Here is a 144179-nt window from a genome sequence, read left to right as displayed (position 1 = left end):
TTGAGTATAATGTTAGCTGTTGGCTTGCCATATATGGCCTTTATTATGTTGAGGTACTTTCCTTCTATAATTTTATTGAGAGTTATTATCATAAATGTGTGCTGAATGTTGTCAAATGCTTTCTCTGCATCTATTGAGATGATCATGTGATTTTTATTCCTCATTTTGTTAATGTAGTTTATAACATTGATAAAGAATACTGTTGTAATCCTTTGTATTTCTGTTATATTGCTTGTGATTTCTTCTCTTTCTGATTTTATTTCAGGCTTCTCTCTTTTTTTCTTATTCTACCTAAAGGTTTGTCAATTTTGTTTATATTTTCAAAGAAGTAGCTCTTAGTTTCGCTGATCTTTTCTATTGTCTTTTAGTCTCCATTTCATTTATTTCAGCTCTGATTTCTAGTAGTTCCTTTGTTCTCCTGACTTTGGGCACTTCATCTTCTTCTTTTCTGATCCTTTTGGATGTATTGTTAGATTGCTTATTTGAGATTTTTCCTGTTTCTCAAAGTAGGCCTGTGTTGCTATGAACTTCCCTCTTAGTACTGCTTTTGCTGTATCCAATAGATTTTGGTACACTGTATTTTCCTTTTCATTTGTCTCCGGATATTTTTCCATTTCTCCTTTAATTTTGTTGTTGTTCCAGTAGTCAATGAATAGCACTTTGTTTAGGCTCCACATATTTGTGACTTTTCCAGCTTTCTCCTTGTGGTTGATTTCTAGTTTCATACCATTGTGGTTGGAAAAGACGCTTGATATCTTTTCAGTGTTCTTAAGTTTATTGGGAGTTGTTTTGTTTCCCAACAAACAGTGTATCTTTGAGAATGTTTCATGTGTACTTGAGAGAAAACGTATATCCTGCTGCTTTTGGATTGAATATTATATATGTATCTATTGAATTCATCTGGTCTAGTGTTTCATTTAAGGTCAACGTTTCTTTGTTGATTTTTCTCTCTAGAAGACCTATCCATTGATGTAAGTGGGGTATTAAAGTTCCCTACTCTTACGGTGTTGCTGTCAGTTTCTCCCTTTAGATCTGTTAATAGTTCTTTTATAGACTTTGGTGCTTCCACGTTAGGTGCATATATATTAATAAATGTTATGTCTTCTTGATGGATTATCCCCTTTATCATTATATAATGCCCATCTTTGTCTCTTGTCTTTTTTGGCTTGAAGTCTATTTTGTCTGATAGAATTATGGCTACACTCGCTTTCTTTTGGTTGTCATTTGGTTGGAGTATCATCTTCCACCCCTTCACTCTGAGCCTATGTTTTTCTTTAGAGCTGAGATGGGTCTCCTGGAGGCAGCACACTTTTGGGTCGTTTTCTTAACCTGTCCAGCCTCTCTGTCTTTTCATTGGTGCATTGAATCCCTTTACATTTAGGATGATTATTGATGTATAGGGACTTACTATTGCCATTTTATCTTTTGTTTTATGGTTGCTGTATATTTCCTTTCTTTCTGTGTCCTTGTGTTTCTCACTACAATTTCAGCTTGATGGTTTTTGGTGATGTGTTTTTCAGTTTCCTCTTTTTTTAAGTTTCGTGACTCTGCCCTGAATTTTTGTTTTGTGGTTACCATGAGGTTTGTATAAAAGGTCTCACAGATGAGATAGTTCTTTTTCTGCTGATAGCATTTTTGCTTCATTTGACTAGGCAAGTTCTGTCCTTTTCTTCTTCCCTTGCTGTTTTTGTTGTCAAAATTATTTCTTTCTGTATTGTGAATTTGTTACCAAATTGGAATGGTTATTGTTATTTTTAATGCATTCTTTCCCTTTAACCTTTACATCATAATTGTTTACTAACATGTTCTGATACCGAGTTGCAGTTTTCTGATTTTATCTGTTTATCAGCTTGTTTAAAGCTTTGTATCCTTTGCCTTTTCATTTCAGACAGGAGAGCTCTTTTTGACATTTCTTATAAGGCAGGTCTAGTGGCGATGGACTCCCTCAGTTTTTGTTTCTTCCTCACACTTTATTTCTCAGCTGCAGCAGTGGACCCCCAGCTGTCGCAGCACCCAAGGGCACGGAGCTGATTATTACAGTGTTGATTAATACAGTCCCTAAGTAGCTCTCGAATACTTGTACTTTTCTGCATCCTTTCTGAAAGCACCCTAGTCGAAGTAAGCAACCAAGAAACTGGATGACTTTAATGACCTCATGTCTCTGATCCTCAATTTCTTGGTTTGTGAAATGAGGCAGTTAGAAGGAACACCAAGTTTCTTCCTTCTCTATATTCTGTGATTATCAGAATCTACAACTATGGAGAGACTCAGGGAAAAATCAATTCGAGTGCTTTGGGAAACCATCTCACTTTCTTCATTTAAATTAACTCTTGGGGTGACTGAGATTGTGCCTCCTATCCTCTCATAGCACTGCTCTTAAGGACAGTCTCAGAATCTTCAAGGCAACTTAAAAGAAGGCCCTTTCTCTTAAATAGGAATCTGCCTTATGCCATGTTTTGAGCTGTAGAAAATATTTTAGCATGAGATTCTAGCGTTGGTAACAAATTTACCCACATTGTTAATTCATCTGAAAGCTCCTGTTCTTGAAAATGTCCCATGTGGGGGTAAAGAAGTTCCATGTAAAGGTTTAGTCCGTTTTTGTTGACAATCTCTTGAGTGTATGTTAAAAACCTGGATAACAGGATAATGTTAATGGAGATTGGAGGGAGGGACAGTGATGAATGAGTTTGGTTGATTTTCAGCAGTAGTAAGGTCAAAATGAAAGCATGATAAAAGAAGAGTAGAGATTTAGGTCAGGGCTTTCTATGACAAAAAAGTGAAAACCATAAGCAGGTGGAAAAAGTTTAAGTGACACAGTATGACGGATTCCACTGATGAGTTCAATAGGCAGCCATTTTAGTCGCAGAGAGAGTAGACTGAAAAGTGAGGAGAAGTTTGGAAAACTCAAGGGACAAGAACCAGAAAAGCAAGGGGTCCCATCCTGTCCTGAGGATTCTTTTGGTTCTGAAGTGTGTTAGCCCAGCTGAGTGAAGACATGGGGAGGATGCTGTAGATCCTCTAAAAGGGGCATCCATCAGCTGCAGGAAAATGTGCCATCTCTCCCCAAAGCTCATTAGCAGATCAAAAGTGGGATGCTGCATTATTCTGATTAGCATTAATTTTATAATTCTAGGCGTAGAACTTTCCTCCACATGAGTCAGCCTTCACACAAAAACACAGACTCCCATGGTGTGGATAAAACACAAGTAACCTTACTGCTGCTTCCCATCTTCCAAGGACCCAGTGGGAAGGAAAACGTGGTTCCCTAGCAAAGAGGGGAGTTAAGGGCTGGAGTTTTCCAGCTCTCCAAGCTGGGTGCAGGTCCCACCAATCGGGGAGAAGTGCAATGCCTTCTTTCTGGCAGACCAAGACCTTGGGAAAACTGGGTCCTTCTGATCTGGTTAGGGAACACACAGTACTTCCAACAGCCACTGCAGCAGGGCAACAGCCACATTACAAGTGAGATGAGGAACGTTACCTCAGAGCGTCCCAGGGAGAGAGCATTTAGGCTCCTACCGTTTATTGGGATAACTGGTTCCTGGCCCTTTGGAAAATACCCAGGCATCCCAGGGCTAGACTTCTCAGGAAAAGTAACTTGCCAATCCCTTTAAAATTTGCAACTAAAACCTATCTACACTTTGATTTGGTACATATGTTGTTGGGGCTTCATTTCAAACTGCTATATTACAAAACTGTTTCAGATAACTTTAAATCCATGGCAGTGACTTTCAAATTCTTTTGATGGCAACTCACAAAGAAAATCTATAAATTATTTTTTATCGTAAATCAGTATATACGCACACACAGCAAAAGAATATAAAAATGTTATGAAACTGTTCTTATCTTTTTACGTGTAATACACTCTAATATTATCTACTCCATTTTGTTTCATTGTTTTTTAAGTGCTTGTCACACCCTCTAGAATTATTTCATAATCCACTAGTGGGTCAGGACCTGCAGTTTGAAAAGCACTATTTTAAAATTATTGGTTCCAGGTACCCTAGCCGGTAGTCTGGTATCCAGATTTGTAAAAGGCTTATTAAAATGCATCATTGAAAAGCAGTATTTGCTGAAGGACCCTCAGTCTCTATAAAGAGCACTGTCTTGGGGATTCCAACCATAAGTTACCAGCTTTCCTTTGCAGAACTGAGATGTGAGCTCAACACCAAGTAAAAATGACGTAAAATCAGAACAAAGTTGGAAAAGGAGGACCACCTCCAAATGCAATGTGTGGTCCTTCTGGGAAACATGCAGCAGCCTAGAGTGAGGTGAGGGGGACAAAACAGAAAAAGAAAAAAAGATTAATGGAGAAAAAATCAAGCTTGTAACTTCTGTCTCCGGGCTTCACAAGGTGCACTTGTACTTCCAAGCCTAAGAGACAGAGTGATGTTCAGCATGACTCCATAATCCTTTGGCCTTGAGAACCTCAGCAGACATCAGTTAAGTCATTTAAGGATAACTGCAAATTAAATTAGTTCATCCTAATTACGCAAAAATGATAAATTCAAATAAGCAAGGTAATTCAATTCTGAATTAAAAATTTTTTCAATCACTTGACATCTCAAATCAAAGCAAATGGGTAATGTTACCAATTATATCAATTCGACTCTACATTTCAATACATAAACATATGATGAGCAATTAAAATTCTTATGTGATATGCATTTAACTTGTTAACATTTATGCTACAGTAGGGAACCACACTCGAGAAACAGGGTCATGTCCTTGAAAACCAAAGAAGGTTATCACAAAAGAGTCTTTGTGAGAATCCAGCAACAGAATGAGTCCCCAAAATCTATTAAGTAAACTGTCCCACAGGAAAAGTGAGGCAGATCACACTAGTAAAGGCAACACTCTGGAAGCTTATGAAATAGTTATCAAGGGAAATATTTGATACATAATAAAAATATTTAGTTTTAGGAAGCAGTATGATAGGCTCTGATATGGTTGCACTTATGAGTACAGGACTTACATAGGAAGGAAAGAAATGGAAATTCACTGAATGTCTGTGTTTTGTCATGCATCACTAAATACCTTCGATTACATTATAGCATTGGAAAGTAGGAAGCAGAAATGTTAAGTAACTTGTTGTAGGCCACACAGTAATAAATGACAGAACTAGGACTTAAACTCCATCTTCTAATTACACATCCATTATTCCTGTCACATCAATACCACTTTATCCTGAACTAGTACTCAAAATATGATAGTGCTTAAAATATTTGCTTAAGCATTTCTTAGGATTTCTGATCAAGGTCAATTCAAATTCCAATTTCAAGGTTAGTGAATAAGAAAGTGACCTTTAAAAGGAAAGAAATACGTAAAAAATATACATGCATTCCAGGTGGCATTGTGAATCTTCAAACTTTCGATATTCTTTCTGTCTCGTGTAAGGATGAAAAAAGTCATCTATTGCTGTATAACAAACCACAACAAAGTGGAGTAGCTTGAAACAGTAACTTGTTCTTGTCTCGTATTGTTCTGTGGATTGGCTGGGGTTCGCTGGGCAGTTCTTGCTTGGGGTCTCCTTGGAAGTACAGTCAGATGTCAGCTTGGGCTGAAATCCTCTTTGCCTCTATTGTGCTGGATGTCAAGGTGGTTCATTTCTGTGTTTGCTGAGGATGCTGGCTGTTATCTTATTCGGGGCTGCCAACTGGAGGGCCTGCATGTGGCCTCTTCCTGTGACTTGGGCATCTCTCAAAGTGGTGGCTGGGTTCCAAAAGAAAGCATCCCAAGAGGAAATATTCCAAAAGACCAGGCTTCTTACAGCCTAGCCTCAGAAGTCCCAGAAGGTCACCTCCACAGCATCCTATTGGTTGAGCCAGTCACTGAGGCCTAGGGGGAGGGATGTAGACTCCATCTTTTGATATGAGAAGCAGCAGGCAATAAGGGAGGGAGGGAGACTGCCCATCTCACCTTAGTCTTTAGCCTCCCATCTGGCATCTCTACTTTACCCAACTGAGTTAGAAGGGGAAATAGAGGATACAACTACAATAACACAAATTATTGTGTGGTGTTTTCTGTATCTCTTTGGCACTCTCTCTTTCTCTGGAAACACAGCACTCCTTGAATGAATGGATAAAAGAGTCTCTCCCTTTTCCTCTCTACTCCTTTCTTTGCCTCCTCACCTTTCTTTTCTTGTTTTTAACTGCAGATGAAAGGTTAAAAAAATGTTTTAAGCAGCAACATACTCTAATTAGTAAATCTTATAGTTAATTTCTACTCAGATCTCCCATTTGATGTCTACTTGCCTGATTCAGTCATCGTCCTATAAGGGAAGGTGATAAGAATGCAAGCAAAGGAGAGAAGAGAGGGAAAAATGGGAAAGCAAAAGTAGATTATCAAGGGAAGAAGGAAAATATAAATGGGAAGGGAAATAAATCAGGAGCACTGAACATCATTAAGCCCAAATGGCTGAAAAGACAAAGGGAAAGAAGCAAATTTTTCCCTTATGATGCTGCATCCATCCTTCCTTCCTTTCCAATCCATGGCCGCCATCGCCAGCCTAGTCTAACCTTATTTCTTAATGCCTGAATTTTTGCTATATCATCTTACCTAATCTCCCTGCCTAGTTTTTACCCCTTAGAAATCATCAAAAATGGGGCCAGCCCGGTGGTGTAGTGGTTAAGTTTGTGTGCTCCCCTTGGGCGGCCTGGGGTTCGCAGGTTCCCATTCTGGCACAGACCTATACACTGCTGATCAGGCCATGCTGTGGCAGGCGAGCCACGGATGAAATGGAGGAAGATGGGCACGGATGTTAGCTCAGGGCCAATCTTCCTCCAAGAAAAGAGAAGGAAATAAAATAAAATAAATCATCAAAAACACTCCTTTCCTCATGGTGCTCTCAATTGCAAAAAAAAGCAAAGAGAACACTAAATGACTTCTGAAGGATTAAGTCCAATATAAACATTTTAAGAATTTTCATAATCTGACCTAACTTTCCTTGCCACTCTGGTTTCTCATGTCTCCCGTATGTGAAACTATTCACTCAGCCAGAGCACTCTACTCAATGTATCCAAATACACAGAAAAATGAGACTAGATCTTACTATTACATCATGAAAAATACAAAACCTGAATCGAGGAAAATAACAGACAACAAAAATATTACATTACAGAAAGCAGTGTGGTGACATTATAAGCTTATAATTATAGCGGTTATGGTCCAGATCACTTCTCACGAATCCAGCCTTCTCCTTTTGTCTTCTGTCCTTTGCTCTAAGGATCCTATCACCAGGAGCATTCCCCGCTGCTCTCTGCCTTCCTAAATCCTGTCTCATCAGGACCCACAACATTAACTGACTAATTTGGAAGAAGTGTGATTAACAGAATTATTCTGGACCTGAAGTCCCTTGTTAACACTACAGCATCAGATTTGATTCTCGATGGACACCAAGTCACTCAAATTCCATCTCAGTTTTTACTCTGTAGATTTGTTCAGTATACGGTTGATTAAAGGACCATTCACCCCAGTTTGGTAGATAATTCAACCAGCCTCCAATCCAAAGTTTGTACAACTTTGATTTGTGGTAATTACAAACAGTAATTACAGAAACAGTTAAAACATCCATTGCTAATACTGTAACTCTTTGGGAACCTGATATAAATGCAGTTTTAAAAAAAACAGGATATTTGAAGATAGTAACGTACACCATGATTGACAAGATTTTGTGGTGAGTGTAGTTTATTGTCAGGTATAATTAAAGCTGCAGATACTATTTTGAAAGTACAGACTTTAGGGGGCAAGGGAGTACAAATTAGGAATAATTACAATGATGGTTATGGAATGTCAACATCCATTTCATCATGATGAGCTCAGTCTCCTTCAAAATTCACTCGAGTCCGGGAAAGCATTAGTGTAAGACAAAAGGCAGCTTTGGGAAAAATACCTTTGAAGTATTAAGGAGTAGAGTGATTGGCAGTCAGCAAACATAAAAGTGGACGAAAGAGTAAATGTCTTGATCACCTACGGAAAGTGTACACGTCAAGTATCTTATTAAAAAACCAGTTTTCTTTTTCATGTCCAATGTTGAATGCACCTGCAATTGTTGTTTTTTAATCTATTTTGATCCCCAAACTGGATATAATTAAATGTTTTCTGGGAGTTTATAAAGGTGATGAAATTATAAAGAAAAGTAAGTGAAAGATTATCAGACAGGAGAGTGGAGGCTTCTGGGGTGATATCAACATTGTATGATTTGACATGAATGGTGGGTCTGTGGGTGCTCACTTCATTCTCCTTGTTTATGGTTTATGCGTGTTGCTGTTTACAAAGCAGTTGTGTAGAAAATCCGCCGACACTAATACCTTCGACAGTTCATTAGCCCAAGGGTGTCTGTTATGCTTTAACCAGCGCTTTGCTCACGTTCCCTTTTGCCCACATGAAGCCAGTTGTGCATTAAGAGATGACACAAACATCTCTTGAAACAAGAGATTTCTTCTTGTTTTCTAGAAGAAATAGCGAAGCTGGTCTAGCGCTTGGTGATATTTCCAAAGAGTCCTTTTGTGAATGGCCGTGAGAAGATGTCCTCCTTCAGCCAAGGATGAAGTCTTATACTTGGTATTCTTTAAAGTACCTGATGCCATGCTACACAACTAGTGTGTGTGCATCCATTCATCTGACAGATATTTATTGACTCACCTACCAGCTGACTCCCTGGGAAGCCAGAGCAGTTTGCCAACTAATATGGTTAATTGGGATTTGATAAGTGCTATAAAGACACCAGAGATTCAGCAGTTTCTCCCAGCTGTCGAACTTATTTTGGCTAACGGATATCACTCCCACTCCCACTTCAATCTTACAAAGGGATGCTGGAAGAGGATTGACCAGTCAGAAGGTGGAAACTTAATAAAAATTGGAAGTCAGAGACGGGAGGGAATGAAAGCAGCAGAGGAAGAAGGAGGCAGAGACTGGACGGCCAGCAAGGCCTCAGTGCCCTGCACAGTTTAAGCTGAGCCAGATGTTCTTCCTGTTTCCTTGCTTGATCCTCCCTCTTGCCGACGCCCTCACCTGGAGGAGTCAAGCCCAGCACAGATGCCACTGAGACAGGTCAAAGCCAGGGAAAGTTCCTGGGATCAAAACTTGGCTAAGTATGATCCAAACTTCCAAGCAGTCAGAAGTAGAAAGAGCCAGAAGATAAATCTAACCCATTTTTGAAGGCGTGCCAAAGGTGAAAAGCAGGAAAACCAAAATTACTCATCAAGTCTAAAGGGGGAGCACAGAGCCAGAAGCTGAGAGGAGAAGAGGAGTCAAGCAAGTCAGTGCCAGGTAAAAACAGAAATGGAGAGTTGAAAAAAAAAAAAAAAACCAAAGCAGAGCGAAATGAAGGGTCCAAGACAATAATTGGGAGTATTCCTTGGGGTTTGATAATGGATTTTGTGGGTTAGCTTAAGTTAAAAGCAAAAGATGTGAGCAGGTACCTTCCTTCCTTATGGCATTATCTCCCACCTTATCAACAGTCCATTGTTACCAAGGCATTAACAACACTTACCAAACAAAGTCTAGAAGCCCTTTGGGCAGTCTTGCTAAGAACCATCTTAGTCTAGACTGATTTGGCCTTGAGGATGACCACATCTCCTCAGGACAGTTCTCCCTCGATTCCTCCATTGGCTATTTTGGGAAATGACGCACTTGGACAAATGGTCTACCTAAATGAATGATTCAGGTCTGAGCAGCATGAGACACTGGCAGATAGGAATGCCTCCCTTAGCAGCAGGAAATTCAGCACTTAGCATGTCCCATGCGGCATGCTCTCCCAGAATACTTTTAATATGATATCCCAGTGTATTTAACATTTTAAAATTCCTCCATTTGGTTAAAATCAATTAGATTTTTTTGAGGATCTTGGTCTTTCTCCAGCCCAGTTTAAACCATAAATTCCTGAAGGCTAGGATTATCTCGCCATGTTCTTTTTCACGTCCCCGTCGTTTCTAGTCAAGCCTCAAAACGTGAAGTCTGCACTGTGGGTTCATAGCACCTCAGAGATCATCTCGATTCTCCCCATCCCACAGTGGGAAAGTGACCTCAGTCAACGTGGAGTAGAGTGTTTAGTATCAGCCTTAAAATAAGTGTTTTCTTTTTTATTGTCTTTTCTTCCTGTCTGCTTTTCAGAGAAGAAGCAACAGTAATTTAAACTTTTCTGCTATGTGACCTACACTCCACAGGTACCTTACAATAGCTGAGCCAGGGCTTAACAAAGGAATTGGGTGTGTGTGGTATTTGTGTGAGCATGTGCTTGTGTGTGTGTTTGTGTGTGTGTGTGTCACAATCTCATGGCCGATGTGGGATGGGAGATGGGAAAGAATGTTTAGGCACTTGTGTATTTATATCAAAGAGATGGTAGGACCCATAAAAAAGAATTCATTTTTTGTGATGTTAATGTTATATTTTGGGGGGAGAATTTGGGAGAGGAAGATTTGCTTCTAAGGGGTGGACTCATATCTCTGTGTGGGGAGGCTCAGTTATAATGAATCTGAAGTCTCTCCTGGCGTTGGGATATTTCATTCTCGTAGGGAGAAATGCAATGCTCATCCCTCCTCCCTCACACCCCCCCCACCACTTCCTTGGTGCCCTTCCAAGGTGGGGCCCTTGGTGCTGGCTGCTCAGTCCTCCCCCAGGGGTGGCTTTCCAAGGCCAAGAGGGCCAGAGAGGGCTGCTGCCAGAGATGCTTCTCTTCTGGCTCCTTCTCACTCCCCTTCCTGTCTGCTGGGGCTTTTGCTGGCAGCACCTAGTCCTGACGGGGTTAGAGTACCACCCTGGAGCGGATGGTGTGTGCACCAGCAAGCATCCAGTCAATTCATGAGTCATCCTCTGCGTGAGCTGGCCTGTGATGTGCCGTTATCTTCCTGCTGCCATTTTACACTTCACACACCAGCTTTCTCTCCAGACAGTTGTTTGATCACTAACTACTTCGAATATCATGACCATAGGCTCATTTATTCTTTTCTGTTTTGAAGGATGGTGCTGGTGTGCACAGGGAGCAGCCACGTCAGTTTACACATTTGCCAAGGTATCCGATTGTGAGCTGCCTATCAAGGTGCTGAGTTTAATAAAAGCTTATTACCGTGAGCATTATTTAGCATTTATGTGGCTCCTCACAATTGTTTACCCATTATTTCTCAGCGCTCCCCTGTCCAGGTGATCAGTGTTAGCAACCCGCATTGTAGAGGCAATAAATCCGGGGTCCTGGAGAGGTTTTAGAAATATCCCCAAAAGGGCGCAAAGTGAATAACCACAGAACAGTGACTTTCCTGGAACCCCTTGAAACTGGCCTGGACCCCTCTCCCTCTAGCGTACTTGGCAAGTTCACTCATTCCATCATCTGGTTTGCAGACCTGCACAGGGTGGGCTCTTCTTGCAGATTGCAGCTCAGATACCCTGAGGCCTTCCCTGGCAACCTTATCTACAACAGCATCCCCTCCCCAAGGCTCTATCACATTCCTGTGTTTATGGACTCCACAGAGCTTAGTGCCACCTGAAGTTATCTCGTTTATGTGAAGTTGTGTGTCTTTGTGTTTGTTGTCTGTCTGCACCATTCAGGAAGGTCATCACTATGAAAATAGCAGTCTTGCCTGGGTTGTGCATTGCTGTGTCCATCCTCTTTGTTGAAAGCACCTGTCATTACAGTAGGCACTCAATAATGCTTGTTGAGAGAATGACAATGACAGACCCTGTAAATACTGCTACTCACATGTCATTTTCTTTGCCTTTTCATCTCTTTCTGGATTTTCTGGCCATAGTCACACATACAGTCAGTTATTCTCAGTTACGCAGGAGCTAATGATCCAGGCTGTGGATGGCCCAGGTCCTTGGCTTCCTTCCCTCCCTGGCTTCCTCTCCTCTGGAGATTCCTCCAGATCTTTCTGTCTTTTCTGGCCTTAGTTGAGAGGGGTCGAGAGGAGAGTAGGGCAATGAAAGTCCTCTTAGACAATTTTGCAAGTTCTAATAGCTTTTGACAGGTACAAAGTTGAAATTATTGATCTTAAGATTTATTTTTTACCTTATTTGTGGATTTAAAAAAATGCATCTGTTTTATATATGCAGTACAGTGAAAAGTGCTTTGAAGAAGTTAAAAGCACTGTCTAAATGTAAGAGAGAATTATGTGTGCATGTGGTCCCATTAACCTTGGTGATTGAGACTTGGTTGTAGACTTAAAATATAATTAGTTATGATAGAACAGTAGCTCACACTTTTCTACTGGGTAGAGCCAGACAAGGCTTAGAAAACGTGCCTTTGGTAGATTTTATTTTTGAGCCATCAAATCAAGACAAAGCTTACAATCCCTTCAGAGGCTAAAAGGGTGGCAGTAGTGCTGATTGCTCATCAACAAGTCAGAATAGGCAAATGGTCTTAAATGATTGAATTTTCTTGCTTCAAATTTCTGGACAATGCGAATACAGTTTCCTCCGAAAAAATCTTAGGCTGATCTTGGAAGAAAGAGCCCCTGGATCATCTAAAAATAAAGTTTTCTATTTAAAGGTTGGTTTTAATGTTCATTATAGCCCTATGTGCTACCAGAAAATGGTTTGCCTTTTTGTTTTAAACATAAGGAATGAATGCAATGCCTTATACCTGATAACCTGTGCTGTTGTATTTGGTCCTCCCTACGACTCTGTCCATAGATATTATTGTTGCCACTTGATAGATGAAAAAACGGAAGCAAAACCATTAACTGCCTTCCCCAAGGTCTTAAAAGAAGTCACCAAGAAGGTGGTGTGGCTCAAGTCTCCTGACTCCAGTTTACTATTCCCCACAATAATGCTGGAAAACCACATTGGAACGGGAAGACTCATTCCAAGTACTGCTGTCACACCAGCAAGCTTCAAAGGTCAGGCAGATATTTTACTTTACGGTTAAGTTGGCCACGTTTGCTCAGTGTGTACTATATCCCAGGCCCTGTGCTTTGCCCTGGGCGGATTCAGAGAAAGTAAAAGACGGATTAGACTTTCCTGGCTCTGACAAGCTGGTGGGAATGGGAGACACATACATACAAACGTGGAAGGGCAAGGGGGACAGTGCACTAAGAGAGATACACAGCTCTGTGGGAGCAGGGGAGGAGCAGTCTCTGAACACGTTCCAGGAAAGGGGTCGCCTTCCATGCCAAGATGAACTTTGCATGAATAAAGATTTAAGTGAGGACAGACTGAGAAGAGTGAAGAGGGGAATGGGGTGTCGACCAAATTTCATCCACCTGCAATTTTACCTACTCAAATTTTATCTACCATGGCAAGAAGTTAGTGACTAATATTTTAAAATTACTTTTAAATACAAGTATTTGCGTATTAGTTATATAAATAGAGGTAAACACCAGAACAACAATGATAGAAACGGCTCAACTGGTTTCCATGGGGAATGGAACTGGGGGGATAGGAAGGATTGGGCTTGTGAGGTGGGGGAGGGCCTGCCGTGGTTCTTTAGAAAGCCTTCAGTACTATTTGGTTTTAAAGGCACAGGTATGGATTCCTTAGATAAATATTAATTTTTAAGTGAGCCTTAAAGAATGAGTAAGGTTTCTACAAGGAGAGGGAGGAGGTGGGTATTTCTAGCAGAGGACCCAACATTAACAGAGAGAGGCGGCAGGAGAGCAGAGGGAAGAGCAGGTAACCCATGAGGATGACTGTGGAACACACCTCCCTGCGTGGGGACACATGAGCTGGTGCTTGACTGCAGAAGGCCTTGGATAGAAGGGCACGCACAGACACACACACACACACACACACACACACACACACACACACTCATGTGGCTGTCGGCAGGAAAGCAATAAAGGGTATTGGGCAAAAGGGTGATATGCTCAGAACTGAGCTTTACGTACAGCAGTGGTTCTCACCTTGGAGATTACCTTGCTTGTTAAAATTGCTGGGCTCCACATCAAGGTTTCTTCTTGAGTAGGTCCAGAGTGAGGCCCAAGAATCTGCATTTCTAATAAGTTCCCTGGCAATGCTAATGCTGCTGGTCTGGGAACCACAATTTGAGAAGCAATAATAGAGTAATCTAGCAACAAGGAGAAGTTGAGACTAGAGTAGTGGGAGAATGAAGGTCAAGGGACTGTTCCACTAGGACAGAGCAGAAGGAATGGGGCCCTGATGGGGAGTGATGGTGAGACAGTCCAGAACAGCAATGAAGAGAACAGACTGACTGCTTCAAAGGATAGAGGACCATTGGGCCATGTTCTGGGTCACACCAAATCACAAATCACTGTTAAATCTCCAGTGCTTGGGCCAAGTATGCCAAGAAGCCCCTGAAATTCATTTTTAAAGCGGCAATCCTGTCTGGAAATTAAGCTGTGAGTTTTACCTTGCTTTCCCTTTCTTCCCCATCTCTAACCTCATTCTAGAGCAATTTAGGTTACAACAGCATCTTCCAGGGAGAGCATTCATATCTGCACGTGGTCAGAAAGTATATCTGCCTGTATATATAAAATAGTACTATAGCTGGTTTCCTTATTAGTTCATTTTAGAACATCCCTGTAGCTAAATGGTGTTCAGAGTAAACATGGAGAACAGAAAGCATCCATCTGTACCTAGTGGGGCAAAAGATGACTGAATTCCCATACCATATAAATACCCCATGAAAACACAGAGGAATCCTTGATCCACCCAACATTCACTGAGTATCTGCCTCGTGGCAGGCACCGCGGCTGTGTTTGGATACAAAGATAAATAAAACGTGGGCTCCACTCCCAGCAGTTCAACATCTAGCTGTCTTTGTCCCATGCTCTTAAATCTTGCTAAGGATTGGGTTTTGTTTGTCATAGAAATTCTAAAGCAGGGACAGAAGAAGTGATCTTTTCTAAATTGCCCACCTCTGTTGTCTAATTATTCCACTGAGGAGAACACTTGGTCCTGGGTTACTTCGCTGAGCTCAGATATGTTTTGCTGACACACAGAGTCTGGGCAGCATCCAGCCCCCCGTTTACTCCTTGGTCTTTAAGTCTAGCAAGTATTTTATCATTTACACCTTTCGATGTCCAAAGAGAGTGCCGCTCGGGGTTTAAAACATGTCATTTCCTTTACTACCTCCCCAAATAACGGGGTCATTTCAGGACCAGGACAGTTTGGCACTGGGACGTGTTTCCCAGAAGTACTGATAGTTCGAGAGAGGAGCAAGTGTCTTCACATCTGCAGGTCTGGGTGCCGAACTTTCTACTGTCGGTGAGAATCATGTCCCAGTGAAAAGGTAGAAGTGAACCAACCCTCAAAGGAATAAGGTGACAGGGAGCGGTGTTTACTTGAGTCAGAGAGTAACTGAAAATGACTTCTGCAGCTGGAATACAACAAAGGGTTGAAGGTCAACTTCCTCTTTGATTTTGGCTAGTCAGCAGTTCAAGCAGCCTTTTCAAATGTTTCATGTCTGCTGACTTGTCCAACTCTATAAAAGACCCCACATCTTGCACCAACCTGTACCTCTTGGGCACTGGAGCGAAACAAAAGGAAAAATGTTCCGTCTTATTAGAATTAATGAAGTCATGCCACTCACATCCGTCCACGTTACTCCACTTTGGCCACCACCATTGTGGTCCATGCTGACATCATTTCTCTCGTAGATTACTGCAGTGGCCTTCTCACTGGTCTCTCACATCCTGTTTACCCCATCCAAAGCATTCTTCACATTAAATCACTGTAATTCATTAATTCACAGTATTAATTCGCAGTAATCTTTTGGAAACTCAAATAATACAACGAAAATCTGAATACCCTACACATATAAATAAATCCTAACTTAAAAATTTCCCCTGGCTCCCCATTGCTCCAAAGACTTAACTAGTTGATTTGGCCCAGAGAACTCTGCTTAGTCTGTGCCTCCCACGCTTTTCCCTCTTCTTGTTGCATCACATTCCTCGCTCCTCACTCTCTCTGCTCTCATCACCCAGATTCCTCTGCCTGGAACACTTCTCCCTCCCTGCTTTGCCAAGTTGTCTCCTACTCGCCTTTTACCTCTTAAGCCTTATCAGCTCCTGAGGGATGGGTGAGGAAGACCCTCTTCTCCTTGGTTAGGCCCAATCCCCATGTTTTAAACTCCCTTGGCACCGACAACCAGCTCATGAACCCTTCATAGAATGTAACATGGGACATTTACACAATCTTGTCTGATTTAATTTCTGCCTGATCTCCCCTCTAGACTGTAAGATCCATGAAGGCAGAGACTCTACCTTTTTGCTTACCATTGTATCCCAGAGCCTGGCATAGTATCTGGCACATGTTAGGTACTAAATAAATTCATTCTGAAGGAAGGGAGAATGCATGAGTGGTAAATCGATACTTCTAAAATAATAAAGAGGAGGCCTAGCACTTTAAATGAGTGGTAATAATGGGTAGCACATATTAAACTTCTAGTGTTAGGTAAACACTGTTCAAAACTCTTTACTCATTCATTCCAGTTCCGAGGACCAACCCTATCGGTACACGTCAGTATCTGCACATAATAGATGAGATCTGAGTCTCAGGCTACTTGTGCAAGGCCAGGCAGCCAGTGTAAGGTGAAGCCTTAACAGTTGTCAATATTGTTACTCTATTTATTACTATTCTCACCTTGGTGGAGTTCCTCAGAGTGCCCTCGTCAAAGGGGGTGGTGTTGGGCAGGCACAGCCCTGCCCCCAGGCCTCTGAGCGCCTTCTAAGGCTGGGCCTGGAGTGAGAGTTTGGGGGCCCAGGGACTGTGAGGGCCTGCCCACCGTAATGGAAATGGCAGATGGAGGAAAGGATCCTTCCGGCTGGGCAGTGGGGAAGGTCACTCAGGCATCCAGAAACCTTCCTCAGAACCTGTCTTTGAGTTAAATCTCAACTCATATCTTCCAGAAGCCTGAGGTGAGATGTCTGGCCAGGTTGCTGGTGCCGTCGCCCTCAAGAAGCCAAACAGGCTCTCAGAGTCTCTCAGGCCCTGCCCCCGGATGTGGCCCCGCCCCAGAGCATGCTGGGCAGGACCTCCCCGTAGATCCCTCCCAGTGCCAATGTATTCCTCCAGAGGACTCTGAGCTCTGCTTGGTGTTTCCAGCTGTGATGAGGTAAATGTAGTCTTGGTCCTCTGGGAAAGTAGATAATTAAGGCAGATAGCCCACACATGTGAAAGTGTTGTGACTTGGAAAGGGCGGGCAGATCCCAGGTTGGGAGGATTAAGGAAAGCATTGAGGGAAACCTTTCAGTATGGTGGGAAGGAAGGAGGAAAGAAGAGATGGAGGATCTCATTTTGGTTTTGGTTTTGTTCTGTTTTGAAGTTTTTATGCAGAAAAGTTCCCATCTGATGACTTCTCTGTTTCCCTCTGGTGGTCCAGCACATATGATCAGTGAGCGAGGAGTGTGGACAAGGTGTAGGAAAGTGGAATTGTTTTGAGAACTTAGGCAAGAGAGTTGACTGAGAAAACAATCACAGAAGCTCCCCCGAGACAGGGCCTCTGTTTGTTGCCTCCACTGGGTGTCCCAAGTACTTGGAAGAGCGTCTGGCACATGGTAACACAGGAGGAATGACTGGATTCTGAGGCAGTGGTGGAGCTGAGCAACAGATGTAGAACAGAAGTTTATGGGGCACAAAGACACTTGTGTGATTTTATCCAAGAGGAAGCAGGCCCTTATTGGAAGGCAGTGCTAAAACAGGCAGAGTCGGATTTTGCTAGACAGGACGAATGAAAGAAGGGGGTAGGCTGTTTAGAGCAGAGCAGTATATTTAGGTTTAGGATTAAGTGATGCCCCATGAAGTTTTCCTTGGAGAGGGAGGAAATGAAGACAAAGGTGGTCAGGTGAGCAGGGGAAAGTATAGAGCGGCTTGTAGTTCCTGAATAGGTTGAGGAATCAGCATGCTGAGGGCATAAGCTGAGAGGATAAAGGGTGGAATGTCAGACTGTATTTTTTCAGAACACACAAGTGTTGCTGGTGATAAGTTCTAGGATATGGCCATAACTGAACTGGAATGAAGGTAAAGGGCTCTAAGATGAGAAGGAGCAGACAGTGAGAGGTCAGATCATTGGATGGTCTATCCACATGGATGTTGGGGCCTCTGATTGATTCCTTCCACTTTGAGTTCCTTTCCTGTCCTCCACAGAATTGGCATTTCCTCTAACTCTAACCTTCAGTGCATGGCATGACTCTGGACAAGAAGGCAGAAATGGGGTGGTGAGAGAGAGGGCTGAAGTAGACGTCCGTTTTGCTTTTGTTTTTATTTTGACACTCAGCATTCACTCACCTTCTAAAAATACTCCTTCTTTTGCCCTCTGGGGAGCTAACCCCGTTGTCAGTTTCAGTCCATGTCAAGTGGAGTTGTGTATCACTAACGCTCTTACTTTAAAGGAGGGCATTGAACTCAGGCTTGGCCAAAAAGATTGGTCCATGCTTTTGGCAACAGTGATTGGTCAGGGGTGGGCATGTGACCCAACTGGAGACAATAAGGCACAGTGGGACTTTTGAAGGGACTAGTGGGAGAAACCACCCATTTTTAGCTGCGCTTTTAGTTTGGAAGATGTAGCTACGAACTTGCCAGACAGACTTACAAGGTAGCCAGTCCAGAACCTAGAGCAGAGAAATGGATAGAAACTGAAACTTGATGACATCAGCTGAGCCCCAGTATGAATCCTCCTGCCTGAGGGCAGCCTTACTCCCAGACCTTTTTCAGGTGCCTGAGGCAACAGATCCTGTTTTTAAAGTCAGTTGAATTGTACTTGCCATCATTTACATCCAAAGAATGCCTCACAGCATAAGGGGGCTCTCCATCCCTGGCTCCCTCTTCTGTGCTAGCACTCTGAATATATATTACCTTCTCTGTCCTTCAGGTCGTGCCCTTCTATAAAAGAGGGTAAAGAAACCTACTTCAAAGCATGGTAAAGTTTAAGTGGGATAATATACATCAAAAGCATAGATTTGTTTCACAACATTGAAGTACAATAAGCAGTACTTAATTTTTCTAAATTAAATTAAATCTGGCTCAAAGACCCCATTTTAAAGGGTAGGAAGATATACAATCTTAGTCATTAATGGGAGCTTTTTGCCTATTTAGTTAAGTATTCACCATCAAATACGTAGGTAAGAGCCTGTGATCTTGAGTCCGTCTTGGTTGCCCCTGGGATTTTCATTGCCCAAGCCCTTCAGGCCCATTGAAAGGCCAGTGGCTGCACAGCCTCTGTGCTAAGTGTGAGCAATGCCGTGTCTTGCGACAGCTCTCAGGATGATGGGGCTTGATGATTAGTCAACTCAGCATCATCACTTCATCCCTTAAAGCATTGTGCTGTCTCCTAGAGGACTTCCACACAGAAGCCGTCCACCTAAGGGACTCGTCTCTACATCCTGATTCTCAGGGTCTTGGAGCCACTGCTACCTTTAGGCAACTCTCCTTCTCTCACCCCAGCACTTGTGTCAACCCCTATCTCCTCTCTCCTTGGAGCAGCCAGCTAAAGTCTCCTCCCACATGAGGGTCTGCACAGGACTGTACAAGAGGTACCTCACAACTTCTGTTTGGGTTCAGGAAACATGAAAGCCATGAATAACTCCTGAACCCAGAAGCCCAGAACTTCCCGTAAGACAAATGAGGAAAGGTAACTTTTATTCCTTCTGGAGTCCCCTCCGGTGGAGGGTAGAAACAGCATTATCCTGCTTCAAATGAAGGTTGCCTCAAGCTGGGCAAGAATCCCTGCAAAGGAAAATTACCTACTCTTGTCAGCCCAACCCCCTCCCACAGTGAAGCATTGCTAAACTTGCATAATACTCAGTTCCTTCTCTACCTCCTGGCCCCCATAGAAGGCAGGAACAGACCCCGAGTCTCCTGGGAGAGATAGGGAGGCAGCCTCCACAAATCTCTGAGCTTCCACTTGGCCTCCCTGAGGAAGACCAAACGTGTCCTTGTGACCCCAGGAAAATAGCCTAATTTAGGCTCTGATCCAGCGCCAATGGAAGTTCCAGAGGAAAGGCCTCAAGAGGAGCCCCGGGGCCAGCCCCGGGGCCAAGTGGTTAAGTTCGCACGCTCCGCATTGGCGGCCCAGGGTTTCACTGGTTCGGATCCTGGGTGTGGACATGGCAACGCTCATCAGGCCACGTTGAGGCGGCGTCCCACATGCCACAACTACAGGGACCCACAACTGAAATATACGACTATGTACTGAGGGGATTTGGGGAGAAAAAAAGAAGAAGAAGATTGGCAACAGTTGTTAGCTCAGGTGCCAATCTTTTAAAAAAAAAAAAAAAAGAAAGAGAGAGAGAGAGAAGAGCCCCTTCTCATAGCCTGGGCCCCTTCATTGTGGCTGCAGATTAGGGCACAGTTCTGAGTGTTAATCCATGTGAAGGCTGCCTCAAGAAAGCTGATTCCCTTAGGCAGCACCTGGTACCAGAGAAATTCACAGTGCCTGAAGCTGGGATCTGGGGTTCCCATACCCAAGCCACATCAAGGTACCAGTCAATTCATGCATTCTATTCGCCCTGACATTAGGTTTGGAGTGTGGGCTTGAGGGTATAAAAATTCAGGTAACCCATTCCCAACACATTCTATGTCACTGAAAATTCTTCAGGCGCCACAGAATATCATGTAAATGAGACCCCCCACACACACCCCCCACACCCCCCAAGCTGCACAGCACTGATCTCTGGGTAAGCAGCAAGCCCATGAAATCTGGTTCTAGAGAAATTCATCCTCATCTCTCCAGTCACTGTTCAGCTAGTACATTTTCCTTCTTTTGGCAAGAGTCCTGCTTTCCCATAGGAACTGGAATCTGGGAAAAAGGAAAACAGTACTAGAAGCAGAACAAGAGTGTGGGATCACTCCTGGGTGGTACTGTCACCTCATTTGGACAGTTCACTGCCTAGATGTGCTGAGTGTGCAAATTCTGTCTCGTTGCCTCCTCCAGTGTTTCTCTGAATAGAAGCAAATATCTGGGCACCAGGTATGACTGGTTTTGTGACCCCAGCCAGTAAGTCAGCCCTTTTGAGCCACCACCTCTCCCTTGGTTAGAAGCTCTTTGGCAAGGGGTTCATGGAAAACATCCCAGAATGGGAGCTACATGCTGAATTCCCTAGTACTGGCTTTGCCATCGATTGTGTGATTCATTCTCTCTGGTGTTCAAGCTGTGAGAAGCAAATTTGAAATGATGGATGTGCTATATTAAATATATCAATAAGAGCAGAAGTTAAACCTTGCAAGCTGTAGGGTTTGCTTCCTCTATAAGCCTGGCTATCTCTATGGGAACTGAAGGTTGCTTCTTTAGGCCTATAGTCGGGGAGCTAGAGCAGAGTGGAGATACGCTGGCGGAGCGAGGATGAGCCATCTTGCACCTAATTTTTCCTCCCCTCTAAGTCTGAATACTGGCAGTGGTGAGGCAGGTGGTTCTAAGGGCTCCTTTCACTTTACCATTCATGATGACCCCACACCGCCTTTACCTCCATGCCACCTTTCCCTCCTTCTTTGGGTGCTTCAATCTCTTTGATGTTTTTCTTACCAGACGTTACTCCGCGTAGCCATTAAACAGCTTTAACTTTGATGACGTGGATATGGATGAGCACAAGGATCCACTTGGTCCCTTTGGTCACTTTTGCTTCGGTGAACTCAGTGGGCTGTCCAAGAAGAAAACCCTTGTGTTAGGAAGAGTTGTAAGAAGGTTCCAAAGATCCCTTCTTTTCCTAGTCACACCCTTGCATAAACTGCTCCCCTTGAGTGTAAGCTGGACCGCGTGATATGCTTCTGACTAATAGAATAAGGGAAAGGTGATGGGATATCATTTCCCTCATTAGTTTACCAGATTGTGCCTTCTGTCTTGCTAGCAGACTCTCTCCTGGCTTTGATGAAGCAAGCTGCCATGTTGGAGAGGCCTACATGACAAGGAACTGAAGGTTGCCTCCAGCCAGCTCCAGCCAACAGCCATCCAGGAATTGAGGCTCTCAGTCCAACAGGCCTTGAGGAACTGCATCCAGCCAGCAACTATAGAAGTGAGCAAAGAAGTGTGTATTTCCCCAGTCAAGCCTTCAGATGAGACCCCAGCCCCAGCTGACACCTTAATTGCAGCCTTGTGAGAGACCTTGGAGCAGAGAACCCAGGTAGGCCTTGCCTAGATTCCTCACCAACAGAAACTATGAATTAATAAATACTCGGTTTTTTAAGCCACTAACTTTTGGGGTATTTGTTATATAGTAACTAACACACCCCTAAATTACTGTAACCTTGGTGTAAGATGCAGCATGGCTGGGAAGGCAGGCACCAAATGAGAGGACAACCTCCTTGACAACATTCCTGGAGATACTGTCTTCAATCTCGAAGACTATCCCAAGTTGTCTTAGCTGCAGCGGTATCATTGTGCTCCCCCCAGCCCTGATTAGTCTCCAGGAGGTGAGGCCTAGGTAAGGTAGTGCTGGGTGGAGTGGATGGCCAGGATGTGGGGTGTTAATCTGTCTGGAAGGGACACTTTGAGCTCGAAGTGACCCTCAGGGATCATGAGGAGTGATGATAAGGTCATTCTTCCCCTGCTCATTTTTTCCTTCCTTTTCCACTCACTCCACCATTCCTTTTTCCCTACTTGTTGTCTCCTTTTGCCCCAAATTCTGGGTGGCTGCGCGATGACCATTCCTACAAGTGATAGCCAGGTGATCTCTTGGTCTTGCAATAATTCTACCAAGCTGGGCATCCTGAGGAAGTTTCCCTCGGGAGCGGCTCTTCCCATTCCTTGAGGTGTCCTCACATGCAGGGAGACCTCATTGTTGAGCTCAGAATGTGCCTTCCAGACAGATTAACACCCCACCTATAACAGATTCTTCGGCGGGACCCACCCAGTTCCTGGACCCTGCCCTGGCCACTCCAGTGTCCACAATCGCAAAACCCATCCATACACACACCTGCACTGACTGCTCACCTGTGAGATACTCAGGAATCAGTAACTTTTTCTAAATGAAGGTAAGTCACCGTTTTCAGGAAAATATTCCTATCTCTGGTCCTTTTCAGAGCTGCGAGTTCTCTCCTCCCTTCTGCTCCAGGAAGGGTAGAGGAAGGGGAAGGGTGGACTGCTCCCCATTTTCGTTAGGGTCAGCTGAGGCGTGGGGACATGGCCCACCACCCAGACTTCCTGAGGGAGAGAAAGGCTCTTAGGAGCAGGTGACATTCATTCCTCACCAAGAGATCCAAGAGCAACATTTCCCCATGCCACTCACCTCAGGGCCTAAACGCCCCCACACTTCCAATTCCAAAACTTTCTGAGGCAACGAGAGGAAATTCTGGCTGTATCCTTCCAGAGGAACGCGTCCCACCCTGCAGCTGTATATAGTTCAGGATAGTGAGGGAGCAGATGGAAAGACAAGTTGAGCCAAGATCTGGACTTGAAGGTTTCTCTCATTTTGAAAAGGCCCGGAAGTTTTTAGAGTAAACTTTTTGTACTTTTTATGAAAAAGTAAAGTGTTTTAAGTACAGGACGTCTGAGTAAGGTCAAATACAGGACCCAAGATAAAACTGAGAAAGCCACTGTCAGGCCCCCTACAAGGGACTGGTCATCTTGCAGAAACCAAAAGAGGAAATCAGTCAGAGCTGACTTCCCTCCTTCCTTTCCCTGAGCATAAGCGCTGGCAACCCCAAACCCCCTCCCCCAAAGCACCACACAGAGAACACTACTCTGTCTTAGCAGAAGCATTTATTGAGGACGATCAGTATCCTTGGTTGTGCTAACCATGGTTCTCATCAGAGGATGTGTTCTCGTGAAAACTGCAATGCTTTCTCAACAAGGACTGAATGATTTCTTTGCGGACACTTTTTCCTCCCTGGAAGTGTTGGAGAAGCATTTCCTGTTTGAATAGAAGAGTCAGATCTCTGAACACAGTGCTTTCATTAGAGGTGAGGGTGGCCGGAGGGACGTGGCATACATCATGCATGCAGGTGGGTCTTGGATGGGGCACAGACTCGCTGTAGGGTGGGGAAGGGGGTTGACTCTGGCATAAATGCTGGTCCTTGAAGGCCACAACTTTCCAGGGCTGTCTGATCCTGTGTCTTTTGTGTCTAACCCTTGTACGAAAACTCTTGTCAGGAGGGACAGCATCTTGGCTGCAGGACGTGGTCCTTGCCCATTCCCCTGGCTGTGGGTCAGAGAGAGCCCCGTAGTTGGAGGGATGTCCCTCGTCAGGCTCTACCTGGGCCTGCAGTTCCCCCTGCTGCTGACTTAACTCTGCAGCCTCAGGCTCGTACCTACATGCCAGTTTCTCCTCTAGGATCTTCCCGATGGCTGCCATGAGCTCATGAGCTTCAGGAGGCCCACAGCTCACGAGAGCTGCACTTAGAGCTGGGTCTCGGAGCGGTGCAAAGGTTGACGTGAACTTGGCCTTTTGCTGGGGACTTTCCTGCCCTGTGATTTTTTTCTTGGAATTAATCCACTGAAAAAACTGCCTCATTTTTTTTCTGAAGTAACTTTCAGGAGGAAACTGTTCATTCTGTGACAGATACGGGGAAGTGCCCTCTAATTCTCTGTCCTCAGTAGAGTGGCTCTTCTTTCTGGCTTTAGACGTCCCAACTCCTGAATCCTCGCTTTCACATTCTCCTGCTCTGGAGTCCAGAGGTCTCACTGTCTTTGCAGCTGGTGGGAAATTCCTATCCTGGCATTTCCATGAGACAAGCTTAGAGGCCCAGGGTTCCCGCCAATCCCCATTGTCCTCCAAGTGGACTTGCAGCACCTGGGAAGCTCCCATGTCCCCACTGGAGACGCTCTGGGGCTGAGTCAGTGAGGAGTCGGAAGGCAAGCTATCTGAAGTAAGGGATATGTCAGCGGGAGAGCCTTTAGGCTGGCTATGTTCCTTGCCCTTCAATTGAAACTTCCGCTCGGTAAGGAGCTGTTTTTTAATGTCTGATGGTTTGGAATCTTGGGGAACTGGTATTTTTGGTGAGGGACAGTCACTGGTCAGGGTAGTTTCTACTTTGCTCACATTGATATTTACCATTTGGGAGCTTCCCAACTTGTTGGTTGTCAAGATGTCACAAGATTGTGATGTAAGAACGCACAGCTCCTCAGCCTTGAATATCTCCCTGAAGTTCATGGTGGACGTGGAAAAATGTTTTCAATTCTTCTCCACCATCTTTTGGCCCTGAATCACGTCCTCTCTATCACTGGAGCTCACATTCTCATCCCTTGGCACCTGTCCAGCCCCAGCTTGCCTTGTGGGCACCTCTCGGCTGCATCTGTTATTGTCTGGTGCAGTCTTCCTCTGACTCACTTTGTCTGTAAAGCTGTGTGTGAGGATCTCTGAAGTCTGTCTGCCATGCTCGATTGCCTGGATGTCCTTGGCAAGCTCCTGGTCGATATCAGAGTGGGATGGTTTTAGGGCCCCCTGTCCTTCGTTGCCCACAGATGAGGTAGCAGGGAGTGGAAGATCCAGGATGGGGAGTGAATTCGTTGTTTTCACCTTATTTCCCTGAAAACTTTTAGAGCTTCCCTCAAGGAGCTTGGAAACCTCAGCTTTGGAATCCACCCCAGAAATATAGCTGGCTGAGGAGAGAAAGTCAAGTTGGGGAAGAGGCCGTATTTTGGCTTCTCTCAACTTATAGGATTTTATGGATTCAAGAACTTTGAGGCGTAGGCCCCACCTCTGACTCACGCGAAACCTTATAATATGGGCTTCTAGCACCTGTTGGGTGTTGGGATCCAGAAAAGAAAGCTCTGGAGTGGTCATCTGGGGGTGGACCCCACCTACTGTTATGTTTTTCAAATGTCTGTTTTCCATATTGTTCTGGGAACTCCCAGAAGGAGGAGATGGGTTGTGCCCAGCCAGCCATGAATGCCACACCCCGAGGGGGACCCTCCCCGCAGTGATCTGCCAAAACTTCTGGCTTAGATGTAATCTAAGAATGGTTTTCACTTCATTCCGGTCTGTGTCCTTCCTTGAGCCATTTAAGAGTTCATTCCCTGAGTAATTCCTGGAGTGACAGACACAGCTACTTTTTGTCTCTGAGGCAGCCCTCAGACTCTTTAGTAGGTAGCATTCTGAGACCCTTTGAGGACTATCTTCTGGTCTCTTCTCTAGGATATATCCAAGATTCCTCTTCACGTCCTGCCTCAGTTGAAACTTTGTTGAGATCGTCTCATGGAAGCTTCCTGGGAAACTCAATTCAGTCTCTGCTAGATCCTTGCTACTCTGGCCCTGAAGCTGACGGAGCTGTGAGTGAGCATGTCTGCCTTTTTGCCGAGATGTTTCTGTGCATTTACACAGAGACTCTAGATTTCTACTGGCATGGAGGCAGCGGTGTGAGAATAGCCTCCTTGGAATGTGGAGCTCGATTTTATCCTGGGGTTCACTGGTGATATGAACATGGCCAGGAAGGGCAGAGACTGGTACATAGGCATGGGAGGACTGGCTGACCAAAGGAGCGGTGAGAGCTCGAGGACAAGTGGCTTCTTGAGATTTTTGGAATGCAGGGACTAAACCCCACAGACCTTCTTGTTGCTTCTGCAACATGTGCCATTTCAGGTGTTGATTTTCAGTTGAGCTATGAGAGTCTGACTGAATCTGGGATCTATGGAAAGACACTCCATGGTCCCTAATCTGGGATGGAGAAGAAGATGGTAGGATTGAGAGTGGGGATTGAAGGTGGGCATGGGGCCGGACCTGAGTGAAAGGTGGGGGCTGGGATTGGGGGTTGGTCTGAGAGAAGGGTTGCGGATGTACATCGGGGAGGGGAGGAGGGTGAGAATGGGGAAGTGGTGGAGATTCTTGATCCCACATCTTGACTGCAGAAGCCTTACAGATTCCATTGAATAAGACAAAATGAGACCCTAGTGGGGCACTACTACTAGAAACCAGGAGAGTGGCCACCAGGGACTCACTGTGCAGAGAGGGAAGACCCCAAAAGAGCTGGGTATATTTCTGCTGCAAGTTTTCTCCCAAAGTCTTGACATACAGTAGCTGTTGACAAATGCTCAGCTGCTGTGGTTTGCCTGTGATGTCCCAGCCAGTTTTGGGGGCTGTGGTGTCTTGTACATCAAGTGGCTGCAATGAATTCCCTGAAGACATCCGTTGGTTTTCTGAGCACATTTGTTTTGAAAATAGTCCTTGCTCCTTTTCTTTCTTCTCTAAAATCTGGAAATCCATTCTCTTTTTTATTTGTCTTGCCAAGAATGCCTGGCCGTTAAGGCCAAGGAAAGAATGGCTGCTGGCCTCCATGCGATTGGTAGCAGAGTCTCCCCAGAGACAGGTCTCTGGTAGACGGAGGGAAACTGGCTCTCGTTGAAAATCAGAGTGTGATAATGTGGGGAGGAACATGTTCTTGGCAGGAGCCTGACAACAAGAGAATTCTGAAATGGACAGACTTGAATGGTCAGTGCCTCTGACTGTTGGGACATAAGTGGACAACCCACCAGGGCTATCTGGAGATGAGTTCTCTGGAACAGACTTCAATAAGATGGAAACTAGATCGAGTCACGGTTAAAGGGTGGTCTGTCGGTGGTGAGACAGACAGGCTTGGTGGTGCGTGATGACAAGCTAGTGAATCATTGGGATTGATTATCTGGGACAAATTTGGTAAGGGGTTAATATCTTGGGAAAGGGTGCGGTCAAGAGAGAAGATCGTATTCAGAGACAGAGTGGCCTCTGGTTGGAGAATAGGACCCGTTGCCTGGGTGTCATGTGGTGGGAGAGGGGGAAGGGCAAGGGGTCGGGGTGGGCAATGGTCTGCTGGGAATTTGGACTCCAAGGGAGGAGAAGGCTCTGGTGGCATAGAGTGACCCGGTGGTGAGGGTGAAAGAAAGTCAGCTAAGGGTGTCGTCGGGTTAGGTGAGAGAACGGAGGGGGGGCGGTGGGGAAGGGTCAGGTGGAGGGGATGGTGTTAGGTCTCCTGGAGGGACTTCTGAGAAGGCAGAGGACAGAGTGAATGATGACTCAGTCCCAGAAGCTGTGGAAGCCAGAGAGGACACAGAGGCAGTATCATCTTCCAGGTCCTCCAGGAACAGCAGCCGATTGACCTCCACGGGTGTGCTATTACACACCTCACAGGAGGGGTCTGGACATAGCAGTTGACGAAAGCAGATGGTATCGCGATGCTGGCCCCGGGGACTGAAGGAGACAGGAGATACATAGCCGCAGCCAGGACCAGAACAAATATATGGGGCCCTGGCAGGTCTGACAGAGGTAGCGGCACCCATTGCATACTGTCCTTTCACATCCCCCCACTTCCTTGAGCTCACAATCTATGTTGTTTCCTTCTCCCCAAGACTTTCACAATCTGGATTTCAAAATCTGAGGATTTTCCCTCCCTTATCAATCTCACGTTTCACTGAGGCCCTAGAAATTCTTAGACCCTGCTAAGAAGCGGGATACAGGAAAGAAGGATTGTGTTTAGTCACCTTTGCAGCAGAGAAAGCACCTTCCTTGCCTCCTCTGCTTCGCTCTGGCAAGCTCTCCAACCTGGGAATCCAGGAAAGTGATGAAGACAGAAGCAAAGAGGTCTTTTAGGAGGCAGAGTAGAATGTCCCTGATGGTACCCTTGGTAGATTGGACTTGGAGAGCTCCAAGAATGAGGATTCAAGATCGCACGGTTAATGATAATAATAAAGCTCACGTATGTATGTTGCTTTATCATTCCCAAAGGGCTTTCATTCCTCTATGTATGTCATCCCATGTGAGGCTCAAAAACACCATGTGAGGAACATAGGTCACTGGTTACTTCAAGGAAGAATCTGATCATCCAGGAAGTCAAAGTCCTTTCACAAGGTCAGGAGACAGAAGTTCTGACTCTTGACATCTCATATGGCCACTTCTTGGGCCACGCCCATTGCCCAGGTCCATCACTGCTTCATGCCCAGATGTGGGCAGAGCAGGAATCTGAGAAATGTTTCAGGTTCTGACTGCTTTCCCAGGAGCCTCTCCTCTGAGGGCTCTGTTTTCTGAGAGGGACTGTATCTAGCGACTGACATCCTCAGAGACCATGGACCTGGGACCTCATGGAAAGGACAGGAAGGGTCACCCTTGGAGAGCTCAGGTGGGATAGGTAGAACCTTACCACTTGGTGTTCCACCTTTTCTTCTCCTCTTGGCTCTGCCCTGACACTGAGAACAAAAAGAAAAGAATGAGGGGCTGGGACTCATTGGTCTCACTTCTCTGTTTAGGAAAGTCAGATATTTGTTATCCAAGAATAATACGACTCTCTATTTTAATTCCTATAATTTTGCGTTCCTTCCTTTTATTAATTTTTAAAGGTGATAAAATACTTTCAGTTTTTCCTTCTTTGAAAACCTCGAAGGAGGATTTTTGGCTATGAGGTCCACACTTGATATTCTCAGTCAGAAGTCCTCTGCTCAAGGAGGGCATAGACTCTGAGGCCCACAGTCACATCTGTGCTTCCTCAGATAGGCCCCTGTATCCTGGGACAGAGCTCTTGCTCCAGCATCTGCTCAGAGACTCAGCTCTGTTCTCCTGATCTGCCCAACACGAAGGAAGGCTTGGCAAGTGGCACCTGACATGGCAAGATGACTCATGATCAAGTGCTGGGAACGGTGTTCTCCTACACAGATCTGAAACGCTAAATAACTGAATCAAGGACTGCAGAATCACTGTTTGGGATTTTTTATTTGGGAACCTACCAGCACACCCAGATAGTCTGTGAGCTTTAAATGGAATCCTTAGTCCTCCCTGAAGCCCTAGTTCTGCCTGTTCTCTTCCCCTAAGAGAGCAATGGTCTGTCCTCTCCTCAGACTTCCCATTTTAGGTGTCTCTCTGACCCAGCCAAACTCATTTAAAAATGTGAGAAAGGGAACAGGAAAATAAAGAATTATTCTTTGAGGAGTGACTTTTGGTTCCAGCTCCAACACTTAAAGAGCTTGGGAGTCTTTACTACGGTCTTTAGGAGAAGCAGAAGCTGAGCAAACTGAAAATCAATGGCTTTTCTTGAAGTCACGAGAGAATTGAGGTTGCAGGGCAAACTACTACCCAAGATCTTCAGAGAGGGTGAATGCAGAGAATCACAGTTAAGATCAGCTTACCTGGAGCAGAAGCCACTAGAGCCATAAACTGGTAGAAACACGTAAAAGACACTGACAAATTGCTGAGGCTGCGTGTGGGCTAGCATGAAAGTGAGAAACTCCTGGAGGACCATTTAAGGGGAGGCCCCACCTACTCGTGAGTTTTACTTCCGGGAACCCTACCAAGTTCTCACAGTGAAGAACCATGAAGAAACTCTGATGTTGGTGGCACGGGAGGGTGGGGGAGAAAGGTTACCATTTTGAAAGGATTTTGAAATATCCCCTGAGTGTGCTCCGTAATAGAAGCCTCCTCAGCAGGGGAAAAGACTACCAAGCCTTATCCCACGTGGGTGAAGGGCAATTACCCAACTGCAGCCCCCTGTAGCCTTCCTGTCTCATCTAAAGAGTTCAAAGAAAAGAAAAAAAAGAAGCTTAGAAACACTTGTGAACGTCACAACCCAGGGACACAGGCCCACTAAAAGATCTAATTATATCCCCTCCCTTAACACCTTCCCACCGCATCCCCAGGGCTGCAGTAGAGTGATGGGATCATAGCTGAAAGAGTTGCAAGGCATAGGCTCTGTTTAAGGAGGAGACTTAGGGGAACGTAAAGACACAAGAAACACAAAAACAAGGACACTACAGGAAATTGAAGCCTCTGACATGCACAGCTACGGTAAATATTTAAACACAGCCCAACACCTAGCCAGATGAGCATAGAACTTCACACTAGTTCCTATTTCCTAATACAGCATGTCTGGCTTTCAACCAAAAATTGCAAGGCATGCTAAAAGGCAAGAAAAAAACGTCTAAACAGACAAAGCAAGCATCAGATCCACATTCACATTGACACAGGTTTTGGAATTATCACACATAGAATCCAAAATAACCATGATTAGTATGTTAAGGGCTCTGATGGAAAAAATAGATGGCACACAAGAACAGATGAGGAATGTCAACAGACAGAGGGAAATTCTAAGAAAGAATCAAAAGGGAATGTTAGAAACCAAAAACACTGTACAAGAAATGGAGAAGGCCTGTGATTGGCTCATCTGTAGATTGCATACGGCCAAGGAAGGAATATGTGAGTTTGAATATATGTCAATAGAAACTTTGCAAACTGAAATGCACAGAGAAAAAGAAAAAAAATTTTAAAGCCCAGAATATCCAAGAAGTGTGAGACAGTTTCAAAATATGTAGCATGTGTAATTGGCATACCAGAAGGAGAAAGGAGAAAGAACAGAGTAGAAAAATATTTGAAGTACTAATGGCCAAGGATTTTCCAAAATTAATGACAGGTTAACCATAGATTGTAGAAACTCAGGAAAGACCCCAACAAGATAAATACTAAAAAAGTCTATACTTGGACATATCGTCTTCAAACTGTAGGAAACCAAAAGATAAATCTTGAAAGAATCCAGAGGAAAATAAACACCCTACATCTAGAGGAACAAGGATGAGAATTGCGGGATTCTCATCATAAACCATGCAAGCAAGAAGAGAGTGGAGTGAAATATTTAAAGTGTTGAAAGAAGAAGAAATACCACCCACCTAGAATTTTGTATCTAGTGAGATTATCATTCAAACGTGAAGGAGAAATAAAACCTTTCTCAGACAAACAAAAAGTGAGGGAATTCATCAGCAGCAGAGCTGCTCTGCAATGAATATTTTTTGAAAGTTCCTCAGGGAGAAGGAAAATGATAACTTGGATCTTCATTAAAAAGAGGAATAGAAGGAATAAATTAGGGTAAAATGAAACTTTTATTTTTCTTATTCTCAACTGAGCTAATAATAATAGTGACAATGTATTGGGTGATTATAGCATATGGATAAGTGAAAGGAATGAAAGCAATGTCACAGAGGACTTACATTAGTTACAAACGTATATTACAAACTCTACAGCAACCACTGAAATTTTTTTTAAAGAACAATTGATATAGTAAGAGATGAGAGAAAATGGAATCATATAAAATGCTTGTCTAAAACCAGAAAACGCAGAAAAAGAGAAGAAAATAGAATAGATATAATGAATAGTAAACAGTTATAGACATTGTAGATATGAGTCCTACCGTATTTTTAAAAAATCACTAAATATAAATGGTGTAAATTCACCAATTAAAAAACTGAGACCGTCAGTGGATTAAAAAAACAAGACCCAATTAAATGTTGTATACAAAATGCCCACTTTAAAAATAAAGATACAGATAGATTAAAAATAAAGACAGAGAAAAATGTACCATGCTAACACTAACCAAAAGAAAACAGGAGTAACTATATTAATTTCAGACAAAGCAGACTTCAGAACAAGGAAAACTCTCAGGGATAAAGAGGGGTATTACATAACCATAAAGGGTCCGTGCTCCAGCAAGACACACAGTCCAACATGTATACATCTAACAACATAGTGTCAAAATATGAGGCAAAAACTGGTAGAACTGCAAAGAGAAATAGTTGAATCCATTGTTATGTTTGGAGATTTCACCCTCTCTCTCAGGAATGGACAGATTCAGCAGGCAGAAAATCAGTATAGATGCAGTTGACCTGAACAGCACCATCAGTCGACGTGATCTAATTGACATTTTCTAGAGTACTTCATCCGATAATACACATTCTTCTCAAACTCTCATGGAACATTCACCAAGATAGACCAAGTTCTTGGCCACAAAACACACTTTAACAAAAATAAATAGAGATTGTACAAAGTATGTTTTCAGACCATAATGGAATTAAACTAGGAATCGATTACAGAAGGATAGCTGGAAATCCTAAAATGTTTGGAGATTAAACAACACGCTACTAAACACATTGGTCAAGGAAGAAGTCTCAAAGTATTTTAAACTAAATGAAATTTAAAATAGAACTTATTAAAGTTTATAAGGTATAGCAAAAGCAGTACTTAGGGGGAAATTGATAGCATTGAATGCATCTATTTGAAAAGAAAGATTTGATATTTCTGAGGGACCTGATTTACTTACCTGATTGATGTCTCTCTCTTTCCGAAATATTGGGAAACCTGGACTCCTCATTAGGTAGCACAGTGACAGAAGAAGGAGCCCCACCCCACACAGGAAGGGAGGGATGGGAATACCTAGGAACTCAAGCTGGAGCTCAGCCATGGTGCATTAACATTCCTCAGACAAAGAGGGTGATCTGCATCACCAGAAGTGCACTGCCACCTCAGGCACCTGGGGATTAAGAGTGCACATTGTAGACTAGGGTTCCAGGCCCACATCACAGAGCTTTAGCATAGACACCAAAGGTTCTTGAAGGTCGGGGAGGGGAAAACACAGAAGTGATGAACCCACAGCCCTTCCCCCACCATCCAGGCCGGCAAATCAGTCCACCCCTCTGAGGCCCTTTAGATACTTCCAACTTACCTTCCAACTCCACATATTCACCATAGCATATATTTCACCTTGGTGAAATTTTCTATTTATTCTGTTACCCAGCTATTACCTAAGAGCCTTTTATTGCTTGGTGATCTCCTTTTGGACCCCCACGTCATCTTTGAAAGTCGGTCCTGTGCCCAGGGATTTGCATCCCCAAGATCTGCTCGGCCTTCAACTAAAACTTCCCCTCATCCATGATGTGTTTTTACCTGTATGAAACCAGAAATACACTCAGCAGCAGCCGCGCCTCCCATTATCTCCTCAAAAGAATCCACTATCACCAAAAAGCATGAGAGAACAGAGTAGCCTGTATCAACCAACAGAAAGCCTGAGAAAGAGGGCCACAAGGGCGTGGCACATCCGTGGACCCAGGGCAAACAACTTGAAAATGTTTGGTAGTCCTTCTTTTCCCCAAATCCCTCTTAGGCTAGTCAGCCTCTAAAGGTTCTCAAATCTGGCCCCCTCCACCCATACGGTGTCTCGCCCTGCTGCTCCCTCTTTTTCTCTGCCAAATCCCCTCCTCCCAGCAAAATTTTAAACTTTTCCATTATTTTACAGAGCAATTGTGCTGGACCATGACCTGCAGGGTCAAACTCATCTTGATTTAGGGACTAGGCTTCTCTTTAGCATAACTTCTAGTGAGCACAGTTGTAATCATATTTGACAGTACCTTTAGATTTTTTTTTGAATCACACCTATGGTTACTTCTTCCATGAAAGGTTTTATGATTTTTTCCCCATCTACTTTCTATCTTTTCCCCAAAATTCCCATTGACATCTCTGTACCTTTTCAAACAATAATGTCATGTTTGTTGATGGTGTATATATATTTATTTCATCTCCCCCCATGCTAGCTAGTCATTTAATAGTTATAACTTTTACAGCTTCATTGTTCAGTGCTAAACTGCTGGAATGAAGCCCTGTGTCGTGTCCTCCCTTTGCGTGCCCGCATTCCCTCGCTGAGTCTGATGAATCTATCTTGGCTGCAGACACCCAATCCTTTCCCTCCCATGTGAGAGGGTTTACCAGTAATGACAGCTCCTTTCTCTCCCTGTCTTCTCCCTCATCCACAGCTTCACCATCGTCTCTACCCAAAAGGAAGGTACGCTTCAAGCCCACCCCTCTCATGTACCCTCCCTCGACTGCAGGAGGTCTCTGTTCAGACAAATCCCTCTATGTATCTTTGCTTCTCTGGCATTGTTTTCTTTATGGCAAGTCTGGTCCTGACTGCCCCTAAGGTCCCCAGGACTCATGATTGTAAAATCATCCTTTAAAGTCTGAGCAAGATAAGCTAAAACCAACAATAGTTTCAGGTGGGGCCGGCCCCATGGTCGAGTGGTTAAGTTTGCACACTCCGCTTTGGTGGCCCAGCGTTTCGCCGGTTTGGATCCTGGGTGTGGACATGGCACATTCATGGACATTCATGTGTGCGTGTGTGTGTGTGTGTGTGTGTGTGTGTGTGTGTGCTGATATAGAGAGAAAGGGGAGGGAGGGAGCGGAGACAGAGACAAAGTGGAGAGATATCGAAAATGGGTCAAAATACTAATGGGTACACCTGGATAAAAGGGTATATGGTTGTTTACCATCCATGCAACTTTTCCACAAGTTTATCTTTAAATACATACATTTTAAAAATGGACCGTTGGCTGTTGTCCCAAATTTTGCCTAACCTTTGAGATTTCTGGCTTTGATTCCCGCAGCTGCCATCGCTAGCGTACCCAGACCCCAGAAGTGTGCAATGGTGACTTTAAAACAGTTGTCGCAGGTTCTGTCCCAGGCAAGGAACCCTGGATCCTCTTTGCACATTTAAAGTGTGCTAACATTTCAACAGGGTTTCACAAAATACTGGAAAAGAGCATCCCCCCCCCAAATTTTTTGGTTTTTTTAATTATACATAATATAAAACAAAAACCAAAGGAAAGAACAAAATATTCAACATGTGTACAGCATGAAACCCTTAATTTCCTCCTTATCTGGTGCCACTGGGTCGTCCGTCTTCTGGGGTTTTGTGGTGTGAGTTGGTTTGCTGGCACTTGCCTCTGCTCTGCTAGTCAGTTACTGTAACTCCCGCACCGGATTTCCGTCTTCAAAAAACGTGTTGACATCTTTTGTCATATCTTCTCCCCTTCTTGTCATCCTCAAGGGCCTTATTCTTTTTAAATCCTTTACTTGTTTTAGCAGCTTTATTGAAATATAGTTCACCTACTATACAACTTACCCATTTAAAGTGCATAATTTCATGATTTTTAGTACATTCACAGGTGGGTAACCATCACCACAGTCAATTTTAAAACATTTTCATGACTTCAAAAAGAAACTTCATAACCTTTAGCTGTCATGCCCCTGTCCTCTCATGCCCCCAGCCCTAAGCAACCACTAGTCTACTTCCTCTCACTCTAGATTTCCCTGTTCTGGACATTTCGTATGAATGGAATCATATGAGGTTATTTGTGACTGGCCTCTTTCACTTTTGCGTAATGTTGTCAGGGTTTGTGCATATTGTAGCATGTATCAGTACTTTTTATTGCCAAAAAATATTACCTTGTGTGGATATACCGTAATTTATTTACCCATTCATCAGTTGATGGACGTTTAGGTTGTTTCCGTCTTTTGACCGTTATGAATAATACTGCTGTGGACATTTCTGTACAAGTTTTTGTGTGGACATATGTTTTCATTTCTCTTGAGTGTATAGCTAGAAGTGGAATTTCTAGGTAATATGGTAATTCTGTGTTTAACTTTTGAGGAACTGCCAGACGGTTTTCCAAAACAGCTGCACCATTTTTCATACCCACCAGCAGCATAGAAGGGTTTCAGTTTCTCGGCCTTCTAACACTTGCTATTATCTAACTTTTTGATTCTAGCCATCCTGTGTGTGCAGTGCTATCTCACAGTGGTTTTGATTTGCATTTCCCTGGTGACTAATGATGTGGAGCATCTTTTCATGTAATATTTTACTTTTGGGGAGGGAGAGGAGATAAAAAAGTGTTTGATCTCCTGTGTTTAACTCATCATACAGTAGCTCGTTTTAAATGTATTACAGGAAAAAAACTTTCTTCTAAATCTTTGAAAACACTTGCATGGTGATGTGAAGTCCTTATCACATGTGCAGTTTTCTCCTTCTGTGCTCTCTACGTGCTGCAGTCACTGTGTGACTGAGGGACCGCAACACCGTGCACTGCATTTGCTTGGGAAGATTCCTTTCTGCGTGGGGTGGAGGGAGGAGTTAACTCAGTGACTTCTCAGGCTTGACTACAGGGCTGAGCAGAACTGATGGCCAGAGCATCTAAAGCTCAGTGCGTTTCCTCCCCATGGCTCTGTCCATCTGTTTTGGGTCAGTGAGCTCCACAGGTAGTAAATGTCAAAGAAACGTGAGAGCTGTGACATGGGCACAAAGCATACGTCTGAGAGACGGATGGCAGGATGTTCCCATGGGCTTTTGCCCCTTAACCATAGTGTAGGAGACGGGCCGTATCACACGTGCCAGATGATGACTGTGAAAGTGGGGTGAGGGGTACATGGGAAGTTCCACTGCTCTTGTGCATGTTTAAACATTTCTGTAATAGAAAGCTTAAAATAATGAAAGAAGCTGGGTGCCTCCTAAAGAGAGGGAGGGGACGAGAGGATACCTGGCAAGGGGGCTCAGTCCGTCAAGACGAGGGTTTAGCTCTCTCAATAGGGACATTTCAGGAAGTGTAATCATTGAGGTTAGGAAGGAAACCTCTTTTCATATAACAGGAAAGAAGGAAAGGAGGAACAGGAAAAGGTTTTTGTGAAGCTTTATTGACGGAAAGTTCCTGTCTCATGACTTCTAGTTCCTCTGTGATCAGTGGTCCAGCACATCTACTGAGCAAATGGAGACAGCCTAAATTTGAGGAAAGTGAAGGAGATTTGAAATAAATTTGAGTGTCCCTGGAGAGAGAATGGACTAAGGAAACAGCGGCCTAAGCTCCATTTGTTTTGTTCTCATGTTAGTAAGCATGGGATAATTCTTTGTGGAATGAGTGAGTGATTTCCAGCTAGTGCTGGGGCCGAATTTACTGTGGCATCGGTAGACTCCATTGTGAGATTTAATCCAATAGTGATCAATTAGTTATAGGAAGGCATTTCTGGGAAAGGCAGAGAGATGGGATTTTGCCAGACAGGAAGGATTAAAAGGGATTGGATGGGGCCCATTAGTAGCGGAGCTTTTTAAATGTTGGTTACCTGACAGACCACCAAGTCTACCCGGGAGAGGGAGGAAATGTAAACAAGAGCTTGACGGACAGACAAGGAGTAAGTGGGAAAATGAACGGCCTGGAGCGGAAAAGTTAACAAGGGGCATATGAATCAGAAGAATGAGAGACGAGGCCAAAGGGTGGAATGTCCGACTGTAATAATCTGGATGGCTGAAGTGTTCCTGGTGATAAGCTCTGGAGTGTGGCAGTAACTACACTGGAATGGACGTAAAGGACCCTAAGATGAGATGATGTAGAAACTGAGAGGCTGGTCTTTGGCTGGTCTATCCACATCGATGGTAGAGCCCTCCGTGGCCTCCTCACCTCTTCAAGTGTCCTGCCCTGGGCCCCAGCCCCCTCCCAGGACCTCCACAGAATCTGCATTCTTTCTTTGACCTCAAGTTTCAGACATTGTGGGTTCAATGGCATAACTCTGGACAAGAAGATACAAGTGTGGAGTGAGAGAGGCTGTAGTGGACACCGGTTTTGTTTTTGGTTTTTGTTTTAACACCTAGCATTCACAAGTCTTTCTGGGAAAACTACCTCCAGTGCCCTCTGGGATACTCACCCCATTTGTGTAGTGTGTGTGTGCGTGCGTGCGTGCGTGCGTGCGTGTTCGGTTTTGTTACAATAGTTACCATTATACTTGTATCTTTTCTAATGTCCTCAAATTCCTTTCCCTTACTCGGAGTCTTATTTCGTTTGTCACCTATATCTTGACCCCCTCTTATTACTTATAGAACAATCATTTTATTCTATTTTTCCCTTTTTCTCCTCCCTTCCATTTTTAAAATCATGTTTTTAGAAAACTAAATTGGTATTTTATTTTTCCACCCTTGTAACCATCTTTATTTTACTTAGACATCTACAACTTAATGTATTTAACGCTCACCATCATAATGCTTTCAGAATTTTGCCCCAGTTGACACTCAGCCAATTTTTGAGTCCCAGTCTGTCTAAGTGGAGTTGCCTTTCCTCCAAACCCCTATTGTAAGGGTGGGTATGTGTGCAGTCCATGGTGAGACCCCCGTATATCTGTAACCTGGTGCATAGTCTGGGACTCACCTCTGGTTCCTGAGCTGCAGGTGTTCTGGGGGAGACCAACCATGGCTCCACCAAGGCCGTGAATATCAGAGGCGGCACTTCCATCCTGATAGGTGAACTGTACACACTAAGGGCAAGATCTGGTATATTCCTATTAAGCATAGATGGAAGGAAGGCAGCAAGATCACCTTCCCCAAAGAGGGGGATGCCATGCCTGATGACCTCCCTGCAGATATTGTTTAGTATTCAAAGAACAGCCCAGTGCCTTTTTGGAATAAGGCATCAGTGTGCTGTGCAGTGCCTGGATCAGCCTCAAGGTGGTGATGCCTGGATCAGATTGAGGAGGGGGGTGGGGGGAACAGGACAGGGTCACCATATGGATGATGAGGCATAAAGCTTTGTTCTACCGGCAAGGTCCTTCTTTCCCCCTCTTCATTTTTTCTTCCCTCCTCGCTTACTCCAAGTCATCTTTTCCTTACTCTCAGCTTTATTTTATCCTGGGAGGTAGGTGGCTACCTGGTCAACATTGTTACTACTGGCAGCTGAGTGATGCTTCTGCTCTGCAACAAAACATCATTTGGCAGTCTGAAGAAATACCTACAGAGGGGAACCACTTCCCCCAGGTGCCTTTCCAGTAGGGAAACCTCAGTGTAAAGTTTAAAGTATTCTTCCCTAACACATTAATATGACTCACATGACAGATTCTTAAGGGGTGTCTGTGCTGTTCCTAGCCCCTCCCCCACCAGCCCAGGATCCACTGCAGCAATACCCTCCCCCACCCCCCAAATCCCATTCAGGGTTCACCCACCTGTGGGGCCCTCTGGTCACTGACCTCTAAATCATGATGAAGCCACTGTTTTTTCTTCATTGTTGTTTTATGAATTGCATACCTATTCTTGACCCTCTTCGGATAGAGAACACCTGTCTTCCCTACTCTCTGAAGGATGTAAAACATTCAGTGAGCGGGAGGTGTGGGCTGCTCTACACTTTCGTTAAGGCTAAGCGAAGAGGCAGGAGGCAGAGCCCACCTCCTCAAACTGCATCAGGGAGGAAATGGGCTTTTGGGGGCACGTGATATCTCTTTGTCAACAAGAGCTCCAGAGCACTGGTGACCTTTTAGAAGCCAGAGGAAGCAATCAGTAAGAGCTGAACTCACTCCTCCTTTTCCCTAAGCACAAGCCCTGAGTTACCTGAAACCCGTGCCCCCAACACAGGACACAGAATAGACATCACTGTTATTAGAGAATCATTTATTGGGGGGAGAATTAATATTCTCCACAAGAAGGAATTATTTTGCGGTGGGAAATTTTCCGCTCTCGAAACGCTGGAAAAGCGTTTTCTGTTGACATAGAGACGGATCCCTAAACATAGTGCCTTTAGCAGTGGTGAGAACAGCTGGAGGCCCCTGGGCCGGCTTGACGCCTGCAGCTGGAGCTTGGATGGGCCACATGCTCCCTGCGGGGCACAGATAAGGGACGCTTCTGATCCAAGAGCTGATCTTTAAATGCCATGACTTTCTGAGGGTGTCTGTTCTGGTCTCTGATCCGTCTAGAACACGTAGGATAATTCTGGCCAGCAAAGACAACTTCTACGTGGTGGCAGGACTTAGTGTTTGGCACTTTACAGGAGGGAGCCCTGTAGTTGGAAGGATGCCCCTGGACGGGCTCTGCCTGGGCCTGCTCTTCGGCCTTCTGCCGAGTTTTCACAAACTTCCTCAGGGAAGGAAGGGGCTCTTGAGGGCGGGTGACCTCTGCTGCACAACGCTGCCCCAGTTTCTCCACTGGGAACTTCCCAGGGACCGTCCTGGTCTTCTGAGCCGTGGTGGTCCCAGTAACGGCAGCTCTCCCTTTAACCAGGCCTCTGCTCTGTGCAGATGATATGGGGCTGCCCTTTTCCTGGGGATGTTCTTGGTTTTTGCCTTTTGTCCCAGGACGAAGCCATTGAAAAATGTGGTTCATCTTTTTTCTGAACAGACTTTCAGGAGGAGGCTGTGCCTTCTGTGATGAGGTGTGGGAAGACTTGCTCCCAAGCGTCCCCTCTGATGCTGTGATCTGAGTAGGGAAACTCTTTCTGGTAGGTTGGGATGTCCCCAACCCTGCATCCCCTCCACCAAGCTCCTCTTTGTTGGGGCCCGGAGGGCTCACTCTCATTGTAGCTGGTGGGAATTTCTTATCCTCGTACCTCTTTAGGTCTTTCTTAGGGACCCAAGGCTCCTGCCGCTGCTGCCTGCTGATCCCACTGTCCTCCAGATGGACATGCAGCACCTGGGAAGCTCCCATGTCCCCAGTGGAGACACCGTGGGCATGAGTCAGTGAGGCCTTGTAAGTCAAGCTCTCTGAGGCGGGGGACCTGTCAGTGTGTTGGCCTTGGACCTGGCTCTGATTCCTCTTCTCTAGTTTCGACTTTAATTCCCCCAACAGATGTTCCTTAAGATCCGATGACTTCGGGTCTTGGGGAACTTGTCTTTTTGGTGCAGGGCTTTCAATGGTCCCAGTAATTTCTATTTTACTGTGATTCTCACGTATCATTTGGGAGCTTCCTGGCTTGCTGGTTGTCAACACATTACCAGTTTTTGACTGCAGAGCGTTGAGCTCCTTGGCCCTGAATATGTCCCTGGCCGTGTTGTGCACGGAAAAGGGTTCCGACTTCATCTTTTTGTCCTGTCGCCCTGCTCTTCTATCACTGGGACTCACTCTCTCATCCTTTGTCTCATGTTTGGCACCAGCTTGCCTTGCAGGCAGCTCTGGGGGGCATCTGTTGCCTAGCTGAGTAAATTTCTGACTCGCTTTGCCTGTGGTGCCGCATGTGACAGGCAGATGAGTCTGCCTGGCACCCTTACTCCTCTGAACAACCTCTGCAATCTCTTGGTTGATACCAGAGGGTGATTGTCTCGGCACCCCTTGTCCCTGCCTGCCCATAGGTGAAGTAGCAGGGCAAAGACGATCCAGGACCAGGGCTGAATTTGTTGTTTCCGCTCTTTCTTGAAGAGCAGGTTTAGAGCTTCCTCTATGGGGCTCGAAGCCCTCGGATTTGGAGTCCACTTCCAAAGTTGGGTTATTTGAGGGGGCACAGTAGAAATAGGGCAAGGACTGGGATGCAGCATCTTCCAATTTAAACGCCTGTATGGATTCCAGGACCCTGCAGGGAAGGCCCCACTCCATCGTCATACGAAAGCTTTTAATATGGGTTTCCATCATCTGTTGGGCACTGGAATCAATGAAGCAAAGCTCCTGGAAGGTATTCAGGGAGGAGTCCCCACCCACTGAAGGTGGCAAACTCCTCTGTGTTATTTGGGTGCGGGATTTGTCAGAAAGCAGCAATGTCTGCTTGCTAGCATGCCATGAACTGCGCACCGTCCCAGGGAGCCGAGCCTCACTGATTTCCTCAAACTTCTTGCTCAAATGTGCTTTCAGGACATTTTCAAGTTGTTTCTGATCTAGACTTTCCTCCAAGGCCCTTGAATTTTTCCCTGACAGACTTGCCACGTGACTATTTAGGTCTTTCTCAGAGTCATATGCCGGATCCTTATCTGAAGAGCTCTCTGGGTCACTCAACAGATGAGCTTTTGGGCCGTTCTCTGGGCTATGCCCCTGATCCTTCCCCATCTCCTTCTCTCCCTGAAGCAGTTCTGAACCCCTGTCATGGAAGCTTTTGGATTGGCTCAATCCAACATTTAGATCTTTGTTCACCGAGATCCGTGAGAGTCCACGATTGCTCTCTGACTTAGCTATCTCTGAGAAATCTCTTGGAGGCATCATCAGTGACAGACACTCACAGATCCTGTGGGGCAGGCCCCACCGGTGTTGGATGAGCCTCTTTCGAAGGTGATGTTCCAGTTTCTTCCTCAGCTCATCACTGAGAGGAAACTCTACGGGAAGGGTGGAGAGGGAGGCATGGGCCTGGGAGGCCTGATGGTAAGGGAAGTTGGGAGCTGAAGAACAAAATTCTTCCTGAGATCTTCGGACTACAGAGGGGGAACCCCACAAACTTTGCTGTTGCTTCTGCAACACTTTCCATTCCAGTTGTTGAATTTCAGATGAGGTGAGAGACTCTGATTCATCCTGGGGTCTATGGTGACATACTCCACAGATCCTTCTCTGGGGTAGAGGACCAGATGGTAGGATTGGGAGTGGGGATTTAAGGTGGGCCTGGGACTTGACCTGAGTGAGAGGTAGGGGCTGGGATTGGGGCAGGGTTTGAGGCAAGGGTTGGGGCTGGATCTCAGGCAAGGATGGAGGTGGGCGATGGAGAGGTACTGGGGATTCTTGGCCCGTGGGGGCATTTGAGATGGTATTGAAAAGGAAGATTGTGGTGCAGTCACTTGAGTCACGGATAGCAGAGGGCAAGGACTCGCTGTGCAGAGATGGGAGACCCCAGAAGAGCTGCGTACATTTTTCCTGTAAATGGTCCTCCAAGATTTTAGGATATGGGGGCTGCTCATGCATGTGCAGCTCCTTTGGTTTGCCTGCACTGCTCCAAAAAGGAAGGGAGAATGCTGAGTCACACTCATCAGCATTTGACTCTAGCATTTTCCGCGAAGGATTTAGTGGGTAGTCTGGCCTAAGTTCTTTTGGAAAAGAACCCTTCTCCTTCTCCTTTTCCCTCCACATCAGGAAATCACTCCTCTTTTGGACTTGTCTCTCCAGGAGTGCCAGGACATGAGGGCTGAGAAATGAGAGGTTACCAGGCTCTATAAGGTTAGCTGTAGGGTGTCTCTCCAGAGAGGACTCTGAAGAATGGAGAGCAAGAAACTCTCGATTAAAAGCACATGGTGCCAAGGTGGAAGGTGCTAAGAACAAGTCTTTGGCACAAGCTTGCCACCAGGATAATTCTGAAATTGACAGGCTTGAATGGTCAGTGCCTCTGACTGTTGGGACATAAGTGGACAACCCACCAGGTCTATCTGGAGATGAGTTCTCTGGAACAGACTTCAATAAGATGGAAACCGATTTAGATCGAGTCGCAGTTAAAGGGTGGTCTGTCGGTGGTGAGACAGACAGGCTTGGTGGTGTGTGATGACAAGCCAGTGAATCAGTGGGATTGATTATCTGGGACAAATTTGGTAAGGGGTTAATATCCTGGGAAAGGGTGCGGTCAAGAGAGAAGATCGTATTCGGAGACAGAGTGGCCTCTGGTTGGAGAATAGGACCCGTTGCCTGGGTGTCATGTGCTGGGAGAGGGGGAAGGGCAAGGGGTCGGGGTGGGCAATGGTCTGCTGGGAATTTGGACTCCAAGGGAGGAGAAGGCTCTGGTGGCATAGAGTGACCCGGTGGTGAGGGTGAAAGAAAGCCAGCTAAGGATGTCGTCGGGTTAGGTGAGAGAACGGAGGGGGGCGGTGGGGAAGGGTCAGGTGGAGGGGATGGTGTTAGGTCTCCTGGAGGGACTTCTGAGAAGGCAGAGGACAGACTGAATGATGACTCAGTCCCAGAAGCTGTGGAAGCCAGAGAGGACACAGAGGCGGTATCATCTTCCAGGTCCTCCAGGAGCCGATTGATCTCAGCAGTTGTGCTATTACACACCTCACAGGAGGGGTCTGGGCATAATAGTTGACGAAAGCGGGTGGTATCGAGAGGCCGGCCTAGGGGCCTGCGGGAGACAGGAAGTAGAAAACTGTAGCCAGGACCAGAACAAGGAAAGGAGGACCTGCTGGCCTGTCAGGGGAGGGGCCACCTGAAGCCTGCTGCCCCTTCACAATGCCCCACGTCTATGACTTCACCATACACTCAGCAGCCCTCACCCCAAGGCCTTCATTCACATACCCGTTCCTAGGGCAAACCCCTCCCACGACTACTGCAGGCTGCACTGAATCCCTGGAGTTGCAGAGAACATGTTAAAGAGGGATCAGGAAAGAAAAGACCAGTCACCTTTTCAGAATAGAAATTAGCCTCCTTTTCTCCTCTCTTTCCCTCTGGTAATTTCTCCAACCTGGGAAACCAGAAGAGTGAATTAAACATGTAATAAAGTTAGAAGCATAGGTGTTACACAGGAGTCCCTTTATGGGAGACCCTTGGGATATTAACGGGATATTAACTCTGAAAGCCCCAAGAATCAGTAGATGTGGTCAAACGGTCAATGATAATGTTAATAAGGTTCACATGTGTTTGTTGCTTCATTTATAAAGCACTGTCACATACATTATCCCATGGGATGTTCAAAACCACCATGTGAGGAACATAGGTCAATGGTTACCTCAAAGAGGAGTCTGATCATCCAGGAAGTCAACGTAGTTTCACAAGGTCAGGAGACAGAAGTTCTGACTCTTGACGTCTCCCACGGCCACGCACTGGGCAACACCCATTGTCCAGGCCCATCACTGCTTCATGCCCAGAGCTGGGCAGAGCAGGAGTCTGAGAAATGTCTCGGGTTCTGACTACCTTCCCATGAGCCTTTCCTCTGAGGCCTCTCTTTTCTGAGAGGGACTCTGTCTAGCGACTGACATCCTCAGAGACCATGGACCTGGGACCTCATGGAGAGGACAGGAAGGGTCACCCTTGGAGAGCTCAGGTGGGATAGGTGGAACCTTACCACTTGATGTTCCACCTTTTCTTCTCCTCTTGGCTCTGCCCTGACGCTGAGAACAAAAAGCAAAGAATGAGGAGCGAGGACTTAGTTGGCTTGCTCCTCTCTCTAGGAAACTCAGATATTCATCCAAGATTCATGTCACTCTCTATTTTTATTGCTAGCACTTTGTGTTCTTTCCCTTTCTGAATTTCTAAAGGTGATAAGATACTTTCAATTTTTCCTTCTTTGAAAAACTCGAAGGAGGATTTTTGGCTAGAGTCCACACTTGATATTCTCAGTCAGAAGTCCTCTGCTCAAGGAGGGCATAGACTCTGAGGCCCACAGTCACATCTGTGCTTCCTCAGATAGGACCCTGTATCCTGGGACAGAGCTCACACTCCAGTGTCTGCTCAGAGGCTCAGCCCTGCTCTCCTGATCTGCCCAATACAAAGGACGGTTTGGTCGAACGACGCCCGACATGGGAACGTGACTCATGATCCAGTGTTGGGAACAGTGTTCTCCTACACAGATCCCAAACTCTCTAAATAACCTAATGCAGGGCCGTGAAGTCACTGATGGGATTTTATCCAGGAATCCTCCACCACACCCAGATGGTCTGTGAGTTTTAAATGGGAAACAGTCCCAGCTGAACCCCTAGTCCTGCCTGGCCTATTCCCCTAGAAGGATGATGTTCTATCCTCTATTCAGACTTGCCACCTTAGGAGTCTCTCTGGACCAACTCATTTAAAAATGGGGGACTAGAAATGGAAACAACAATAAAAAAATCCCTGTTGGTGGCTTGCCCAGGGATCCTTACCTTTTGGTAGATTTTGGTTTTCCAGAAGGTTGGTAAAGCTGGAATCCCCACCAGGAAGCACAGGAACAGAAGAAGCAAGCACAACCCACACACGATGGTGAGGTTGTGGTCGCTATCTAAGAATGTTGAGCAGATGCTCAAAAACAACTCAATATGGCTATTCAGAAATGAGAGAACATTCCATTGACTGAACTCCATTTTCTGAATCGCAAGGCTGCCTGAGGCAACTGAGCTCTGAGAGTGTCCGCACTTGCCTATAATCCCAGGCCTGCATCACAGAGCACTGAAGAGTCACAAAGGGTTTCAGAGGGTGGGGGAGGGGACATGCAGAGGGTGTGCCCATGGCCCCTTCCCTCCACCAGCCCAGCTGATCTCTCCATCCATCCTGGGCCCTCCAGGTCCCTCTGCCCTCCCCTGCCATCCTATTTTCCAACTCTGTCCGTTCATCATATCATACAATTACATTAATGAAATTTTCTGCCTGTTCCATCTGTACTCCAGATATTACCTGGGCCCCCTTTACTGGTTGGAGAGCTTGACTTTGGTTTCACCAATTCCACTGCCTCGAAAGTCTGAAATGCTCCCTGGAATTTTTGCTTGTACTCAGACATTTACACTCAGAATCATATATGTCCTCAAATCCGTCTTTCCTTTACAATGTTTTTGCCTTACGCGAACCCTGATATAGAACTTAAAGTTCTTCTTTACTCATTTAGTTTTGTGAATGTTGAATAACAAATTTTAGTTTTTTGCTTCAGTCAGCCTTTACCATCTTCAGCCAGTGGGGCTGACTCAAATAATTGAAATGAGTAATTCATTATTCAACATTCACAAGACTAAAATCAGTACAGGCATACATCACTTAATGAAAGGGAGATGTTTTGATAAATGCATCATTAGGCAATTTCATTGCTGTGTGAACATCACACAGTGTACTTACACAAACCTAGGTGGTAGAGCCTACTACACACCTAGGCCATGTGGTGCTACCCGTATGGGACCACTGTCATATACGTGGTCCATCAGTGACCGAAACATCGTTAATATTGTTATGTGGTGCGTGACTGTGGTGGATGACAATGACAAAATGGAGTACCATATTCAAGGCTTCTAAAATGTAGCTGGGAGGCCATTAAGGAAGTTAATCTCCAAGGTGAGAACCACTACTGTACTTAAAGCTCAGTTCTGAGCATATCACCCCTTTGCCCAATACCCTTGATGGCCTTCCTGCCAACAACCACATGAGTGCCTGTGTGTGTGTGTGTGTGTGTGTGTGTGTGTGTGTGTGTGTGTGTGTGTTTTGTGCGCACGCGCCCTTCTATCCAAGGCCTTCTGCAGTCAAGCACCAGCTCATGTGTCCCCACGCAGGGAGGTGTGTTCCACAGTCATCCTAATGGGTTACCTGCTCTTCCCTCTGCTCTCCTGCCGCCTCTCTCTGTTAATGTTGGGTCCTCTGCTATGGATACCCACCTCCTCCCTCTCCTTGTAGAAACCTTGCTCATTCTTTAAGGCTCACTTAAAAATTAATATTTATCTAAGGTCTCCATACTTGTGCCTTTAAAATCAAATAGTACTGAAGGCTTTATAAAGAACCGTGACAGGCCCTCCCCAACCTCACAACCCCAGTCCTTTCTATCCCCCCAGTTCCATTCCCCGTGGAAACCACTTTAGCCATTTCTATCATAGCTGTTCTTGTGTTTCCCTCCATTTATATAACTAGTACGTGAATACTTGTATTTAAATGTAATTTTGAAATATTAGATACTAACTTCTTGCCGTGGTAGATAAAATGTGAGTAGGGAAAATTGCAGGTGGATGAAATTTGGTCGACACCTCCTTCCCGTCTTCACTCTTCTCAGTCTGTCCTCACTTAAATCTTTATTCATGCAAAGCTCATCTTGGCGTGGAAGGTGACCCCTTTCCTGGAACGTGTTCAGAGACTGCTCCTCCCCTGCTCCCACAGAGCTGTGTATCTCTCTTAGTGCACTCTTCCCCTCGCCCTTCCACGTTGGGCTTATCTATAGAACAGGTCACACAACTGTGGTCTTTCCTGCTGTGTGCCCGATATTGGTAAACCCTGCTCTTCTTCCCTGTCCCTAGCCATCTCTATATCTCTCTGCTTTGCCAGTCTCTGGGTGGGGGGAAACCAAAGTGGGTACTTCATGTGTGCCCTGAAAGGCTGGGACGCTGGTCGTTCACTCTGCTCTCTCTTTCCCTGAAAGGAGAGCTCTTTCTAGCTGAGGAGTTCCCTCTTAGCACTGAGTAATGCCAGCTTAAAGGACGGGGTGATGCAGGCAAAATGAAGCTGTTCTTCTTTCTCTTTATGTGTGGTTATTCTCACATTTTTTGTTCTGCTATGTTGCTAAAGTTTCTTAGGGGGGCTTTAGAGCTCTCCCAGAACTCTTTTTGACCATGGGTAGGTAGCAGTCTAATTGTTGATCTTTCTGGGAGGACAGAGGCTAAGATCTCCTACTCCCCCATCTTGGTGACATCACTCACTAACACATCGTTCAGGATTTTTCATTTATATTCATGAGGGATAGTGGTCTTGTCTTTGCATGTGATGTCTTCACTTGCCATTGAAATCAAGGTAACTCTGGCCTAATAGAATGATGTGAGACCAGCTCTCTCCTTCGATATTTTCTGAAATAGATGGTGGGAGATTGGGATTATTTTCTCCATTAATAGTCAATGGAATTCACCAGTTGAGTCATCCGAATCTGGGCTTTTCTTCCCTGAAAGGGTTTTAATTACTAACTTAATTTTCCTGTTGGTTACAGATCTATGGAGATTTTCTATTTCTCTTTGAGTCAGTTTTGGAAATTTGGATCTAAGAATTTGCCAATATCTTATAAATTGTCTAATTTGTGGCATAAAGTTGTTCATAATATTCTCTTATGATCCTTTAATTTCTCTTTGGGTGGGCCTTTATAATTTCTGATTTTGGGAAATTCTATCTTCTCTCTTCCTTGGGGATGCTAGCTAAGGGATTGTCAACTGTATCTGGTAAACAGCCAATTTCTGGTTTTATTGATCTTTGTGTTTTGTATTTCACAGACATGTGTTCTAATCTTTTGTATTTCCTTTCTTTTGCTTGTTTTCAGTTTGGTTTATTTTCCTTTCTTTCCTTTCTTAGGGTAGGAACTTAAATTACTGATTTGAGACTTTCCTCTCTTCCACTATAGGTGTTTAATACTATACATTTCTCTCTAAGTACTGCTTTAGGCACATCCCGTAGACTTTGATATTCTATTTTTTAAATTTTCATTCGCTTCAAAGTACTCTCAAATTTTGTGCCCAGTTTATTCTTTGACTCGTGTTATTCAGCTGGGTGTCATTTAAGTTCCAAATGTTTGTGGATATCCCAGATATATTCCATTCTTGATAGCTCAAATTCCATTGTGGTTGGAGAACATATTTTATATTATTTCATTCTTGCTAAATCTGTTGAATTTATTTTATGGCTGAGTACACGGTCTATCCTGGAGCATGTTCCATGTGCTATTGAAAAGAATGTGTATTTGGTAGTCATTGAGTGCAGTGATCTATACACGTCACTTAATTTAATTCGGTTGATAGTGCTGTTCAAGTCTTTTATAACCTTGCTGATTGTCTTTCCTCTTTTTAATCCATTATGGACAGGAGGCAGTTGAAATTTCCAAGTATTGTTGTTGAATTGTCTCTTTCTCCTTTCATTTCTGTCAAGTTTTACTTCACGTATCTTGAAGCTCTGTTGTTACATTTGTAAGCATTGATAATTTTTGTATCTTTCTGATGTATGGACATTTTGTCATTTGGATATGTCCCTCTTTGCTTCTAATAATATTTCTTGTTTTAAAATCTACACTGTCCAGTATTAATACAACCCTCTAGCAATCTTTTGGTAACTATTTGTATGATATGTCTTTTCCATCCTTCTGGTTTCAACTTCTGTTTGTCTTTGAATCTAAGATGTGTCTTTTGTAGATCACATAGAGTTGGATCTTGCTTTATTATCCATTTTCCCAATCTCTGTCTTCTAATGGGTTTTTTTAGACCATTCACATTTAGTGCAGTTATTGATAGGATCAGAGTTACATTTGCCATTTTGCTATTTGTTTTCTATGTCTTCAGGCTTCTTTGTTCTCTGTCCTTCCTTTATTAACTTCTTTTGTGCTAAATAAATCTTTCAGTACATCGTTTTAATTCCTCTATTGAATATTTTTTACTGTTTTTGAGCTATTTTCCTAGCATCTGTGCTAGGGATTCCAATATGCATTTTAACTCACTATGGTCTATTTTAAACGAATATTAACTTAATTCCTATGAAATATGGAATGTTTCCTCCAATGTAACTCTATTACTTCCCCTCTTGTGTTATTATTTTTATATATATTATATCTATATATGTTACAAAACCAATACTACAATGTTACAATTATTTCTTTGTACAATCTCGTGTCTTTTAAAGAATTTAACAGAAGAAATGAGAAAATATATTTATAGATTGTTTTTTTTTAAACCCAGAAATTTATTACTTCTGGCTCTCTTAATTTCTTCGAGCTGATTCGAGGTACTGTCTGATGTCATTTTCTTCCAGCCCAAAGAATTTCCTTTAGTATTTCTCACAATTCAGTTCTGATATCAAGAAATTCGTCCAGTCCTTTTAAATTTAAGAATGCCCTTATTTTACCTTTATACTTAGTGGATAGTCTTGCTGGATAAAAAAACTTCTTCGTTACCATTTTTTCTTTCAGTATTTTGAATATGCCATTTCTCTGCCTTCTAGGGTCTATTTTCTCTGATGAGCAGTTAGATATTATTTACGTTGATGCTCTCCTGTACACATTCAGTTGTTTTTCCCTTTCTTTTAAGATTTTCTCTTTGTGTGTGGCTTCCAACAGTTTGACTATGATGTGTCCAGGTAAAACTATATCTTTGTATTTATCCTACTTGGAGTCCAGTAAGCTACTTGGATGTGTAAATTAACATTGTTTCATCAACTTTGGGAAGTTTTGGACATTATTTCTTCAAAAAATTACAAGAACTATTAGATCCCCAATTTGAGGAGGTGTATTAGATGAGATTTGGGACATTTACTGGGAAAGTCCAGGAACCTGGAAATTGGAATGATTACATGTATTTGGATTCAGATATAGCTGAACTCATTGGGCACAATGAGTCTCCCTTGATTTCATAAGCAGTTGTTTCTCCCTGTGTGAGGCTGTTCCTTCATTGCTGGTATTCAACTATAGGATGAATCTCAAAATCATTATCCTGAGTGAAAAAAAAGCCACACAAAAATACACTGTATGATTCCTTTTGCATGAAACCCTAAAAAGATAAAGCTAATCTAATATTGACAGGCATAGAGAGAAACAGTTCCCAGATGGAGGTGTCTGAACAGTTTGAAAAGTGATCCAATATACTGGGGCTCTCAATGGATTGCCTCAATTACTCACTCAGATAAGGTGTGAATACTAGAATATCTTCAAGAGGGACATTATGTTCCTCAATATTTTATAAAATGATCACTACCCATATGAGGGTGAATGCCAGGTAAGTACACCTCCCCCAATTACTGCTAGGAGGGACTCAGTGTGAGGTCAAGATTAAGGTGAAGAAATTGTATTCCTTCACTTACGTGGATTTACCGAGCATCCAGGAAGCCCAAAGTTATTATCAGAGGAGAGGGACATGGTCAAACATATACTCCTGCTTGGTCGGAACAGATATTCTCTACTCTGTGCACTTTGCCTGGCAGGTGTACGCTTGCCTCTGCACAGCTTTGAGGCTTATTAGACAGTTCAAGTTTGTTGTACCTGCCACACTCTCTGCAATTTTAAGGCCTTTAAGGTATACTAAAAGTCACTGCTTTGAGGAGCTTAGAAAAAGAAGTGAAGAGTAACTGAATTCTGACAGTGTCTCTCTCACTTCTCTCTCTCTCCAAATCCTAAGGGGTGAGCCTAGTATAAGTTACCCCTGAAAGAGGATACTCACTATCCTCAGGCCCTGTCCGAACTTGCTTACTGGCTCCAGGCCCATAATGGGAATAAAAAACCAGCTATGTTCAGAGTAAAATTGCAAGAAATCCAGAAATTAGAAAACCAAAAACACAAAAGGAACTCAAGATCTTGCCCAATAAAGCAGAAACTAGGTAGCACATAAGGGGGTGGATCCTTACCATATTAGATTAGGAAGGATGAATTATGTTTGGATAGGCTCAAATTAATCAATATGAGTATACTCCCTGTGGACTCAGGAGCAGCCCATGTTGCATTTCATACCAATGAAATATGTATTTTCTCTAATGGGATACTGACAAATGTTTTTTAAAACTCTTAGAGTGTTTCTCATGTGCAGCCATCTTTTGTGGTGACATGAAGGCATCGGTGGTGGTGGCTCTTTGATCATGAAGTTCATTGAAATGAAATAGATGGGTGTTCTACTAAGATGCTTCTTGAGATCTATATCTATATACATGTGAAATTCTGGATCTTGTGGGCCGAAAACGAACACAAATCACCACAACAGGGATTCAGATTCTCTTTCTAAATCCTTGATATATCCTACTTTATAGACAGGAGGCTTTGACTAAAGGGAAGGCTGGGTCCCTTTGACAAAATTCCTCATAACTTGGTCACAAGAATATACAATTAAACATTCCCCAGAAGTCCCCAAGGGAGACCTGTGGCCACATACCCATCAACTCTCCTTCAAACTGGGTTTCCAGTGTATGGTGGCATCATTGGAAATTATGGCTGCTACAATTACAGTCTCACTTAGGGGTGGTTCTGAAAGGTGTGGTGAAAAAAATCTTCCCAGTGGGTAGAGTTTAAGGAGGTATATTTAGTTCACTTTGTGAAGAACTGACATGTGCTTGAGTTTTGATTTATACTGATTTATGTCCAGTAGCTCAGTGAGTTGACAGGTAGTAGGGGGCTAAACAAGAATAAGAGTGGAAAATTGGTGACAAAAACGTCTAGAAGAGACATATGTGGATGGAATTCTAAGGATAGGTATTGAATGGGGTTTATAAATGCTTAACGGAGGATAGGATATCAGAGGGAAGAGAACAAGTGAGGTGTTGGGTATTTATTCCTTTGGCTCTCCGTGCTGAGCCATGTAATGGGCATTCACAATGTTTCTCTTCCTAAGACCACAGCTCTCATGAAGGTGGCCTCTTGTGCTAAGTTCTGATAATGTTACCTACTCTCACTGCAGCCCTGGGGGTGATAATAAGTCTCTACCAACACTAGTTACAGGATGCTTCACTAACCCTACCCACATTTTTAGAGCCCTATTTATTAGACTCTCCTCAAGTGTCCCATGGTTTCTTGACAACTGACACCTGTTTCTTGAGGGGACCCTGACTAATAGGCCCCACAACAACCCTGATCATAAACTCCATGGGGGTAGGGAATTTACTCTCTTTTATTTGATGTTGCTATCCCAGCACCTAGAATGATGTCGATTGTACAGTCAGTTTTCAATAAATGTTTGCTAAATGACATATGTTGTGACCACTTTCTCTCCTTCGTGATCTTTATGTTAAAGTCTATTATGATTGATTTAATATAGTTTAACCACCATTCTTGTGCTTTTATCTGTAATTTGCTAAAGAATGACAAAGAATTATAAATGTCAGCGAAAAGCAAGCAAACTTGTCGCTATGTGCATGGAAATCCAAGATATTTAACACAAAAATTTATGAAACAATAAGAGAATTCAGCAAGAAGCAATGTTAACGTATAAAACCCAACAGATTTCCTATAAACATCCACCCCTGGAGCACCTGTGCAGACCCTCAGTAGAATCTGCACAATGGGTCCCAGGCCGGTTTCACTTGCTGCAAGTAAGCAGAAGGTGGGGAAAACAGCCTAGCAAAGAACTCAAAAGAAAGATCATCTACTTTGATCACAGACTAGATGTCAGACAAGTGCAAAGTACTTAGCTTTACTTTTATCTAAATCACCCTTAATATAGATAATATAGACAGGAAACTAACACTCAAGATAAGTTATGTAAGTTGCCCAGGGTCACAGGTAGGAGGGGCACCAGTAGAATTCAAGGCAAAGTCTGACAGATTTCTAAACCCATGCTCTCTGGACGACGACGTTGCAGTTGTAGGCCTCTGTCCTCACCCGGGGATTCCTAGGTCCTGGAGTCAGTTCTCATCTAGAGCAGGAATTCTCAGTGGGTGATACTGCCCCCAGGTAGGAGAAATTGCTTCTTGAGAGGGGAGGGCATCCTACTCTTTAAATACATAAAGCACAGATATGCATACGGTATGTAAACAGATATGTAAGATATCTATGGTATTATAATTTCATGCGGGAGGCAATTAGGAAAATATGCCTAAAATGACTCTTTCATGGATGATAATGAAAAAAAAGTTGAGAGACACTGATCTAGAACATCCCAGATGCAAGTCTTTGGTGCCTTCGACTGTATCATGCTGTCTCCTATTTGGCCTGTTTGGCTATTTCCATTAGACATATAAAGCTCTTCCAAATTAAGCATTGCTAAATTTAAATTATCAATCACTGAGCAGCTGATTTTAAAACTGGAGCAGCTCATAGTTATTTACAAAGTTTAGGGTAGGAAGCATTCAAGTCAGGCTCAATCCAGTTACAAGCACTTGTATGCAAGTGTCCCCTGGGCTGAGCCAGGCTCACAGCCACCATTTGCTTGGGTACAAACCATCTGCTCCTCCCACTCTTACCGCTCCTTGCTGCTCTACCCTACCCCAGACTTTACACGCTTTTGTTTTCTCCATCTTCCCCTCTTTCCGTCTTCCCCAAAGTCCTCATAGGAAATAGTTTGAACCAGCGTTCAGGGTACAAGGCCAGCCTGGGTAAGCTCATAGGACAAAAACCAGCAGAGCATTGCAAGTCCCCTCCTCACTCGTTACCAGCTCAACTCTTTATGGAAAATCAGAGCTGGGGAGATGATCACAACTTAATTCAAGCCAATCCAGTAGGAATTTACTGTGTGTGTGAGAGAAGAAGGAAGGGCTGTTGCTAGAGAAGCGGAAAGGGATGCGGGTCCTCGGGAGCTAGTGATCTCGCTCCACACCACATCTTCCCCTTGAATCCTGGCTCAAAGTATTTTCAGACAGAACTTTCTTACTCCCTTCTATTTGATTTCTTCCGTCCTTTCATCTTCACTAAGGACCCCAAAACGACTCAAAACAGAACCCTAAATATTACCGTTGTTCTTTTAGTAATTTACAATTGTGGCCTCAGTTCTCCAAAGCCATCTCAATTATTGTCTGACTCTAAAGACTTATTAACATTTCCTCTCGTCACAGTTTTTCCTGTGATCAGTCCCTGAGTTAAAAGTGTAACACACAGACATCACCATAGGTGCCACCTGTCCTTGATTGCTTTTCTGAAAAGTGGACGTACCTGTGGGTGGGAGGGGGACTCACTGAGGTTCCTCAGTGCTAGCCTGTGGGTTCCTAGAGGCTAACGAATTGTGTCACAGTCACCTGTTTGGTCTTCCTTTCCCCTATCACACACTCGACTCACAGCGCCTGGCTGTAGCAAGAATTGTGGAAATGTTTGGGGACCGTATTAGCTTCCTAGGGCTGCTGTAAAAAAGGACCACAAACTAGGGGGCTTAAAACGACAGCAATGTATTCTCTCACAGTTCTGGAGGCCAGAGTCCAAAATCAAGGCGTCAGCAGGGCCCTGCTCTCTCTGAAGGCTCTAGGGGAGAAGCTGTTCCGTACCTTCCTCTGAGCTTCGGGGTTGCTGGCAATCTTTGCTGTTCCCTGGCTTGTAGACGCATCACTCCAATCTTGGGCTCTGTCATCACATGGCGTTCTCCCTGTGTGTGTCTCTGTCTTCTCTTCTTTTAAAGACCCCAGTAACATTGGATTAAGGCCCGCCCTATTCAAGTATGACCTCATCCTAATTTGAGTACATCTGCAAAGACCCCTTTTCCAAGTAAGTTCACATGCAGGGTTTAGGCTTCCAGCATATCTTTTGAGGGGATACAATTTAACTCACAACGGCGACTTAATGAAAAGAATAAGTGAGTGAGTGCATACTTCATGGAAAGAAGAGAAGAAGGAAGGAAAGAAAAAGGAAGGAAGAAAGGAAAGAGGGAAGGAGGGTGGGAGAGAAGGAAGGAAGGAAGGAAGGAAACTAGGAAAACACTGTTTTCCATAAGACCTGAAGTATCACATCAGGAAGAAAAAAGCCTTCTCAACTAGGTTTCCTGAATTTATTCTCTGATGAGTCATTATGTGATTTGTATTCCCTCATATAACTGACTCACATGAACAGTTCTTTTCTCCTAAGACCAGTGGTTAATTTTCTAAGTTTTTTGCCTATTAGGTTGCTTATTTTTTTAAAAAATTACCTGATAGCCAGTGCTTTGCATTAAGTGTCTTGGGTTAGGGTCTTATTTACTTGTTTGCTTTTGAGGGAAAGAATTTTACTTCTATGCTTAACAGAGGAGCCACTAGCGACCAGGCCATATGCCTCTAGTTATCTTTCTCTCCTTCTGTGCCTTGAAGCAGAGCCCCCATGTGCCTTCACCTCTGCACTGGACAAAATAAAGGAAGAGGGAAGGAAGGAAGGGAGGGAGGGAGGGAGGGAGGGAGGGAGGAGGGGAGGAAGGGAGGAAGGGAGGGAGGGAGGAAGGAAGAGGGAGGAAAAGAGGGGAAGAAATCCAGCCCACACTCTCAGTTCCCAGTCCTACAAAGTAGGGGGAAGTATGGCATCTTGAATTGTTGTCCTGAAAACAGGAGACCTGGCCTCTGGATCCAGCTGGGAAACCACATAGACAGTCACAGTCTGTCCCCAAATACCAGTTACCTCACCAATTGAAAACAAATTGCTTAGAATAATCTGTAAAATCTCTCTTAGCATCGGCATTAATCCATCCTGGGTGTCCACTCACTGGAGTAGGTCCATCGAGAGGAGAGTGTTTCTTCTGCCCACCATCCAGTTGAGAAATCAAGAACCAGTTCTTAGGACAACTTGAGAGCTTCCAATACTTAAGACTGAGGGACAAAAACCCTACAGAAACCATAGTCATTCTAAAACAAGATGTGCAAAAGTCCTGGTCTGCCACAGGGAAAAGGCCATTCAGGTGGCCATCTTCAATTTGAAACAGAGTGTTAGCCACACTACAATACTACCTGCTCCTTCCAGGCATTTCAGCTCAGTGAATCAAGAAAATAGCAAGAAAAGATGCTTCCAGCTTCTTTTTAGGTACTATTATAATCCTTAAGTCGTGAGATATTTTCTTCTCCAAGACCATTTAGACTCAATAAATCTGGATGATCTTTAAGATATACATTGTCTGAGGCAGTCTTTGCTATAGTGCAAAGATTCAAACAGACCTGGGTTTGAATCCCAGCTCGGCCACTTAGGCCCTGAATCAATTCAGCTAAGTCACTCAACTTGGTTAAGCCTGTTTCCTCATCTGTTAAATGAGTTGTTGTAAGGAAAATAAGAGAAAACATAAAAAGCTTGAAGGGTACACTAAACACTTATGAAATACTAGTTCTCCTGTCTACAATAACAAATGCACATCCTCCTTTGCCTGGCTGAAGCTGAGCTAACCACAAGTCTGTGTGGTGCTCCACTGGTACTTTCTGGTAGATATCCAGCACACTTTATGATAGACCATCTGCACAAGGTCAGTTGTACATGCCGTGACACGTATTTTCTGTAATCCACCTGTATACTTGCTCAGTGCTCCCACTGAAATTCCATCAAGTCTACAATCTCAGGAGTTATAAACTCCTCCAAGGACCATATCTGTTTACAGCCATTTGAACAGCCTCTAAAACCATAAGAGGCACAGAGTACACATTAACCCAGTGGCTGGCGGAGAAACCCGTGGGAACACACATTCTCCCAGTTACTACACAGCTGGAATTTATCAATGGTTCCATTTTCTCTAGCTGCTGAGCAGATGGCCTCTTTTGTGATCTTGTCAACTAAATGATAAGTTCTTCAGGAATAGGAAGCATACCTTTTTTTCTTTTTTTTCTGCCCAGCCTTTCAGGGAGTGCCCCCTAATCGGTGCTGTATAAATGTTTAGTCGGCCAACTCTATGTCAAGTTGTGGTCATTTGGATAAACTTAATGTTTTAAATGATAAATGCTCACATCCAATTCTCAAAGAGCACTTAGGAATTTTTAAAAATCACAAACACATCGTATAGGAAAAAAAAAGTCTGAAAAATTTTGGTTGTGTACTTATTTAGGTTTTCAAAATTAGAAGATTAAAAGGCAAACTGTTAAAGAGTAACGTATTATTCCTTTTTAAAATTCAGATAACCTAATAATTGGGAATTCTGAAAATAAAAAGATAATGGTGCAAAATTATTGTGGATGTTGCAGCAGACAGAACAATGGCCTGCCAAAGGACTAAGCCACAGACCCTGGGAGTATGTTCCCTTATTTGCAAAGGGACTGTGCAGATGTGATTAACGATTTTGAGACAGAAAAGATATCCTGGATTATTCACATCATCTCAATGTATTCATGAGAATCTTTACAGTGAAAGAGTGAGAGAGGAGAGTCAGAGCCAGAGAAGGAGAACTGAAGGCAGAAACAGAAGCTGGAGTGATGTCATTGCTGACAGGGGCCATGAATGAAGGAATGCAGGCAGACTCGAGGAGCTGGAACACACCAGGAATAGGCTCTCCCCTAGATCATCTGGAAGGAATGCCATCTCACCAACACCTTGCTTTTAGCCTGTAAGACTCATTTGCGTACTTCTGGCCTCCAGAACTGTAAGATAAAAAAATCTGTGTTGTTTTAAGTCATAAAGGTTGTGGTAATTTGTTAGCTCAGCAATAGGGGACTAAAAACAGATGAAGCAGAAAAACAAGACATATAATTATTTTGGTTTTTGACATCAAAATGAAGAGATGCCACATGTAAACCAACTATAAAGATGAATGGATTAATTGCATTCTACATTTTTTTTATTTTTAACTTTAGCAGAAAATGGTCTTATCCAAAGGCCATGGGTACCTGACAGAATCAATAAGGAGGCTCAAGAACTCAGTGCAGATTACTTATGAGGAGCAGCAACTGAGGGAAGCCAGGCCCTGGGGAGTACAGCCGAGGCCATGCCCAGAGAGCCTGAGGTCCAGTCGAGATGTGGCACTGCTGCAGCCCCACTGCCACCACTGTGGAGTGCACTATCGAAGGACAGCTTTCAAGTCTGTGTCACTCCTTGAGAGCTAGGTGCTGGCAGAAAGCATATGAGGAGTTGTCAGTCATATACCTACACCCTGGGTATTACGGGCTGGGGAGAGGGAATGTTTCTTCCTTTCAGCTTCTCTCAGGATCCATGGAGTTCTGCTTCCCACTAACATTCACAAGGTGTGAGAGTCCCCCTAGAGAAGAGTGTTCAGACGCTGGCAGAAATGAAAGTGACAAATTCCTACCATAGGGTCTGATAATCTGAATTATCCAGCATAGCATTTACTCAAGAAATTTAAAACACTGTTGTGAAGACCCATTTGTCTGTAGTTATGAAAAACCTAGGCAAGTGATTTAAAATTTTTTGAACGAAATTCAAATATCCAAGTTAGAGAATGTTTTCAAATTGTGTCCCATATAACACTAACCTTCCTCTTCCCTCCCTCCCTGCCTCTCTCCCTCCTTCCTTCCCTCCCTCTCTTCTTCCCTTCCTTCCTTCTTTCCTCCCTCCCTCCCTCCTTCCCTCCCTCCCTTCTTTCCTTCCTTCCTTTCTATCTTCTTCTCTCCCTCTTTCTGGGTATATCAGTTGAGAATCTAATGGGTTAGTCTCTGGAATTAGAGCTTACCAGAGATGGGCAATCTGGAAGGACTCTAGTGTGAGCTGCCTATTAGGTGTTTGCGACAATGTAGGTAGGGAGAGTGTGCTCCTCAGTCTCGCTCTCTCGCTCCCTCACTCTCTCTCTCTGCTATTTTTCTAGCTCCCTGTGGCCTCCCAGCATCTCTCAGGAGAGGTAAAAACAGAATACTCCTATGGGGTAGAATGAGCGGCTAATCCAAGCAGCAGGGCATGAAGGGGAGAGTAGAACTTCATCAATACATGGCAGGGACGGGAGAGCACAGGTAAGAATCGGCGTCAGGCTTACCCAGGCCTTCTGTCCTCAGATAAAAAGATGGGATACCAGCACTCTGTGGTGACAGCTCTCTTAAGCCACACTGCTCCAATCTGGACCAGTACCCTTCTACAAGTGAGGAAGTCTCCCACTCTAGGCTCTCTCTTCAATAGCTCTCTGGAGAGTGGGTTTCATATCATTCCCGTGCAGAATCTCTTATTTCCTGTAATATTTATTACATACACTTCCCTTGGTGGAGCATGTCCTCCAGGAGCTTCTTTAAAAGAGGTGTATATGTATGAGAGAGAAGGTTTTTTGAGACCTTGAATATCTCGAAAATGTCATTATTATTGACATTTTATTAATCGTTTGGCTAGGTATAGAATTATAGGTTGGAAATAATTTTCTATCAGAAATTTGAAGGCATTGCTTATCTTTTTGTTTTCAGTGTTTCTGTTGCTATATACACAGACACTCTAATTTCTGTTTCCTAATTTTTTTTTCTTTTTCTCTCTGGAAGCCTGGAGAATTTTTTTCCCTGGGCATAGGGCCCAATGACAGTCTTCTCTATTTACAACCATTCTCCAGGGTTCTAGGTAGGCCCTTTCAATCTAGCAACTCATGCCCTTCAGTTCTGGAAATTTTGTCTTGAATTACTTTATTTGATTATGTCATCCTGCTTTCTCTGTTGTCTTTTTCTGGAACAGCTGTTTTTGGATTTTGGATTTTCTCTGCTGGTTTCTCTTTCTTTGTGTTTTTCTTTCTGGAAGACTCCTAAAATTTATCTTCTAAACTTTAAATTCTTTCTTTTTTTCACTTTTGCTGTCATATTTTTAATTTCTAAGAGCTTATTTTTGCTCTATGAATGTTCCTCATTGATCATACCTTGTTCTTGTTTCATGGCTGCAATAGTTTCATCTCTCTCTCTCAATATATTAATGACAGTTTGGTTTTTTTCCTCTGCATAGGCTGTTTCCCCAAGTTGATATTTTTCTATTTTATTATGTCTCCATTTTCCATGTTAGAGGCTGTCCACAAATATCCAGTGATCCCTGGATTGTTCAGGGGAGCTAAAACCCTGATTGAAAGCTCTGAGTGTAGGGAGCAACTTGCCAACTTTGAACTTTATTATAGGGTGATGGTGGGAGGGGGGTACATTTGTTGGAAAGATGACTGATGTTACTACCTTGAGGTCTTTCCTCTTGGCTGCTCAGTACCCCAGAGAAAAGTCTTTCAATCTCTAGAAGATAAAGGTGTCAGTGACCTGAGAGCTGAGTGGGGAGTATCAACTTTTAGCATTGAGCACTCAACACATATTGTCACTTAATTCCCCTTCTTTGTGAATAGCACCAACACACTCAGCTGTGCCTGGCATCCATCCCCCATCCTAGCAGTCCTCTGTTTTACTCCAGACTTTGGTCAGGGTAGCAGTGACATAGCATAGGAGAATGATACTTAAGGACAGAACTGCTTCTCAAATTGCTCTCACCCTGTTTCCCTCATACCACCAGTTCCACGGCTACCTGCTTCCAGCAGTCCTGAGCCCTTTGTGAAATTCACAGTGTAAATCTAGATTGTTCTGAGCTTTCTTACACTGCTGGCTTAGGATTCAGCTTTGTTAGGTTAACTCAGTTCCCAACTTCCCATCTACTTTCCAGCTTCACAATTTTGTTGCTATTGTCTTCTGTCCTTGTGAGTTGATATCTTTAAAAGAAAAATCATTTGACTCTAGGTTCTAGTTTTAGAGAGGAGAAAAATGATATGCCATCTCACCCTAGAAAACATTCAATATTTCAGATTCTTAACCTGATTATCCTCACTCTTACGTACAGTGTGCCCATTTGTGGAAGTTTTGCTGTGGGATTTGTTTTATTTTTGCTTTTGTTTTGAGGGCTTTAGTCCTTCCTTACTTCCTCAGCCAGTGTTCCTGGCTCTATGCAGGATAATTACATCAGGATCATTTCAGAGCTACAGTTACAAGGCAGGAAGTGGGCCACAACACAGTCCTGCAAGGGTAACTTCTGTCCTTAAACTTCAGCACACTGGATGGTCAAGAACTGCTGGCCATGTGCATTCTGTTTCTTCTGTGGGATCTGTCTTGCCAACATATAAAATAGCATCTATGGTGTTAGCACCATGCTCCCCTTGCTTGGCCCATCAAGAGGAGTGCATCAGTAGTAAGTTGTAGATTAGGGGTGCAGGACAAAGCAGAGAGACCAAGCCCCCTTCCCACAGGGGGCTTCCTGGCTGCCACAGGCCTGAGCCAGAGCAGGGAGAAGACTAACCTCGCTAAGTCAAGCTTGGGGTGTTGATTACTATGTGGGCATTCTCACCTGCATATACTGTTTGCAGCTTCTCCCCCAGGGCAGGGGCTCTTACGTGGAGCCACGGACCCAGTGGGTCTATGGGTAGAAATTCATATTTCCATCTTGAATGGGGAAAAAAATTATTTTTCCTAAACTCTAATTAAAACATAGCATTTCATATAATATGAAATGCTGGTGGCAAACCCCAGCAGTATTATCGGTACCTGTGACTGTGTCATCTGTAGAAATCAGATATTTACAATTTACATTAGATTGTTGCAGACGTCTCAAAATACCATTCACCTTCATCACTATGTCAAAACTAGGGTGGCTATTAGACCCACCATCAGATCGTGCAGTTTAGTATGCCAATAAAGCAGCACAGCACCAATGCTGTTAAGTATCACAGTGTTTCTAAAATATCTTGGGAATAGTCTTTGAATATCATTGATTTCCTTTGTATTCCTATGCATTTTATTTTATTCATTTAAAAACATCATTGCAAGAGGTTCCTGAGCTTTAGAGGAGTCTGTGACATAGAAAACTTGAGACCCTGGTCTGGAGGGATCAGAAGATCATGAGCTTGCAGGAGGTTGCACCCCAGCAGAGAAGGGTGCTCAGTACCCCAGTACCCACTTGGTGAAGTGTAAAGGTCTGTGGGTGACGGCAGTCATCCTGCATGCTAGGTACACAGTACGCTGATCACCACAGGCCAGTCTGATGAAGTGCTAGGACGGGCACGGTGGCAGGGATGGAGGAGAGGGTCTGGCTCAGACTTCACGGTCAGGAATAGCTGCTGGGAAGAGCAGTCTCTGAACTGAGATGTGCGGGGAGAACAGGAGTTGGGTAGGGAAATGCCACAAGCGGACAGAGTGGGAGTTCTAGGCAGAAGCAGAGCCTGAGTAAAGGGCTGGAGGAGAGGGAGCATGGCAGTTCTGAGGAACAGTTTCCATGTCCACACCCGGGATCGAAACTGGCAAACCCGGGCTGCCGAAGCAGAACGTGCACACTTAACTGCTGCGCCACCGGGCTGGCCCCTAAAACTTTTTTTTAATTGAGGGTGATCACAGTGCAAGACTGAGAGATTTTTTTTAAAATCCCATTGATATATCTTAACAAATGAAGGTAGCTTGAGCTCTTAGTGTTGAAAATTGCTTCTCTATTTACAAATAGATTACTATTTTCCAAGTTAAAAAAAAAAGAGCCCTTTGTATACATTAACTCATTTAGTCCTCATAACCCCCCCTCACGAGAAAGGTACTGTTATCATCCCTATTTTACCAATGAAGAAGCTGAGGTACACGTGGGTTAGGCCCCTTGTTCACAGTTACCCCACTAGTAAGTATATGAAGCCAGGTTCAAAGCCAGGCAGGCTGACTGCAGAGCTCAGACCCATGGTCATGAAAACATGCTGCCACTTATTTATATTGTCCATGACTGTGTGTCTGTGTGTGTTGCAGAAACTCTTTGCAAAGCTTGCTTTATTGAAACAATTCATTCTTTGATCACCCATTCAAGCACTGTGCATGGCAGAGGGAGGCAGCAGCAGACCATAGTGCTCAGGGCCCAGGGCATGGGTCTAGGTAAACAAGTATAAGGGCAGTAAGGATGCTCATCAATTAAAACGATGCTACAAAGTGAGAGCAGCCAGCCTCATCCTAGTTTCTGGGTTGAGGGAGGAAATGTCCTGAGGACGTGATGTTTAAGCTAAAACAGAAGGATGAGCAGGAGTTAGCTAGGCAGTGGGGCACGAGGAACAGGAGTGAGTGTCAGAGGAAAGGACTAACCCCTGACTGAGAGGTCCTGAGGATGGTCAGAGCACATCCTGAAATTTTTCCACAAAAGCCTCACTATTCCTGGCCATCAGGTCTCAAGCTGGTTGAGACCTGCAGCCCACTGGCCAAGATGATCTGCTAGGCCGCAGCACTCAACACCAAGGACATATGCTTTTCTCCCAGCAGCCAGCTGCCTGGGCAGGAAAAGACAGTGTTTCAGAGGCACAGGTTCATGTAGGCACGTCGTAGAATTAAAATTACTTCAGGGACGCCGGCGATAAAGCTGAAGGGAACCCCCAGAAGGCCAAAGGCAGCGTGCTTTATTGAGCTTACAACGCAGAAAGTATTTGTAGTTCCTTAGACATTTGCATTGCTATAAAAATTACACTTTGTGGTATAATTATTAATGGTTTGAAGAGAAATAAACAGTATAAACAAAATATGGCCGATACTATGAAAATATAAACCATATAAATCAAAACCATAAAACAATTACTCAATACTCAGAGGCCTACTTAATATACACCTATGAAATTTCTTACACACGTATACAATAAAAGCCCACAAAAACCATCACTCTGAAGCCGATCACTGTACAAATATGAAAATAAATCTTTATCTTTAACCTCAACTTTATCTTCGGCAAGAGGGCTGTGTGACTTGGGTTTATGCAAATCACATTTAGTATTAAATAATCAAGTGTCACATACGTCATACAAAGCAGCAAGTGGAAAAAAATAAATTATGAAAATGTATGAGGTTAAAAGTTAACAGTGAAAAATGTTATCCAATGCTCTTCTCCATGATGAAATTAAAATATTATCCAATGTGTCAGGATACATAAAAAATTAGCATAGTACAGTTGTGATTTTAAAAGCTCTCAAAGGAAAAGTTGAGTCAAGATGAGTTACTTGCATGGAACTATGCAAATGTATCAAATTAAGTCTAAGCTAAAAATATTAAATATTGTTGTTCTTACTGAAAATACACTTTAAATTTGAGAACACCTTCATGAAATCAAATGTTGGTAACAATTATGATTTCCCACCAATGCAGCTGAAAGAGCTTTAAGTAGCTTTTCTTTAATCAAGATTGCTAACCAGAGCTATAAATCTCTAATGTGGATTCTGCTGCCAAAATATTTATCCGGGTTCAAACAGTTAAAGATAATTGCTTTGTCTAACAAGGGGGCCTCTGTAAATCTCCCAATTTGGGTGCACTGCCAGGCAATCCAGAGACAGAGACAAGATAACACTTCTGTAGCAAAGGTACACTCTATGTACAGACTGTCAGACAAATACAGAGACACTTTTGGGGAAAATAAATAAAGGCAACACAAGAAAATGCATACTAACACATGTGTGCAATTGCACCAAAGCCCTAAACACACATCCCATATGTCAACACATACACATCAGGTCCCTTCTCACCGGGGCTCCACGGATGCCCAAGGCAAAGAGCAGTGGCAAAACTTTTGTCTCACCACAGCACAAAAATAACAAGCCCTCCTTCCCCACAGTGTGACAGTGCCTCACAAGCAAGGTCAAAAATGTAAACTTTTTTTCTGGGACCAAAACACATGAAACAGGAACAGGAATCCATGGTAGAGGTGCTAAGGATAGATTCAGCTTTGCCGTGAAAGACCTAGATGTCGTCCGCAGAGAGAAGGCATGCTTTTAAAAGTTAACTGACGTCACGGCAGTTTATAATTTGCATGTGTAACATATCTGTCAATTTCATGAAAAAAAACGAAGCGGGAGAATTTAAGTTTCAATCATAAAATCATAAATAGGAGAAAAACTGCTACAAGGAATTGTTCTAATTCAACAAAAAGGAATGTTTTTAGCTTATATAATACAATAAATAACAGCTATTATTTGAGTTTTGCCAGCAAGCTCCCCAGGGCTTGAACTATATGAAGCAAGGTGAGTTGAAATCTCCGGCTGGGAATAACTTCATTGGGTCAGGGCACTGAAAACCGAAAACCAAAAACCAGGCTTCACTGACGCCACTAGGGGCCTCTAGAGACGTGGACTCCTTCAGCTCTTGGAGACGTTCAATGGGGAAGACGGGAGGCACTGCAGGTCCCAGAAGGAGAGCAAGGTCAACCAGGTCCTTGGTGAGGATGAGTCATCAGTCACATTAAACAAAGGACTGACTCACCTTTCCCAGCCGCAACTCTTCTTTTACAGAGATTATTTTCCAAAACCACACATACCATTTCTTTCATTGTTCATTATTGAAGGAACTAAATGCCAGCGACTAGGGAGTCGGGATTTGCATTATACTGGAGATTATGTTTTTAAATCATGGGAAGCTTTGAAATAAGCACGCATATTTTCATTTGGCAGAATGTTAAATCATTCTAAGTACTGGCATATTTTGTTAGTAAGATATGATTCACATACCATAAAATTCACCCTTTTAAAGGACATGGTTCAGTGTTTTTTAGTGTATTCACAAAACTGTACAACCATTACCACTGTCTAATTCCAGAACCTTCTCATCATCCACCAAATCAACCACATATCCATTAACAGTCACTCCCAGTTCCTCCTTCTCCCCTGGCAACAACTCGCTGTGTATTTTTTAAGTGAAGAGTGACAACCTTCCTGGGCATTGTATTTTCTGAAGAATTTTTATATGGTTTCACTAGAATTTTTAACATTGAATTTAAACCACGGACTTTATAAGTCTTCTGAGATTATAAAATACCCTCTTTTATATACAGCTATTTTTGTCACAAAAATGTTTCCTTTATACATAAAAAAATAGATTTTTCTGTCTCCACTGGAGCCTAAAATACTACCACTTTTTCTCAATTAAATTCTGTTCTTGCCTGAGAAGTGAGAAAAATCCATACTCCAATGTTTACAAAGTATGAATAACCAGAGTCCTTACTAAGTGTGGGCTGGGGTGCTCTCCTCCCACTGCTTCAGGTGCTACAGAATCTGAGACAGCCCAGGCCCGCCAGGCCACGCTGCTTATTCTACAGAGACGAAACGTCTAATGTGGGCTGGGGACCTATCCAAGACCACAAGGCTAGTTAACAGCAAAGCTAGGATGATACCCCTCTTTTACTAGTACTCTAGTATTGAATATTTGAAGTAAACATCATCATAGGTTATCTACAAAGTCAGCTACCACATGAATCTAAGTACATCAGTGAGTTTCTTCTACAGCTTTGATCTGAGCATGTGATTATTTACCACTTTAAAAATATTTACATGTTATCTTTTAAGACTGTAAGGACAAGACAAGTATATTTAACCTGAGGGACCAAACTGTTCACTGAAACTAGCGAAGAAGAGCCGGGGTTCTGGAGGGACCCAAGAGCATAGTTCAGATTTCCCACACTGTACACTCCATATGACAGTGTCCAAAGGATGCACCACTCTAAGAAGCAAGCAAGTCACACAAATTCGGTACTCTGGACACAAGGAGTTCACTGGCCGAGGATGTTTGAGATTTAACTATTGCAACAATTCTTCATCTGGATTGTCTTTTTGGAATTGGTCCCAGTCAGATTGGTAATGGATTTGCTGTCATCCTCATCAATTCTTTTTTTCACTTCCCTAGAGAGAGAGAGAGGAAGGATTACTGAGGTATAAAATGAAACCACAAATGGCTCTGGAGAAATAAAAACAGCACGGCTGAGTGCTTCTGTGTGCCATCCAGACATTGCTCTAAACGCTTCATAGGTACTGACTTCTTTAATCTTCACAAGAACCACATGAATTTGTTGTGTCCATTTTATACGTGAGGAAATGAAGGCAAAAAGAGGTTAAGAAACTTCTCTTAGGTCACACAGCTGGAGAAGTGGCAGAGCTGGGATTCTAACCATGCAGACTGCTCCTGCGCCTGCCCTCTGAGCACCAGGATGTGCACACACACACAAGCACACACAGAGACACACATGCACATGTGCATGCACACACTCACAGCCTACTCTTGCTCTCTCTTGCTTTATAGTGTGCCACATACACAGCTCACTCCTTAACTCTCTAGAACCTGGCTTCCATCCGCAACTAATGCTTGCCGACCTTAGCAAAAGCAATAACGACTCTATAGCCATTCTTTCATTAACCTGAGCATGGAGATAACAAAGAATGGTTAAAATCCAGCAAAAAATCTCTTCCTTTTGCCTCTTCCTAAGTTACTTTTAGAATGAACCAGTAGGGGCCACACCGAGAGACCTCCGTGATCTTACGAAAAGCCCCTAAGGAAGCGTCCTTCCCAAGGCAGCCCTGGGGATGCTGTGAAATATGCAGATTCTAAGTCCCACCTTCGACAGGCTGAGTGACAAGCTGTGGGTGAGGGAGCTCCCCAGATGGCCCCAGACAATTCTGCCCTCCCTCGTCAGTGCCTGGCACTCCCCATCAGGAGGTGGAGCTTGTGCCACTCTCAACCTTGCCACTTAGAAGCTGTGTCACTTTGAGCAAGCTGATTAAGCATTCTAGATCTCAATTTTCTTATTTGTACAATGGGTATAATAATCACAGCATCCCCACAAGACAATCACAGAGAGCCGGACATCTCTCCCCTCTGGGAGGTCCAATGGCCTCTATGAACTACATATCGTATGGCTGCCTGGTCACATGTTTTCTTGACCAGGGTTCAATTGCACAGCTGTCTTATATTCCCTTTGATATCTCTATTGAACCTAGTGCGGGGTTTTCACATGCTGAGTGCTCATAATACTTCGGACATTACCGAACCTGAAAGCAAATATTAAGGGAGAAAAATAGGTACTCCCATCTTTCATCTGGCCTTTAGTTTCTTTAATCTACCAAAAATGCAGGCATATCCCACTTTAAGGAAATCAGAAGGATAAAATTTCCAATATCTAAAACAGGTTTAAGGCTGGGAAAATTGAATTACCTCACCAAAAACTACCATATCCTTAAGGCTGCATTTTAATGACTCAGTCTTCTGGACACATTCACACCCAATGGGCTTGGCACTTGGGCTGAGCTGACAGATCAGCCGGAGCTTTTTGTGTTTTTCTCAAATTTCAGGCCATTGATCAATTAAATCCCTGTCGAATGTGAATCTATTGCAGAATGTGTAGAGCCTGTGGTTCTGGTCATGGCAGATTTACTTACCATCGGACACTGGTTGTGACAGACGACCTGTGAGAACTACAGGGAACTGCATTTCCAGGAGGAACTTTTCCTCAGATTGAGATATGTTCCAAGAAGCAGGAGAGGCGTTCAGATTGTTAACCAAACATTATGGTCTCCCTTCAGAAATGAATTCTGTTTCAGACAGTGCAAATCCACACTTCTCTTTTTTTTTTGTTTCCTGAGGAAGATTCACCCTAACATCTATTGCCAATCCTCTTCCTTTTGCTTGAGGAAGATGGGCCCTAAGCTAACATCTGTGCCAACCTTCCTCTATTTTGTTTGTGGGTCACCACCACAGTGTGGCCACTGACAAGTGGTGTAGGTCTGCGCCTGGGAACTGAACCTGGGCCTCCAAAGCAGAGTGCTCCAAACTTAACTATCAGGCCATGGGCTGGCTCCCACAAACTCTTCTAATTCAAGTTTGAAGACATGACACGGGGTGAAAGGACCTGTGTTGGGAATCATGAGATCCAAATCAAGGACTGATATGTTCTGCATTCTATGTAACTTTCTAAAGGCTGGGAAACTTTCTAAAATGACAATTTCACCTGTGGAGACTATATTGTTTCCATTTAAGACTTAGGTACTTCGACAAGAAAACCTGAAGGCACAGTATAAAGCAAATTAAAGTCTTTACCTATTTGCTTTATTCATACTTAACGCATCGCTAACATAACTAAGCTAGAGGCCTCAAACCAGGTCATAATGCAATAACAGCACTAAAAACTCCTTGATAAGTGATTCACAAGAAGTGGCCTTATCATCAAAACACCTTTGTGCAAAGGTGGTTTAAGTAACTGAACACCAGTCTGTGTGGCACCTACAGGGCGGCCTGCCTGGCTGACTCAGTGCAGCACAGGCGGTGACAACCTCTCCCATCTTAACGACACAATAAAGAGGATCGATTCTGCACCCTGGGTGTGATGTGGCAATCTGGAGTCATTTAGTATGACCCCATGAGATAATTCAGCATTAGAGATGATGTTACTCAGAGGAGTACAGGCTCTTACATACAGAATCACACACTGTTGGAACCAGAGAGGACCTTAGAGGTCATTTTCTCAGCCCCCTCCCTCACTTCATAGACGACAGATGCCTAAAGGAGGACAGGGACTTGTTCAAGACTCCACAGCTAGTCAGGGGCAGATTTCAGACTGGACGTTGAGCCTCCTGACGCCACGATCCTCTAGTACGCTGGGCAGCAACAGTGAGCACGCAGAGGGCCCTGCCTGCAGCATCCTTTCCTGCTCGGCCAGAGCAGCGATGCAGCACCCATTGCCTAAGGCTATGGCAGCACAGAGCTCCAGTCCAGCCTGGGCCCAACCACGCTCTGAAGACCTGCAAGTCCTCCCCCGTGCCTCAGAAGGCACATCTCTTCCATCCAGGAATCTGCAGGTACGTTTCAGTGAAACATCAACACAACCATCCGAAAAGGTGAAAAGACCTACCAATTCAGCAGTTATTCCATCTTCAGGGCATTTCACTGAATCTCCCCCCTCTTTACTGAACGGATCTTGTTTGGCCAACATGGCTGGTGGTCCCTATACCTCAAAGGTGCATGGAATCCATTATTTCACCCAATTTATAAAGGTTTTACTCTGGCTCTCATTTGACAAATGTGATATTAGCCCACGATTCTACTAATCACAGACAAAAAACAACGAATTCACTGGAATCTAGACATCTTTCAACATTTGCCTCTTTTCCACCTGTTCTAGGTCACACCCAAAGTGTGCACTGTTTTGGCTTTAAACAAAGATTATTTCCAGTGTGGTGCAGGGAGGTGACTCCCCCTCTGGGACTGATGTCAAAGGAGATAATGTTCAAAGACTGAGCTCCAGCCCAGGCACCTGACACGCAGGCGACCTCAGGTCCCGGGGCCGTCTCCTCTCTCAGGTGAGGGCCTGGTCTCTCCGAGGCCCAGCCCAAGACTCTCCTAACAGAGTTTTATTCTAGGAAGTACTATAAACACCAACCACCAAGTCATTAGTAGAAAAGCAGTATTTCAAAACACTGCAAAGTGTTTTAATTGTCAATATATAGTAGCAGAAGAGGCCAATTATCATACTAAAGTTAAGATTCTTGTAAAACCTCACAAACGATCAGGAAAAGAATTACACACCTAAAATTATGTTCTTGCTTTATCAGCAATTAAAGATCATTGACCTGGATTTTATTAACGCACGTTTTGATTTTTTATTTTGGGTTTTTTTTTTTAATATATATTTAATCTCTTTAGGCCAGTAAAGAATCATCTTTTCATTTGCAGCAGAAAACTAGGCAGAAGAGATAAATCTAACAGATAACATTATGTCCTAAGAATACGCCAAGGATTAAAACCCTCACATTTATATCCAAGTTCTCCAATGATGCAATTGTCATTCTAATCTACCTCTCAAGTGTCATTTATTATTAACACCATTGCCCTTGCTTAATAATTACCTGGGTAATAATTTTAGCAAAGTGCTTTCCACTGGCATGATATAGATACAATTTGCTTTGTTGCATTTTTTTCCCCTTTACCCCAGAAAACGTCAGACAGTTATATTCATAATAGTCTCTTGTATTTAAAATCTGTTTCCTGGAAATGATTCATGCAAGTCAACTATTAGCTTTGTGGTGACATTTTGCAGAAATGTCAGTGACGAGCCAGATGCATCTGCTTTGTTTGGCAGTAAAGGTATTCTGCCAATGTTCACAGGGAACAGGAAGCATTACCAGTTTTTATAAAATCCATGTTTAATTGTTTCTCCAACCACTAAGCGAAGACAACACAGTGTTTTCCAATGTACATTCAGGTTATGGCCAAGAAATTTGACACATGCACCAATGAGGTGAAAAGTCAACCCTCCATTCAGTTTTCCAAATATAAGGCAGAATTTTACCGAGCAAGATGGAGAACAGCTTCTACTATATTCGAACCATCTTTGGCACTTGTTTCACAGAATAACGCCCCGTGGGTCTGTAGAAAAGAAATATACACAATTAAATGAAATCTTTATTTAAGTTTCTTGGAATTTTAGCTTTTAAAATCAATCAATAAAATAAAAATATTTTCCTGTTGAGTATGCTAAGAGTGACCACCAGCTAAGAAATTGGATTCAGCGTTTCAACACTTAAAAACAAAGACAAGCTTGACCCTAGTTATTCCAGGAACAGTTTCTAGTCAGAAGATTTTTACTTTGCACTAAAAAAAAAAGCACAATACAAAATTTCATGTTTTAAGGTTCTTATTTCCAACAGTGCTACCAAATGTTCTCTATCAGATAATTTGCGAGAGATAAAAATGACAGCTTTAGGTAACCCCTCATGAATTAAATGTTCATCAAAAGTACATCTCCTTTTGGCCAGCAGCTGACATGCGTCCCCTTCACACTATCATCTCTTCCTATACGATTCAGCAGCCTGCCTGTTGCTAAAGACAGTGGACATTTTCTAGTCCTCTATTATCCAACCTCCCCGTGGATACGGACATGATCATTGATCATATCACTCTCCTGCTTCAAATCCTTCAATGCTTCCCATTCCTCTTCAAGTAATGTTCAAACGCTTCACCATGGCTGAGAAGGCCTAGCTTGTATACGGCCCCCGCCAACCTCCCAGCTTTATGTGCCACCACTCTCCCTCCCTCACAATGCTCCAGTTAACAGGAGTTTTCCTCTATTTCTCCAATGCTCCAAACTCCCTCCCACCTCAGGACCTTTGCACCTGCTGTTCCCATTACCTAGGTTATCCCCTACCTACATCAACCCCCTTCTGCAGGCTGACTCCTACCAACCTTTTGAATTTTTAGGTAATCTTCCTTTGAAGTTAGCATTAAGTGTTTTCTAACTCTAAAAAGTCACGATTAGGTCTTCCTATTATAAAACTTCATAGCCACCTGTATTTTTCCTACACAGCACTTGCCACAATTGTAATTGATGAAGTTATTTTTATGTATCTTCATCTAACAAACTGGAGACAATTTCCCTTAGGAAAGAGAACTGCATGTGCTGTGGGCCTGGATGTCGGTTAAGCAGGCCTCTGTGGGACGAGGGGAGGATGTGAGGGCTGCTCTGAGGCAGGGAGAGAGAGAAGAATCAGACAATGGGGAAAGACTCCACAGTGGGACCTTTACCCATGAGCCCCTGAATCTACAGAAAACCTATAAAAATCACAAAATGAATGTATTTCTAGTAGAAATGGGTAGTGCTGTTGCTGAGTTCTATAGACAGGATGCTATAGGGTGAAACAGAGAATGCCTTTGAGGGGCAGGAGGGTACAAGTCAGGAGACACATAAGGAAGCCTCAGGAACTCAGAAATCGTGAGGAGGGAATAAAACCGGCAAGGAGCCTGGAATTATGAGATCTCTAAGAGGATGTGCAGGCCAGAGTCCAGCATGTGGATCACATGGGCTTATGTCTGTCTCCCCAGACAATAAATTACATGAGGACAAGGACTGTCTGCTTTGTTCTCTACTCTTCGCTCAACACACAATGCAGTGCTTGTCACATGGTGCATAAAGTTAATGTGTTGAATGAATCTCTTGTGTATATCATTGCCTAGTTTTGATGTTTATCATGTTTGGTTCATAGTTCTAAAATGTAAAACAAAAAAGATTTTCCAATTTAAAATAGTGAAATTGAAACTTCTTTTTAAAGTTCACATATGTATATGGTACACAGCAGGCCCTTCACGGTGCTGATGACAGACGACAATGACAGCAACATCAAATCAGACTGTTAGGTATGGACTTCTTATTCGACCCCGGGAACATCTGATTTCTTGTTTGGGTAAGACAGGTCACAAGAGGGCCACGCAGCATTCTGACACAATGACAGTAATGGGAGAATAACTATGGCCCACAATAAAAATCTGGGCAGGAATGAGCTCCATCCTCTACACAAATGCAAAACAAAAATAACTGTAGACTGTTCCAACTAAGCACAAATCTTAGAGAAAAAAACAAGTCTTCTAAGTCTCTTCCACCCAGGTGACACTGTACCATCTTCTGCTCCCTGGCATAGTAACCCACCAGAACCAAAGCCACCTCCTCGAAATAGGACACCCATTCTTTTTCCTTTACCTGGATTCCAGGACTAGAGAAGGATTCCAGGAACCCAGTGAGAGTGAGGAGGAAGACGGGATAATTCTAGCCCCTCTCTGTCAATGCTCCTCACTGGGAGAAAATGATCAGAAGATCACTTTAACTCTGTGAGGGATTTAATCCTTAGTGCAATTACTTATATGCATGGAAGGGCGAGGGCCCGCTGGGAGTTCTGCCTGGATAAGAAGAGAAGCCCATCAAACAGCAAAGGCAGACAAAAGGGAGAAGGCACTGACTCCAAGGGGGTCAACAACTAGGGTCTATCCCAGTTGGAGCCACTCTCACTCTTACCATCGCCAGTTTTTCTCCACAGTATCCTGGGACACATTTTTGTCCCTCTGCAGCAGCAGTGTCACGAAGATCAGCCTTGTTTCCTACCAACATGATAGGAATAGGATCATGGGTTGCATCCTACCACAAAGAAAAGAAAAGAAATTGTGCATGCATCAAACATGGACAAGTTACAACGACGAGAGCAGCAGCTCCCATTTTCCAAATGCGTCTTAGGTGCCACATGGTGCATAGATAATATCTTTAAACTTCAGTCTCTAAAAAGAACCCGACTTTCTCCCGTCAATAGGTGAGAAAACTGAAGTTCAGAGACAGTAAATGAAAACTTGTGAGGCCCGGGGCCAGGGTCTAACTGACTCCATGAGCCTTCCCACCATACAAACCAGCATAAACTCTGGAAGCAGGAGCACAGAAGTGCCTTTGGCTATGGTGCCACGTCATTTTCTACAACTTTCACCCCAAACAGCGTGATTACAAGCCAACTTTGTGATCTCAGAAACAAAACACACAAGAATCCCTCAGCTATAAGGGGTCAAAAACGGAGTTCGAAAGTTCCACACTCACTGCTACCTGCTCTACCTCAAAAGCAAAATATGAAGATCCTAAAGGCCGACACGGTTCTTATGAGGAGTCAATTAGCAAGCATCCAAAGTAACAGATTCTGAAGACAATGCTCCCAAATCAGCATATGCAAACTGTCACACTGTCGCAGGATGCACAGTGCAGCTAGCGATGGACCGTGAGATGGGAAAGGCAGAGCGGAGTGAAAGACCTGCCCCTCCGCCACCTGGCCACCCTGGGGTTGCGTGAAACCAGGGAAGTCTCCATGTCTCTGCCTCAATTTCCCTATCTGTAAAATGAAGGGTGTAGTAAGCGCATATCCCCCCTCAGCAGGCTACGATGAGAACCAAAGAAGATAACCTGACTCTCACAGAAAATCAGGTTTCTGGTTCCTACACGACAGAAGCAGCAGCCCCGATGAAGACATGGGGAGAGTCCTCTTTGCCGCACCTGAAGAGAGCCAGGTGCTCATTCAGTCTGCTGCTACGCCTGACACAGGCTCAAGAAATGAGCCTTAAAAATAACGAGATCAGGGGCCGGCCCGGTGGCGCAGTGGTTAAGTTCACACGTTCCGCTTCGCGGCCCAGGGTTTGCGAGCTCGGATCCCGGGTGCAGACATGGCACCGCTTGGCAAGCCATGCTGTGGTAGCCATCCCACATAGAAAGCAGAGGAAGATGGGCACGGATGTTAGCTCAGGGCCAGTCTTCCTCAGCAAAAAGAGGAGGATTGGCAGCAGTTAGCTCAGGGCTAATCTTCCTCAAAAAAAAAAAAAAAAATGAGATCATATTTGACCTCCTTTCTTTTCAGAGAAAGGCACCAGAGTGTAGTAAAAGCAGAGTGGAGAAGGGAATGAAAGGCCCTCCCAAAACTAGACATCCCAACAGTTAATGGGTTAATTCCTTGTGTTCTTTGGCAAACTGCTCAGGAGCCGAGGGGGCATCATGTGAGAGCCATTAATCAAATATTCACTTAAGGATGTCAAGCATCTGAGCATCTAAATGGCTTCCCAAAGTCATATGGGTAAACACCGGCATCTCCTTCAAGTCTTGGCTCCCATGTCACCTTCCAGCGACCACACTTCCTGCAGCCCACTGCCTCAGCACAAGGCCCTGTACCCTGCCCTCTTCTTCTTTCTATCACATTTATCACTTTCTACCATTCTATGTACCTATTTTATTTATGTTTGTTGCTTGGTATGTCTCCTCCACGAGAGTACAAGCTGCATAAGGATAGGGCTCTTTGTTTTATTAACAGATATACTGCAAGCTCTAGAACCATCCAAGCACAGAGTAGGTATCCCAAAATATTTCTCAGGTGTAAAAGTGAGGAAAAGATCTCACATCTCAACTGTTTCCATTCAACTTTTACCCAAATAATCAATAAACTATTCATGACAGGTAAGTAAATGGCCATAATCTTATTTTATCCACAATTTTATTACGAGATTCTGAAACCCAGTGGTCTTCAATTGAAGTGTATTGATTATTAATGCACCAAAGACATACTACTGCTTCTCAATCCTCTGGCCTATCCCAACGATCACACCATTAGCTTCTACCCTACTTATGTGGCCACATAAATTGTCCCTATGGAATTTCCTCAAGTTAGGAAGGTGAACCATGGCAAAGGTTCATCATGCCCATTTTTTTCAAAGAAAGTGAAAGTCAAATGCCAAGTGGTATTTAATTTTTTCTCCATAGCAAATTCAATAATTCATCGTTTTTTCTTTTTTTTAAATTTATTTTTTGGTGAGAAAGTTTGGCCCTGAGCTAACATCTATTGCCAATCTTCCTCCCTTTTTTATTCTTTTCTTTTTTTTCTCTCCTCAAAACCCCAGGACACAGTTGTATACCCTAGTTCTAAGTCATTCTAGTTTTTCTACGTGGGACGCTTCCACAGCACCGCCTGATGAGCCGTGTGTAGGTCCGCACCCAGGATATGAACCAGCAAACCCCAGGCAACCAAAGTGGAGCACGCGAACTTAACCACTCGGCCCCGGGGTCAGGCCCAAGAATTCACCTTGAAGAGTTTTCTTCCTTTTCACACCTGATGAAAGGTGATATGAATAGCTGAAAAGATCATTTACCATATGCAGGTGTTTAGCAAAGTATTACAATGGGGCTCCTGATACATGCCACGGCTGGGCACTAAGGGCTGTTTCACAGCTCATATGGCTGAGCACAGTATGCCTCCTTTTCTTGAGCATAATCCAAAACCTGAATCTGAAGACTAAGCCCAATAGTTTCAACAGTAACAAGTTTTGCCATAGATTTTCACTATCTGTGTGTCTAAGCTAGTTGAGATCATCCATTATCCTCTGAACTCACTGCTCTCTCCCCCCAGGGAGGTCCACATGTCCCCTCAAGTAGACGTCTCTCTTCTATGCACTAACTCTACCTTGGGAATGATTTCTTACATCAAAAGCCTTTTTTCTTAATCTGCTGCTCACTCTGGTGCTTTATCAAAGAAGCAACCAGTGTTGAACGAGGAGGCCCAACTCCCCCTTCCACCTCTAACCTCTAAATAACTACAAACCAGAGCCACACTTTCTATGCCTCAGGTTTCCCATAAAAAGTGAGAATGACATTACATTTCTTATTTCCTTTCTCATATATGTTACAAAGATGAATATAACGTGGAAAATTCTATGAAATAAAAATATTACATAAATGTCAACACACTTTCATTGTATTTATAATAATTTTAAGCCATGATATTTCAACTGAACAAAAGGCACATTTATTTCTCATTACCTAAGTCATATAGCCAATTGCAATCAGTCATTTCTTATATCACTTCTTTAGTTAGAAACAGAACATTAATTCTGTTTTTTTTACAGGGTATAAAATAGGCCCAATTGAAGAAGTTAGAGGCTAACTTGAAATTAGACAGCAATTTGTTCTCTGCACTTAATGCCTATTAAAAATGAAAGATAACAGAATTACCTGAAAAATTGTATTAGTCATTAGTTTTGTTTTGTTTTCCAAGAGAGTATGCTGAACTATAGCTTGAAGTGTCATTTTATGTCGATTAATATCTGTTGGTAGCATACTACCTGTGGTCAAAATCATTTCCTACTTTTAAAAATTATTTACCATGAAACTGAAGGATATGAAAGCTGCTCAGAAGAAAGACACCACCTCATTTAACCACAAGAAGGCACCAATGTTACCACACGCTCAAAATACCAACTGGGATCTCAGTGGTATCTTGGGGTGTGTGAACACCCAAACCACTTCCAGAATAAAGTTGAGAACACAGTTGCTATAGAATTTGAGCCTGGCACCTGCTCACACCCAGGTGCTCTTTCACCTGTGCTTCTAGTACACCTTCTGGAAGCCCGTACACGCATCCCACCGCACTACACACCCAGTCACACCACCCCCTCATCTGTAAGAGCTGCTGCTTCTCAGGTTACTTGCATTTTCACTTGCTTTCAACGGGGCTCAGATTTTACCTGTAAGAAAACCCAGAAGTTTTATCCCCAGAAGCTCCTGTTAGCAGCGCCCCTGGCCCTGAGGGAACCTGCTCAGCTACTGCGGAAAAAACCAATAGCGCCAAGTGCTGTCGGGAACTCTGCCTCTGACAGCCAGTTCTTCCTGAGAGCTTGGATCCACGGCTCCAACCTGGCTCCCTTCCACAAAGAAGAGAAAGGGCATTTTCCAAGTGGGCGTATAACTCCCCCGGTGTAATTCTGTGTCTCTTACCTCAATCATATCCACCCATTCTCGTACATTAAGAAAGCTTTTCTCACACGTAACATCGTACAGCAGCAAAACACCATCTGCTCTTCTGAAGTAAGACTTGGCAATACTTCTGAATCTGCAAAAGAGAAAGGCACGTAAGCGACGGTCTCATCAGTCAGTCTCTAGTGCTGCCTCATTCTTCATGTCTTTTATGCTCACTTTTTCTCACCCTCTAAAATAGGCCCTGAGTGCGAAGACTCTAATGGCAACATCTTAGTGTAAAGATGGGTCGTTCTAGGCCGACCCAGTCAAAGCTAAGAGGATGAGAATCTGGGCTACTGATTCGGAAAAGCCAATCATTTTCTCCACCAAACAATCCCAAGAAAGTCTACAAACCTCAAAGCATAACCAGGACTAGGTTGAGAGAATAATTCCTAAAAACTTCAGCCTCAGCAACAAGCTACCAGAACTCGCATGTGGGACACAGAGAAGGATGGAAGAAGATGCACATTAGAGAAAAATTATTGTGGGGGTAGTGGGTAGGGAGTATTATGGGGCGGGTGGAAGAACTAACAATGTAAAACACCACAACGTGCCAGGAACTGTACATACACGGAGCTGTGGGGGGTTCGCTGGGGAAACAGCAGAGCTCAACATGCACGTCCTAATGCTAAACCAAGTGCTATATGTGACAGTATCTTAAATAGGGCCATTGCCAATCACAAATACTTTTTAAATGGTGAAACTCCCAGTCTGCTGGAGAATGTACGCTCCCTGTGGGGAGGTATTTGTGTCTGTCCACTGTGGAATCTTAGCCCCCTGACTGGCATCTGGCACAGAAGTAGGCTGGCATCCCAAGCTTATTTGTTGAACATTGAGTAGATTCGGTTCCCAAAGAGTTAGATAAGATTAAAACTTATGCTTAATGCTTCTGGTCATTGGCAATGAATGCAAGATAAGGTACTGTCACCAGATGCGAGTCTGCTGTCTAGTCTGTGCCTCTGCCCTCGAACCCAAGGGAGCTGACAGGCTCTCTTCTCCATCCTTTATGGCACCCCAGCTAAGCAGCTCCTCACACTGCCACTGCACTCAGGAGTGTGGCCTCATCTAAACTCACTTGTTAGGAAGCAAGTTTTTCCCAGCTGAACACCAGTTCACAGGAAGCTTAAAGATCCTCTTCTTGCACAACTGATAGATAAGTGAAGGGGGAAAGGATGTGGCAGCGAGTGAGCATTCTTGAAATTCTATTATATAATATATAGGATATTATATAATTAAATTCTAATATACTATATGCGAATAAAAACCCCAAGTGTCCTCCAGGGTGTGTCTGTGCAAACCGAAGCAGAGCGCGAAGCATTAGGAAAAGCACTTACCTCTCCTGACCGGCCGTATCCCAGAGCTGCAGGACTGTTCGCTCTCCGTCTACAATGAGGGTTTTCATTTGAAAATCGACTCCTGAAAAGGAACATAAGAGAACGTAGAGAACATAATGTAAGTAACTCCATCGGTTTTTAGTCTCAAGCCCTCTTAGATGACACAAAAGCCAATAAGCCAAAGCTCAGCAAGGTAGAGAGGAAGGAACATGGCCTTCACGGAGAGGGACCGGCATGTACTGGTTACAGTCAGACCACACGCGTGCACACAGATGTACCGTCTGCAGGTCGGCTGACTTGGGGAAGGACTTAATCCACACACAAAAGCAAAATCAACGTTCTATCTGCCCAGGTAATTAGATAAACTCGGTTATATCTGTGCGTGTGTGTCCATGTGCGCGCGTGCACGGAAATATGTATATGTGTCTGTGCATGTGTATATGTATCTGTATGTGTATATGCCACACTCTGTAGCAAGTCAACCAAATACCGTAGTCTTTTTTTTGAATCAACCTGAAGGTAACTTTCAACTCGGTTATCTTGAAGGATCTAACAGAGAACCATAAATTTACAAAGACACCCATTGTGAAGAGGGTAATCAATCCGCTCTAACATTTCTGGTTATCCAAATAAGAACTCTTTAGATGAATAAGAAAAATAAATAATAATTTGCATATCTTCAACTCTTTTTACTGATTATTATGCAAATTTGGGAAATCAAGACACTACCTCTTTCCTTGTTCTGAGAGAGGTATGTGAAGTCGGAAGGGAGCATATAGCTGCCTTTGATTTTGACCATAATGACAAACTGGCCATTAGTAATGTCACTTTAGCAGCATCAAATGACACCTGATCAGAAAGGCTTTCCCTAGCCACCCAGCATAAACTGCTCCTCTCCCCAAACCCCATGCCCCATCTTTTTTTGTTTTCTCACCCATTTCCCTCCTCTGGGATGTAAGCTCCTTGGGAGCTGGGATTTCATCGGCTTTGTTCATTGTGTCTCCTTAGTGCCTATACCAGTATCTGGCTCACAGGAGGACTCGGGACCGTTTGCTGAATAAATCAATCTGTCACCTCAGGCTCTAAACTTGGTTTGGTTGATCTCACTGCCCTAGGAGATACCTCTGTCCTTGGCCAGTCTTCCTTTCCCAGAGTCGGGCCTTAGCCAAAATAGAGGAGGACTATTCTATAGACAAGGACACACACACACAGAAACACACATATCTATATATATGTATGTGCAAAGAGAAAGAGAAAGAGAGACCTGTGTAAATAATCCTTAAAGAAAATAAAATCAAGCTAAAGAAAGTCATCCTCCCATTATCTAGTGAAAACAGAATCATACCTAGGGTGGCACTTGTATTTCCTCGAAATTCATTCTTGCAAAGTCTCATGAGGAAACTGGACTTCCCCACTGCGGCGTCCCCAGCAAGCACGATCTTGTAAGCCTTCTGTGAGCTGGAAGATTTATAGTTATCATCCACCACGTCTGTCTAGGGGAAAAAAGCCACAGTGGGTGACAAAGGTAGTGACGGTTTTCTTTCTAATGAGTTATACAGCTCAAAACTTAAAAGTGTTCATAAACAAAAGTGTCTCAGAAACCACCCACCTGCAGTGCAAGTGCAGGGATGGGCTTTCTTGACGAACCAACAGTGCTGCCCTCACTCACTGACCCCTGGGGGTTCCAGTCTAGGACGGAAGCCACACCTTCTGAGCCATATGTCTCTTCATCCCTTATCTCAGGAACCTGGTTTTTCAAAAAAGTCAGCCGTTAAAAAACAAAGTCTCTCATTACACATGTACATGATCCATTAAAGAGAGGAAAAACATGCAGCTGAATCGACACATGGGCAAGGCTGTTATGGAATAGAGTGCCCTCAAAATGGCAATCTAGGAGAACTTCTCCCTAACTTGGTGGGGCAAAAAACATTCTACTGACTACACTTCATACTCACAACCTTTCAAACACATCCCCGTGACAGGTAAAAGTCAAACAGGTTGACAGATTTCTGTCAAAGAAAAGGCCTGGGAGAACAGTGACTTCGGGGGCTTACGTCTGTGTCTGAAGCATCACCCCCGAGGCTCTCCTGCGTGCCGTGCGACCTCTGAAACCCCCTCTGCTGCTTGCATTCCACCTCCGAGTCATACTCATTGGAATCTCTCAGGGTAGACAAGCCACTGTCAAAGCAGCTCTCGGGCAGGCTGTCAACTTCACAGTTCATCCTCTGCATAGGATCGCAGAGGGCCAACGAGTCACAGTCCTCGTCCACGAAGGAAGAGCGGGGTGACCTGGTGATAAAGGAGAAGACTGCTCTACCTGAGGGCTCACGATGCTCAAGACCACACAGGCAACAGTCAGACAGCAATGCGATCGAGAAGACCAACATTCTCATTTTCGCCAAGAGCCACAACATACCTCAGTTAAGCATCAAGGGAAATAAGATGTTCAAAGCAGTATCAGTTCATTCTATGCAACAGTCAATTAAGATAAAGATACTCAAATCAAACATTTAATAAACGAAGCTATTTTTAAAATTATCTTCTTTATTATCTGATACAAAAGAGAGTACCTAGGATTTAAATGCACTCTCAAGTTGCATTAAGAAAAATGTATGTAGAACACGTGAACTTTTTTACTCTAATGGGATCAGACCATATTCTGAACAGTTTGTTCATTTCTGGATAACATCTCTACTTAAAAGGGATGCTGAGAATCTGGATGGGAAAGGCAACTACGATGACGTGAGACTCAAAACCCTCAGATGTGAGCAATGGTCCAATGTACTCAGCTTGAGTCTTGACGGTTTCTCTCTGCAAATACCCAAAGAGCTGACAGACGAAGAAGCAGCATACATTCTCTCAGGTTGCACAAGACAAATAAGGGCAACTGATAAACTTTTCTGGGAGTCACATTTCTAATCAATGTGGTGAAAATGACAGGCAATTAGAAATGTGTGGTATTGGAATGGTTTGACATGAGATTAGATTTCTGCCACTAAGTGTTGACACACAGTCTGGAAAGACTCCTATAGGAGAGATTCCATAGGAAGGTGCCTCAGATAAAGGCTAGAACTCCTGACTTCTACTGACTTCTATGGATCTTTCCATTTGCGAAAGTAACATTTTATAAGTGAGGGAGAAATTAACAGTAAACAGGAGAATCAAAAGAAACCACATATCTTCCCTATTCACTTTTGCTTTTCCATTTGATTTTCATAAGAATCTAAGTTTATACTGAAATAAAAACAGGGGCTGCAACTTATTTAGTTCCCACTACAAACTGGGCACCATCCTAGCCACTTGGCACCCATGTTCTCATCTGAAAGGGGGAATGGGCAGGGCTCACAGGTCTCCAGATACAAGAAATAAGAGATGGATAAGCTTAGAAAAGGCAGGGTGATCAATATAGATACAAGAATAAGCCATACAAATCTGAGAAGTCAAAAATATTTTGGTGCCATTAACAAATGTTTAAAATTAATTAAAAAGGTAATTTAACACTAAACTCTCTCTAAATATGTTGCTCAATTATAAAGTCTTGATCCTGGGGCAGGAATTTCATACTATACCCCAATCTACCTAGCTGGCTGTGTGTGTGTGTGTGTGTACATTTTTTTGTTTGTTTCATCATTTATGAAACTCTCCTTCTGCAACTGATTTTAGGTCTATCTGTAAGAACCTAAGGAAACTATTCTCATTACAATATACTACAAAGTACTTCAGCTCCAGATCATTATTGGTCAGAACTTTATTATTTTTAACCTATTTGTATTTTGATAAGGAGTAAGGAGAAGTGGAATCCTGAATTGAAAAATCACCTCCAAGAATATCCAGACTCTACATTAAAAATATAGGTACAGATCAGACTTTCTCAAACTCCACTTAGATACATACCGTTTTAAAACTAAACTATTCTTATTTGCCCAAAGAATACTTCATTACAATTTATACGTAAAAATATAAAACAAGTTATACTTTTGTTAGAAACCTTATAAAAACCACAAATCCAAAACAAATACACAAGTTAAAATCCAATAAGGCCACAAAAGTCATAAAACTACATTTCCCACATGCTTTTAAGTTCTTATACTAGCATCAGAAAGAAAATAAAAGGTTAACTTCTTACATCAAACTAATGACACCTCAAAAAGTAACATCAGGCAGCCCACAGCGGCGCTCTGGTTACAGTTCAAGGCGATGAGCGCATGAGGCCTCCGATCCTGTCTCTCTGAGCCGCTGGGATGTGAGGACTTTGTCTCTTTGAACCTACTGCTGAGGAGCAATTAGTCCAGGATTTACAAGCCTTATTCATGGCATCTTCTCATCATCGTGAAATTTCTGAAACAATTTTCAGTTATGTATCTTTCCCCCTATTTCCTTAGAATTGATCTTAAATATCAGTCCAGAGAAATGGCACCACACCACACATTTTTAAAAAGTAATCTCTATTTCTCAATAACAGAGCAGCCGGCTGCCTATGAATCAATAAGCCATTAAAATTTTTTATTTTACAAATCAGGGAACAATAAAAACATCTGATACCTGAATAGAATTTTCTTAAAAGTGATCACCAAGAAGCCTGGTTTAACAGACCTTCCTGAGAGGAACCCCGACCATTTTGCTGTCGCCAGGATATTCAGTACATTATTCCTTAGACCAAAGTTCCCAGATGAGAAGGGAATGAACTCGGATTAGAAAGTCGCATCAGAAGCGGAGAGCTGGAAATGTATGGTTTATGCCTTCACTTCTACTTTCAAACTCTGACATACTCGACAATTACCTTGTTAAGTAGCAACACTGGTCATATGTGTATGTACACACACGCATGCACACAAGTGATCTTTACCTTTTACTGACAGCTCTCAAGTTGCAGCAGGGCCAATATTTCATTTCATTTCATTAAAAATAGAGCTAAATTCTCACTTCTGGTAAGCCTCTCTGACTCCTTCAATACAGTAGCTCACAAATATCTACTAGCCATACTTCTATTTGTTCTGGAAGTTTCCTTTTCCTTGAACATAGCTTACATATTATGGTGAGTTATTAAACATTTACGGATGATGTCAAGAGTCTCAACGTCATATACCACATGTACCACAACATCCTAGACCGCAGTTCCACTGTTCTCCTGAGACACTTTTGACTGAGGCCACTTCTAAGAAACAAGACGTGAGTAGGGATGAGGTAAGGGTGAGTTCACATAAAGGGTGAGTTCACCAAGTCATGACAGCATCTTCATGGAATCATGCTGCCCTCTCTGAAACATTTTTACTTTTAATTTTTACATGTTTCATGTTTCAGAAATTTAAAATAAGATAGTAGAAAATAAAAATTAATGCCCAAAATATATTCTATTATTTTAATTCACCTTAAAGGAAATTTACTTTTCTTTTAACTTTGATCTAGAATTGAAACAAAAAGTTAAGTAGGTGTGAACATACCTGTCATAGCCCAGAGGCTGAGGAGAATGACGGTTAAATTTGGGACTGCTTCTGGAAAGCGTATTCCCTGGTGATATATTATTTATGCGCTGTAATACATAAGTAACCTTTTGTTATTTCATGTAAACATTATATATATATATACTTTAACTGTAGCACAGTATTTAATTTCTAATGTAATTAAAAGATTGGGATCCTACAAGAGCAAATGTGAGCATGAAAATCAAGAGGAAAATTGCAACAAGACAACTGCCCAGAGCACTCTCTCTTCATCGTATTTCAAGTCCACACATAGTATTTCAGTCTACTGCTTGAGCCACGAAGGGCCGTTAGGAGCACCCTGGTTCCCCAGTCGTGCCAGGACTCTGCAATACCAACTACTTTGGATTGCTCTCTCCTCGAACCAGGACTTGACTTCGTGACTGACTCGTCCACACCAAAGCTACAGTGCTGGAACCCCACATGTGAAGCTGACCCCCAAAAGTCAGAGGAGAGCCTTTCAGGTGCACGCCGCCTGGGGAGGTCCTCAAAACTCCAAATGGGACATAGCCTTTTCTACGTTTCTGTAGAGGGTTTAAAATCCAAGGCCTGGGGCCAGCCCAGTGGTGCAGTGGTTAAGTTCACACATTCTGCTTCAGAGACCAGGGGATCACCAGTTCGGATCCTGGGTGCGGACATGGCACCGCTTGGCAAGTCATGCTGGGGTAGGCGTCCCACATATAAAGTAGAGGAAGATGGGCACGGATGTGAGCTCAGGGCCAGTCTTCCTCAGCAAAAAGAGGAAGATTAGCAGCAGATGTTAGCTCAGAGCTAATCTTCCTCAAAAGAAAAAAAAAAAAACCAAGGCCTCCTCTCTGATAATCTATCAGGAAGAATACTCAGTGTGTCTAAACACTCTCCTCAGCCAGAAGCACCCCCGCCTCCCCACCGGGCGGTATTTTATTTGTGCCTCCACAGGATTTCCCACTTTTCCTTATGTGATTGCTGTCCGTGCACATCCTGACTCCCTACTACCTTATAAACTCTCTGATATGACATGGGTCACATCTGACGCATCTTTCTCTGGTTTCCTAGAACAACTAACAAAAGAGCTGGCTAACATCGAGGCATTTATTTCTACAGAGAAGTAACATTTTTTAATTTGGGAAAATGCTCCTCCTTTTATATCATATGGAAGAGCTTCTTCTTATTAGAAGGCTCTACACGAAGCTCTCCTCTAAGAAAATGCAAGATTGTCATCACAACACTCTACCACAGGAGAGGACAGGATGGGTCATGGAATTCGGCTGCATACCAAGGACCTGTTGAACTTGCTGTAACTGTTTTCGAGGGCACTCCTCAGGCCGTCGTTACTGTCATGCAGCTTCCTGTTGGCTTTTCTACAGAGGAAATAAGGGAAACAAATGAACAGGCGAGGAGGGTATCCTGGGGATAAATGTCACCACCTTCTTTCCAGGCTGTGACGTTCCGAACCTGGAATTACCGCCTCTTGCAACTTTCTACCACCTCTCTTCAAACCCATAAACTGAGCTCATAACTTATTACTAGGATTACAGCCTATGTGATGGATCACCTCTCTCTAAAGCTCTCAGGCATCTTTGGAAGGAACGCGCTGTGCTGTGGAACCCCCTGCTCGATTGGGGAGCTCCGTCGTTTGAATGGGTTTCCTGCAGGTCTCTGCTCCCTAAATGCCCGACCTGGCCTGCCTCAGGGCTGCTCTCTCCCCTGCATGCATCCTAGCCAGGCGTGGGTGTGACGTGTTATACATCATGTTTCTCCTGGCTACTCCCGCATCCTACTCATGGCCTGGTGCTGTCCCACCAGGCACTGTCCTCTACCAGTTAAAGGCTCCGATGTTGATTCTGAGTTCAAATCCCAACTCAGGCACATACTTTCCCTACGACTTCCGGAAGTCACTTAACCTGTCGGAGCCTCAGCAACCTCACCTACAAATGAGGATAACAACAGAGCCTCTGCCTCAGAGAGGGGCTAATCTTTCCCTACTGAAGGCTTATTCACCCTCCAGATCTCAGCTCAATCACTGCTCCCACGGGGAACCTTCCTGGACTTCTGGTGAGGCGGAACTCTCTGCTGTGTGCCCTCAGGGTACATGTCCCTTCCCTGAGTCCCACCTCTCTTCCTTGGCATTTTATGTTTATTTCTGCAATTAGTGATCCGTTTCCATCTTCTTCCCCTAGACTAGCCACATAAGGAGAAAGACTTTTTCCTCCTACTTTCCACTCTATCCTGAGCTCCCGGCATACCTGACTGATAAAATCTGCTGAATGAATAAATGAATGAATAAATAAATAGGATTACAGTATTCTGTCAATTCTATAATTGCCACAGGTGAGAGACTCAACAAGCATCCAAAAATGGTGAAAAAAATTTGTCAAGCCTGACCTTACTCCATTTAGGAGAACTGAAGCCAGAAGAAAATACTGCACAGGCAGGAAAGAGAGAAAGGGCAGGGCAGGGCAGGTTTCCTGGGGAGGGCCCTCAGAGGCTGGAGTTACTGCAACTTGGTTCTGAAGCTGACAGAGCAGGTGTAATAGTTCCAATAGGGTTCAAAAAAAAAAAAAACCCTAAGGAAAACATACTTCTAACCAAGCATGATAAATTGTGAAAGAATGACAGCTCATGCCCGGTGCTCTGACACACGACCGTGGGACACCTGACAAGCTCTCCATGTGTTGAGCTGCAGAGAAAGCCGTTGAGGTCAAGGCTGTTATTCTTTACAGAGTTACAGTAAAGACACGCTGGGCACATCACCCGACTTGCGAGGACTTTTAGAGAATTACACTCTACTCCCTGGATCTGAACAGTTTATTTAGGATTAGAAGCGTCAGAAAGCTAAGTGGATGTGCTGAACGCACCACAGCGAGAGGAAACACGCGTGGACCTGCGACGCCGTCTTCAGAATACCGCACCTCGTGTTATACGTGGCACGTAGTTTATTAACAAAGAGTAAGTAGAATGTAAATGTAATGAGGATATTATATGAGAACTTACTGGAGCATTTCAATTTGCCTCTCCAGACTGTTTCGATCTTCTGTGTACTCTCGGATTATTTCCAGATCCCTGTAAAATTACATTTTATGTATGAACGAGAATTAGGTGTTCAGTGCTCCTTACCTATACCTACCCCGCCCCCACCCTTGTTCACCTTTGTCAAAGACGTGTGTCCTTGAGCAGGGTTATCTATCTCGCCGTGCTCCTGCTCGGCTCCCGTGCCTTCAGCAGCCTCCCCTCCTCCGGCCCCTCCATGAGCACAGCCACCTGCTCCACTGCCTTGTGCAACGTTCTGCTCTACCTCACCCCGCGCAGCCCCCAACTGTTCTTCCAGCCCACCCCACTGACCTGCCTCTGTTCCTCCTGAGAATGACCCTGACCTTTTGCCAAGCCTCCTCCCCCCAGGCACTTCAATCCAATTCACTCTCACCTCTGACTCTTCTCTGCTCATTCTAAGACTTATACAATCCCAGCCCCAGCCATTTTCTCCCGTCCTGCGGTTCTTTCTCCTCTCCTTGGCCCTCCTCTCCTCACCCTAAACCACAGAGGAATCCACACACCAGGCTTTCTTGATTTGCTATAAACTCACACTCGGCGATTGCTCTGTTGCTTTATTACAAAGCCCTGGCCTCCTCCTCACGATGTCCACTCAGAGCATTAGCCGCTCACCTCCAGCCCCTACACCACCCTGGCCCCATTTAAGCAGACAAGCCCCATCACTAGCTTCCAGAAACTCTCAACTATCAAGTTCTGTCCACCAGAACCTGTCCATTCGATCTCTGCATGATAAAGCTAAAAGTTTCCCAATTGTCTAGAGGAACTTAAATCCCTCAGCCAAAAATTCTGGGCCCTTAGATCACAGCCTTAAAGTAGCTTTTAAACTTTTTAATTTTTCTTTTAACTTTTGCCTTTCCATTCAAAATATCTTTTTCCGTCTATGATCTGACCACTGTTTCCTAAACAAGTCTTATCTTTCCCTGTGTTCTTGCCCCTGCTTTGGTTTCTGCCTCACCTGGAACATCTCTGAGACTCTCTTTTCCTACCTGTGAAATGGGGATAATGAAGTGCCCATCTCATAGGATATTCTGTGGGTTGAGTGCATTAGTGTCAGTGAAGTACCAAGGAAGTGCCTGGCAGATGGCGGTGCTCCCTGCACTGCCTGCTGATGGTGCCTCGGCTCCCCTGACCTGCACAACCCACCCCTCCCCCAAGCTCACCTCAAGCGTCTCCTCCTTAGCAAAGTCCTTCACCGCTTCTGAACTAAAGGAACATTTTGCCTACAATCACATGCCAATGCACCTAACCTGTGACATTGCTGGTGGTATTATTTCTGAGACTATTTACTTCTTAAGTGGTTTAACTTCATACCTTTTAGTTTTTTCTTTTCCCAACTAAATCTGAAGTTCTCAAGAGCACAGACCACATCTTTTCTCTTTTATATACTCCACGCTCATAACTCCTTATCTAGCTGAGGGCCCTGCGTACAGTATTTCATAAACGTTTCATTGCATTCTATTACAAGACCTTAATTCTGATTAAAGTTTGCAAACAAACAAAAAACAAGATATTTTTCCCTAGTGTACATGTACTAGGGGATACACACAAATGCATATATATGCGTTTGATATTTACATGGTCCTATAGAAACATCCATGTATATATCCCTTATGTAGGAGTACATGCCTCTGTGTGCATGTGTGTTAGGTCTTATGTTACTAACACGTTACTGCAAGACTAAAGCATAGCAAAGTAAACTGACTTGCCTAAGATGTCTACTGCTCCCTTCTCTTATGTTGTGTGGCCTGGGTTCCTACCTTCAAAGCACTTTAATTAGCACTGACTCTTGACACTTTAGGTATATCCTTCTGGTCCCAGTTAATTCAAACATTTATTAAGCCCTGCACTGTCCTACACAGCCAATAATCAAATTAATTAATCTGTTTAAGAAAATTAAAAACACAAAAATCACTAGGAAATCTGACATTGAAAGTAAAATCTTTAGAAAGCAAAGAACCTAGGAGCAAAGATAATAACTAACCCTTTATTATTATCTGGCTGAGCTTCAGTCACGTGGATGGTCATCTAAGTAAACATTCCACTCAAACTAAAAACCAAAATGTGAAGTTTCATACCTTTCAGAATTCAGACTCTGATCAGCATAATCACTTTTCAAAGCATCTAATTCACTCTGAAGAAAGGCTATGCTTGTCTGTGCTTCTAAAAGATCTTTCTTAACTCTCTGATTCTCCTAGAGAAAAGGAACAGGGCAGGTCGTTAGATTCAGAGTTTCCTCCATCCAGGAGAAGTGAAGTTCAGCGGCGTGTCACCGTCCCACACAATACCCTCACCCTCCACAGTCTTCGAATCTTGGTTCAAAGGACTAATTATCAATTCAAGGTAATTTGAAATTATTATAAAGTATTAAAGTGTCAAAAATCTAAATTGTCAAAGTTTTTTTTTTAACAATTGACATTTGATACCAAACTATAATAGTCAAGAGTTCATCATGATGTACCTTTAACATATTATTGTCAAATTAACTGAGACCAAGCATTTAAATGTTTTACTCAATGCGAGCCATGAAACTACTGAGAAATAATCCGTGGAATTCATAGTACCTATTACCAGGTAGACGGGCTACTTTTTACAACAAATCCTATCACCTAACATTTTTAAGTTCTACACTTAAAAGTAAACCAGTGTGGTTAGGAAATTTCTATCCTTTTCTTAAAAAAAAAAGAAAGAAAATTCATTGGAGGCTTCCGGTTCAAGATGGTGGACTGAGTGCATGAATTTGTCTTCTTTCTCTTTTGAGGCCCCATTAACATGAAATGTCAAAGGAAAGAAACCAATAAAAGTTAAAAGAATGGAAGAAGGGCCCATCAGCAGTCCAGTGACTTGAATACATTTCTGAAAAATGGAAAGTGGATGACACTGTGCTCACAAAGGGAAGAGTAAGAGAAAGGCTGGTCCAGAAGATGTGTGTGGGAGGGTCTGCTGTAGAACAAGGGAAGAGGCAACTGACCGGGCACAGCCCTGGAGAGCGAGAATGAGAAGTGGGGCTGAACACAGAGATTAGATTTGAGTATTAAGCCACCCCCCGACTGGAGCCCAGCCCCTCTCTTGCCCTAGCAAAGAACAGCGGAGAGCCAGAGTTTATTCCAAAGGCAACAAGACAGGGCTTGTCTCTTTACAAAGAACTGAATGAGTCCTGGAAGGAAAACGAAAGCTTCCCTCTGAAGACGCAGGCCCCACACATGCTGGTCCCACAGTCTGACAGCCAGCTTCACACGAAGCTCCTAGGGAGACTCTCTTTCAGGGGAGAGGCCTCGAAGTGAACAGATCAACTGATCTAGCCGCAAAGGAATCCTACACCAGTGACATAAAATGACCAGAAATTCCCAGATGACATACAGGTAGCAAGATTAAATAACAAGCAGTCCAATAAGAACTGAAATGTCGACTCCAAAATCAATATTTTCAAAGAGAAAAAAGTTCATGCTTTGGGAAGAAATATAAGTTGTTGTAAAGAATTGGTGATATCATGGGGATGACAGAGTTTCTTTTTACAAGAAACCAGGAAATCCAAGAAAACAAGCAGCTCTATAAAGTCATGATCCACATACAAAAGCAACTAAGATGTGGCGGAATCTGGAACTGGTAGTGCACAAACGGGATTCATCCGACCGTGAAGCTGGGAGCCTTCTCTTCTGAGTAGCACAGGGATAATGACCGGAGAGAAAGAAAGGCAATCCCAGCTCACGCTAGCTCATGCTTGACTCTGCAGTGAGAATGTTTAGAGTCATAAGAAAGGAAATGTTCATTACTGGCTTTCAACTTTTAGAGTCAAGCTGAAAACAAAATAGAGAAAATGACCATCATATAACAGATGTAAATGTTAACCAATTTTGGCAACAGAAGGACTAAAGATACGGTTGGCAGAAGACGGAAAAGGGAGAGAAAGAGGAAGGTTGGAGGAAGGACAGGGCAATAATACCTCATTTACAAAGCCAGGGATGCAGACCGGAGTTGATGTTGTAAGAATGCTGGGTTAACTATTTAAAATCAATATTGCTTTGAATAAAAAATGAAAGAATTCACAATAGGTGAGGTATCATTGAGGGAAAAAGCCTTCGTGAATAATACCTTTGGTCAAAGGTGTTTCAAAGACTTTCTCTAACTCTTTCTCTATGGTATTAACTTCTCTTTAAGTGTCTATTCCTGGACCACGGAAAGAACAGCATGGTTATATGGAGGAAACAGTAGTGCAACAGGAAATATATTTCTGTAAGTGAAAAGGTAATTCTTACCATTGACAAATCATAAATTTGTTTTTTTAATGCAGCCACATCTTCTTTTCGACTTACGTGTTTTGATTGTTCTTCTAGCTGAAAAAGCAAATAAAAGTTGTGCATTTACAAACTCACTTTGAATTGATTTGGTTAAGTTTGGGAATATCCTTGAATATGGATATTGGAATTTTAGAAGTCTTCAATTTCATTAAATGACATATAATCCATAAGGATTTGAAAAGTGGCTTTAAATAATTTAAACATTTGAAAAAGGGGTTTTATTGTTTAATGAATTTTCCTTGAAACAACCAAAAAGTCCTTTTGGGAAACCATTCAATACTTAAGCAACCCAATCTTCACTGATTCAGTTATGTTGCAAAAACAGTCTGGACTTTCATATTCACCAAGAACTTTCTCTGAATTTAACACTTTCTATCCTGCGTTATAATTATTTATGAATGTCTCACCTCTCCTCCCAGAGTCAAAGATTTTTGAGAGAAGAGTTAGTGTCAGACGCACCTACGTTTTCTTCAGGGTGATTTCAAAAAATGCTTATCAAATAAGTGAAATCAATAAAATTTAAGTATGATATGAAGCTAGAAACTTCATATCTACATACATACATACATACAAAACATACATAAAAAACTACATAAATACACACGTGAGCCTTGCTTGGTGGTTGACTCATTAGTATTTCCAGACTAAATTGTCTCAGGAGCACCCACAACATGGACAACAAAAAATGTCTTTCCTATAAATAGCTTACATTCCCTGGGAGTGGTAGGGATTTGTGGGTTTCCATTAATTGAATATTTATGCATTGATCAAAATGTATACTATATTTTATCAATTCTAGTCTAAGTCAAAAATCTAAGTACTTTGACGCTGGACTTTCTTCGTCTTGCCAGATGGCATCAACTGAAGGCTTTCACTCACATAACTACATCCTGACTTCCAACTATGCCATGGCTGTAACTGAGCAGGGCCATTGATTTTAAGATGCACGCCAATTTCAGAGAAGAGCAACTGTGGGAAAAATCAGTTTCTCAGAATCAACAGCATAAGCTAATGGCAATTATAATAAATTTATAAACTTTTCTATAGTTCTTTACAGTCTTTAACATACTCTTACATAAATCATCTCTTATTCCCTTGCAGAACAACCCTATCAAGCAAGCAGAAATCTGGTACAAATGAGAAGGCACCAACCATGTAGTAAGACGATGCATCACTTACTAGCTGTGGGACTTTGAACAAGTTATTTAACCTCTCTGGAACTCAGTGTCCTCATCTGTCAAAGTAGGATATCTACACCGTCCTCAGAGAAAGTTCAAAAATTGGATTTTAAAATTATAAAAAAGAGCTTAATAAACTATAAAGTCAATAAAATATCAGTTATTATGATCAGGCAGGACAGTTAATTACCAATCCCATTTTACGGATGAGAAACTAAAGATGAAAGAGATGAAGCCAATTGTCCCAGGTGTTACAGGCAGAAATTGGCACAGTCCCAATAAGGACTGTGGTCTCATCACGCCTGACTGTTTGGTCTTCATCATATACTGTATCAGGATAAGAAACTCGGTATCTCTTCTTGCATACTTTCTCTTAGGCTAAAGATTTGGGAAGACAGAAATAAGTAAGGACAATGACTAGGAGAATCCGTGACTCTGGCATAAACAAAGGATTGGTCCATTCAAATTCTGTAATACAAGCAGGTATGTATGGTCTAACAATCTTTGAAAATTAAATAAAAGGTTGACAATGATAGTAATTTTCAAAGAAGGCTATTGGGAAGAATTCTCAGTAATTCCAGAAGTTTAAATTGCAATAGTCTACAAAATACAGTTAATTGCCCCTTAATGTTATTGATTATAAACAGGAAAGGAGCATTAAAAGTTATCATATGAACAACCAGAGAAACAATATGATGTGCCCAAACTCACAATGCCACCTTCAGGGGTAACTATTTTTTAAGTATCCTTTATCATTTTAGCCAAGATATTTCCTTAGTTATGAAGAAAATCCACATACAAGAAGTGGATCCAATACTGTGCTGGAGACAACTTGTACGGGCAGGTGAGAGCCTATTTTAAGCATCTCTTCCCAAACTCCACATTTAGTGATGTCAATTTGGTGGCTTGAAATCGGTCACCGTCGGAGTATTTATACCATAGAAATTGGCAAATGCTACAAATCCCTCTCCCCTTCTCCCCACTCTAGAGCCAGCTGTTAAACATCTACCAGCACACGACTGGCTGAAATGTACCCTACTCATTGGAAACCAAATAGAGCAAAGGCTGAAACCCAATCACACCTCTGCTTACACTTCAGCAAGTTCTCTCCTGCCTCTCACTGATCGGGGGTCCCCGAGATCTGGAACTTTCTACACAGAAGAGGAATACTCATTTCCTTTAATAACTATTCACTGAATACCTACCATGCACCTTGCAGTAAGCTGGGGGTAGGGAGACAGGGGACACATGACCAGGAAAGACAGTGCCCCGACTGTCATGAGAAGACAGTCCACTGGACACGTGGGGATCGAGGGCACCTGGCTGGCGAAGACTGAGGAAAGAAAACTCGGGTTTGAGGGACAACTGTCCAAGGGATCAGATATATTTATTAGATCTACACAAAAGACAGGTGGCCCTCGGAAACAAAAAGGGAAATCAGAAGCCCTTAAAAAAAAAGTCTTTCCAAGGATTCCCATTTGACTCTGAAATCTGATTCCATCTACTGTTTCAATATGATTCCAAATGTTTTAGTTGGTAATAACACTGATATCCTGAGGCTATTCTTAAAAGTCTAGCTGTCACAAACCTACCTTTTTGAGTTTCTTTATCGTCACCTGGAGATCCCCTACTTCTGTTTCATACTGACGTCTGAGGTCAGTGAGAGCTTCCTCAGCTTTGCGTTTTTCCTAAAAGAAAAAAAAAAAAGATTTTGTTGATTTAAATAGGTTCTTCAAAACCCCATGGGGAAAAACATTTTGTGTCAAACTAAGGCTGATCCCAAATCTCCTCCAGGGGAGGGTGGGAAGGATGGCGGAAGTGAACCGGATGACTTCAGAGCTGAAACCTACAAAAGTGAGAAAACTGCAGACCCACAACCTCCATCCACACATCACCTGGAATGACACCTCTAACGCTATTACTCACAGGTGATGGAGGGCCGCAGCACATCAAGGAACTAGTTAATTAATTATTGCTGTTATTAGTTAAAGGTATGGCACAGCCAAGGGCCCCAGCGCTTACCTGAACCCTATCATGTCATCAGGATGCAGGAAGACCTGGTGGGTTTACCATTTTTCCAAGAGCTCATGCCTTACCTAAATTCAAATCATATCATCTGCAAATTTCTATGCCGAGTGCCTCCCTATAGGCTGCTATTTCTTGAAGGTGTCCCCCTGGAGCAGAGAAGGGCAAAAGGGCCCCCCAGGAGGTCAGCGGCTGAAGCTCCCATGAGCCCGAACATCTTCAAGTTTCCTTTCTCTCTTAACAAATTACGGAATTTTATATCCTAGGTTCAGTATTCAAATAAAGTTTTATATGAATATCTGGGGAAACTGAGTGTACAAATAGCCGACGATGGCCTGCTAGACACCACGAATGGCTCTAGGCACGGGGAACAGAGGAGCAGATGCTCTCATGCATCCTGGTGGGGACACAGAAAATCGATGATTTCAGAAGTGACACTAAGAAGAAGATAAAGTAGGGAGATGTGGCAGGAAGCGAGTCAGATGGGGGTCAGGCAGCGCCTCTGCAGAGGTGGCCTGATCCCACATCTGAACACCTGCCAGAGTTACAGGTCTTACTGCCCAATGACCGACTGTCAGCAGGGACAACGGACTTAACTTCTGGGTGCCACCATTTCCTTATTGGATTATCATGAGGATTACATTAATTATCTAAGTAAATTAAATAATCCACATAAATTAGATAATCCATGTAAATTAAATAATCAATGCTTAGAAAGAATGCTTAGGAGAAGAGCAACATTTTCACTCATGGTAACCTTTTTTTACGAGTATCTTGACTTCCTCCAGCTTTACAAGTAAGGCATCAGGTGTCACCCCCTGTACAGGTGGGTGAGGACAGGGAGGCCTCACAAGGAGGTGTGAACGTGGGCAGCCTTCTTGGCATCAAAACGGCCTTGGATGCCATTCAGTGTCTCTTCACTAAATCTGTGGCCACAGCTTCAAACATAACTTTTCTGGTTTAAAAGTATTTTATTCAGAGCTCAGTAAAGGAAATTATCACTATCTAGCTTTTTCCATTCCCAACCTGTGACAGGTAGATGCCAGGAGATCAGACAGGAGGAAGTCACAGTACTGTGAGTGAGAAATGGTGGTGGTTCAGACCAACTCATCACTGCCTTCCAGAACACTGAAACAGAGAGAACACTTCCTAACTCATTCTATGAGACCAGCACTAGCCTGACACAAACATCAAAGACATTAGACGCTGGCCCCATGGCCAAGTGGTTAAGTTCACGCGCTCGCTTCAGTTGCCCAGGGTTTCATCAGTTCAGATCATGGGTGCAGACCTAGCACCACTCATCAAGCCACGCTGAGGCAGCGTCCCACACAGCAGAGCCAGAAGGACCTACAACTAGAATATACACCTATGTACTGGGGGGCTTTGAGGAGAAGAAGAAGGAAAACAAAAAAAGATTGGCAATGGATGTTAGCTCAAGGCCAGCTTCAAAAAAAGAAAATGAAAGACATTACAAGAAAACTATAAACCAATATCTTTTATGAGCATGGATGCAAAAATGACAAATTCAACAATATATGAAAAGAATAATACATCATAACCAAGTCTGGTTTATCACAAGAGTGCAAGTTTGTTTTAACACTCAAAAGTCAGTCAATGGGGGCTGGCCCCAAGGCCAAGTGGTTAAGTTCGCTTCGGCGACCCAGGGTTTCACTGGTTCGGATCCTGGGCATGGACATGGCACTGCTCGTCAGGCCATGCTAAGGCGGCATCCCACATGCCACAACTAGAAGGACCCACAACTAAATAACATACAACTATGTGCTGGGGGGATTTGGGGAGAAAAAGCAGGAAAAAAAAAAAAGATTGGCAACAGTTGTTAGCTCTGGTGCCAATCTTTAAAAAGAAAATTCAATTGATGTAGTTCATCATATTAATATTCTAAAAAAGAAAAAAAAAAAAACAATCATTTCAATAGACACAGAGAAAGCATTTGACAAAATTCAACATCTATTCCTGATGAAAACAGCAACTCCCAGCAAACCAGGAATAGAGGAACATGCTCAGATTAATAAAGGACATCCACGAACAATATGCCACCAACACCACACTTCCTGTTGAAAGACTGAATGTAGACAAGGATGCTGCTCGCGTCGCTTTTCTTCTTCTAACCAGTGCAATAAAGAAAGAAAAATAAATAAAATGATCATCCAGATCATAAAGAGAAGTAAAACTGTCTTTATTCATAGATTACATAACCATCTACCTAGAAAATCTGATGAAATCTACCAAAAAAGCAACTGAGCACAAACAATGTAAATGACGCTACAGGGTAAAAGACCAATATACAAAATCACGTGTTTCTACATATTCACAATGAACAATCAGAAAGAGAAATTTTTAACAACACTGTTTGGATTAGCATTAAAATATCAAATATTTATGAATAAATCTGAGAAAAGACAAGGAAGATCTGTATATTGAATTCTACAAAACATTGCTAAGAGAAATTAAAGATGACCTAAATAAATGGAGACTACATCACATTTGTGGATCAGAGTATTCAACATTATTAAGATGCCAATTTTCCCAAAATTGATCTATAGATGAGACAAAGTCCAACCAAACTCTCAGCAAGTGTGTGTGTGTGTGTGTGTACTTTTCCTTTTTTCTTTTTTAGAAATTGACAAGCTGATTTTATGGAAATTAAAGGACCTAAAATAACCAAGACATCTTTGAAAAAGAACAAAGGTAAGAATGAATATTACTTGATTTCAAAACTTACTATAAAGCAATAGTCATCCAGATAATGTAATATTGGCATAAAGATAGACAAATCAATCAATTGACCAGAATGGAGAGCCCAGAAATAAACCTACACAAATACAGTGGACTGATTTCGGACAGAGAGCAGAGGTGACTCACTGGAGAACAGAGAAGTCTTTTCAACAAACAGTGTAGGAACAACTGGATATCACATGCAAAACATACGAACTGTGATCCATACCTTGCAAAACGGATCCTAAAATGTAAAACGGATCCTAAACATAAAACCTAAAACAATAAAACTTACAGAAGAAAACACAGGAGAAAATCTTTGTGACCTTGAGTTAAGCAAAGATTTCTAAAATACCAAAAGCACAATCCATGAAAGAAAAAATTGACAAATTGGACTTCACTAAAATAAAAAATTTCTACTCTTCAAAAGACACTGTTAGGAGAATGAAAAGAGAAGTCACAGCCAGGGAGAAAATATTTATAGATTAGAATATATAAAGAACTCTCATAATTCAACAATAAGAAAACAACCTAATTTTGAAAATGAGCAGAAGAGTTTAATGGAGACCTCATCAAAGAAGATATACAATGGTGGCCTGACAAGGAGGGACAAAGAAGGGGGGCATAACAAAGGGACATGAGGAAACTTATAACCATTATCTTGATTGCGGTGATGGTCTCACAGTATATACATATATCCCAACATCATATTCTAACTTGAGATGTGTGCAGTTTCTTGCATGCCAATCACACCTCAATAAAGCTGTTACAATATATTTTAAAAAGCTAACTGAAACAACGGAAGATACACTCTATGTGCCACAGCAGTCAAAGTCGGGAAGAGATGAACAAGGCTAGAGGATTAGGGTTGGGCATTAAGGAGAAAGGGAGACTTTCTCTGAGCTGTGATGAACTTAGGAAAGAGGAAAGGAGTGGAGCAACAGTTATCACGGCAAAGAAGACAGCCAGAGAGAAGCAGAAGAACGAGCCAGGCCAGATCTGTAGGGTGAAGAACCACAGGCACCCGAGGGGAGCTGGGCTCACAGAGGGAAGTCAGGGAAAATCTTCAGTTATCCTGCATGTGTGGTTCCAAAGAGACTGCTTAGAAGGGTGTGAGGTGGAGACTAGGATGGGCTGGCAAACAGGTGCCATCCCAGTGCAAGTGGGCATTGGTGTGCTGAGGCTTCACAGACCACATCCATCCAGCAACTGACTGGCCACGTATGCCACCACCATGGAATACAGAAACGATGGTGTGGATGCCACACAGTTGCCACCCCTGTGCCAGAGCCAAGGAAACCAAGGAAGAGGTTATAACTAACAAAACACGAGTTATAAGGTCTTCCTTACCAATAACAAATGTCGGAAGTACTTAGCTGGAAGAAGCAATGAGATTTGATGACAGAGTAATACATGTGCTTGATAAGTGTTTGACGAATGAATGAGTGTACAGATTAAATGGATGGAGAAGAAAAAAGGCAGACAAAATATGATTTTATGTTTCTAGACTACAAAAATTAAAGTGCTAGCACAAGAATGGGATAGCCATTGCCCTAAAGCTGGACCATGGACTCTGAACCAATTCGCTCTGTTGCATACGACATCCAAACAGTTATTCAACTTGTTATTAAGAGAAAAGACAACCAAGAGACCCAAAGCCAAATTTGTGGTCAAATCGTTTAAGATGAAGAATCTGAAAGGACACACAGTACACAGAGCAACAGAAAAGAGCAGGACAGCACAGCCACGGTGCACCCCCACGCCTCGCACCCTGCACTAGGCGCTCCATACAAATCGTAAGGCTTAAGCCTGGTTAAGGCAGGGAGGTGGCATCATCTCACTCAAAGGCTCAGAGGTGAGTTATTTTCCCAGCGCACCTAACCTGGACAAGGGCGGCACCAGGAGGCAAACTAAGGTTAATGGGATGCCCACATGCAGGCCCTTCTTGCTCCACTGTGCTGCCTCTCGGAGTTAACAGGGCAAACGAAAAAAACGAAAAAAGGAACGTTCAGGGGCCAGCCCAGTGGCGCAGCTGTTAAGTTTACATGCTCCACCTTGGCAGCTCCGGGTCAGCAGGTTTGGATCCCGGGCACAGACCTACACACCACTTGTCAAGCCATGCTGTGGTGGTGTCCCACATACAAAAAATAGAGGAAGATTGGCACAGATGTTAGCTCAGGGACAATCTTCTCAAGCAAAAAGAGGATGACTGGCAACAGATGTTAGCCCAGGGACAATCTTCTTCACCAAAAAGAAAATAAATGAAAAAAAATGCAATGTTCATCCTAACGAGCTACTCAAAAAGTAGGTCTGTTTTCCCTAAACATTAATCACCCAAACATATTTTATAAGGAAGAAGAGAATTATTTATTCTATGGAAATCACTGAAGGAAGCATCCAACTTTCAACTCTAAGAGTTCCTATAATGATGAATAAAAATATATTCCACTATAAAACACCAATGTTCACAGAGAGAATTTCAATTTCCCTGTAACCTAGATTTCAGGCTGTCAGTGGACATGGGCAGTGAGACAGTGGTATGTAAAGGTCCAGCCACCCTAGCTCTGCCTTCTCCCTTGGCCTCAGCTCTCACGTCACCCCCAAAGAGGCCCCTGACCTTTCAACCTGATGCAGCCTCCTCACCCAGTTGCTGTCCATCACACATGCTGTTTCTTTTCTTTTTTTTGAGGAAGATTAGCCCTGAGCTAACATCTGCTGCCAATCCTCCTCTTTTTGCTGAGGAAGACTGGCCCTGAGCTAACATCCGTTCCCATCTTCCTCTACTTTATATGTGGGATGCCTGTCACAGCATGGCTTGCTGAGTGGTGCCATGTCCGCACCCGGGGAACCCCAGGCTGCTGAAGCGGAATGTGCACACACAACTGTGCTACACCACCGGGCCAGCCCCAGCACGCATGCTGTTTCTTTACTGCGCTTGTCACTATTTGAAGTTATCTGCTTTATTCATTTGATTACTTGTTTATTATCTCTCTCTCCCTACCCTATGCCCCAAAGACCACCACCATAAAACACGCATTCACTGACAGTCCCTGTGGGAGCCTGGCCTCACTGCACTCAGAGGATGCCCGGTGCTCACTCCATAAAAGGTGCCCCATAAGGACTCATCGTATCAGGGCCCATCCCACAAACTCACGTCTTTCCGCGTCTTGTGTTCTGCAGCCTGAATCCTCTGATCCATTTCCTCTTCCAACTCACTCAACTGTATGGCGGCCTTGTCCTGGGCCCTGAAATTCAAGAGGATGTGCACCTTCTCATCATACTCTTGGACTTGTAACACGAACAGAAAACATCGACCTCATCTATTTCAAGCCCTCTACTTTACAGAGGAGGAGAAACACACTACTTAAAATAATATTCCCCATTCCTTCCGCATAATAAAATGAGATTGGCAATTTGATCATTTGAGTGTAAAAGGACATTAAGACTAAATATTAAATAAATGGAATAGATTAGATAAAATTGTATTAAACTAGATTGTGGCAAAGAACAGATAAAGATACCAAATTGCTGAGAGGCTCTCGATAAATTCTGAAAATCCTTTTTGCTGCCATGACCGAGCCACAACCCTGAACAAAGGAAAAGATTCCCTGGCAAAGAGGTGGTTAGACATACTTTTGAAGTTGTATTTTATGAAACACGCAATGTTATATGCTATAGTTAGAAAGGAAAAAAAGAGGGGATCTCAACAATTATTTCTAATCAGTTCCTGAAAGTTCTAGAATGTAGACACGGTTAGCCTTAGAAAAATTCTTTCTTTTATTAATATAATCAATAAATCACGTCTCTATGGAGGCATAGCATACTGATTTGCCAAAAAGTTAGAAATGGGAAAATTTCTTTGAGAAGAGTTCCAGGATGGTTTTATTTAGCAACCGTCTATAGGGAGATGTCTGTCACTTCACAGGTGTTGAGGCTTCAGATTAAACCCTAAAAAAGTATTTTTTATTCTCTCTCAACTGCATATGTCGTGCCTGCTCAACTAGATTATAAGTGACCTCAAAGCAGACACCACGAGATTTAGGGGGTCAATTCACCTGATCAATGACACGCTGTTAATAACAAGCGGAGAACAAGAGCGAAACGTAAGACCTCCTGTTTCCCAGTTCGACGGGCTTCTGCCATATCATCCCACCCGCTTCAACTTAACTGCTCCCTCGCAACACAATTTGTTCAGGCATTAGTTTAACTTCCTCAGGAAGCTCCAAACAAACGCTGAGGTATGTGGGGAAGACCCCCAAAGTAAATTGTGAGTGACTTACTATGATTTTCTGCTCTTGTTTACTTCGTCTTCACCTATCACCTGCCCAAGATTATGTTAACTAAGTTTGGTAAGCCAGCTAGTTCTAATTTGTTTATAAATACTTTCTATTTTGAAGTCTAGCAATTGTATATCTCTGTAGCAACTCTGTTTTGGTGTTTTGTTTTGTTTTTTTAAGATTTTTTTTTTTCTCCCTTTTTCTCCCAAAGCTCCCTGGTACATAGCTGTGTATCTTTTTTTTTTTTTGAGGAAGATTAGCCCTGAGCTAACTACTGCCAGTCCTCCTCTTTTTGCTGAGGAAGCCTGGCCCTGAGCTAACGTCGAGCCCATCTTCCTGTACTTTATATGTGGGACGCCTACCACAGCATGGTGTGCCAAGTGGTGCCATGTCCACACCCAGGATCTGAACCAGTGAATACTGGGCCACCGAGAAGCGGAACATGCGAACTTAGCTGCTGCGCCACTGGGCCGGCCCCTATTTTGGTGGGGTTTTTTGGGGGGGGTTGTCAACTCTGGAACTGTTAAGTAGCTAAGCCACATCTCCCATCTCCCTTTGCTATGACGATTTTTTCCAGCCATTCCTTCTAGACATCCAGTCCCAAACATCTGGGCTCTGGGACTGCTTTGTCCCACTTCTGAGCAACCTTGGGTTTTTTTGGTAAATCTGGGTAGTCTACAATGACATGGTGTTTGCCCCAGCAATTCCTAATTGCTAGGAAAATGTCTGGTGTGTTGGGAATGTCCCCTGTAACCCAGTCCAGGGCTCCTACCAGGACACTGGGAACCCATTCTTCAGGTCCAGGTACAGAGCACAAGGACTGAGACCCTCCCCCAACCAAAAACAGAGGTGAGGACAGAGGGTCCTCACCTAAGAAAGTACCAGAGAGTCACAGCAGTCACTTAAATGCTGCAGCGAGGTCTCTGATAGCCCAGGCTCAGGACACAGCCTGACTCTGGATCCCACCTAGAGAGCACAGATGGGAGGAGGAGAGAAGCACTGACAGCTCAACAAAATGTGACACACTCACTCCACAGCAGGACAGCAGCCCTGCTGGCCATGAGAACAGAAAGAACACCATTCTTGTTTTCCCTTGTGGGTCTACACAGTACTACCCTTAGCGGTTGTGTGAGTGTGAGTGTGAGAGTCCCCCTCATATCTTGGTGTAGACCTGGGTATGTACACGTGTGTGTGTATATGGGAATTTGTCTGTTTTAACAGATATTTCCTGGACACTCGAAGACTCAGTCTGCACGTCTGCTAGTCAGCCCTCAGAGGAGGCCGACTGTGGGGCTCTAAGCATCCTCCACAATGCTCTACAGAATCTGGAGCTCTGAGGACCACTCTATTATCCTACTGAAAGCCCCTAGCAGGCAAACGTGAGGGAAAAGATCACAGGCAGGAACTGAAAATGTCCATAAGAAACCCTCTGTGAACAGTCCAACTCTTGCACAACTCTAGGACTATTAGAAAAAAAAGTCCCAGGGCTGGCCCAGTGGCACAGTGGTTAAGTTCACATGCTCTACTTCGGCGGCCCGGAGTTCGTAGCTTCAGATGTCAGGTGTGGACCTACATCCTGCTCACCAAGACGTGCTGTGGAAGAATCCTGCATATAAAGTAGAGGAAGACTGGAATGGATGTTAGCTCAGGGACAATCTTCCTCAGCAAAAAAGAAAAAGAAAAAGTCCCGTTTAGCATCAGTATTTTAAAACATTTTTTCTTCTACATTTTAATTCCCTCCAGTTATTCCAAAGGGTCAACTAAATAGTTTCATCATCATGTTGAAGGGAAGAATAAAGAGAGAGAGGAGCAGCCCTTACCTACCCCCAAGCAGACAGAGAGCATCCAATCAAAGGGGCCTTTTACAAGTTCTGGGCAGAGACCAGCAGGGTGCACAGCACACTCGGAGCTGCTGGTGGAGCACAGGGCAGCGAGAAGCACCTGTGGGGCAGAACACCCAGGAACTGTGACAAACTACCCTCTTTCCCAATATATGTCAAAGGAGTGTGGTCCTTCCAGGGAGCAAGAGGCTGGTACGTGGACTGCAACACGTGATTCTTCTTTGGTACTGGGCTGCTGTTGAAGCAGTAAGAGATCCTTCGTAAGCCTGCTCTGGCGGACGCGAACCGGCTGTGTAACAGGAAGGCCTGCACACTTTTAGGCTTTCAGTTCAGGCTGGGGAACGAGGGCCAGAGAGAGGGAAAGAAGCGTGACTGAGCACAGCCATGTGCTGGGCCCCTGCGAGGGGCTCCCCACACGACCCTGAGGAGGTGAATATTTATGGCCTCATTTTGCAGACGCAGAAGCTGAGACTCAGGGAGATAAAGTACCCTGCCCGAAGTCCCACGCCTGCCCGCAACAAAGCCAGGCTTCAAATGGAGGCCTTGCTCCCTCTCTGGATGAAAGTTTCCTGCATGTTTCAAGCGGCTGGGCGTGAGATAATAAATCTCTTTGAACTGTTCTGTGTGGAAGCACGGCCTTGAAGAGTTTGTGTGACAGGGTCACAGGGACCTGCTGATGAACTGCTGACTGACCCTATGAAGTACTGCCAGACTCAACTTAACCTCACACTGGCTTAGTTTAGAAGGCTCCAGATTCCTGAGGATCAGAAGTCCTCCCACGTCATACTGTGATAATGAGGCCAGCCCGTGCGCACCCGGGGCAGAGAGCCGGTTAGGGGACCCCGTGAAAGGAGGACCTCAGTACCTCTTCACAGCAATGGCCAGGTTCTCCATTTCCGTGCTCTGAAGTCTGATCTCACGAATAAAGTTCTTTATGACATGTTCATACGGCTGAATCAGTCTGGGCTCCACGAGGTTGATGTTTTGGTACAAGGTACTAACTTGCTCTTTCCTGCAAAAAAATAATAATAATAAAATTAAATTAAACCAAGTAAAAAATAAAAAGGCAGACTTTTAGGAAAAAAGCAAAGAACCAAGGAAGAAAAAAGCAGCAATAGTAGAATGACTAGAATGGAGGGAAGACAGAAGTCAGAGATCCTGTTGCATTATTCTCTATATTTTTTACAATGGAATAGCAGCTTTAGTTTTTTTCCAGCTTTATTGAGGTATGATAGACAAATAGAAACAGCATATATTTAGGTTGTACAATGTGATTTTTTTTTTTATTATTTTGGTGAGGAAGATTGGCCCTCAGCTAACATCTATGCCAATCTTCTTCTATTTTGTATGCAGGATGCCTCCTCAGCATGGCTGATGAGTGGAGTAGGTCCATGCCCAGGATCTGAATCCTTGGACCCGGGATGCGGAAGTAGAGCGAGCAGACCTTTAACCACTCGACAACAGGGCCGGCTCTCAATGTGATGTTTTTAAGGTGTACAATGTGATGATTTAACATTAGAAGATGTTAGTGCATAAGGGCAGTGGAAATGCACATAGGGAAAGATTGGTTTTGTCCCCAGTAAAGTGTATTTCAGGCTTTATTATCATAAGAGTACATACCTATTATTTTCCAGTTAAAAATTACTTCATATAAATTCATGTTTATGTAAGTATTTATATTTGACAATCCTCACACTTGTTATTTAATACCTTTTATTAAAAGACAAATATTTCAGAGTCACTTCAAAACAAAAATTGATAAGGCTGGCAGCTGGCTAGCAGTGCCCCTGACTCAAGTTTAGCAGCTGGTGTGCTAAATGGAATGTGGCGTGGTCTCTGAAGAACGTGCCTGTAGAAGTCAACCACCATCACTGCACGCTGCAGTGTGGGACGTAATACCGCCTGACTCCCCACCACATCCAAAGCTTCTCTGGATCGAGGGACCCATACTGTCCTCTCTGGACAGCTTCCCCCGACAGAGCCCGTGCACCCTGGCCTTCCTTCTTCTGACCCTAGGAGAGAGCCACGCTTGCGAAGAGTTAACACAAGCTGTGACGGTGTTGTCACAGTAGCAGCACTTTTTTAAAAGAGAGACCATTCTGCCAGTTGAAAGAAGAGATGCCAGGAATTTAGATAATAGGCACTTATTTGGGCCTGAGATGATAACTTATCATCATATCAGCATTACAGAATTCTATCAATTCTCGCCAAGTCTACAAGTGATGAGTAGAGCCAACAATCATAGGAAAGCTAACCGCTTTCACACGTTGCGTTATTTAAAAATCATCCAGTGTTCGCATAATTCTTACATTCAGTGATCTACTGCCTGGATTGTATAGTTACTCCCCTGACAATGTGAAAAATCCTTCTGTTGCCTGCCCTAACAGAGAGAAACTGCTCTTCTCCAGTGCTTATCTAGCTCTGGTAAAACTTTTGGGCAGGCCCCTACAGGAACCAGGATGTCTGAACACATCTCACAGTCATTTATGGTGGCCAGTGACACCAGACTGACAACCAATGAAGACCACTCAGAAATCCTAGTACCAAATTCATACGCATCCACTCGATCAACAACCCCTGGGCTTCTGCCCTGTCACTCTGTTGAAGGCAGCCTGTTACAATGCTATAAGTATACAAGAAAGACTACAATAATCCTAGGCCTCTATAATTGAAAGACTGTGCATACAGCCATCTCCCAAGTTGGATACATGACATAGCTAGACATAATAAGACAATGATTTAGTGAGTACTCACTATGTGTTATTATGTTAGGCAATTTGCATGCATCATATCTTTGAATACTCAGCACACAACTACCCTATGAAGCACTTGTATTGACCCATTTTGCAGATCAGGCAGGGCTAAGTGCTTATTACGGGCTGAACTGTATCCCCTAAAATTCATATGTTGAAGTCCTAACCGAGGACCTCGGAATGTGACTATATTTGGAGAAGGGGTTTTTAAAGAGGTGATTAAGTTAACATGAGGCCATTAGGGAGGGCCCTAACCCAATATGATTAGCATCCTTATAAGAAGAGGAAATTTGGACACAGCCGTGCACAGAGTGAGGAACATGTGAAGATTCAGGAAGGCAGCCACCTACAAGCCAAGAAGAGAGGCCCCAGAAGAAACCAACCCTGCCGACACCTTGATCTGGCTTCTAGCCTCCAGAACTGTGAGAAAGTAAAATTCCATTGTTTAAGCCACCTAGTCTGGTATTCGTTACCACAAATACCTAGGTGAACATAGAAAATGAATACAGTGCCCAAGGTCACATCATGACTGAGTGGCAGGGTTAGGACTCAACCTTAGTCTGATGCTGGAGACCATGTGATCAACCATTACATTATATTGCTTCTGAACTGTGTGAAACAGCTGAACCTTGGCAGAAGAAATGGGATTCAAAATCAATCCACAGAACTAGGAAACTGCAAAACGTGAGGTTTATATTAACCCAAAGCTTAGTTAAGCACAGCCCCAAGGTGTGCCCATGCAGCTATAAAGTCTCCCAGGTTTGCTCTTATAAATGACCTGCTCGATCTGTGCAGGGGCCAATTATGATTCAAATAGCTGCTCGAGTGAAACATTAATAACCCTGCAGGAGTCAATCACTTTGGCAATAAAAGACACTGGATGGCGGTCATCATCCTACCCATCAGAACTGAGCACAAATACCCATTGCAGGTGTGAGCCAGATTTATTAGAGAGCAGAGTTAAAAAAAAAATTCTACTCTGAGATTGTCCGATGTAATTTCAATACACAACAGGATCATTAACTTCTTTGCCTTTTGTCATTTACTGACCACCAGCAGGATATGAAGCATAAAAACTTTCTCAGTAATAGGAACCTGCCTGTCAGGGATGGCCACTAAGAAACTGTCACCTTGAGTCCTTGTTTACTGGCTAACTGCACAACAGGAATATGTTCAGAAGTGGATGTTCCAGTAGATTCTCTGACTTTCTGCAAATTTCTAAAATAAGAAAGAAAGATAATGATTTGGAAATTCTCTTGGGTCCTTTGCTGGTCCTGGCCTTACATGGAATTTTACTTATATTCATTCTCATTCATTCTCTCTCTGCCTCTCTCCCTCCACCCCTTTTCCTTCTGTGTATCTCTCTCCTTTCTCCCCACTCTTTCTCATCCTTGCAGCTGAAGTGAATAACTCCAATATGGCAAAGCCATGGGAGGAGATGGGTTTGGATGCCTGAATCACCAGAGTGAGGGAAAGTGCCCAGGAGAGCTGCCTGACCATCTGCCTGACATGTGAGAAAGAAGTAAGTTTGTAATTTGTAAAGCTACCAAGACTTGGAAGTTGTTGGCTACAGTGATTCTGAGCTTAAAAAGTTACCATTATAGTTTCCTGTTTTGCTTTTTTATCATCCTCTTCCGGATTAAATTATATCCTAACCTCCTTCCTTGATGGCTTCATATTAACTAAGTAATAAAATTTCTATGACCAGGTCGGTCTGTATCACCACCACCCACTCTGTTTCAAGGGAACGAGAGACTGTTCTGAAGCATTTATATACTGAAACAGACATTTATTAAGCACCTGACATATGCAGTCCTGGCAGTGACCTCAGCATTTATATGCACTGCCCACTTAATCCTCATGACGACCACATGAAGAAGTTATCACTAGTGTCCTCTCTACCACAGAGGAAACTGAGGCAGAGGGAGGGAGGTAAGTACTATTGGGTAGCAGAGCTGGAATTCCAACTCAGCCATCTGGCTGCAGGGCCAGCTCTCCACAGAGAAACTAGCCCTTTGTGCCAAAGTAAGTGCTGAACTGGTCTTTCAGGGGCCCCAAGTGTTGTCTCCATTTAAAAACTACTTTTGAGGAGGATAGGTATTACTGATACAAGGACTGTCCACATTACAAAGGGACTCCTTTAAAGAATGAAGGCATGACTAAGATTAAAATGAAATAACCTTATAAAATGCTGTTCACCTAAAGCTATTTTGGGGGAAAGCACTACTGCAGACAGTAAGGCACACTCGCCTCTTTGCCCTGCCTTTATCTGCCTGTGTGCTTCATGTGGTTTGTATCTGTGAAAGGAGAGAATCATCCAGATTATGCCAAGAGACGGCAACATAACGCACTTGGCAATTTTGACACTTGATGGAAAAAATAAAACCAAAAAATATGTTATTGTAACAAGAGGTCACCCCAGGTCCCTCTGTGGAAGATTTAAATGCTGTGCCCTGCACAGGGTGCAGCAGCTGAACACCTGCGGATTCTTCAGCTCAAGAGACTTGGTGCCAGGACAATCTTCCGTTCCGCTCCTGAGAGTACAGCAGTCACTGGCCTCCTGGGCTGTCCTTACTCCTGACGTCAGAGGTTAAACAAGCAGAGGCTGCACAACGCTCACACACAGCTCCGTTTCCTTCTAGGCTGACCCAGTGTGGCACGTGTGAGTGCTGACAAGGGTGCCCAGGAGTGCCAATGGTTGAAGCACTTTTAATTCCTGAAGCCCAGGGCCTCATCTAAGGCAATTACACTTGGATTCACAAATACCATGTAGATCTGTTTACAGGTGTACTTGACAAAGACTAAAGTTTAAGGGTCAAGTTTTACATGTCAGTCAGCCAAGACAAAAACCAGTCTCTACTTCCGTGCTGACAAAGCCCATCACGCTAAAAATAATCTAATTGATGTCTCAAGAAAAATGCACCCTGAATTTCAATCCAGTTTTAGACGCTTAAAATCTGAGCCTATTCATCTCCTCGTTCAATAAATTACAAGATGATTTGTATGAAAGACAGTGGTAATGGCTAATTACTGATGAAAAACTCAGAACTTAAAGTTTTAAAATGATCTCTGGGAAACAAGCATTTTAGATTGCAAATATTCCCACTGAAGCTGACAGGGTTATTATATGAACTTAAAAGAAAAAAACAGGTATACTTGAGGTGCAGAAAAATTTTAAAAGGTCACACCTTTTCTTAAGATTAACATTTTACTTAGGGGAGCACACATCTATCTCTGTTTCTCTGTGTGTGGTGTGGTAAGGCTGGTACTTAGAATGCCTGGACTCCTCTGGCCTCAGGACATCCCCGGGAAACAGTCAAGTGCAGACACCACCACTCCACGCTAAGGAACATGGTGATCCAGAAAGGCTGTTAGGAAAACTGGCTTTTAGATTTCAAGACTTGGTGTTTTAAGCATTAAAATACAGAGCAAAGCTATTTATTCAAACTATAAGTTGTATAGATCTAAAACCCTAAACACTTTTCTGTGAACCAAAGCAACTGTATTCAATGCAAATATCTCCCTCGTTCTACACTAGGAACTGCCATAAAAAAATGGACACAGTCACCCTACATCTGAGCATGGGAAGTAAAACCTCCGTACCATCCGAGGAGCACCATGTTAGATTCTGGAAATCAAATGATGAGAAACAGACTGAGTCCCTTCCCTCGTTAGGCTCACCAGGAAGATTAAGTACAAGAGGCTCTGACAGCAGAAAGCAGGCGAATGTGACCAAGTCCTGGGGGATAACCGGAGGATGAATAGACGTCAATTAGGCAGAAAGTGAGGAAAGTGGGGTGGCCTGTCCCAGCAACCAATAACTACAGGCTGAGAGGCTTGGGGACAGGTCAGCAGTTCCTGTAACTGGAAGAAACTGGCGAGGCTGCAGAGCTCAAAGTAGGGGAGGGAACAGCGGCATCAGATAGCGGGAGAAGTTAGCAGGAGCTAGATGACTGCACAGGGCTTGAGAGCACAGTAAAGACATGGGAAGGCGGGAAGACACCGAAGGTTTAAAGGAAGAGATGACATGACCAAGTTCGCATCTTAACTATTCCCATCTTCACAAAGTTTTAGCTGAAGCAGAGAATTAAGCAAAGGAACCTGAAACAAGTTTGCAGATATAAAGGTAAATCTAAGTCCACTGTAATTTAATCCAGAAATATTGGACATCAGGTTTTCATTAGCTTCCACTTTCCCTTATTATAGAATGTGTAAAAGTACAGATATCTAAAATCTGATAGTATAGACAAACAGATCAATGGAACAGGACAGTCCAGAAGTAAACTCACATAAATATAGTCAACTGGTGCTTGACAAAGGAGCAAAGGCAATACAACCAAGATAGTCTTTTCAACAAGTGGTGCTAGAACAACTAGCCATCCACATGGAAAAAAATGAATGTAGACACAGACCTTACTCTCTTCATAAAAATTAACTCAAAATGGATCACAGACCTAAATGTAAAACCCAAAACTATAAAACTCCTAGAAGATAACACAGGAGAAAACCTAGATGACTTTGGGTATGGAGATGACTATTTTAGATACACCACCAAAACCTGATCCATGAAAGAAAGAATTGATATCTTGGACATCATTAAAATTAAAAACTGCTCTGGGAAAGACAACGTCAAAAGAATGAGAAGATAAGCCACAGACTGGGAGAAAATATTTGCAAAACACACATCTGAAAAGGGACTGTTATCCAAAATATACAAAGAACTCCTAAACCTCAGCAATAAGAAAACAAACAACCCAATTAAAAAATGGACCAAAGACCTTAACAGACACCTCACCAAAGAAGAAACAGATGAAAAATAAGCATACAAAAAGATGCTCCACATCATATGTCATTAGGGAAATGCAAATTAAAACAAGATATCACTACACACTTATTACAATGGCCAAAATCCAGAACACTGACAACGCCAAACGCTAACGAGCATGTGGAGCTACAGGAACTCTCATACACAGCTGGTAGGAACGCAAAATGGTACAGCCACTTTGAAAGATAGTTTGGAAGATTCTTAGAAAACTAAGCATTCTTTTACCATATGATCCAGCAATTGCGCTCCTTGGTATCCACCCAAAGGAGTTGAAAACATATGCCTACACAAAAACCTGCACACAGATGTTTATAGCAGCTTTATCCATAATTGCCAACACTTGGAAGCAACCAAAACGTCTTTCAGTGGGTGAATGGATTAATCAACTGTGGTACATCCAGACAATGGAACATTATTCAGGACGAAGAAGAAATGAGCTATCAAGCCATGAAAAGACATGGAGGAAACGTAAATGTATAGTAGTAAGTGAAAGAAGCCAATCTGAAAAGACTGTATACTGTATGATTCCAACCATACGACATTCTGAAAAAGGCAAAACTTGGAGACAGTAAAAAGATCAGTGGTTGCCAGGGGTTGGAGGAGAGTGTAGAGAGGGATGAATAGGCGGAGAATTTTTAGGGCAGTGAAAATATTCTGTATGATACTATAATGACAGTATACGTCATTACACATTTGTCCAAACCCACAGAATGTACATCATCAAGAGTGAACCCTAATGTAAAATAAGGAATTTGGGTAATTCTGATGTGTTAATATAGATTCAGCAACTGTAACAAATGTGTCACTCTGGTGGGGGTTGCTGATAATCGGGGAGGCTGTGCACACATGGGGGCAGGCATATATGGAAACCTCCCTCTTAATTTTGCCGGGGACCTAAAACTGCTCTAAAAAATAGTCTGTCTCCCTTTTTTTGTTTTTTTTTTTTTACTCTGATAGTTTATTTCTCTTTGTGGGTAAAAATAATGAGTATATTCCCACTAAGGTGACACCAGCTGATCTTGCTAGGTGACCTGAACACACCATACTGTGATTTAGTCAGTAAGTGGAAAGACATCCTTTTCCTCATAGATGTTAAGTAAAAATGACTGATTTCAAAATGTACTTTATTACATAGGACACATACTTCCAGCATAAACCCCAACTAACTAGGAAATAAATTCCAACAGCCAAATCCAGCTGTGCCACTAGAAGAGGGCAGCATTAGCTCTCTTTCTAAAGTTCAAGTCTTTCTTTCTAGACAGGACGTGCCTCTGCCAGCTATTGGCCTCGAGCCGGCTGCCTCTAACTGGAAGTGATTCCAGTCTGAGATCTCACAATACATCTCGCTCTTCATTAACTCAGTTACAGAATGGTCATCCGGCTCTGCCTTCCAGAGAAAACAAACAACGGTCTCTTAAGTTGGTCCTGCCACCTGCAGACTGGGAAAGACAAGCCAGTCCGGTGGCCTGGACTTTCCCTGGCTGTTCTGCGGCTGCTCCCTCAGGGGATGATCTAGTTCAGGTACTCAGTCACCAGCGCCTCATCCACCGCTCTCTGCCCAAAGACACCTCCTGCAGGTAAAACTCCTTCCAGATTCAGATCACCCTGAAAAATATTTTATGTCCCTAGGTACTTATTTGGGTAACATTCCCCAAAAGGTTTTAAAATGGAAACTTTCTGGAAGATGAGTGTGTTAACTGGATTTATGCAAAATCTAGAAACATTTCAAATTGCAAGTTGCTTCCTATTTAAAATCACTGACATTTAGTAACTGGGAGTTTGCCAGTGGAGGAAGGAAGAGAGAAACTGCAAGAGGCATTGTGATGAAGCTTCAGAGAAGGCACACTTGAAACAGAGGGCTTCTGAAGTCCTGAGTGAATAGTGCACGGAATAGGTGTAATGGCCTGGCTAAGTTCAAATGCTTCTTCACCACATCCCGGCTTCGTGCCCCAGGGCAAAATATTTAACCCTTTGAGCTTCAGTTTCCTCAGCCACAAAGTGAGTTTTGGAACTTACCGCATGACATCATGAGGATGAACCCCGACGGAAGCACATGTGACAGCATGAGGCACATTGCAGGCAATCCATAAATGTTAGCCATTGCTATGATCTGTGACTCCTCTGCCTGAATGAGTTAGAAAGAAGCAGGTGATCTTCTCCTGCCTGTGTCTGTGTTATGTTCTGTGAAAGGGCTAAAAGGAAGAAAGCAGTGTGGTGTGGATGCCCCATGGACAGAAATGTTGTCCTACAGGTGCCAGTGTAGGGGAAACTGGAAAATGAGAATGGGGTCATGCCCTAGGTCAGCCTGCAAAGCTCACAGGCCAGGGGCCAGTAAACCTTTTCTATAAAGCATCAGATAGAAAATATTTATGATCTCTGTGGCAACTACTCAACTCTGCCACTGTAGCATGCAAACAGCCATAGCTGTTCACAAATAAACAGATAGATAAACAAATGAGCTTGGCTGTGCTCCAATAAAACTTTATTTACACAAACACGCAGAGGGCCAAATGGGCCTTATTTTAATCCCTATTATAGTCTATTAACATAAGGCCCCGAGCATAGGAATGGGGACGGGGCAATACAGACCTAATCCTTCTATACGGTGGAAAACTAGCCTTTGTTCACATCCTGCCCCAGGGCCACATCAAATTTTTTTATATATGGATATCACATTATCAATTTGCTATACGTGCATACATGTATATATGAGAATATGTACCTCTTTACTTGAGTACTCATCTTACAATGCACATTCACTCTCCCATTATTTCTCTTCCATCAGTTTACTTTGAGTTAAGTCAAATGCAGGCATAATCTAGGAATGTTAGTGCAAGTAAGTGTATTATAGTTATTGTTCACTGAAAATTTCTTTCTATTTTGGCAAGAAAGATAGGGGTTGGGGAGAGAATAAAAAGTGCCATATCAGTTTCTATGCAAAATTTCCCTTCAGAAGATATCCATTTCCTTCCCAGATTTGCTGAGGACAATTCCAGTTTACACTTGTTGTCCTGTATCCTGTCTACTTTAGCATTTATCCAGAATTCTCTTTTTTTAATCAAAAAGTCACAGTTAGTAACTATTATTAAACTGTGTACTAACTGTGCATTAAAGTTTTTAACTGCTGCATTAAAATAAGCCAGAGTAAATTACTGGATCCGCACTGTTTACCTCCAGCGTTTGCCTAGGAGTGTGTGAAACAACCATGCAATGAAAAGACTTCTCATTAATATGTGGCTAAATCTAGGAAGACAATCAGTGATACACTCATCTCCCTTTTCCTGACCTTTCCAGACACAATGTAACCAAGACCTTCCTTTCAGAAGCAGGAAACAGAGCACCCACTGATAAAACAAATTAAGCTCAGACAAGAGAAGCTGGGGACAGATAACTCCTTCAGGTCTCAGGTGATGGAGAAACACTGGAGCTGGCTGCTTATAGGCCACCTGGAGAACCAGCCAGTTGTGCCGCTACCTGCAAGAGGTGCAATGCTGCCAGGCAGCCGTCTGGCCAAATCAACTCGAAACAGGCACATTACAGGCACAGTGTACTTGAAATAGGTACAGAAAACACAAGTTGGACAGTCCTGCCACAGAGCAATGGAGAGTAACTGGAATGCGCTTCCTACATAATCATAATGATTTCCTACATAATCATTTTTAGTACAGTTTAAAATGTATAACTAGTCATTTTATTAGATGGTAATGCTTTTAGATTTTGCAATAACATAAACCATTTCAGCAGTAATGACCTCAAAAAACAAACACAGGTGTGTGCTTAATAAAAAGTACCAAATTCCAATTTCTCAAGAAAGACGGTGATAAATGTGTAACTTGCTCGAAATGTTGTTATTGTTAGCTGTCACAGCCAAGAGGAGCTTAAGGAGACATGACAACTAATCCTGGATGGGATTAAAACAATGGTCATTTGAGGGAATCTGAATAAAGTATGGACTTTAGTTAATAATAACATATCAACATCAGTTCATTAACCGTAACAAATGTACTACACCAATGCAGGCTGTTAATAATGGGAGAGAGTGGGTGCAGGTTATATGGGAATTCTATGTACTATCTTCACGGTGTTTTTGTAAATCTAACATAATTCCAAAACAAAATAACTTATTAAAAAAAATATTTGTCGACATTTATCCTACATCATAGCAGACTAGACTGATATCATTAACCACAAGAAAACCAAGGAGAAAACCAGAAATCTCCTGAAGAGGCCTCAGCATCTCCATCTTAAGAAAACTATGCTTCTCTTGGGAGTCTGCAATTCCCGGGGCAGCTGCCGAAGGTTCACATACCACCTCCTGGGAAGCACGACTTTTCCTTCCATCAAAGGATGGTTCCTCTAAACGGATTCTGCCCATTTTCAATTCCAAGTTTTCTCGTACAAACGCAGACAGTGAGGAGATAGCTGTCTATGTTATCTCCACTAGCAGAAAAAGAACTTCACAATGTAAACGAGGGTAGTTGATCAGTCTGATCAGATGCCTCAAAAAGAAAATCAGTTAACTCCAGTTAATAATGGTTTGATTTTTTTCTATCCACTTTATGGAATCAAAGTAAAGCTTTTGGAAGTTCATCCTGTTGAAGGTAAAACATCCAGCCTTATTATGGATACTATTATAAATTCACTGAAAAACAGGAGTAAAGCACTGTGGGAAAAATTAGACTTTTACTCAATTAAGAAATCTGTGAAGTAGAAACGCACCCGGAATTGGTGGTGGGGCTTCTCAGCGCATCCCAACAGGCTCTGACATCCTACCAGCTGGACTGGCTGCAACACAGCTGCAGCGTCTGAACACTTCCAGGGCGCTTCCTGTCTCTCTTTGCGGCCTGGCATCAGTCGGGTTCTGGAAACGTCTGAATCTCTGAAGAACTACTTAGCAAATCGTTCCATGTTTTTTTGTAAACTAGTCCTCTACATTTTCATTACCTTCTGCTCAAAATCTGTTGGAAAACTTTTATCAAATTAGTCAACAAGGGGAGCCATAAAAACTACCTTCAGCTTCTGAAGCTGTAAACAGATTGGAATAAATTTTAAACTAAGGCTGAAAACAGGAAGATACTGAGGAACTAAACAGATTAAATGATGAGAGCTCAAATGGTGCACAATCTAACTCCAAAACTTCATAATTACAATTTGGAGCATCTCAACTTACGGGAAAAAATCTTCTGATGGACCTATTTTCACTTGATTAAATTTACATTCTGTACCAAAATAAGATGAAATTGAAAAGGCCTACTATTTTGAAGCATCTGAGCATGGGAAAACATTGAAGCCTCATCAATGGAGAGAGCTTATTTGACAAGTCCTATCTTACAAAAGTTAGGAAACTCGTCAAATATTTGTCAAAGAAAGCACTTAGAAGGGAGGCAAAAACAGAGCATGTGACAACCATGGGCTGAAATATTTACTTATGTCAATGTTTACACACGCCAATACCAAAACTAAATAGAATCGAGAACATCCTCCATTTATCAGAATTTTCTCTACACTTTTATCTCAGCACTTATACAGAGAATGTTTTCTTAATTAAAAACATTATGACCTACAGAGAAGAGTCAATTGCTGATGTCAACAATTATGTAACTCTAAAGAAGATTACAAGCAATTTTATGGAGGAAAAAAGCATAATAAGACCACACTGAAAAAAGATGTATTCTTCAGAAAAGTATTAGAGAGAGATATGCAAAGTAACTGACTAAAATACTTGAACATTTTTCTGAAACTATTGTTTATGCAATTTTTTAATGTTCACATAAGTGATATAAAGATTTTCTTTATTTTAACACACACAAAATGTTTATATCTTTTAGAAATAACTGTTTTTTAACTTTTGGAATGGAACTATTTTATAGGACCATGTATATAATAAAAGCAATTTGTCAGGATATAAAATACTTCAATAAATCAGAGAAGTGTAACCACAGTAGTTCCTCTGATTTTATTCACAAGAAGATTCTGGTTTGGAGAATCAATTCTATGGCCACTCTACTTTCCCATCTCATTTCCTTCACCCTTCTCATCTTTGAGGCATCCTTAGGCACTCATTGTCCTCAAATATTTTGCACATGCTCAACACACAACGTTCAACAAAGGAGACAATGTTAACATCAAACATGTTACCTTGGTTAATTCAACATCATCCCATCCCTTAACTACTTTTTTTCAATCTTTGAGACTGAAAAGGATTGGAAAACAGCTTTATCCCTTCCTAGTCGAAGTACATTTTATTCTAAGTCTCTGATCAAAATCAATACCTTTTGTATTTCCTATCTAGAAATCAAACCCTGCACATCAGTCAAGGTTCTCCCGAAAGTCACCTCCTCCAGGAAGCCTGCCCTGACTACTCCAACCACAAGAAATCCTTCCATTCAGATCCCCTGCTACACTTATCTGAAGCTCTGCGTACTGAGTTTTCTGTGGTCACCATATCAGCCTCCACTCCCCTTGCAGCACCCAGATATCTGACCTGCAACAGATCCTACATTAATGAATGAAAGACAGAGGCCTGGGAAGGAGGACTCAATGGGGGGTGAAGCGGAGAAGGCGGGATTTTGAAATGGATCTGAGGCGGCCTAAGGATTCTGACTCAGAGAGGGTAAAGAAGACAGCAGTGTGGAGGCACAGATGAACCTTGCCTGGCACAGGGTTGGGGCTGAGAACTATGGGAAATCCGACTGCCAATCTAAAAAGTGTCTCACTTCTGAACACAGTGAGAAAGGAGGAGTTTCTAGAAAGTACAGCAGATTGCTTCTGAACTCCACAGGCAAGAGCGTACACAAATACTCTTCCACCTGCTGGCTGCCTTCTCCTTCGTTTATTTTTCCCTTTTCTCCTTTCACATTGTTTCCAACAGGAGAGGTGCCCAATATTTACTATATAATCCATACTAAGAAAACTGAAAGAGTCAAAAATTGTCAACTGGAGAAACCCTCTGTCCGGCTGGGATTTGTAACTAACTTTTCTAATATGCAGAGGCCCCTTCAGTCACTTCCACTTCAGATTTGTGGTTTTCTGTTTACTTATTGAAGTATAATTGACATGCAATATTATATTGGTTTCAAGTGTACAGCGTCATGCTTTGACATTTGTTTACACTGCACAATGATCACCACGATAAGTCTAGTTATCCTGTGTCATCACACAAAGGTAATACATTATTGACTATAGCCACCATGCTGTACATTACATCCCCAAGACTTAATTTTATAACGGAAAGTTTGTACCTCTTGCTCCCTTTCGCCCCATCAAGCCCCCCTCCCCTCAGGCAGCTACCAATCTGTTCTCTGTATCTATGAGTCTGGTTTTGTTTTGTTTGTTTGTTTTGTTTTTTCAATTCCACATATAAGTGAAATCACAAATATTTCTCTTTCTCTGTCTGGCTTATTTCACTTAGCATAACGTCCTCAAGGTCCATCCATGTTTGCCGCAAATCGCAGGATTTCATTCTTTTTTATGGCTGAGTAGTATTCCATTGTGTATATATACCACAATTTCTTTATCCATTCATCCATTGATGGACACTTAGGTTGCTTCCATGTCTTACCTATTGTAAATAATGCTGCAATGAACATGGGGGTGCATATATCTTTTCAAATTAGTGTTTTCATTTTCTTTGGATAAATACCCAGTAGTGGAATTGCTGGATCCTATGATAGTTCCACTTTTAATTTTCTGAGGAACCTCCATACTGATTTTCAAAGTGGCTGCATCAATTTACATTTCCATCAACAGTGCACAAGGGTTCCCTTTTCTCCACATCCTCGCCAACAGTTCTTATTTCTTGTCTTTTTGATAATAGCCATTCTGACAGGTGAGGGGTGATAGCTCACTGTGGTTTTGATTTGCATTTCCCTCATGATCAGTGATGCTGAGCATCTTTTCACAGGCCTGCTGGCCATCTATATATCTTCTTTGGAAAAATATCTATTCAGATCCTCTGCCCATTTTTTAATCAGATTTTTTGTTGTTGAGTCGTATGAATCCTTTATATATTTTGGATATTAACCCCTTATCAGATATATGATTTGCAAATATTTTCTCCCATTCTGTAAGTTGCCTTTTCATTTTGTTGATGGTTTCCTTTGCTGAGCAGAAGCTTTTTAGTTTGATGTAGGCCCACCTGTTTATTTTTGCTTTTGTTGCCTTTGCTTTTGGAGTCAAATTCAAAACATCATTGCCAAGACTGACATCAAGGAGCTCACTGGCTACGTTTTCTTCTGGGAGTTTTATGGTTTCAAGTTTTACGTTCAAGTCTTAAACCTATTTTGACTTAGTTTTTGTGTATGGTGTAAGATAGTGGTCGAGTTTCATTCTTTTGCACATGGCTGTCCAGTTTTCTCAATACCATTTATCGAAGAGACTTTCCTTTCGCCTTTTTAATTTTTTTATTTTATTTTTTTTGAGGAAGATTAGCCCTGAGCTAACATCTGCTGCCAATCCTCTTTTCGCTGAAGAGGATTGGCCCTGAGCTAACATCCGTGCCCATCTTCCTCCACTTTATATGTGGGACGCCTGCCACAGCATGGCTTGCCAAGCAGTGCCATGTCCGTACCTGGGATCTGAACCAGCGAACCCCTGGCTGCCAAAGTAGAACGTGCGAACTTAACCACTGCGCCACCGGGCTGGCCCCTCCTTTCTCCTTTCTGCATGTTCTTGGCTCCTCTGTCGTAAAGCAATTGACCATATAAGAGTGGGTTTATTTCTGGGATATCTACTCTGTTCCATTGTTCTATGTGTCTGTTTTAATGCCAATACCACAAATATATTTCTTGACTTAACATGTAATATATTTGAACACCAACTACTAATTATTGAATGATTGACATTTAACTGTAAATTATTATTGATATCATAGAAGGATAACTGTTTAGTGCCTAAGCTATAGTCACATTTTCGTCAACAGCTAAATATTGACCATATAGAGTACAGATGATTCTGGCAAGCAAATCTGTTGGAGATTATACACAACCTACTCTGGCCTTCTTAAAAGCCCCTCTCAACAATTACAAGAGTTTGCTGTGAAAGAGCATGTAATTAAACAAGAATTTCTTTTCTCTGACAACATCTTTGAACTATCTTAAATTAAAACTATCTGTATACATGGTACTGTTTAGTTACTGTACAAAAAAAGTCATAGAAAGAATTATTTAAAATCTACTTTTAAGAATCATTGAAATGAATAATGGTTTTCCAGTCTCTCTGTTCTATGCAAAGAGACAGATCAAAACTATTAAACTAAAGCAAAATTAGTTGTAGAGACTTTCTTATAAATTTTCTTGAACACGTTTCCCCTTTAAAATAAAATGTTGTTGACATCCTTAATTCAACATTTCAACAGTTAAGCCCCTTGGAGAGGCTCCCAGTCTCCTTCGATGGTGCCTGGGGCGTATTTTCCACAAGGTAGGAGCTTCCCCAGATACACCCCACTGCTCCTCAACTGTCCGTTTCATTGCTTTCCCAGCAGCCGGCAGGAAAGTGTAATTAGTTTTTCATTTGATTTTCTGAAGAACTGACGGGTGACTTTCAGCAATGTGATTAAAAAAAGAAGGTAGCCAAAAATCCTATTAAAATCTGACTTTTTCACATTATTCCAGGATCAGCTGTCTCGAAAACTAGTCCATTTTGAGCTCCCAGAGCCACAGGCCACTAAAAAGCAAACAGCCGTCAGATTTGCAAACACTATCTCCTGATGGAATCTGACCTCAGGCCCTCAGGAGAGCCAGGAAAAGAGAAACCGGTCTTCTCTTAATTGAGTCATCATCTTAACTCACTGGGTCATCAGATAAGGAAAAAGCAATTTCAGTGAGCTGGGTATTTACATTTATCTCAGTTTGTATTTTTCATCCCAAACCTTTACTCTTCCCTGGTTTCCAGTTCTGGTTCTCTGGTATGAGCTGCCCTCCTCTCTCACCTGCATGGATGACATCCCCTCCGGGCAGTACAGGTGGCCCAAAAGCTACTAAACAAAATGGAAATGAATGCTGAACGGCTGCTTTCCAACGAAATACTAAAGAAGGAGCTGTAATGAAGTTACTACAATCATTCCCTTGAAGGGACGAGGAGAACCCACAGAGCAGCAGGATGTCTGCCTCCACGATAGTGTTTGTAGCATGTCCCCAATACTCAAAAAAGTGAGCATTAAAAATAATTTCAATGACCAATTATTGGGCTGGGGACCCAAGACACAGGTGCAAGCCGCTATCTTGCCAGACTCCCATGGGTGCATCTCAACACAAGCCCACACCCACTCCTGGCTAGATGTCTACTTCTTCTATGTATTCACAATGCTATAAAGCCATGTTGTGCGCTTGTCTTTCTAAATGGCATAATTTCTACAAGGATAACTTAGAACTACAGAGTCTACTTTGGGGATCTTTCAATATGCACAAAACGGGAAAAGGAGTTAAAACATGAAGACAAACAGAAATAACAATTCCAAAATGATGGCAACACTCCAGCCATCTGAAACTCAGGTATCAGGCTCCACGTGGAATCCAAAAGAAGGTTGAAAGTCAGGAAAGAATGAAAAACAGCCTCTGAGACACCCCTGCTTGGCAAAGGAGTAACCTGCATTCAAGCAGGGGTTTTAAAATGCAGTTCTGATACATCTGATCATTTGCTCTCTGAATCTTCAGCAAATGAAGGTACCTAGGAAAGAGGGAGGAAATGACAATAGTGCCTTGTAACCTGGCAGCCTGAGAGCAAGAGCAGAAAATGCATACAGGAACTCAACAAGTCAAGCTGAGCTACCATCTCTGCAATACTGGGGATATCACTATACTGCAGCCAGGATGACGCTAGACTTCATAATGATGACCCTGCATCAGCAAGGAAAGCTTAAATGATTTTGAAAACAATTATTAAAAGCACTGCATTGTATGTGGCCACATGCTCACCAAAAGACATGTGACAGACTACTCATTGCAGCACCATCTGTAATAGCCACAAAGTGGAAATCACCCAAGTGGCCATTAATAGTAAAATGGATAAATAAATTGTGGTATCTTCACACAGTGAAGCTACAGCAACACAAATGACAGATCTACAAATACCAGCTCACAAACATAATGCTGATGCAAGAAGCCAAGCCAACGTATGTAAGAAAGAAAACAGACAAAGGATGATGACTATCCTGGGGGCGGGGGCTGTAAGGACTGGAAGGGAGCACTGAGGAGCTTCTGCAAATGTCCTGCTTCTTGCTCCAGATGCTGAGGATGCGAGCATTTCGTCTGTGAAGATGCAGCAAGCTGTCCACTAAAGGGTCTGAGCACTTTGCTGTATGTGTATTTGTCTTTGAAGAATAGTCACAAAATACACGATATACTTGATGAAGTATAAATTACTTATCTTCATGGTAAATTCAGTCAAGAACACTTCACAGTTCAGATTTCAAATAGCCAGAGGCAACCCAAGGCAAAACTTGGAAGTATGTGAAGTTTTACCTTTTCTACCTCAGTTGGACATTCTCTTTCTAGGTCTTTTGTAAATTTTTTAAAGCAGGTCTCGACCACACGTCGCCACATCACATACCCTCATTTCTCATTTCCTCAGCAAAGTTCAATACGTGCACAAACCACGCAGGGATCGTGTTAAAATGCAGATGCACCAGGAGGTCTGTAGTGGGTCCCAAGTGTCTGCATTTCTAGCACAGCTCCCAGGGGTTGCCAACGCTGCTGGTCTGAGCAGCAACGCCTGAGAAAAGAGGGATTTAGAACCAGTGTCTGCTGAGCTGCTGGGCAGTGATAATGCCCCATCCTGGGGACAGGAGCATGGAACCAGCAGCTTTCTTATGGCTGAATTTTAGGACCTATATCTGGTGGACCACATCTGGGCTTCCCCATGCCTCTCAAACTGCATCCCTGTTAGCAACTACCAACTCAAGGACAACAACTAGTAGGTGGGGACGGCAGAATAAGGAGCTGGTCCCGCTCTAAGGAATTTTTACTGTTTCTCATTAAAACTTCAGCCTTTGGACTGCTTAGCATAATGCATTTCCCATAAAGGAAGTGCACAAGCAGTCAGTCCGCCTGGCGAAGAGCAGCAGAGTAAAATGCTGGCCTGGCTCTCCAGATGGCCAAGCCTGCTCAAATCCTAGAGGCCTCTTCCGTGAGGTGCTCAGGTTAGAATTACAGACATTGTGATGAAGAGTAAGACTGGAGGGTGAGAATGGAAGGGTGGAGACAAGGTGAATGATAGGCCCTCTTGTCCCACCGGGGCATCTCAGAGTCACAAACTCCGGGAGGGCAAGCCCCTTCTTGGCAGAAAGAAAAATGTTAACACCCTTAAAGTCGCCCCAGAAATTCAGTATGTTGTTTTGATGCATTTAGGCATATCGAAGGGGTTTAGGAGGAACATAATATATGCACAGGGATTTTTCCAGATTCAAATAAATACTTGAAAGTTTTCTAGTATATTTTATATTTTATAAGCTGTAAGCATTAAAAAAATGCTCTCTGATCTTTTCAAAATTGATTCACACAAAAACTGAGAATATCTGAAAAAGTTTCTTAGTGGCTGTGATGGTTAATTCTTTGTGTCAACTTGGCTAGGCTACAGTACTCAAACATTGGGTCATACACATCTGGATGTTGCTGTAAAGGTATTTTGTACACGAGATTAACATTTAAGTCAGTAGAGCTGAGTACAGCAGACGACCCCTCCATAATGTGGGCAGTTAGTTGAAGACCTTAAGATAAAGACTGACCTCCACCAAGAAAGAGGGAATTCTGCCAGCAGACGGCCTTCAGACTCGAACTGCTACATGGACTCCTCCCGGGTCTCCAGCCTGTCAGCCTACCCTGCAGATTTTGGACTTGACAGTCTCCACAGCATGTGAGCCGACTCCTTATAATAAATTTCCTTCTCACTCTCTCTTATACAGATAATCTATCTATATATGTCTCTACATACATATCTTCTGTACACACACACAGATATGCACACACACACATAGATATGCACACACACACACCCCTTATTGGTTCTGTTTCTCTAGAGAACCCTAAAGTAGGCAGTGGCTTAAATCATCACACTTTTCCTTGGTGCTAATCACATATAAACAAATGTACCAGCTTCACAGTGAAGATATGTAGCACTGCCTAAAAGGACTGAATAAGATTATTCAGCTTATTCAATTGAATAAGTTGAATTCAATAAGAACTGAATTCGTATTCAGTTGTTGAAAAAGAACTTTAATAACAAATACCATGTGACAGAGGTCACTTTTCAAGGCCCCAAATGCCTGGCTATACCATAATATTTGAATCCTCGCCAGGGTTCAGTAGTATTGTACCAGCCTGTGGGACAGTTCTGTGGACTTTTGTAGACTGACAGATTCTTATTGGCCCGAAGACAGCTGATTCACTGGGCCCTCCTAGGAGAGAGACAATGCGTATCCTTGTAGACCAGGATAAACCCTCTGAGTCTACACACACAGAATCAATCGACACTCATCCCAGGCTCTCTGTCTGGCTTGGGCCTCTCATGAATTTGTACTCAAGACAGGACTGCTCTGCCACAATGCACGTTCCTACAGCATCAATTAGCTTATTCCCCAGGTCAGTAGGTGAACGATGCTAAAGTGGAAGTTGTATTTCCCAGCATGTTAATGCTTTGTGCCCCCAAGTAACAGCCGCCAAATGCAAGTCCATGACTACAGCTGAGGGCAGCGGGCTGCAGGTGAACACAGAGCTGGACACAATGCCCACTAGCCCTGGAGTCCTCCTCTGGGCACAGAATGTCCATGTGTTTTGTCTTGGTTCCCTCAGATCTTTGTGCTTTTTGTCCTTGTCCCCATAACTCAGCAGCCACAACACATACACCTCCTTCCATCAAGCTACCCTCACCTTCAAAAAATAAAAAACTGTAAAATCTTATTTTTTTATTTTTTAAAACATCTACAGGTATTCTGGACTGTTGTATTTCTATGTCTATGAAGAATCTAATGTGGCCTTTTTTCTTATTGTGCTAGTATCTTATTAGCATTGTTACTGGCTTTTTGAGTACTCTGGTTATAAAGTTGTATAGATATTAAGTGGTCAACCCATCCTTACTCTTTTGTCATATGCCCTGTGTATGTCTGCAGAATATTAGGTTTTTCTGGAACGCAGACACTGTGTTAGAGCAGAAATGCCTGCACCATCACTCATTCACTAACATCCACAAGCTAGCTATATCTGCTAGACTGAAGTACAAGCTATGCCAACAGATGCCCAAGGAGGAAAAGGGAAAGTATTCTGCGTCACAAACACTAACACTAGTTTATCGTGTGTCCGTCAGAAAACATGACATACAAACGTCCTGAAAATATGGATTTTCTGAGCAAAAGTCAGTTGACTCTCCAGGAATTCTTCCACCTCAGCTCAGAGCAAACTGTAACCCTGTGCTACAGAAGTGAGAATTAGGAGGCGACTGTGTCACGTCAGGGGACGAAACAGTACAGCCAGCACACCTAAGCAGATGGGCGAAAAGTCAGCCAATGCTGCCCCAACCTCCCCCGAGCCCGTCTGCCTCTGGACCAGGCAGCACAGGTGGCTGACAGCAGGCGATCCTTTCACCCCAGCACTCACACTGCAGAATAAATAACTCATTTGCACTTTTTTGCTTCAAATCCAAACATTCAAAAACCATTCTTGGTCAAAGATTCCATTATAACAAAAGGGCCACATAATTTTATAGCTGTAAAAGATCACAATGGGGTATCATGGCCGAACATACCAAAATGTCCCAAAACTAAATCTAAAATATTGAAATTGAAGAGAGTGGTTGCCCTTTGGGCGTCTGTGGTTGGGCAGAGCGCTCAGAATGTGTCATTATCTCCAGTGCTTCTGCTTGGTCACCTAAAAACGAGACAAGGCCTGACAGGTATGAGTGCATGTAAGGGGCAAAGGTCATCAGAACCTCTATTTGGGACTGCTCCAAAAAAATACAAGACATAGAGCTTTTGTAACTATTCAAATTTCTTATCTCTGCAAAAAAAAAAAGCCATATTTCTGTAACATTTGTTTTTCTTGTGGTTAAGAAACAGAAAACATGAAATCTACCTTCTTAACAAAATTTTAAGTGTACAGTGCACAGCACTGTTGACTATTTGAACATTCTTGTACAGCAGATCTCTAGAAGTTTTTCATCTTGAGTGACTGAAACTCTATACCCACTGAACAGCAACTCCCATTTCCCCTTCCCCAGCCCCTGGCAACCACCATTCTACTTTCTGCTTCTAAGAGTGTGACTACTTTAGATCCCTCATATAAGTGGATCATGCAGTATTTGTCCTTCTGTGATTGGCTTATTTCACTTAGCATAATGTCCTCAAGGTTCATCCACGTTGTCATATACTGCAGGAATTCCTTCCTTTTTAAAGTTGAATAATATTGCATTGTACATATACACCACATTTTCTTGATCCATTTATCTATCGATAAGCACTTAGGTTGTTTCCGTCTTTGGCTATTGCGAATAGTGCTGCAATGGTCATGGGAGTGCAGATATCTCTTCAAGATCCTGATTTCAATTCTTCTGGATATATACCCAGAAGTGGGACTGCTGAATCATATGGTAACTCTATTTTTAATTTTTTGAGGAACCTATATACTGTTTTCGTAGTGGATGCAACATTTTACATTCCTACCAAGAGTGCACAAGGATTCCAATTTCTCCACATCCTCACTAGCACTTACTACTTTCTGTGTTTTGACAACAGCCATCCTAACAGGTATGAGGTGACAGCTCATTGTGGTTTGTGATTTTGATCTGCATTTCTATGATAACTAGCGATGTTGAGCATCTTTGCACTCCCATAAAAAATTTTTTGCCTGAAGGACAAAATATTCCAAATGATCTCTCATAATTAAATTCGCTTACTTTTAACCAGAAATCATTCCATTCCAATTGGTTTTTTACATGTCTTAAAACAGTGACAGCCAAGTACTTCCAGCTTCAAATGAAGAAAAATAGACATCAGGGTAAAAGATGTTCTGGACGTTCCAGCACATTCAGAGCTCAGCTCTCCTCCCCCAAGGACACACCCACAAGGGCAGCCTAACCTAGAGGTAGAAAATATTGTACAGCCACATCTGTTGAGCCTGAACAAGGTAACTCTGAGAAGTACAACAACATCCAAAAGCAAAAAAGAGAGTAAAGATAGACTATCTTTGGGTCAAAATACTATCCCACAAACTTGGAAGGGGGGAAGTAGCATCATTGAAGTGCGAAGTTAGGGTGCCGTGGAACCCCATGCCCACATCCACATTGATCTTCAAAGCGAGATCACACCTGACACCTGAATTTACCAGGGCACATTCACAGGTAGGAAACAGGACACAAATTGGAAAAGGGATCTTTCCCACCTCCATGCTATGAACTCCACAGAGCAGGCAAAATTGGAAATTTCTACCATCTTTTATAAGCTGGCATCGTAGCAACACTGGGCCTTTATCTGGCCTCGCAGCAGCTGTCCATCACCCCAGCAGACAAAGCAGAGACTAGCACTGGGCCCAGACACCACTCCCTGGATCAATGTTACCTGCCCGGCCCCACATGCCTTTGCGTTTGCGAGTCCCCTCAACTACGTTAGTCACCTGTGGAACAGAAAGAGAAAGGAACGTGGACATCATCTGACAGGGGCCTAGAGTCTCTCCGGCCGGAACTGTACCACCACCACAGGGGACAGAGAGACATAACTGCTCTACTGAAGAGAGGAGGAAACGCCCTGAATTTAGTTGGTCTGCTTGATTTCTGATGGCCCAAGAGAGCTGGACCCAGACCGTCTACTTCCTGATTCTTCCCACTCTATATACCCCATTGGAGTTGTCACCTCAGGATAGAGAGAAACTGGCCAAGGAACTCTGATTTTTGACAGGATACAATTTTAAAGCACTCAATGCCTAGCACAGTCCCAGGCACAGATGGAGACGAAAAAATGTTTTTTAAAGGAAGGAAGAAAGGAAAGAAAGGACAGACATCGGAAAAAGGCAAGAAGAGTTTCTTCTGTGGAAAAATGACAAGACAGGGAGCAATTTAAGATGAACTTCCACAGTTTTACACCCTCAATTTAAATGACAAGATCGATAAGTAGTGAAAAATAGAGAAACTAAAAGTTTTCAATCCTATACAGTTCTTAAGGACTTCAAGTCCTTTTAGAAGAGTGTTTCTCACACTTGATTAACATGTAGACCTTATTAAAGAAAATATCTCCTATGGACTCCAGAGCTGACGTAAATATTGTTTCTATCACATTACTTAACTATGAACAAACATAAACCAGATATAAACTCCTTATACTTATAGCTCAGAACATTTATAAGGCCAACACACATTTACAAAATCAATGACATCAGAATTAGCAACATTCATCTAATCTGACAGAAGACGCACTTCTACCTGAAACAAAATCACCATGGCCAACACCAGCACGGTACCCTCAGCGTGCACGTGGCTCTTTTGAGCACACTTACGTGATCAAAATTCCATTCTCCCATACTTTTCTATTGAGACCACAGATAACCCCACACTCTGTGTTGTCAGTCACTTTCCATTTCCATGAATACCTCACTCACACCGGAGACCACTGCCCGGCCCTCCTCACCAGCCGACAACAATGAATGTAGTGCTGTGGGATGCTGCACAATCTTAAACACAAAGGCAGCTTCTGAAATTGTGCAGCCAAATCTGTAACGCAGGAGTCATCCAGGTGATTCCAAATGAGCTCAGATGTAATTGTTTTATATTTCATTAAAATGAAAACAAAAATGTTCAGTCTTCCAAGACTCCCAAGCACATATGTAAAGACCCCAAAGGGTCTGTGGCCCTGATTTGAGAAACACTCTTGACATAAAATGTCCTCAGTCCAGGATATGTGCCAGGGGTATTTTTCCATTCGTTATACTGCATCCCAGGTCCTTCGGGCAGCAGAAACTCCTAGAGACTTAAGAAGGTGAAACAATAAGCTTCTTGAAGGTCAGGATCAGGTCTATGAAGTCTCACTGGTGCCTAGGACACTCGCAGGATGTCAACAGTGAGTGAATTAGAGAATTAAAGAAACCTGTTTGAGCTACTGCATCTATGTATCCTGCTTTTATAAGAAACATACAGTAAGGCCTCAAGGGTTAAAATTCACTTTTCTCTTTTTATAATTACCCTGACAAAAGCAATGCTGATTTGGAAGACCCCAAATATTTACAAAGTTGAAGCGGTGAAATTGTTTTTTTGAGGAAATAATTTCAGGGAATCCATAAGTGTCACAAATGCATTCCACCATTACAACTGCCCTCTGGAAAATGGTGTTTACTTTCCATTTTACAACCTGATATGGGACTAATACAGTCAGATGAGCAGCCTGAACACCCATGATAAATAATCTCTCTCCATTTCTTCCTTCAACTACAAACCGCAGTCAAGTGCTACCTAAGCTTAATGAGATATACACAAAGCAAGAGTGTATATTGTATACACCATCCTAGAAAAAACCCAAACACTTGACTCACATGGCGTTCTCACCTCTCCCGTCATCTAAAGGTTCTCCTTTCAGCCCTCAGCTTCCAAAGCTCCATTCAAGGCCCACTAGCGTGATGCAGCCACTTTGATTTTACAAGTGAAATAAGACTATGTAACCGTGTAGAAATCAGGAAACAGGTAAAGGTTTTTATATGTGCAAATTCATAGCATGACCATGAATGTGAACAGTGATTTGGAAGAGAAGTAAATCAACATTTTAGGTGACAAGACAAGCTACAGAAGAGTCTATGGTTCCTGGAGTGCAGGCTTCCCAATGACACCCCCTGTTAAGCCTTTTTCTTTCTGCCCACACCATAAGGACAGAAAATAATCTCTCATCAAAACCTGAGAGCAAAGCTCTGAACCATCAGTGAGATCTGAGGGTCAAAGAAGGCCACTGTCCATAAGGCCAAAACTGACAGCCCTCTGAGGACAGGAAGGTCAGAATACCTTTCTGGGGCCAGAAATCCAAAAAGAAATTACTACCTTGAGATGAAATTCAAATATCAGAACCAGAAGGAGACTCCACGAGCAAGTACAGTCCATAAAAACTAAGCCATGCATGGACTCTGGCCAGGCCCCGGGGGCAAGGCTGGGAAGGTTCCAGGTAAAACTGTGGTTTCCTTAACAGACAGGTTTCTCCCACTCAGCAGCAGGGTAATGACACACGTAATTGAGACAGAGGACACATTAAAGTGAAAAAACAAAGGCAACAGGCCAGCAATAGCAAGAAAACAGATATACAGTCCCCAGTTCTGAATCCAGAAAAGGCAGACAATCTCGGGAAAAGCTGTGGCTGGTGCACAGGTAGGTCCCAAAGCCAGTGCAGAAGGAAACATCACACACACTCCAAACACTCTTGAACCTCCTCCAGGACTGGGGTCCTACCCACCATCTTGCCTCAAGGCTGGAACAAATCTGTATCTCCTTCGATGAGCACCACACATTACTGGCCATATGAGTGAAAACAATATATTCCTCTTCAAACACTACAAACAGAGACCAAAGCACCAAGATGCTCACATTTGGAAGATACGCAAGAGCTGAGAGCAAACAGAGCAGACTGGTTTGCCTCTCCCCCTCAAGCTGGCTCAGGGCCATAAACTCACTGAGTGGGAAGAGAGGGGAAACTGAGGCACTATTGAATCAATCAATCAGTGTCTGTCCATCTATCTCTGGATCCTTGTCTTTCACCTCCTCTCACTCTATGTCTCCAGGCCTCTCTCTGAGTTTACCTCTTTCTCTGCCTCTCTGTCCCCTCCCTTCCCTTCCTGCCAAGCCCCATATCAGGTGCGTGAAGCAGGCTTCCGAAGCAACCACGTTACCACGAAAGCAGACAGACCGAAAAGGGCTAACACAGAACCCAGGAAGGGGAAATGGAAAAGAAAGCCTGACCAGTCCTGAAACCAGGCTCTGCCTGCGTGCAGCTACATGTTTTTAAAAGTGTCCTAGTTGAGTGGTATGGTGTTCAACTGTCCATCTTTCCTTTTCAATTTTAGCAATCCTCACTATAGTCTACGGACATGCTGAAGTCAACTGTTTTGACAATCTGTATACAGTTCACACGTGGGTGGCTTGGGTTATTAAATTTCCTGTTTCTAAATTATTAAATAAAAGACTTCCCTTGGAACTTGTAGAATGGTCACAAACCATGCGAAACAGCTGACGGCACAGGACCAATTTTGGTATCTGAACCAATCTCACCCTAGCCCTGTGTGGCAGGTCACCAATCAGACAAACACCTGTTCCATCACAGGCCCCTACCCTGGGTCTGTCCCTGATCCAGCTGTTGTGAGGAACCTGCGCCCATCCACAAATTCATTGTGCTTCCAATGCCAGGTGGATCCTCATGTTTCAGTCTGTGAGCATGTGGGGTTCTAAGTTAATTTAACAAAGTGAATCAATTCACAAATGATACTCAAAATCACTACAAATGGAGCTGAGAAAACTCTGAAAGGCCTCAGCTCTGACTAGAGAAGAGAGATGAGTCCCACCATCCCCCTGCCCAGTCAAATGCTCAAGGCACACACACCCCCTATTTCCTTCTCTCCTTGCCAATCTCCTAACACCATGACCAGCTCACACCAGAAACTTAAAAAAACGGGCAGGGAGGGAACCTACAAAAGAGGTGATGAAAATGCACACAGCATGAATTAACTGTACTCTCAGTATATGAACCAAAGAATTGAAGAACACAGGCTCATTCGATTCATTCAGTAAACACTGAGTACATTTATTGAGTACCTACTGGGTACAAAGCTCCCTTTCACCAAGATAACGCCCCTGGCACCAGAAATTAGCTAGGCGAGGCTAGTACAAGGCTGCTGTCTGTCTCTCACCGCACATTCTCTCCCCACTTCATGGACTTTTCTTGGCCTGGTACAATCCTCCTTCCTGAGTATCTTACATAACCACATTGCCTTGCGCGTTCTAGTTTCACCTGCTGGCTGACCTCGTTCCAGCTTACTAGGAAGTGGCTACGACCCATCCTGACTCTACAGACCATTCGCATCTGCTCAGCTCAGGTTAACAGGTCACAAGACTGCTCAGGACAGTCCCCTTTCAGCCTTTAAAGGAAGAAGTCCCTCAGTTTTGACATACATCCCAGAGACCATTTTCATTATTTGTATTATTGATTATTTTCACTATTTGCATTATTATATTACAGGACATGAATACCCCGTGGGATAGGCATGGGACAGCATGCCACCAGGGGTAAGATGGAGGGCCAGGTGGGAAGAAAGCCACTAGCGGAAATGGCACATCTTCTCGGAGAAACAATTTTCCCATTAAAAGAAAATACAACATTTTGTATTAAAACAAGCCCCAATATATTATGGAGTAAAACAAACAAATAAATGAATTTTTTTAAAGATAAAACTCAAGACTTCAAGGAAAGCTCCGGCTTGCAGCCATCTGTTGGGCTCTGCTCACAATATATGGAGCTTCCTGCAAATAACCCTCTTGCCTTTAAATGTTCTTTGATGAAATTTGTGAGAACTGTTTCACCCACACTACAAACTTCTTGAGGGCATGAACTATATCTCATCCTTCTCTTTTTTCCCAAGGACCTAAGACAGTGCCTGAGATAGTGTCTGGCACGAAACAGGCATTAATAACATTTGCAGAATTAATTTGGCTGAAATAATAGTAACAGCATTATCAATAACAAAATTTATGTCACTTTTGGAAAAGAGGAAGGGAAGATGAGCAGCTGTATGAGGAAGCGGAATAGAATCAATCCAATTTACCAAAACAGTTAATGGCTGCCATGGTAACAATCAGACGAAGCAACTCCGTTTAGTTCTTTTCCACTCAAACAAGTACAGGAAGGCAAATATTGTACTTGTTAATCTCACATAAGAAGGAGGTGGGGCTTAGAACACAAGTCTACCAGGTGACACCGGGGCCCATTAAATTTAATAACCTGAGTTTGGAAAGGCATCGTGATAATAACATTGTCACTGATAATATTAAGTGCCGGTTTTTATGCTGATCCTAAGGTCGTTTTAATCCTTTAAAGGTTAAGTGTCAAATATTTGCTACTGAGACTTGACAACTGTGTCAAGATCTGTGTGTGTGTGTGTGTAAAAAATATGGTGTGGGCTCACCTTTCCTTATTCCTAAAATGGTTACCTTTTCTAATCAGCTGGACCCAAACCAAGTTACAGATGAAAGATGATTCAAAGAATTGTTTATAGCAACGTTTAAATTTTTTTACTTCCCTGGTGGAGACATTCCATTTTAACTCATTTGTAAACACTAGAAAAGGTGAGTATCACACCCACTTTCTCTACACAATCCCTCTTAAACGGCAGTGAGTCACTCTCCATGCCCAGTGTTCCCCACACTTTCCAAACTGGAGGGAGAAGCTGGGCGGAGGAGGAAGTGAGGCCTCCCAGCCCTCAGGTCCAAGCTGTGAAGGGGTGAGGCAGGCCACTGATGCCTCCCAGGGCTATGTTGTTTTCTGAGTCTCATGTCTCAAATGTAAACTGCCAACCAAAATGATGCCTTTCAGATCTTCTTCATAATGACAGCCAGAGCTCCATAAAATTTCAAACAAGGAGGAGAAAAACATTTTACAGCATTAACAGGTTTGTAGAGCCTGAGGAAAAAGCACAAGTAGCAGCTGGAGACACACCATGAAACCAAGGCATGGAGAGATGCAAATTAACGTCCAAGAATAAAACCGGAGTAACTTTCCCTACATGCCCTGAACCTGCAGGCATCCCCTTTCCTCTTGGGAATTAAGTTAGTAACTTGATATTATGTTATTTTGTCGGAATCATAGGAGTAGAGAATTTATTGTATGATTTTATCATTTTATCGTGTTATATAAAAAGCGAGAGTTTTTCGGTTCACATCTGGGATCAAATCCCTGCTCTTTTATAAACCGGGCAAGTCCCTTAACGTCTTTAAGTCTAAATTTCTGGGCTAAGTTTCTCCATCAATCTGACATAAAAAAGTCAACCCCCAAGGCTACTAAGAAAATTAAAAAAATGAACGCTGTGAAACACACAGCAGGCATCAACGAATTCGTGTATGTGTCCAGCAATATAAATGCCCAACAATGTCTCTTTTTCCCCTTAGTCGTAGGAAAACACATGCAAAATTACTATAGAGGATGCCAAACTGGCAAACAGTCCAGGTCACCGCTCGGGGCCTTGGCTCTGGAGTGTAGCCCGGAAGCCTTGAATAGGTGACGTCAGCAGGCCGCCTTGAGATGTGCTGAGCGCTCCTAAAGCGGTGTCCCGTGAGACTCTCAGGGCACTGCGGATTTCACTGTGGCCACGTGTAATTAACAAAGTGCCAGGTGCAGGACTCAGAAATGAGCAAGAGAAACTTTCTCCCCAAACCCTGACTCTGACCGCAATCCCTTTCCTTAACTCTAGGGGATCTCCTCTCGGAAAAGTTAAAGTGAGTCACGGAATGGGGAAAGGCAACTCGCAGAGTAGAGCAGGGTCCAGTGGGTCTGCATACTCCACAATGTCAGAGGCAGAGATGGCAGCGCACCCGGGAGGACAAGAAACACCCTCATCACCTCCCGCCCTCCAACTCACACACGCACCTGGGGATGAACTTGGCCTCGTCCCCGAGTCGCGCCTGGAAGTCCTGCCAAGCCAGGCCAGGGCTCGCTGGGCCCCAGGGGGCGGCCAGCGCCTCCGCCGCGTCCTCGTCGCCCTCGTCCTCCACGCTGTCCCCGGGGTGGAGCCCAGCCCGGGCCGCGGCGGACGCGGGCTCCGGGGACCCCCAGCCCCCGCTCCGCCCAGCGCGGAGTGCCCCGCGGAAGCCGCGCGCGAACTCCTGGAAGGTGATGGTGCCGTCGCGGTCGGCGTCGAGCCGCTGGAACACGGCCTCGGCGTCGGCCGGCCGCACGCGCAGCTCCGCGCACAGCGCGCCGAACTCCTCGCGCTCCAGGCGCCCCGAGCGGTTCGCGTCGCAGGCAGCGAAGAGCGAGCGCAGCCGGGCCAGCTCCTCGCGGTCCCCGTCCGCCTCCATCCAGCGCGGCGGGGGCGGCCCAGAGGGCTCCAGGGCGCGATGGGGCGCGCTGCCCGTCCTGGCTGCGGCGACAGCGGCACGTCCGGGGACACCTGCTGCCGCCGGGAGCCGCGGTGAGTTCAGCCAGTCAGGCTCGTTCGACGACTTGCGGGAATGCCCGGGCGGGGCCAGGCGCCTGGGCGGGGTGGGGGCGGCGCGCTCCCGGCCCCGAAGTGGTGTGAGCGCGCCCCGACTCCGCGCCCTCCCCGCAGTGCCCGCCCGCTCGCCCGCCGCTGAGCGCCCGGCACGGCCGCCCTCGCCACCTTCCCGCGGGCCCGGCGCCGCCCAGCCCGGGAGGAGGAGCTCGCGGCGCCCGTTCCCACGCCTCCGGGAGCCCGCCTGTGCTTCCCGTGCAGGGCCCTGGCCCGAGCCTGGCTCGGGGTCTTGGAGTTGGTGACCCGGCCGGAACTGGGGGTGCGGTAGGAGCCTTGCAAGGCCCTTCGGCGTAAACACTGTTTGCTCGGTAAAGGCAAGAGCTGGCCTGAGGGCGGGAAGCTGACTAGCAGAAACAGAAAAGGAAGGTGGGAGTAGGATCCCAAATTGGTTGACGTTATGTGTACTTTATTTTCTTCTAATTCGGGAAAATTGGTAAACTTCTGTAGATACAAATATTCTTACAAGTCAAAGTACGAGATTTACCACAAGGCCCCAATCTCTGATTTTCCTGGCTTTCCTGAACGCCTGTCCGGCCAACATGAAGGTCCAAATAGTTGACACGTTAGAAATCACATAGATCTTCCAGATTTCCACATCCAACTAATTTTTTTCAGTCCTTGTCTCCTCAACCTGAGAAAGGTAATAACCAAAATCTTTGGCAGATGACAATATTTAAGCAAAGACTGGGGTAGATTTTTTTTTTCTTCAAACCAATCTTATGGAAATTACATATCCAAATGTATGTTACCCTTTGGTCTTTAACACTTATTTCAACAATGCTATTGTTTCTTTAATACTGCTTATGGGTACATCATCTTTCAAGTTCATCCATTTGAACTTTTTTTTAAATCCTGTCCTTCCATTTCCGAGAGACCCTCATTCTGTCATTTGACTTACGTATGTTCCCTTCCGTGATTCTTACAGCCTATGAAATGCGTTTGAGTTATGTTTACTTTATTCACCTTATCCATTCCCTCCACTTTTTAGGCTTTCTTTAATTTACTGTCATTTCTTTTAGTTATGACTGTATTTCCATTTTGTCTTGTTCTGGATTCTCTTTATTGCTTATTACTTTGATTTTTTAATATGATAAAAAATAAAGTAGGAGATTTGACTGGCCCATTCCCTCAGGCTAGAGTTCGTAAACAGAGAGCTAAGCGCTGAAAGTCTGAGGAATGAATAGCGCAGTAAACACCGTCAACACTCACAGCATCTATCAAGCTGTAAATGGAACTGATAATCACCATCTGTGGATTTAACTGGTAAATTATGAGAGGCATTCCATTAGAAGCCTTGGTTTTGCAATCTAATTGCTCAGTGAATACAGTTCTATGCAAGTGGACAGCTAATACATTGAAATGAATTTTATCATTAGTTCAGTATAAATTGTTAATTGATTTTGAGTTTATGTGCTTTCCTGTTTATTCTAAAGATTGATTTTTCATATAAAGTAAAATTTAATTTCATATAAAGCTTGGTAATGCCTTTAAAGTTTTACAGATATACTGAATCTTTACAAATTAAACTGGATATTTAAAGTATTGTTGGAGCTGACCTGGTGGCATAGTGGTTGAGTTCACCGGCTCTACTTCGGTGGCCAGGAGTCCACAGATTCTGATGGGTCGCGGACGTAACACTGCTTGTCAAGCCACACACGCTGGGGCAGCATCCCACAAAAAATGGAGGAGGATTGACACAGATGTTAACTCAGGGACAATCTTCCTGAAGCAAAAAGAGGAACACTGGCAACAGATGTTAGCTCAGGGCCAGTCTTCTCACATACACACAAAAAAATATATACATATATATATATAATCATTATACTGTTAGCAATTAATAAATATCTGTATTTTTCAAAATAGATGAGTTAATATTTTTGACTGCTTAGGCCAAAGTGGGTTCTTGAAAACTGCTAGTGCAGCTTCATTTCCTGAACTCACTCGGGCCTTTGCACTCATTTCTAAATTCTTGCATTCTTTGACCTGCTTTGCCCTTCCCCTGAACCCCTTCAGTGCAGAGTCATCAAGAAATATGGATTATTCCAAATGTCTCGTGTCTACATCCTCTCATTTCCACTGATACTAATCTACTCCAGGCCTACTATTATGGTTATCTATCATTGCGTAACAACATAACAAACAGTGATTTAAACCTGCAACCATTTTATTTGTTCGTAATTTCATTATCATCAGCTTGGGGAGGACTTAGGTAGGTGGTTTTCCTGCTGGCTTTCCTGGGATCATGTAGTTGCGGGGGGCTTAATTATGGCTGCATGGTCTTAGAGGGCCTCACTTATATGTCTGGAAGTTGGTGCTGGCCCTTACCTGGACCATGTGTCTTCAGGAGGCTAGTACCAGCTTTGTCATAGGGTGACACTGTTCCAAGAAGGTAAGTCCCAATGCACAAATGCTTTTCAAGCCTCCCTTTGTGTCATATTTGCTGATAGTCCATTGATCAAAGCAAGTCACATGGCCAAGCCCTAAGTTACCATGGGAGAGGACTGTACAAGGTCACGGATACAGGGAGATATACTTTATTGCAGGCCCTTACGTAACAATATATCATATAGGTGGGACTGAACAGCCTCTAATACATTCTCTCGGGCCCCTGTCCTGCTGCCCTCCTCTTCATTCTGCACAACCGCAGCTGGACAGTCCTTCTTAAACACCAATTATTCGCTCATTCTAGAGCCCAGGGGTTCTCAATCAGTGATAATTTTGTTCCCCAGGAAACATTTGCAATATCTGGAGACATTTTTGGTTGTCAATTTGAAAAGAGAGAGATGCTACTGGCATCTAGTAGGTAGAGGCCAGGGATGCTGCTAAACATCCTATGATGCACAGGGCCAGCCCTCCGTGACAAAGAATTATCTGGCCAAAAACATCAGTAGTGCCCAGGTTGAGAAAGCTTGCACCCTAGCTCGTAAACCCCCAGAGGTCTCCCAATAAAAAGAGAACCAAGGGTAGACTCTTCGTCTGGGCATTCAAAGTCCTCTGCTATCTGGTCCCACTTTATGTATCCAAACACCTCTCCCTTTAGTCTGCATCCGGGCCCCTATTGTCCCCCAAATTTGCCACACTTGATTACGTGATTAACATAATAGCTCCTTATTGTCATGACAAAACGTAAATATCAAACATCCTTTTGCTTGTCTCTCTTCTGCCTGACCATTTCCCAGCCTCACTGGAAGAGTTGGATCCTGCTTTTCCTACCAAAGTTTCCACAATTTCATTGTGACCTCTTGCGTACAAGGACACGTATTATGTCAACTCAAGTAACAGGTCACAGGAATGCTTTTTTGTGTGTGTGTCTTTTTCATGTTAAAACTCTGATCATCTGGAATTTATTTTGGGTCAGGCGTGAGTTGTAGATTTCAACCTTACTTTTTTTCTGAATTTCTACCTAGCTGTCTCAACACCATTTATTCAACTTCCTCTTCCCCATGGATTTCAATACCACCTTTACCATATACGAAATTCCTGCGTGTATTTGGGTGTATTTCTGGACTTTCTCGTCTGTTCTGTTGAGGAATCACTCACATTTTGAAAGGACTCTTCAGCTTATAAAAAGATTCCTAAAGGAGTCCTGTTGGCTTGTGTTTCATATGTTTAAGTGTTTATTTATACATTGTTAAAAACTGGGCAGAGAAGACTCCAGGAAAGAAGGAAGAAGGCAGTGAAGCTTAAGACTTATTTGTTAGGAACAAGTACATATTGACAGTCCATCTGAAACTGTCATGTAAATCAGTGAGAAAATAGGAGTTGATCTAGAGAAATGGTAAGAAAGCCCCTGTTTATTTAAAATGTGAGATGCCGCTACAAAGCCACTCAGAAGGTGCTGAGGAATGCTTCTGAATAACCTGGCAGTATACTCAGGGGGAGGCCAAGATTATGTAAGCTGTCTCTAATTTTTTCAAGAACGAGAGAAGAAGAAAGAAATACGAGGCATTTCTTTTCTCTTTGAGCATCCAGAAACAGCCAGCCCGGAATTGGAGATAACAGAGCAGCCTTTGAGAGCTGGTGGATTGGTAGGTAAGGAGAGCTTGCCTCCAGTTATCAGCATGGCTTTTAGAAAGATCAGCTTGCTCTGTAGCTGCTCAAGGATTTTAAGAATCAGAGATAATCTGGTTAGAGTGTGTTTCTCAAAATAGTGAAAAGATAGTATTGTGATCAAATAAATTTCTAAAACACAAATAAATTTGGAAGAGAATCCTGCTGTATCCCTTCTTAGATGAGATAAAGTTGTTTGTACTTGTTTATTATTTCCTGAATGTATTTGATTATAGAAGATTTCAGTTTGGGGTTTTGTTTTGTTTTTGTTTCAGTTTCTGTGGGCATTCCACAGAGTTGGTGCTCTTGAGAGCATACTTGGGGAAACCTCGTGATAGACAATGACTAGGGTGATGAGTCATGAGAAATTATCCCTTGCCACTATGTCATAAATTGGCCCAACCTCCTGTAATGGGGAATGGGCACCACCTCTTACCCTCCTCTTCACCCAGTAAATGGGAGAGGCTTTTAATGGAAGCCTGTTGTAATCTACCCTATAGGATTTCCTTCAGCTATAGGAGCCTTCCTCAGAGCCTGGCTTAACACTGCACTTATTCTGTCCCAGAAAGATTCGATAAGCCTGTTAAGATAGAACTGGATATCCAAGTAATAGTGTATCCTTGAGGGGCCAATTAATGTAGGTTCAGCAACCGTCTCAAACATATGCACCCCTGCAAGAACTTGAGTCTTAGTTCTCGCCTGAATATCTACTCATGGCTTACTATTCCTGAGGAAGTTATAGGAAAATTTTGAACACTTTACGAAGAAGAATTTGTCAGCAAATTTACATCATAGTGATTTACTTACTCTTTATGTAAATATGAAAAAAGAGAAAACAATAATATACCTACATACCCAGAAATTGCAAATGTGAACATTTTATCATATTTGCATCGGATCTGTTTTTTTAAAATGAAGCATTAGGGACCCCGTTGAACTTCCTCTTTGAGTGTATATTGTTTCTGTGATGAGTATATAGCAGTGCTGTGGATGTGCTGGGAGTTATCAGACTTTGGTAAATCTTTCAGTGTAAAGAATTGTGTCTTTATAATGCTCCGAACCATATCAAACACCATTTCTCAGACAAGAGCAGAGTAGGCCTTCAGTCCTACAACTGAGTGAGAAGTATTGAGTTTCAAACTTCTGATCCCATTATGTGATCACCAAGCAAAGCTCTTATGTCATTTTCCCATATTAGCAAACTGTGTGTCTCATCCATCTTGCTCCTATCAGTCGAGGCAAAGTTTGGGTTTCATATTAAATATTGTAGGGGAGCAAAATTTGCCACCCCAAAATGTGTCTCTTTGACATGAAGATTACTTTAGGCTGATTATTTTTAAGAAACAAAAGACTCATGGGGCCGGCCCGGTGGCACAGCGGTTAAATTTGCATGTTCTGTTTCAGCGGCCTGGGGTTCGCCAGTTTGGATCCCGAGTATGGACATGGCACCACATGGCAAGCCATGCTGTGGTAGGCGTCCCACACATAAAGTGGAGGAAAATGGGCACGGATGTTAGCTCAGGGCCAGTCTTCCTCAGCAAAAAGAGGAGGATTGGCAGCAGATGTTAGCTCAGGGCTAATCTTCCTCAAAAAACAAAGAAAAAAAAAGAAACAAAAGACTCAGGAAATTTTTCTTTTTACATCCCTCTTAACTGCCTAAAAGAATTTAGGTAAAGGGCTTATTCCAGGAAAAAGAGCTATCCCCAGAGATAGCTACAAAGAACATGAGCTAGGCGTGGTAGGCTGGGGAAAACCTAGCAAGGCATGTTCGATCAAAGTCCTTCTGTGTTCCATTGTCTCTCCATAGCATGGCAAACATTTGTTTACCAAACATTTGCTTTTATATACCACGGGGTGTTTATCCATTACTTTGTTAATTGACATTTAGGGTATTTCCAGGTTTTGGCTATTGTGAATAAACCTGCTTTCACTATTCTGGTACAAGTCTTTGTATGAAGGAACATATGTGTCCATTTCTCTTGGGTAAACTCCTAGTCATAAGATTGCTGGCTCACATGGTAGGTATATGTTTAAAGGCTTTACAAGCAACTGACTAAGTGCTTTCCAAAGTACTTGCAATTTTACATTCCCACCAGCAGTGTAAGAGAGTTCTAGTTACTCTACATTCTTGCCAACCTTTGGTAGTATGTCTTTTTAATTTTAGCAGTTCTAATGGATGTGCACTAGTATCCCATTGTGGGTTTAATTTACATTTCCCTGAAGACTAATGATGTTATACAACTTTTCATATGCTTATCAGCCATTCTTGTGTCTTCTTTAATGAAATGTCTGTTCAAATCACGTGCCCATTTTTTATTGGGTTGCCATTTTTACTGAGTTGTAAGTGTTCTTTATATATTCTGGAAGCAAGTCCTCTGTCATTTATATGTATGTGAAAATCTTCTCCTGTTCTGTGCTTTGTCTTTTTATTTTCTTAATGGCGTTCTTTTCAAGAGCAGATGGTTTTAGTTTTGATGAAATCCAAATTTATCAGTGTCTTATTTTATGGCTTATATTTTTGTGACCCATCTAAGAAGCCTCTGTCTACCCAGAGTTACAAAGATATTCCTTATGTTTTCTTCTAGAAATACAGATTTATTATTTGCTATCACATCTATGATCAATTTTGAGTTAATTTTGTGTATTGGGTGAGGTAAAAGTTGAAGTTTATTTTTTTGTATATGGATATATTGTTCTTCCAGCTCTACTTTTTGAAAAAACTATCCTCTCCCTGTTGAATTACCTTTATCAGAAATCAAATGACCTGTGATGTGTGGGCCTATTTCTAGATTCTCTGTCTGTCCTGTTGATTTGTATGTCTTATCTTTTCACCAGTACCATGTGGCCTTACTTACATTGCTTGATAATAAGTCTCAAAATCAAATCTTATAAGTCCTCCAACTTTGTTATTCTTTTTGAAAATTGTTTTGGATATTTCCATGTAAATTTTAAGATCAGTTTTTCATTTTATATAAAAATATATCCTGGCATTGTTATTGTTTTGAATCTTATAGATCAATTTTGAGAGAATTGATATCTTAATATTTAGTCTGTCAACAATAAAACTGATATATCTCTTGTTTATTTGTTGCCGGCATATAAAAATTCAGTTGATTTTGGTATTATAATGAACTTGTATCCTGAGACCTTGCTAAAATTACTTATTAGTTTTACTGGCTGTTTGGTAGAATTCTTAAGATCATCTCCATACACAATCACGTCATCTGTAGGAAGAAATGGATAGTTTTACTTCTTCATTTCCAACCTGTATGTCTTTTATTGCTTTTTCTTGCTTTATTGCACTGGTTTGGGCTTCTAGTACAATGTAGAATTACAATAATAAGAACAGATCTCTTTGCTTTGTTCGTAATCACACAGGA

At 43.1% G+C, this 144179-nt stretch overlaps 2 protein-coding genes across 2 annotated transcripts; both read right to left on the bottom strand.

Moving 5' to 3' along the window:
* Nucleotides 1-23609: 23609 nt before the first annotated feature.
* On the bottom strand, nt 23610-27537 carry LOC139041758 (spermatogenesis-associated protein 31D1-like). The gene is made up of 2 exons (XM_070496092.1): nt 25026-27537; nt 23610-24974 (listed from the first exon to the last, which is right to left on the bottom strand). The coding sequence occupies exons 1-2, from the start codon at nt 27186-27188 to the stop codon at nt 23610-23612; spliced, it is 3528 nt and encodes a 1175-aa protein (XP_070352193.1). The 5' UTR covers nt 27189-27537.
* A 36719-nt stretch (nt 27538-64256) lies between these two features.
* Nucleotides 64257-136857, bottom strand: RASEF (RAS and EF-hand domain containing). Its single transcript, XM_014866497.3, has 17 exons — nt 136125-136857; nt 105834-105980; nt 102005-102095; nt 95682-95777; nt 92870-92947; nt 90692-90807; nt 88560-88628; nt 86842-86926; nt 85548-85636; nt 82161-82395; nt 81716-81853; nt 81452-81599; nt 80107-80188; nt 78752-78866; nt 74483-74602; nt 71990-72066; nt 64257-67553 (listed from the first exon to the last, which is right to left on the bottom strand). Exons 1-17 carry the CDS (start codon nt 136553-136555, stop codon nt 67448-67450), a joined length of 2223 nt encoding a protein of 740 aa, XP_014721983.1. The 5' UTR covers nt 136556-136857; the 3' UTR covers nt 64257-67447.
* Between the last annotated feature and the right edge of the window lie 7322 nt (nt 136858-144179).

Source organism: Equus asinus, chromosome 23, assembly GCF_041296235.1.
Source record: "Equus asinus isolate D_3611 breed Donkey chromosome 23, EquAss-T2T_v2, whole genome shotgun sequence".
Lineage (NCBI taxonomy): Eukaryota > Metazoa > Chordata > Mammalia > Perissodactyla > Equidae > Equus > Equus asinus.
This window is presented reverse-complemented; position numbering and strand designations above follow the sequence as displayed.

Bases quoted from the DNA above. Each gene is read 5' to 3' on its own strand.
- LOC139041758 (XM_070496092.1), bottom strand. From the start codon at position 27,188: ATGTTCCTCCCCACATTATCACACTCTGATTTTCAACGAGAGCCAGTT. The intron at 24,975-25,025 runs GTGATTCAGGGC...CATTTTTCCACG, and splicing joins GCTCCAGTGATAGAGAGGAC to TCCACCATGAACTTCAGGGA.
- RASEF (XM_014866497.3), bottom strand. From the start codon at position 136,555: ATGGAGGCGGACGGGGACCGCGAGGAGCTGGCCCGGCTGCGCTCGCTC. The intron at 105,981-136,124 runs GTGCGTGTGTGA...ATTTTTTTGCAG, and splicing joins GAGGCCAAGTTCATCCCCAG to GAAAGAGCAAGTTAGTACCT. The intron at 82,396-85,547 runs GTATGTTCACAC...CTTTATCACCAG, and splicing joins CAGCCTCTGGGCTATGACAG to GTCACCCCGCTCTTCCTTCG.